The sequence below is a fragment of the Monodelphis domestica genome, chromosome 1 (assembly GCF_027887165.1).
Source record: "Monodelphis domestica isolate mMonDom1 chromosome 1, mMonDom1.pri, whole genome shotgun sequence".
Lineage (NCBI taxonomy): Eukaryota > Metazoa > Chordata > Mammalia > Didelphimorphia > Didelphidae > Monodelphis > Monodelphis domestica.
The window spans coordinates 489,483,745-489,627,923 of NC_077227.1; positions in this window are offsets into that span (position 1 = coordinate 489,483,745).

Consider the following 144,179-nt stretch of genomic DNA (forward strand, 5'->3'; position numbering starts at 1 on the left):
TTTTTTTTTTTCTGTTTTTAATTATACAGGAGCAAAAGTCTCACTTTAAAATAGTTAGCAAACAAATGTAGTGGCGGTTGGTGTTAAGGGTGGTCACATTCTTCATCCATATCTTTAATTCAGACTAAAAGAAGTTTCCTTTTGAAATAGGTTGAGAAGTGGAATTTGATAAAATAGGGCATGGAATGAGTTGCACAGTAATTTTGGTTATTAAATAATACAGAGACATATTAATTTTCCACAGGAAATTCTTCCTCTGGTTTGTTACCTATATGAATTAAGTCATTTAAAGTCCCTTAAATGTTAAATGTTAATGTTAATATGTTAATAGTTATATAGTTAACAATAGGTAATAATAATGTTAAATGTTAATAGTTAAATGTTGGAGGGGGTGTGGCAAAATTGGGACACTAAGGCATGGCTAGTGTAGTTGTCAATTGAACCAACCTTTCTGAAGGGAAATTTGGAACTATGCCCAAAGGGCACTAAAAGACTGTCTGCCCTTTGATTCATTCATACCACTGCTGGGTTTGTACCCCAAGGAGATAATAAGGAAACAAAGTTGTTCAAGAATATTCATAGCTGCACTCTTTGTAGTGCTAAAAACTTGGGAAATGAGGGGGTGTCCATGGATTGGGGATTGGCTGAACAAATTGTTGTATCTGTTGGTGATGGAATACTATTGTACTCAAAGAAATAATGAACTGGAGGAATTCCACTTAATCTGTAATGACCTCCTCTAGGAATTGATGCAGAGTGAAAGGGAGCAGAACCAAGAGAACATTGTACACAGAGACTAATACACTGTGGCACAATCAAATGTAGTGGACTTATTAGCAGCAATGCAATAATCCAGGATGATCCAGAGGGATGTGTGAGAGAGCACTATCCACATCCAGAGAAAGAACTGTGGGAGTAGAAATGCAGAAGAAAAACATGATCTATCACAAGGTTTAATAGGTATGTAATTGAGGACTTTGATCTTAAATGATCCTTCTATTGTAAATACTAATAATATGGAAATAGGTTTTGAACAATGATACATGTAAAACCCAGTGGAATTGCTTGTCAGTTCAGGGAGGGGGGAAGAAATATGGGAGAGGAAGAACCATGGAAAAATATCCTAAATAAGTTATTTATTTTAAAAAATAGCATCACCTTGATAAGTGAAAAAAATGTGCCTCAGTTCTCTGGTCTTGTAAAAAATGAGTACTTGCACAGATATTTTTAAGTTCTTTGTCAGGTCTAGATTTGCAATCTTACAAATACCCTGATATAGGAACATTAAAGATTGATGAAGTAAATCCTGGGGGCAGAGAAAGAAGATAGATGGTGGAATGTTCAGTGAGAATTTTGTTGTAATTTTTTTCCTAAGAAAGTAATTTCTTGTAAGTATTACTAATAATGAACTGTAAACAGTGTTTTTTTTTTTCATTGTCCAAAGATTTCTTCTAAAAAGCTCATTGTGGGGAATATTCCATGGAAAAAATTTGCATGACAGAAAAGAAATCACAGTGAAGACATTGTATAAACTCATATGTAGAAAAGACCATCCTCATTTTCCCATTACTAAAGTAACTTCAAGCATCTCATCCCCATTTTCTTTATTTCTCTTTGCAGATTAGAACCATAGGGAATATCTGCAAATACCTCCATGCCTTTGAAAAGGAATATGAAGAAACATATCCAAAGAGCATTTATATGATTATGGCTTTGCTGGCTTATCACCATGCTGGAGAGGTTTGTCAGGATTTCCACAGTATAAACCTTTATTTTTCAATTGGCCATGAAACCTAACTTTGGAATGGAACTTGGCTTCCAGAACACAGTTGGCATGTAGAACTAGGTCTCAGCCCAGAAGTAATTTACTTTACTAATTTGTTTTTTTTTTTTAAGTGGAGTTTTGGGTAGGGTTTGGAATAGCCATTTGTGATTATGGTTGCCATGAATGAAAAATATAAAAATAAAGAACAAATTTTCCCAAACAGTGATGCTGCCACAGTTGGGTAACTAAAATGAAGCCCTGAATTTTAAAAGCCCAAATTAGACTTGGTAATTTCCCAATAATTGCTGGCCATATGAAAAAAAAAAAAACATGTTCATAAAAGATCTGACTTTTTCAAAGGATTTTTGTGTACCTAAAGAGTCACATGTACTGTGTGATGAGATCTCTTATGAACTAGGAGTTATAAATCTTGTGGGAACAGTAGCTCATCTTTATCTCATTGCCTTTGTATTGAATCCAGAGAATGTATGCATATAAATTAATAAAAATATTTATATGTAGGTAAACATGCATACTTTTCTTATGTATTTTCTGCCAGTAGTAAAAAAAAAATGTATTGCATTTTAAAGGGAATTTATAAAATAAGACTGATTTCAAAAATTTATGGATAAATATTCTAGAAGACTTATTGATTCTAAAAACTGGACACTAAATAGCCTGAAGAAGAGAGTAAAAACTATATTCCAGTATTTAAAGGACTGTCATGTAGAGAAGGGATCAGATTTGCTCTGTCTGACTCTAGAGGGAGAATGAGATGGAATTTCTGAAGAGGTAAATTTAGGCTTTATATACAGAAATATTCCAATTAGAACTATTGAAAAGTGGGATGGACTACAAAGAGAGGTACTGTACTCACACCCCTTGGAGGTGTTCAGGAAGAAGATAGTCAACCAATTTTCGAGGATGTTATATTGGATATATATTCTTTTCACATAAAATTTAGATAAGATGACTGATGATATATTCTCTTCCAACTGTCAAATTATGTGATCCTGGAAAATGTCTACTTTCCCAGTCAAATGAATATTTTCTTTTGTAATTAACATTTTCTTGGTAGTTTTTTTTAATACAACAGTTCTGAATACATTTACTAACAAGTGACCCTGTGAGTCCTCTTTATAACAAACAAAAGCAATTAAGCAAAATTATTTTTGACAGTAACATTTTGCACTCATACTATGCCAACACACAAAGGAAAGGAAGTAGGAGAATTTCCTTACATCTTCTCTAGGGCCAAGATTGGTCATTAAAATTATATAGCATTGGGGTGGGAGGAAGGAAGGGAACCTGGATTACAAAATGTCAGAAAATGATTATTAAAAATGGTACCAACATGTAATCTAGGAAAAAAATTAAAAGTTTTTAATTGAAATAGAAAATTACATAGCATTAAGTTTTTTTTTAATTATTTTTGTTTGAATTACTATAATCAATGCATATGTCCCCCTGCTCTTTCCTTCCATCTGCATCAGTTCATACATATTTTTACATGTTTCTCTGAATTCTTCATAATCTTTTTTTTTCTTGTCGTAAAATATAATTGCACATTTACTATAATTTGTTCAACTGTTTCCTGAATGAGTATTTTAAAGGATGCATTAGTAGGAAAGTTTATCACACTTGACCACTGTTCTAAAGAAAAATGTTAAACAATATCAACTGTGATGATATTAGTGAGAAGTAGTATGACATAAAAGATAGAGTGCTATTCCCTAAAAGAAGAACTATGTCCAAGTTTCACCTCTGCCACATTCTGTGACTCTGGATAAGTTACTTACCTTCTCAGTGGGATATTTGCTAAGACTATAAATTTCAGAGAATATGTCAACTGAAGTGGCAGACAGAATTTCCTCATACAGAGAAAAAAATCATAGGTATATTACCTTTTTTTCTAGATAGGAAGATTTGTTATTATATGAAATGGGTATCATAAAGAAATGTCTTCAACAATTAATATTAAATGAAAATAGATATAAAGAGACAAAGAGGGAAAAGTTAAAAAGGCACCATAGATAATGTATCATTATCAATATGAGACCTATATGCCCCAAATTTGATGAGACCTAAAGTTTTTTAAGGAAAAACTAAATGAGTTACAGATGTAAATAGATAACAAAACAAGAGTAGTAGGGTACTTCAATTTTTTCCCTTCTCAGGAGTAAGTGAATCTTACCAAAAATAAATAAGAAAGAAGTCAAGGAAATGAATTGAATATTAGACAAGTTAAATCTGATAAATATTCAACTAAAATTGAAAGGGAATAGAAAACATTATACCTTCTTCTCAGTGGTGTATTGTACCTTTACAAAAAATGGACCACATATTAGGGCACAAAAACATTACACTTAAATGTTAAAAAGTAGAAATGTTAAATGCATCCTATTCAGACAATAAAGCAATCATAATTATATATAAAAGGGACTATGAAAAAAATAAACATTAATTAGAGACTAAATAATTAAAGAATGATTAAGCTAAAAAGTCAGTCATAAAACAATAAATAATTTCATTAAGGATAATAATAATAATGATATGATACAATCTACCAAAACCTGTGGAATATAACAAATGCAGTAATTAGAAGAAAATGTATGTCTCTTCATACTTCTTTTAATAAAATAGAGAAAGAATAGGTCAATGTATTCAGATTGCAATTTAAAAAAAACTAAAAAACAAATAAATAAAACATTCCCAAATGAACATCAAATTAGAAATCCTAAAATTTAAAAGTGGCAACAATAAAATTAAATGTAAGAAAATCATTGAATTAATAAAAAAAACTAGTTTTATATAAAAATCAACAAAATAGATAAATTATCACTTAATATTTTAAAAAGAAGAAAACCATACTAGTAGCATCAAAGATGAAAAACGGTGAATATAACATCAATCAAGATTAAATTAATGCAATTATTAGGAGTTATTTTGTTCAAATATGTTCAAACAAATTTAACAATGTATGTGAAACATAAGAATATTTACAAAAATATAAACTGCCTAGATTATCAGAGGACAAAATAGTGTGTCTAAATATACATAATAGAAAAAAAGAAATTGATCAGTCTATAAAGGAAATTCCTGACAAAGGAACCATCAGGACTAAATGGATTCACAAGTGAATTATATCAAACATTTAAAGATCAACTAATTTAAATATTAAATAAATTTTGCAATAATATATAAATGAATTTTACCAAACTCTTTTTATGAAACAAACATGGTACTGATGCCTAAACCAGAAAGAAAAAAATAGAGAAAAATTATAAACCAATTTCATTAATAAATATGGATGAAAAATCCTAAATAAAATACTAGCTAGGAGACTAAAACAGTACTTCACAAAAATTATACTTTCTGATTAGACAGGATTTATACCAATAATGTAGAAATTAAAACACAAGTAACAAAACTCACATAGCAGAAAAAATTATTGAAAAATACAACATTTTATTATTTTAAAAAAGCACTGGGAAATACAAGTTTGGAATTTTCTTATGGAGTGTTAAAAATGATATGAAACATCAACCTAAAACCATCATCAAGTACTATTTATAATGGGGATAATCTAAGCCTTCCAAATAAAATCAGAAGTAAAACAAGGATGCCTATAATCACCAATATTATTTAACATTCTATTAAAAACACTATCAAGAGCAAAAGAAGAAAAAGAAAATGAAAGAATAAGAATAGGAAAGAGTTAATAAAATTATCTTTTTTACAGAGAATATGATTATATATGTGGAAAATCCTAGAAATTCAACTAAGAATTTAATTGAAATTGTTAATGATTTTAATAAAGTAGTAGTATGTAATATAAACCCACATAAATCATTATCATTTGTCTATATTAACTAAGTCCTACAAGGAGAGATGGAAATACTCCATTTAAAAGAACCACAGATAGAGTAAAATACTGAGGAGTATACCTGTCAAAACAAAACCAGAGATTAAATTAGAATGATTATAAAACACCTTTTTACACAAATAAACTCAGATATTAAAAAATGGCAAAAATATAAGTTGTTCAAGAATGGGCTGTGCTAATATAATTAAAATTAATTCCTACCTAAACAATTTATTCAATGCCATCCCAATCAAAATTATAAAAAAATCTTATTGAACTAAAAAATAATAATAAAATTCATTTAGAAGAACAAATGATCAAGAATAGTCATATAACTGTGAGAAAGGAAGAAAATTAAGACCAAGCAAGAGATAGAGAACATTACAAAATGTAAAATGAATGACTTTGATTATATCAAATTAAAAAGGGTTTGTACAAACAAAATCAATGCAACCAAATTTAGAAGGAAAGCAACAAACTGGAGAGTTTTTTATAACTAAACTCTTTGACAAAGGTTTAACTTCCCAAATATATAAGGAACTAAGACAGATTTACAAAAAATCAAGCCATTCCCTATTGACAAATGGTCAAAGGACAACACATGTTGAAATCAAAACTATCAGTAAGCACATGAAAAAGTATTCTAAATCCCTCCTTATTAGAGAAATGCAAATTAAAAGAACACCGAGATACCACCTTACATCTAGCAGACTGGACAATATGAAAGTGTTAAATGTTTGAGAGGATGTGGCAAAATTGGGACACTAATATACTGCTGGTGGAGTTGTGAATTGGTCCAACCATTCTGAAGGGCAATTTGGAGCTATGTGAAAAGGGCGTATACCCCAAAGAGATAATAAGGAGAAGACTTGTAGGATAATATTCATAGCCTTGCTCTTTGTGGTAAATAAGGGCATACCCATAAATTGGGGAATGGTTGAATAAATTGTGGTATATGCTGGTGATAGAATATTATTGTGCTGAAAGGAAAGTTGAACTGGGGAGATTCCATGTGAACTGGAAAGACTTCCAGGAACTGGTGCAGAGCAAAAGGAGAAGAACCAGAAGAGGATTGTACACAGAGACTGATACATTATGACACAATAGAATGTAATAGACTTTTCTACCAGTAGCAATGAGATGACCCAGAAGAATCTAAAGGAACTTAGGAGAAAGACCACTATCCACATCCAGAGAAAGAATTGTGGAACCAGAAATGTATTAGAAAAATATATGCTCAATCATGTTGTGAGATAGAGATGTGATCAGGGTTTTGATGTTAAAGGATCACTCTACTGTAAATTTGAAAACATAGAAATATGTTTTGAACATTGATACATATATAACTCAGTGGAACTGCTTGTCGGCTTTGGGAAGGGGGAGTAGAAAATAGGGAGGATCATGAATCATGTAAACATGGAAAAATATTCTAAATAAAAATTTCTAACAAGTGACCATGAAAAGGGATATAAAAGTCTCTGAAAAAAGCCAAATAATTAATGAAAAAAAATTTAAAGGCAGGAGGGATAGCAGTATCAGAATTTAAAATATTAAGAAGTAGTAATCATCAAAACTACCTGATACTGGCTAAGAAATTAAAAGGTAAATCAGTGGAACAGAAAACATTATAGTAACCTTGTTTGTGACAAAAGGATAGAGCCATGTTATTAGGATGAGAAATCACTATTTGGTGGGAAAACTAGAAAGTAGTTTGGCAGAAACTAGATAGAGACCGATATCTTGCACCATTCACTAATATAAGCTCAAAATGGATGAAAGATCTAGACATAAAATGAAATATAAGCAAAGTATAAGGGCACAGAACATATTACTTATCAAATTTATGGTTAGGAAAAATTATGGGTAAAGAAAATATGAAAAAGCAATGTGAAATATAAAATTGATAATTTTGATTATATTAAATTGAAAAGATTTTGTACAAACAAAACATGTTGCCAAGGTTAGAAGGAATGCAGAAAATTGGGGAATATTTCATAGGATCTCTCCAATAGAGATCAGATATCTAATATATATGTATATATTTGACAGGAAATATATAAATATATGTATTCATGTATGCATTCCTGTCAAATTTTTGGGAATGAGAGCCATTCCAAGTTGATAAATGGGCAAAAGATATGAACAGTTTTCAGATGAAGATATCAGTCATATATATATGTATATATGTATAATGTCCTAAATTGCTACTGATTAAGGAAATGCAAAAGAAAAGAGTGCTAAAGTATCATCTCATTCCCTTTAGATTGGCTAAAATAACAAAAAAAGCAAAATAACAAATGAAGGCCATGTACAAAAGTGGTTCCATTGCTGGTGGAGCTGTGAACTGATCCAAACATTTTGAAGAGCAGTTATGCCTAAGATATATAAATTCTGTATATACCTTAAACTGGGTCCATTTCCTAAAGAGATCAGAGAAAAAGAATATAACCTATATGTTCCAAAGTATTTATAGCAGGTACCATTGTGGTAGCAAAGAACTAAGAAATCCAAGGGATGTCCATCAACTGGTAAACATCTAAACAAATTGCAATATACAATTGTTGTGGAATATTTGCACTATAAGAAATGATAAACAATTTTTAACTGTGAAAAAACTATATGAATTTTCTAATAAAGAATTTAATAAATTTAACTACTTTGGTACATGATAAGTACTGGTGAGACCCCAAACATAATCAAGACCTGTGTAGACTTTAAAGACTGTCTAGTTTTTTCTTTACTGGCAAATTTTTGATAATCTACTATCACACCCACATTATAATAACATTTAAATAGGGAGATCATAATAATACACACTTAACAACAATCATACTGGCTCAGATATATTCTTTTTTTTGGTTCAGATATATTATTAATCCATCCCAAGATTATAATTCCAAATGGGACTAATGGATCAATGATATGAGGGTATGGCTTTTGTCCTTTCAGCCATACCCAAAGGTCAAGTATAAACTATAAATATCATTTTCTCCCTGAATATCACATTAGAGATCTGTCAGCCAAATTTTTATTTAAAAATTTGGGGAAGTTATTTCTATGTTTAGTCAATACCATATCATGGAATAATGAATTACCTAAAGCCACAGAATCAAAGGAACTTGGATTTAGGACCAGAAAGGGAGCCATCTACTCCAATCTCTTCATTTTACAAAGGAATAATATGAATCTCAGTGACTGTAGATGACTTGCCCAACATCACACAGTTAATAAGCATAAGTAATGAATTTAGAATAGAAGTACATATCATTACATGAATCCACTCAGAAACTAAGTAGGATATGTTTTTCTGACGAGTCCTTTCTGGTCAGTTGTTAATGGGTCAGAGTGAAATAGAATTCTTAAACAATGGTTCTGCCAAACATATTTCTACTCTTGGAATTTCTACTCTTGAAAAAGAGTTCTTGAAAAAGAACTCTTAAAACATTCACTGTCAAAATCTGATTTCTAGACCACCTGATATGTCTATGAAAATAACATGTGGGAACAAGCATTAACCTAATGTAATACTAAGTGCGGGAAGGAGAAGGAGTTGGAGAGCAAGAAAGAATTCAGATGGGGTACTATTTACAAAAAATTAGAGAGAATCTATATGACAAGTCCTTTGGCAATGGAAAGAATTCATTCTTACTTCTGCCAACAAAAATGTACAGAAGAAATATATCTGAAATTCTAGTAAAGCAACTCTACATTTTAACTTTGAAAATTAAAAAAAAATGTGTTGGTTTGAACTCTGCTTGAAACCTTTGAAGGGAAGGTCTTAGTTCTTACAAGGCCATAGATTAAATGATAGGAGCCTATTTCACATACCAATGATTAATTTGTGATAATTTTCATGTTTCTGTCATCACAGCTGGGTTTGGAGGGAGAGGGATTACTAATTTTGTAACGCATCCCCCTTCAATGAATACCCAGTAATAAACCTTGTGTTTCTTTTTTAAAAATCTTCTCATAATTTTTTTTTAAATTATCAAATCCAAAATTATCAAATCCATTAATTCAACAAGGAAAAGAATGTTACAGGCATATAAATGTACAAGCACAATTACATTGAATATGTAAATATGCACATTTAATCACATGAAATACAAAATATATTGCTTATTTAAAATATAATGAAAAATACTGAGAAGCAACAGTGTTTGCTACACTTTGTATCAGGAAGAAATGGATTTCATATCCAAATTTCACCACTTACTGGCTATTTCTCCATAGAAAGTGCCTGTTTCTCCTTTGTCTTCAACTTCCTTGCCTTCAAAATGGGTATAATATTATGTGCTGTCTCTGCCTCACTGGATCGTTCTGACCCCCAAATGAGATATTGTACATAAAGTGATTTGGAAATCATAAAGAGTTATATGAATGTCAGCTATTGTTATTAGTATTAGTCATAGTAAAAAAATTGAAAAAAATCTTGCTCTTTTGAGGAGTATTTTTTCCCCTTATCAGAAATTCACTGAGCCATTTTCCACTGAATATATTCACTGATCTGAACTATTCATTAAAGGTAATAGAACAGAAAAATAACTTTGATACACAGCCACTCTAACGTGTTATGTTTTAGAGCTCTCAGTAAATCACATTGTCAGAGTCCACTTTCTTTTACAATTGTGTCAGTATAGAAGAATGAGTTCTCTCTTAGAAATTTTCCTCTTTAATCCTTACGTGTTGCTCTACTAAGTTTAATACCTCAACAGTGCCAACCTTAATTTCCTCCCTGGAACACGTCATTAAGTATGCTTTGCTACTCAGTTCATCCTCTGAACCATTGCCTCTTTTTTAGCTACACAGCCACACAGAAGTGGTCTCTAAGGGAAGACTTTTTCTCAGACTTTGGTATTTAACTGCAAATCATAATGCCTCATTTGCCCACCCATCCAGAAATGTGCACGTGTAGCCAATGTATTTTGCATTCATTAAAAGTCAGCCATATGGCCACTCACATTATTCTATCTTCTCTTATGAAAGATGGATTAGGAAATGATCAAAGGGGTCTTTTCATTCTGCAGATGCTGTATCAAGGCAATAATAAGGAAAACTTTGTGACTATATGAGGCTGATGATGGCCCAGTAGGTCTGATCGAGGAAAACTTGAGTTCAAATATCTGTCCTCAGATATTTAATAGTTTAGTGACACTGGACAAGTCACTTAAGTGATATTTGCTTATGTTTACCCAATTGTAAAATAGGGACTAATAATAACATCTATCGCCCCACCCATTTGTTATGAGGATGAGATGAGATATTTATAAAAAAAAAAAAAGAAAAGAAAAGAAACACTTAGCATAGTACCTGGCATAATAGGGGCTATATGAATTCTTACTCTCTCCTTTCCCCTTTCCCATGTGGCTAATAAATACCATGGTCAAGCAGGGTCAACCTAATTTTGGGTTAAGCATTGGTATCTCAAGAATTCAAAGAGTTATTAAATTTAGAACTTAGAGACCAATAACACCATTTTAAAAAGGAGGAAGTAAAGGCTCAAAGAGTTTTAGAGATTTGTCTAAGACTGTGCAAGTAGAAAATAACAGAATACTCCCACTTTCTCCACCAATCTAGTAGAAAAAATGTTGTCTTGGCCAGACCTTCTTAGCCTGAGGTTTATGAACTTTTTAAAAAATGATAACTATGTTTCAATTTCATTGATTTACCTTTTAATTATATGCATTCTGTTTTATTCATCTAAAAACATTTTTTTTTCCCGAGGAGTCCATACACCTCATCAGACAGCCATATGGATCCATGATACACATGCAAAAAAGTGAAGAACCTCCTCTCTTGTACTATGCTAACATAACAAAGGTATTGGTTAACTCATATGGCTGAAGCCTGGATATAGTTAATACATGAAGTCAGCATGGAGAGGGCTTATGAGGAAAACTAGGACATAGGGCCTTAATACCATGTCATATGAAGATAGGTCCAAGAAACTAGGAATGTTTGGCCTGAAGAAATGAATGGAATGATAGCTGACCAAGAATTTGAAGGACAATCATTTAGAAGGGTGAAGTGATTTGTTTAGTTTGGCCTCAGAAAGGAGAAATACGTATAATTGAAAAATCTGTTACCCTAAAAAAGAACTACACATCCCAAGAGTTCACTGACTTCCTGTCATTACATACATACTTCCTGTAGTCAGAGGATAAAGGGAGTGGGCATTGAGGCTCCTCCTCTCGGATGTAGAATCAGCAGTGATGGTGGTGAGTGGGGATGGCTAAAATGGCTAACCAGCCATGGGCATGAGGTCTTTATTTTGTATCTTCTTTATTCCTTGATTTCTAATGATCATTAATAAATCTCTTAAAATATATTTTTATTATTAGAGATTTAATTTTAATACTTACAAATAATAGTGATGGAAAGAAGTCATAAAGAAGTAGGCTCAATGGGGAAAAAAAAACACTCCTAATGAGGAGAGCTATGGAAAGGTGAAACAGGGTGCCTTGGGAAGAAGAAATTCTCCCTCACTGGAAATATTCAAGCAAAGGTCTGACCTTGTTAAGAATATTGTGGAGGAGGTTTCTTTTGAGGAAGTTTAATGCTTTGAGGAAATGATTCCTAAGAAGAGATGGGATAGAGACAACTTTGACTAACTTGAGAGAGACAATAATTAAAAGTTTTGTGTGAGCATTTACACTTCAGAAAATGTCAAAGCGGGGATGGAGTCAAGATGGCCAGTTAGATGCAAGAAAAGTCTATAGACCTCTGTGAAAACCGTCCCACATCAATCAAAAATAAAGTGGTTTGAGGGGACAGAAAACCAAATCTAACAACAAGACAGAACTGGGGACCCTCCTACTGGATTCAACTTAAAAGGTAACCCCCAAAAAGCCTGAATTCTTAGGATTAAGGAAAAAGAAGAAGGAAGGTCCCAGGACTCTTCCTCAACCTACTGTGCAGAGTCTCCAGTGGTCTCTGGAATCTCAGGGTGAGTGCATCAGCCCAGATGGAGTGCCTTACTGGCACAGATGTGCCAGGCTAAGGGCACTGACCACAATAGGCAGGAAGATAGCTAGAGAGCATGGAGAGGGAAGCCTAGCCTCAGCCAAAACTCTCCATCTTGCCCCCAACCTTGAGGTTTTGGCCTCAGGGCCCATCCAGATCTGCCTTCACTTAATCTTATCAATAGGGAAGATAAGAAGTCTTCAGAGGGCAGGAAAGCTCAATCTCCAACACCCCTCCCCTGTTGTGCTGAGAACCTTGCTGGCTAAGCTCCCAGGGTGAAGGCTGCAACCACTACAGAATACCTTGATAACAACATGGGAACCACAGCTCCTTTCAGCCTCCACAGGAAGATCTGACCTCAGCACTCATTAATACTCCATCAGCCTAATCTAGTCAATCAGAAGAGCAGAAAAGAAGCCCCTTCAGGACAGAACAGCCCAAACCCACAGATCCAGCAAATAACCAGAGGAGCAAGCAAACCAGAGGAGCCTATGCCAGGGGAGAAAGAAGGGAAAAAATATGAGTAAACAACAGAAAAAGAAAAAATAAATTACAATTGACAGTTTCTATCCAGTTAATGAACAAAGAGCAAATGGAACAGAGGAGGATCAAGGAAACCAAGCAAAAATGCAGAACCTCCAGCAAAATTTGGACTTGGGCTTTGGAAGAACTCAAAACACAATTCAAAAAACAATTAAGAGAGGCTGAAGACAATTAGGAAAAGAACTTAAAAAAGCAAAATAAGTCATCTGGAAACAGAGGCACATGAACTAAAATAAGAAAATAGTGTCTTGAAAGCCAGATTGACCAGCTTGAAAATGAGGCAGAGAAGGTGAAAGATAATCTCCAAAGAAAATCAGACCAGCAGGAGAAAGATGACCAAAAATCCAGAGATAAAATTCAGTCTTTAAAAATTAGAATCAAACAACTAGAAGCAAATGATTTCACAAGGCAGTAAGAGTCTATAAAACACAACCAAAAGAATAGAAAATTAAGGAAAATATGAAACACCTCATTCATAAAACAACAAACTTTGTAAAGCAGATGCAGGAGAGACAATTTAAGAATTATTGGACTACTGGTAGATCATGACAAAAGAAAAAGGCTGGACATCATTCCACAGGAAATTATACAAGAAAACTGCTCTGACATTCTCGAGCAAAAAGAGAAAAGTGGTGAACATTAAAAGAATCCATAAATCACTTCCTGCATTTAATTTATAATTAACAATGCCCAGGAATGTTATAGCCAAATTCAAAAACTATCAGAACAAGGAAGAGATACTACAAGCTGCAAAGAAAAAGCCATTAAGATACCATGGAACTATGGTTAGGATAACACAGGACCTGGCTGCATCCTCAAGGACTGAAGGACCAGAAGGCATAGCATATCATATTCTGGAAAGCAAGGGAACTGGGTCTACAACCAGGAATCAACTACTCAGCAAAACTGACTATATTCTTGCAGAGGAAAGTATGGTCATTTAATAAAATAGAAGACTTCCAAGCATTCCTAAAGAAAAGACCAGATTTAAACAGAAAATTGGATGCCCAAACATGGAACTCAAGAGAATCACCAAAAGGTAATTAAGAAAGAGGGGGAAAAAACTTTTTTAAGAGACTCAGTGAGTTCAAATGATTTGTATTCCTACAATAAAAGATGATATTGGTAACTCTTTAAAATTGTTATTATCATCAGGGTAGCTAGAAGAAGTATACTTAGAGGGAACAGTGACAAACTGTATAGGATGAAATGTCAAATATATATATATATATATATATATATATATATATATATATATATATATATATATATATATATATATATATATATATATATATATATACATAAAGCTAGGGTTAGAAAAAGAGGATAAGACTAAGAGAAATGGGAAAAGAGAAAAAATGGTGTAAATTTATATTTTATAAAAGCATAGCAAGAGGGAAAGGAGAGAAGACCAGAAGACCAATACAATGGACAGTTGAAAGAGGTTGGAGACAGGTAATACTTAATTCTTACCACATTGAAATTGTCTCAAAGAGGGAAAGACACTCAGATCCATTGGGGCAAGGAATTGTATCATGCTCTATACAGAAGTAGAAGTGTAATAAATGGGTTGATGGGGAGGGAAGCAATACAAGGGAGGGAGAGAGTGTGAATTATTTTAAGTGCATTACAGTAAGGGGGGAATCAATAAGAGGGGAGGTGCTGGGAAGGGGAGAAATTAGGGAAGGGAAAGAAGGGGAAATCAAAGGAGAAATCAATAAAATTGAAAGCAAAAGAACTATTGAACTAATAAATAAGACTAGGAGCTGGTACTTTGAAAAAATAAATAAAATAGATAAAGTACTAGTTAGTATAATTAAAAAAAAGAAAAAAATCAAATTAAGAATATCAAAGATGAAAAGGGAAAATAATGAGTGGATCCTTTGATTGTGGTATCTGTTGGTGATGGAATACTATCGTGCTAAAATGAATAATGAAAGGAGGAATTCCATGTGACCTGGAAAGTCCTCCAGGAATTAATGAAGAGCAAAAGGACCAGAACCAGGAGAACACTGTACACAGAAACTGATACACTGTGGCATAATCAAATGTAATGAATTTCTCTACTAGTGGCTGTAGGAGGTGGAGAGGAAGGAGGTAAGAGAAAGAAAATGAATCATGTAACTATGGGAAAATAGTCTAAATTAAATAAATAAGTAAACAAAACAATTTTCGAAAATCAAAGTTTGATTCATTGCTTTCTTGATTGACAAGAATTTTCAAAAAGGATGGAGAAAATGTTAATAACATACATTAATTAAACTTAAAAGGGCTTCATAATTTTTTGAAGAGTTGGCTATTAAATATTTACCATCATATTCCCACCTTTACCAGTTCTAGCTTTTTTCACTCTGTAACTTTCCAGGTCCATTTATTAGAAGCTAACAGAAAGAGAATTTTGAAATTAATATATGATACTCTCTTTTTAAAATATGAGGATGATACTACTGAGCCACCATTTGTTGAACAAAGATTATTTGAGACATTACTATGCATGACATTCTGCTATGTGCTAGAAAGCATACAAGAGAATTCCATATTAGCAAATATAGACACTTAAAAGAAATGGAGAACTATCTAAAAAAAGATAATAAGCCTATATTCACAGAACATGAAATAGAGATCTTAAAAATTCCAACATATGAAAGTCAAAATTAATGAGCCAAAAAGAAACCAAAGGGAAAACAAAAATTATCCAGGAAGATTTGCAGATGAATTCTCACAGATATTTAAAAAGCAATTAATAAAAATTTCAAAAACCACAAAGTTGAGTATAATGTCCAAAATATATATGTGGAACATTATTCCCAACAAATAAGAGTAATAGAAATAACTCTGAGGTTTTGCCCACACTCAATAAATTAGCAAAGAAGAATAAAGAGAAGACTAGTTAATATTGGAGAGACTGTGGAAAGACAAGCATTCTAATACATTATATTTGGAGTTGTACATTGGCACAACCACTCTGGAAAGCAATTTAGAATTGTGCTTTTAAAAATCAATAAAAGTTTCCATACTTTTTGACTCAGAAATAACCCTACTAGGTACATATAAGGAGGTCAAAGATGGGAAGATCTTTAAAATATCAAATATTCATAGCATCCTTTTTATGATAGCAAATAACTGAAAACAAAGCAGATGCCCATCTACTAAGAAATGGAGAAACAAATCAAGGTACGTAGATTTAATAGAACACTGTTGTTTTAGTCATTTCTGTCATATAACTCCACTTGGGATTTTCATGGCAAAGATACTGAAATGGTTTGCCTTTTCATTCTCCGGTTTATTTTACAGATCAGGAAACTGAGGCAAACAGGGTTAAGTGCTTTGCCTAAAATTACACAGCTAGTAAATGTCTGAAGTCGATTTCAACTCAGCAAGAGAATCTTTATATCAGGCTCTCTGTTCTGTGGCATCTAGCTGCCTCAACATTACAGCACTTAAAAAACAATGATGAATATGAAAGATTCAAGGGATCATGAAAAAATATAGGAACTGATGCAAATTTAAGTAAGAATGATGCACTTAATGTGAATGGAAAGAACATGAAACAAAACTAAAAGATATATAATTATAATGACCAAAGTTGACCACAGAAAAGTGGTGAGAAAATGAACCTCCCTTCTTTGCCAAGGTAGGGACTATGTGTATGTAATGTTCTCTGTAGTATCAAGTGAGGGCAATATGCTAGTTGGTTTTGTTAAACTTTTTTCCTCTTTTGTTTTTGTTACAACAGATGGCTCACAGTTTAAATAAGCTATACATACTTCATGATAAATGCACTATAGTATGAAAAACAGTGTTATGTAAGATGTGAAGACGGAGTTATTACTATTTGAAGGAAAGCAAATCACATACATATGAAAATTCAATCAATACAAGAATGAAGGAGCAGTAATAAACAGCTCTGAAATCAATTTCAAGGGAAAATGGTGAACATAGTGAATAAATGGTAAAAGAAGAAAGGAAACAAACATTTATTAAGTGTCTGCTATATACCAAGCATTGTGCTAAGGTCTTTCTAAATATTGTCATATTTGATCTTCACATCCTTGGGAGGTAGGTTCTATAATTATCACTATACTTAGTTTGAGGAACTAAGGCAATGTTAAGTGATTTGTCAAGGGTCACACAGTCCATAATTCTGAGCCTGGGTTTGATATTTTATTTCATTTCCTATTGAATGTCCTAGATAATTTATCACCTAGCAGCCTCTATATGCAGGGAAATATAATAAATAGGGCACTAGCAGTGGTAATAACTATGGACTGACTAGCCCATCATCTGTTTCTTTTTTTTAAAAAAAAGTCTTACCTTCTCTCATAGAATCAACACTAAGTATCCATTCCAAGACAGAAGAGAGGTAAGAGCTTGCCAATAGAGATTAGGTGACTTGTCCAGGGTCACACAGCTAGGTAGTGACTGAGGCTAGATTTGAACCAAGAGCCTCCTATCTCCAGGCCTACCTATCTATCCACTGATCGACTTACCTACTCCCATCATGTTTCCCTTATGTTTAATGGCATATATCTAACATATAAATGTCCAGATCAGGTACATGACAGTGTTTTCTCTATACAGAACGAATGGATATACATGGGCATCAAATCAATATCCTCAGTCTCCTTTTTACAAATGTACCCAAACTGAACTAAATTTTATGGACAATATTCTCAGTATTGTGAATGCTGTAGCCAATTTGCTTCTATTCTATTTCAGGTAATTTGAGGATCAGCCATTCTCTTTACTATATGAAAATAGATGGAATTATAAAAATTCTTTGAGTGGTTTAGGTAAATACAAGGGAAGTTGAGAATTATGAGATCACTAAAGTTGTCCTTTTTGCTCATAAGGAGAAAAATACATGTATTCCCTTCTCTTTTGATGACAGTGACCCCATTGGAAGAGTTCTGAAGGTCACCTGTGCCATAAATTCCTTATGACCCAGTTGTTTTATGTGTGTGTGTATATGTGTGTGTTGTTGTTGAACAGAAACTTCAAAGAAAGGTCATTCAAGTCCAGGATGTTTTCTCCCTTCTCTGGACTTCTATAAGACAGGAGGGCATAGTTCAAACCCAGCCCAAACAATTACTAGATGTATCATGAGATATCAACCCCTTGACTCGAAACCTCACTTTATTCATCACAAATTTGGGTGGCATATTTGAACTATCTACTTCATGAATTGTTTGATTGAAAGTATCTTGAAAATCATGAAGAATATTTAATTTTGAAGTATGTATTGTTATTGCTTCTTTGCTGCACAGTAACAGAAAGGGAATATTATGTGTACCACTCTTTTCCAACCACTACAATTACTGTATATTTTCTTAGAATAATATTTTCTCTACAAATAGATTCTAAGTTCCATAAGGGCAAGTACTTTATCTTAATTAGTTTTACATTTCCTTAAAAGATTTGAATATTGTAGAAACTCAGAAATTGTTTGATTTCATGTGTTTAATGTTCACAATATGCTGAATTCTTTCACTAAAAAAATAAACAAGTTAACAAAAAAAAACAAAACTTGCAAAGTATTTTCTATAGAAGAAAAGTATAGCTTGTATTGATAACTAGTCAAGTCAATTTTTTCCCCCTTTTACAAGGTGGAAGTCTATTTGGGTTGATGATTGTAGGAAATTTAAAAAGTCCTAGGGAAATAACTCTCCTTAGAAAAGAGTGTAGTCTAATTTAGGATTTAAGAGAATAGAGAGAATATAGAATTCAGTGAGAGTTCACACAGTACCCAAATCCAAGAAAGTAGGCAAGGTATGGCAAAGGACTTTAGAAGAAAAGAATAAATTTGGAAATATCAACACCCATTGGACTAAGGACAAAACACTACAAAGTGTAATCAGAGGATTGGCAAGGTTAGAGGTTGTTTTTTCCCCACTGGAGAAAGCATTCTTTAATTGGAGGTACACTATCCATTTAAATAGGTAGCATGCTACAATAAAATCTTGTGTCAATTTCAATGCATCATTATTACTATGGGCCAGAACAAATACAGAGAATAGTATTCCTCAGACATGCAACTCCCACCTTAAATCTATTTGGTAAAATAGTCTTATTTTCTAATTAGTTGAAACATCAAAAACAAAACAAAAACCAAGGAACTAAACAAGCATTAATATAGAAGCAGTGGTAATGTGAAGCATGAAATCTTGCGTCACATGAGGAAGAAAAGGCTTTTGTTTAAAAATAATAATTTAAGATTTTGTGACAATAAGAAATTAGTCTGATATTCAAAAATAGATCCCAGCATACAAATTGACAAGGTCAGAATATAGAAAAATTCAGAACCTTATTTATGCCTGGTCACACTATGTGTGACTTTGGCCAAATCACTTATTTTCTATGGAATTCAATTTTATATATGAAATAGAGGGGTTGGATATAATGGCATTCAAGACCTTTCCATCTTTAAATTTAAGATTTTGTTGAGCTACTATCACCAACTCCCATCCACACTGCAGGACTAGGTCAAGGAAGAAGACTGGATAAGTTATATTTTTTTAACCTCCATTAGTGGATTCCCTCATTGATTATTAGTTAATATCAATTAAATAGCCAAACTTGATTAGCTTTTAGATATGTGTATTTACTAAGGCATTATATCTAGAGCAATTTGTATGAAAAAAATCCCTCTAAACTAGGGGCATATATCCACACAGAGTCCTAGGGATAGTAGACTCAGACTTAGAAAGCACATATGGCAATAGCTCTTGATTGCTGGAGGCGCCTTTTATATCTTTTGGGGATCCTTAGGAAATTCCCAGAGGTGATGATAGAGATTTTTTTCTAAGCTTTTGATAGAGTTTTAAATCTTACTTCAGAATATTTCACTAGTCTTCAGCACCTAATAAAGACACTGTCATCAGCTCTTCCGTAGACACTACTAGGACAATGATAAGTACAAAATTTTCTGACCTTTTGAAGATAACAAAGTTGTACTCTGGTTAAGGATCAAGGGAGAAAACAGGTTTTTTTTCTCTCTAAAGCAATTATTTCTTCGATATTTGGGTAGTCTGATATACTGGCCTCCCATTCAGATGCTTATTTCTAAACTTCTTAGATCAGTGACTTTAGAAAGTCCTGCTAAACTTCCTGTGTAATATCATTTCATTTCATCCAATGGTGTTATCTCCTTCAATATTAATTGAAGGTCCACTTTTGCATTTTAATAGGAAGAATATTACATATTCTATACTATCATTAAATTTTAATATTAAATATCCATAGAATAGAATATGAATAATAGCAAATATGGCAAAACAGATTATACAAAATTCAAGGTTTAATTGAAGATCAGTAATCTGTTTCAATCTTTCATTAAATTTTAAAATGGGTTAAATCATCAGATTCTAACAGTCAATAGCAAAGTTTAGAATACTGTTCTAGTTAGGAGATGGTTTATCCATGCATTCACAAAAAGATTAATTTCTATTTCATATATTTGTCAATAATTTTATAACTATCATAATGAGAGTTCAAAAATAGTTTACATTTATAATAAAAGATCATATTTCCTTACTAAAATAATTTGAGCTAATAAATAAAAGTATTAATGTCTCCACTTAACAGATGAGGAGACTCATTCAGTAAGAGAATGGTAAAGAAACCAATGATATGAGAAGAGTCATGTGTTCCCAATCAGTGTTTACAATCAATAAAATCAGAATTAAATATTTAATATATTAGCATACTTGATTGAGTAGACACTTACTACATTGATGAAAATAAACCTCGGCCCCTATACTTTATCAATTTCATGGGACAATCTTCAATCAATATATATTTATTAAACAAGTATTTGGTGACAAATACTATGCTCGGAATTGGGCAAATAACTCCTGTCCTCAAGAAATTTACATTCTATCAAGAGAAAAAGCATAAATATTAAAGTATATTAAAGCTTATTAAATAAAGATATGTGTATAAACATATATACAAATATGCTAAATATATATAAGAGCATCATCAGCAAGCAGAACATATAGTTGTTAGTAAAAAAAATTCCCCAACTCCAAAATAGTAAAACAAAAGTATCATGTATAGATGAATTATAATTGGATTCTCAAAGTAAATGGAACCACCACATACCTTTGAAACTTTAGAAGTTGATACTTTAGAAATTTAATACTTCAAATGCTCATTTAGCTTCCTTTCTTCCAACACATTTGACAAATTGAACACCATAGGAATCAATGAATATTAAGAATTCAGAGAAACATGAACAGGTAAATATGAACTGATGCAAAGTGAATTAAATAGCACCAGGTAAACCAATAATATACACGGCAACTCTTCCAAAAAAAAGAAAAGAAAAAATAGCAACAACAATGACTGCAATAGTGCCTGAACACTCTGTAATTATAATGACCAAGTTTAGAAATCTATGAGTGTAGACTGCTGAATCCACTATTGATCTTCATTAATATATTGGTTACTTTTTTTGAACCCCTATTTTATTCTTTTGTTTTTATTTTTTGTTGCAAGGAATAGCATTTTATGAGATGGGAATGAAAGTATATGTATTCAGAAATTAAGGTCATATAAGAACAAAAAAAATACTAATAAATATAAGGTCATTTGAGGGAGGCACTAGCACAAAGGAGTATAGGGAGAATTCAGGAAAGTATTTTCATAGGAACTGATGGGTTAATCAAATGGGATTTTCAGAAGTGGAAGTGAGGAGGGAATGCTTTCCAGTATATATAGAAAGGCACAGAGACAGGGGGGAGTGTTTGAGGAACAGTAAGAAAGCCAATTTGGCGTGTTGGGCAAAAATATATTCTATCCAAACCAACCTTGGGGTAATGACTTGGAATTCAGCATACTGGTCCCTGAATGACATATATAGTTAGTTCACTGCTGGGCTTGCCATAAAATTCTTTCTAGATTGGTTATACCTGCCATAACCAGGTATGGTCTCTTCTACCATAACAGAGTTATTATACTAGTTTATATAACTATGATTATACTAAAGTTTGGAGAAATCAGGCTTACCTCCCTGCCATACTAATGCAATCAAGTGTCAATTTAATGGAAAAATACTTTGACATGGTATAGTGGAAATAGCTATGGGCTAGGAGTCAAATAACCTAGGTTTAAACTCTGTCTCCAATGGTTATTATTAAATTTTTATTATTAATTATCTGTAAAATATATAAATAATAGAAAATACTGCAAAACATATTTTACAACATTTCATAGATTTAATTGAAAGATGGTAATCCAGTACAATCTTTCATTCAATTTTAATTGACCTATGTGACCTAGGATAAATCATTTAATCAATTTGGTTCCTCATGTGTAAAATTAGGGTGTTGAATTGAGGGACTCAAAAGTCCTTTCCAGTACAAGATCTGTGAAATATCATTTTATTCTTGCTGATTCCCAATATTGAAGGCTCACTGACTGTCTCAAGGCTTTGAGGATGATAGCCATATAATCTTCACTGCCTTACTACATGGTATGTGTGTTCCTTTAAAGAATCAATAACAATAACCAAAAGCAAAAATCCTTTTCAAGGAAACCTTAACTTTTCAAAAGGCAAAATCTTATAAACAGTTCTGGTATAGTGGAAAGAACTTTGATATGTGGAGTCAAATATTCTTATATATGTGTGACCTTGGCTTGGGATTTATGGTTTTTCCTGGACATCTCAAAACCCAGAGGTATCCCAGGTCAAAAGGTACACAAAGAATTACTTTTCTTGCATTCCTGAAGTGTGGGCTAAAGAATGGTTTCTTTGAGCAACATAAACCCTATGTTAAGAAGGAGTTTCTCAGAGACACTCCCTTTGGCCTTTCTTTTAGCTTTTTGATAAACATAGATATGTATCTCCCAGTTTTCTACTGATATGCATTCATTTGTATCACAGATATCTAATCATCCCCTGAACTGCACAATTAACTGCACTTTGTCTTCAAGGCATAACACATCACCCCATGACCCATCTCTGGTCACATCCTCCCTATTGTCAAAAGGATATAAAAGTCCCAAACCCCATCTCTTCAAGGAGGCAGCATCTTCACCTGAACCTGCCTCCTGGTCATTCAACTTACATTTAACATAATAATTTTTTCTATTTTTAAAGATAATCATTGGAGTCTATCATTCTTGAGGGAGCATCCTTTTCCAGCCCAGGGTTTTATTCCCAGCTCTCCTGCAACATCCTTATGTGACTCTATTAAATCTGATATGCCCTCAATTTCTTAATGTAAAATAAGTAGATAATACTTATACTGATTATCTCAAAAGGGAAAATGAGATGTTTGTGACCTTTCTTGAAAGGTCACAAGAATATTTTAGAGTTGACTGTTTGTTAAGACAGATTACTCTGAAGTTCCTTACAACCCTGAAATTCATTGACTGTTCAAATATATATGGAAAGAACCTTATAAATGTAAAACCATGGATGGCATGTGTCATCAATTATTTTTATAACATTGAGAAAAACTTGACACTTAAACTATTCCAGTCTTTCTAGATTTTTTAGACTGGAGAATATCTGTTTATTTAACTTCTTGAATGGGAATAGTCCCTGGGGGAATCAGCTCAAACTCTTTAAACCAAAAGCATCTATTCTATGGAGATTTAACCCTGAATTGCTAATAAAAAGAATCATAAAGCTTTTGTGAATATGAAAGTTCCATATAAATGCTAAGTAGCAATAATCATCTTATTCACATTCTAAAGACCTAGTTTATTTTTTTCCATCTGCTAGCTGAAGCTTATATTTATATATACATGTAGATGCTAGGGGTCTCATGCATTCCATTCATTCTTCATTCTGTAAAACAATTGATTAATAGAATATGAAAGACATTTTTCAAGAAATAACTATCAATATTCTTATCACCAGAAGGTTGGCCAACAGGTGATAGATTTTCCAGACTGAAAAAACACACATGAAGCCACCTAATATAGCGTGGAGGGAATGTAGTCTGTATTTACTGAGGCAGTACCCACAGGGATACAATCTCACATCCTTGGAGTGTTGAAGTATTAAGTAACTATCAATATTAACAGCTGTCAGCCTTTTCCATTTCTAATCACCTAGAAATGAGTCTTCCTCTTGGGAAAAAATTCATAATTCCCCATCTTGGTTTGCATTTTATAACTCTCAGGGGAACGAATAGAAATAATGTTACCGTTCCTGGAGGATTCAAAATGTAAAATAAAAGTCAACAAAAAGAAAAAGCCCAGGACCTTTCCTAATGGCAAAGTAGTAAGCTATTCTCCAGGGCACCTGATGTGTTTGCATACAATGGACTATGCTCCTGCCATTATCCATACTCAGCTCAAACTCCTTCAGACAGCCTATCCTTAGCTTTCAGGAGGGTTTGAGTTGAATTTTTTTTTAAAACATTATTTTATTTGGTCATTTCCAAACATTATTCATTGGAAACAAAGATCATTTTCTTTTCCTCCCACCTCCCCCTCCAACCACCTCTCCAATAGCTGACACATGATTCCACTGGGTATCACATGTGTTCTTGATTCGAACCCATGTTTATGTTGTTGGTATTTGCACTAGAGTGTTCATTTAGAGTCTCTCCTCAGTCATATCCCCTCAACCCCTATAGTAGTCAAGCAGTTGCTTTTCATCGGTGTTTTTACTCCCACAGTTTGTCCTCTTCTTATGGATAGTGTTTTTGGGATCCCTACAGATTGTTCAGGGACACTGCACTGAGCCTAATGGAGAAGTCCATTACCTTCGATTGTACCACAGTGTATCAGTCTCTGTGTACAATGTTTTCCTGGTTCTGCTCCTTTCCCTCTTCCTGGAGGTTGTTCCAGTCTCCATGGAATTCCTCCACTTTATTATTCCTTTTAGCACAATAGTATTCCATCACCAACATATAGCACAATTTGTTCAGCCATTCCCCAATTGAAGGGCATCCCCTCATTTTCCAATTTTTGGCCACCACAAAGAGTGCAGCTATGAATATTCTTATACAAGTCTTTTTCCTTATTGTTTGATTTGAATTTTGAATCTGAATAGACTAACAAAATGTTAAAACAAAGAGGAACCTTAAACATCTTTCATTATTCTCTTTTAACAAATGGGGATTCAAAGGACTAGAAAAATGAAGAGGATTCTTGAAGTTCTTACAGCTCAGTCTGAGGTGGACTGAGAGGTGGAACTCAGATGTCCTAATTATGAGACCAGTTTTCTTCATATGAAACCATATGAGAAACAGGATTATTGATGGCATGAAAAGGTATAAATTGACATAGACAACCATAGTCTTCCCAGCCCTGTTTATGTCAATTAGTGTTTGGGAAAGAATATATGTGTGTGTGTGTGTGTGTGTGTGTGTGTGTGTGTGTGTGTGTGTGTGTATGTATGTATGTATGTATACAAATAGAGATGGAGATAGAAATAGAAATAGAGATTGAGATGTGGGAGTAATGTACAGGGAGAAATATTTTCTTGGGGAAAGTTACAGAATTGAAAAAAGGAGTTGTAGGGGAGTAGACTGACACATTCTAGAAGCAATGGCAGTGTTGATTTGGTTATGATTTCAGAATTGGGAGGAGGGGTATATCACAAGATCTAGAATCACAGATTTAAAACTCTAAAGGACCTTAGAGTTAACACAATCTAGTATTTCCATTTTACAGGTAGAGAAAGTAGGCCCAGAGTTAAAGCCAAGTCTTTGAGATGATATTTAACACACGTTTTCTTTGATTCCAAACCCAACACAATAAATATCACCATATGTAAAGTATGGTATATAGAGGCAGAACAGATGGCCAGACAATGACTAGGAGATAAAGAAATATGGCTGAGATAAATATGGATATAGTGAGATACAAGGGACATTCACTAGTAAGAACAATTTTTGACCATGATTTTTAGGTAGATGAATTTCAATCTACTTTTTCAATGATATAAGTTTTTAATAGATGAAGAAGTGATTAGAAGAAATAAACAAATTTTCTGAACAAGCTCATTTGACTTAAAAGAAGACATGGGAGGACTCAATAGTTGGGGAATTGTCTAGAAAACTGTCAGAGACCTAGAAATACAATGCAAAAGCTGTGACTAATTTGAATGGGTTTTGCAGAATAGAGTGCCATAGTCAATAAATCATGGGTAGGGGAACAATGAGAAGATTATAAGAAATATTGTTAGTACCTAATATACTTTGAGTCAATAATTTTAGTTATAAAGGCAAATTCTGAAATATATATATTTTATGTACCTATTATTGAGGCATCAGGAACAGAGTGTGGGGAGTGGGAATCCTCTTACCATTGAAGAAAGATGTAGTATCATATAGATTTTACTTATATTTCCTATCAAAATGGCTTACTAGGTGATCCATGTATACATTTTATCTCCTAACTCTGCCATGTTTGGAATACACTTTTCTTATACCTTATAGAATTTCTAACTTACATAAAAACACAGCTCAGATGCCATCTTCTAAAAGAGACCTTTATAAATCCCCCTTACTTGTCAATATTCTCTGTCTCTTGGAATTATTTTGTATTTATTTTCTGGGTTCATATTGGAACCACTTCTTACCCCCAATAGAACATTATCTCCTTTGATTTTTTGTCTTGGCATTCCTACTATCTAATACAGTTATATCATATGTAGTGTACACTGAATATTTTTTGCTAACTTGGATGGAATGGCCAAGATTCCTTAATGAGTCATTCAAAGGAGTATCATATTGATAAAACTGTCTTGATTTTAGCATACTTGTTGTTAAATAATTAGCAAGAAGTAATAGTAGGTAGGTTCTTAATAATGCGATAGAGTACTTGTCTGATAAATTTCTGTTTTGTCTAAGAAGCCCTTTTTTTTTTTTTAATTCAAAATATATCGACTTCCTCCAGCCTTACTCATGCACTACTAAAAGCTAGGGTAAGTCAGATAATTGTATTAACTGGGTTCCTACAAATCCAATTTTAACTAGATCTTCACTGAAGCAAGGCAATCTTTTTACTCCAACTTAATCATCTCACACCCACAGAAGCTATTGTAAAAGTTCTCTTCTTTCCTCAAGACTCCCACATTTCTTCTCTCCACTCTCTCAGCTGAGGATCTCACCTCTTATCTTACAAAAAAAAAATTGAAACTATTCACTGTGTGTTCCCTCTTCTCCCAGACTCTTCATTCCAAACCCACTGACATCAATCCACATTCTCTTCTTTCCTAGCATCTCTAAAATGATGAGGTGGTCTTTCTTGATAAGGTCAAATCATCCATATGCCTTTTGCTTTTATTCCTTTCATTTTCTCCTGCATGTTGCTTGCTCCTCCTATCATCTCTTGTCTCACAATTCTTCCCCCTTTTCTCATTTACTGGTTCCTTCTCCACTGCCTAAAAATATTCTCAAGTCTTACCTATCTTTAAAAATCTTCACTAGGTCCAAATATTTCCTTAGACTATTATCCAATATATATCCTCTCTTCTTTGACCAAATTCTGGTGGGGGCTGGAAACTGTTGACAATTATTATCTCTACATCTCTCCATATTTACTCCTCACCCCTTTACCAGGTAAAATCCAACCTTATAGTGATGGAGGCCAGAGCAGGAAATTGCCCAGCCTTGGAAGTTCAGGAAGGCCTGAACAGGGAGCTGCCTAGCCTTGGAAATTCAAAGCCACAAATAGGCCAAGATCCCAGCTGCACTGGGTACCAGATAAGAAAGGGCCAAAAAGACCCTGTGACATGAAAATGTCAAGGTACCAAGAACAGTACGTAGCAGATAAGGGCTGAGGGGAACCATACATACTGGCAACATTCCAATAAGGGTATGCAACAGATAACAGACTAGAAGGAGGAAGGGAGGGGGGCTATACATGCTGAAGAGTATTTAAGACTGAGTCTTCAGGAGGGAAGGAGGAATTCTTTTGGCTGAGTTCCCACTAGTGCGCACTAGTTCAATAAACAGCCCTTTCTTTGCCTGATTGCATTGTCCATGGGTCTTCCTTGGTGGTGAGAGAAATCCAGGACCTTAACATTGGGGGCTCACCCATCCCCCCCACCTCGGAACCCCCGGACAGGAGGGCCAAAGGCACTGCCTTGCACCAGACCTTCAGGTGAGGTGAGTGTGGTGTGACAGTGTGTGTGAATGAAGTGACCAGATATGTATGGGGGAGAAGAGGACCCTCGATGAGCATAAGGCTTAGTGGAGAATTCGTCCTTACAGTTTATACAAGTCTCCTATGCCAATTCCGGGGCCCGCTTTTTTCTAAGGTGAGGGGTTTTTCGCCCCGCAGCATTGGTCCGACCCTCCCACCTGTTTCTGAATGTGGACTCTGTTTATTCTGCAGATCTGTGTCCTTCGCGAGATGGCCAGTCAGTTCCCAGAGGAAGCGCTTGTGATCAGGGGTTGGGAAGGAATACGGTCCAGGGCATGTCCCGAAATCGGAACTTTCAGGTGGTTAGAGGCCCCTGAGTATGAAGTTCAAGGCTTTGTCAGGCTGAGAGGGCCCTGAGCACGGAGTTTCGCATCTCCGTCAGGTACCTTGGCATTTTGGGGGATTCATGTCTCCCAAGTACAGAGTTTGAGTCTCTGTCAAGTTTGGGAAAGGGGTTTGAGTCCCCTTTTGGAAAGATATTGCACCCCTAAGAGAGACTGAGGGATGCCCCATGATCTCTAGGTGATTTTTATGGTCCTAGGTGGCTCGAATAGCACTAGGTGATTTTTTGACACACTGAGGTTTTTTTTTTCTTTTTGGCTACAAGGAAAGGAACAGGAAGCCTGCCAAGGGCAAACAGCCATTGGTATCAGGTTTCTTCACTGATTAAAGCCAAGCTGCTTTGAGTAGTTGTTAACCCTTTCCTTGTAACTTCTCTCAACAATAGAAAATCAGCCTGCTTGTCAAAAAGCTTGATTTAAGGTTTTATGGTCCTTACAAGTTTCATATCCACACTAGCAAACATGCCAAGAAATGAGATCTTGAGATAAGCTCCCAGGATCGGGGCAGTTTACATGCCCGTGTCTCTGTTGTTTGGCTTCTGGCTTTTGCTGCTTGTCTCGTGTGTCTTTCTGTATTTGGACGCAGGTATGTGGATGTATGAGAGTGGGTGTCCTATAGGGTTCTTTGAGTCTTTGTTGTGGCTGGATTAAATTAAAAAAGGGGGTGGAGTTTGGGATGCGATGTCAGGAAGGGGAATTGATTTTGCAGGGGCTGTTCCCCTGCTCCCTCTGCCTGCGTTCCAACTGGGCAGGCTATGATGAAGTAACACTGTGCTTGCTCCTACAGCAGGCTTCTGGGTGGGAGAGAGAGTGCAATTACCTGTTCAATGATTTTTCTCTCCTTTCCCTTTGGATGGGCCCCCAAAGGAGCAGAAGAGAGAAAATTCTGAGCAGAAAAAGGAGATTCTTTCTCCACAGTTAGAAACTTTCACTTAAAATTAATTCTCAACTTGAGTAGGATTGCTAATGATTTTGATATGGTACAAATGTAATGTATTGTAGTTACTGTTTGTCAGATGTGAAATGTTGCCAGATTTTTATTGAGCACAGAAACTCCTGATTAAAAGTTTGTTTTGTTAAACCTTGCAATGCATACTGGTTTCAGTGAATTCGAGAATTGTCTAAGTGTGATTGATACCAAGCATGATGCAGAGAGGAATGTTTATTCTGTATGGACAGAAATTGTACTGATTAATTTATAGATGCAAAAGTCATTCAGAAAAAGTTATGTTGTTGAAAAGAACTTCTTCTAGAATTTGAACTTGGGAATCCTTCAAATAGATTTATTTTAATGTATGTGTTGTCAGAACTAGCAGCAAGAAATTGTGACACACAAGAAGTTTTTTTAAAGTGGTTAATCTGTGCATGGGATTAATGATATAAGTGCTAAGAATTGAAATTTTACAAAATTGGAAATTTTTACATGACCTTGTCTTTGATCAAGGTTATATGAATTGTTTCTAAATGTGCAAAATGCATAGGAAGGAATTTGTAATCTAGAAATGACCATGTATGTATTCAGATGCCAAATGCTGGAAATTGGTAATGCTGAATGAATGCTAAATATGTATGCATTTATATTATGAAGAGAATTAAGTTTTCCACCTAAATATGTTAAGGGTATATGACATACAACCTGTATGCCCTTAACAAGACAAATTTAACCAACTCTGTAATCGAGAGGGCTTGTAATGAGGATTAAATACAATCTAGCTTCAGATATATCAGAGAGGTCAGGGTGGAATGCCAGGTAACATGTAGCTAACTAGGAAAAGTGATTAAGTACATGTGAAAGGAAATAACTTCATATTTTATAACCTATCCATATAAGTTAATAATTGAATTTTGGGGTGTTTGGATTCATTTTATGAAATGCTCATTTCAATGAGAGTAATGAATAGAGATACTAGTTGATACTATGAATTCTACTGTGAAATAGATACAACAAATTATAAATTGGAATTTAATCAAGTATGTAGCAATATTTTGAGCTAGAAGAAAACTAAATTGGAGATTCTATTCTACTTTAGACAGAAGTTTGAGAGGAGTACAGGTAAATGCTTCAGTTTGGTTACACACTGAAAGATTGCTAAAGGACTTAATCAAAGTTATTTGGAAGTTGTGGAGTTCAAACTAAAATTCACTGGGAGTAAATTATTATGAAAGAGGTTTGATAAATTCAAAATTTTAAACTGTAGTAAGCTCACTGGTTAAAGAAGGATGGGCCAGGGTTACTAAGTAATAAAATCTAAGTCAAAGCGAGCAGCCTTGGGATAAAATTGCTCAGAAGCTATTAACCCCTTCCTTGCACACGGGAAGGAGAAAGAAGTGATGAGTATATTTTAATTGTATATTTTGGAGGGTTTTAGGTGCTCAAGCAAACAAATATTGCCAGCCCTGTCTGACCAAAAGGCTTGTTTGCAGCTGTGGAATCTTACTACAAACATTCCAGGTCCAGAATGATAAAATGAGTTGAGTGATATGTAATTGATAAAGTTACCACATATGAGTTCTGGGGATTTGTTGGGTGATATTTTGATTACATTTTTTATCTGTATTAGGATATATGCGGCAAATAATAGCCAAAAAGTGGGTAGGGTGTTAGAAATGGCATATATGTGAAAATGCTTGTCCAGAAATTTATGATTGTTATGTGAGTTGCTTCTAAAATGTGTTTAAGTATTCTTTGGATGTAAACAAAAGCTCATTGTAAACCTGACTCTACCATATATTGTGTTACCTTAGTTTACCAATTTGTACTATAAACTGAAATTTATAATGGTTGAGCTCTATGATAAAGATTGTTCAATGATATAATCTTTTTAAATCAGAATTCTTTTGGGTTACCAATTAGCAATTGAAGTGATACCAGGGGGATAGTTGTTTGACTTATGATGATAAAAGCATGTTAGAGAAAGTGGGGAAGTATGTTGGGTGCAAATTTGGGAGAAAAAGGGACTTTGATCTAAAGTCCATAAAACTTTAGTATGTTGATTTATAAAGGAAGAATGAAAGGTGTGTTCTGCTTTTTAAGCAGAGGGTTTTGAAGGAACAGAGAGGGAGAGAGAAGGTGAAGGAGAACAGATGAATGTTCTCTCTCAATCATAATTGGATCTTTAACTTAGGGATAATATATAAAGTAATGTATGTGTTGTGGGAAAATCACAAATGATTCTTTAATTTCTCTGGACAGTTACCCTGAAGTGATTCCTGCATGACCTTGTCTTAGTCTTTCAGATGGCCTAGATCCAAGAGATGATACAGCTCTGATTTATATTACTATGGAACTACTTAATTCAGCACTCATGTTCTTATTTCAGGTTTTGTGACTAAAGCGTGATGTGTAAATTATTGACAAAATACATGAAAATAATTGAATGGTCAGCCTTGTAGGGATATCAAAGGCTTGTTTGGGGGTATGGAGATTTGTTTCTGGACTGCTGATAAGCAGAATTTCTCTCAGCTGAAATGGGTGTGAAAATGGGTGCGACTTGCCCTTTAAGGAAAAAGAAGGCTTCTGGGATCCAGTGGCAAGTGCTCTAAGGAGAGAAAAAAAAAAGTCCTAGGATGGTTATAGAGAAGGCAGACCAAGGCTCACTTTGGACTGAATTTTCCTGACCATCTAGGCTGCTAATACAGCCTTGCTTTGTGTATCTTTTGTGACTCGGAGATATTTTCCCTTTCTGGGCCTTCTTCCTTTGTGACAATTCCCATGATCAGCACATAATGCAAATTGTGATATTAAAGTTTCCATTTCATCAACCAACCCTAATAATTGGAAATTCTCAAATTGTTAGGAACATGCTTTGAGAAATAGGTGGAGTTTATTCCTAGATGGCTTGTATTGTAGCCTTAATTTACCACAGCTGAAGTTTGGTTCTTGAGCTTGGAAATATAGCTCAAAGCTTTCTTTATTTCCCCAGCCTCTGGAGTAAGGAAGTACATCTGTAAGATATTGTTACTCCAGTGTTTATAGATGACATAGTTAATGTGTACTTTGTAATGGGATATTTTTTAATAGAAATATCATATACCAGTTTTGCAAATAACTTGGGAATACGATTTTCCTAAAGGTATCTGTTCTGTCAGAAGATGATTTCTGAAGATGAAGTCTATGGGTTAAGATACCCAAATGCAAATGTGTGATGCCAATTACTGTGTACTAATATTCTGTTTTTCTAGTATTTGCCCCAGTACACTTCTATCTTGGGGGCTGACTCTCCCCCTTGTGACCTGTCTGCCCGTTTGGGAAGCAGTAGCTGGACACCCTTCAGAGCTCCAAGCAGTCCTCCACTGACCTGGGACCCTGGAATTCACTGGGGACATTCCCATAAAGACACTGTGTCTGCAGCCTTTCCCTCCCCCTCTTATTCCCCTCTTTCTCCCTCTCCTAAACATAGGCAGGGACAGCTATACACCCATTCTCAGCACTGAAGAAACTACAGAAGATTGGTCCTTTGCCCTTTTTCCCTTAGATGGAGAGAGGGGATAGGATGGCAGGGGGCACTGAACCAGGTGGGGCCTGAGATTCTGGTCCTCCAGGAGGTTGTGTGATTCCCCTTTGGATGGCTGGGCTTGCTAGATGGCAGGACTCACTTACCAGAAGCAATGGGGAGACAGCTAGCAAAAGGAATACATGACCCACTCGCTTCAATTACTTCACTTTCTCCCCCACTTTTTGGTTTCCCCCTCCCTTGTCTGGCTCCTCTCTATTTTCCAGGGCAGAACCCCCCCTACAGCTCCCCTACCTAACAACCCCCACCCCACAAGCCCAACACTTCTGACCACCCCCAGATCCCGCGATCACAATCACCCTGTTGCACACAACCCCTATCTTTCCTTGCTGCAAGCCTCCTTTTCGGCCCTCAACCATTCCTCACCTAACCTCACTGAACACTGCTGGCTTTGCCTAGTTGCATCCCCGCCCTATTAGGAGGCCTTTGGCCTGAATGCCTCCTGTAACATCTCACAGGAAAAAAAAAAAAACAAAAACCCGCAGTGCCACTCGAGCGAGATGGGACCTGGAAACCCAGGCCATGGAAATTCAAAGCCACAAATATGCCAAGATCCCAGCTGCACTGGGCACCAGATAAGAAAGGGCCAAAAAGACCCTGTGACATGAAAATGTCAAGGTACCAAGAAGAGTACGTAGCAGATAAGGGCTGAGGGGAGCCATACATACCGGCAACGTTCCAACAAGGGTATGCAACAGATAACAGACTAGAAGGAGGAAGGGAGGGGGGCTATACATGCTGAAGAGTATTTAAGACTGAGTCTTCAGGAGGGAAGGAGGAACTCTTTTGGCTGAGTTCCCACTAGTGCGTACTAGTTCAATAAATGGCCCTTTCTTTACCTGATTGCATTGTCCACAGGTCTTCCTTGGTTGTGGGTGAAATCCCGGACCTTAACAATAGCTCAACTGAAACTTCTCACATTGAAGTTTATCAGATTTTCTTAATTGTCAAGGGTCTTCCCTTAGTCCACATCATTCTTCATTTTTTCTGCTGCATGTGACACTGTTGACTAACATCTTCACTTAGAAATTCTCTCTTCTTTGGGTTTCCATGACATGCTCCCTCCTAATTATCTTTTGTAAGTGGAAATTTTAACACAGAGTGGAAATGGAACACTGCAAGAAGCATGAGTGACAGACAAGCAGTTAGAATGTGGAAGAGAGGGGACTTCTGGGAGATTTAACAAGGGACGGGAGGTTCAGTTCTGAGCCTTGGACACTGGAAGCAGTGTTTTCCCTGATAGGAGGATTTGAATCCCACCATTCTTCCTAAGTATTTACCATTTGAACTCAAAGCTTAAAATGCCTGTGAACAGTTCCTAACCTTTGTCATATCAAGATCTAAGTGGACTGACTTGACATTTCAGCTTGACCCAAGAGGGACTTCCCTGGAGGGTGGACTGTGTCAGTCCTGAAGACAAGAACATCTTCCTCTGTGCAAGCTTATCTTAAAGACTTATGCTACTACTTTAACATGGGTTCAAGATAGCCAGCAGGAGAGAAAAAGAAGAATAGAGTAGATTTCTAGACTGGTGCCTGCTGTTGGCCAAAGCAAGGTGGTTTGGGGGGACAACTCATTTCCAGTCTGGATATTTAGCATTAGGGACTCCTGTTAATCACTTACCTAGCCTGATAATAATTTTCCTATCCCAAATAAAAGGAGTTTCTTTATTCAAAAACAGTCAGATCTTAGAAAAAGAAGAAAGGAGGTTGGAGGGAGGAGATCCCTATTAGAGTCAAGTTAAGCAAAGTCCTTATTCAAATGTTATTGATCTCCCTCCAGCTAGGGTTTTATTCAGAGTGGTGCTCCCAGGAGATTAGGTTTTGCAAAATTTACTAATCACCCAATATTCTCCATTCCTGTGGTATGCCCAATTCTGGTAAAGCCCTCAGCTTACCTTTGTCTTCTTCATAGTTGAATGAGAACAGAAGGCAGACATCAGCTCTCTGCCCAGACAGGGAGTTCACCAGCACAGTCAAACTAATCTTAGTCCATCATCCCAGGGGTTCTCCTTATTTCCCTATTAATACTTCCTATCTGCCATCCTGTTTCCTCTCCATCTCCTTTGCCGTCATCCAAGTCTATTATCTTGTAGTCAATATCTAGTAGTCCATATTCCCCAAAGCCTTACTCTCTACCCTCTTTTATTTATTCTGTACATTCTTCCTTTAGGAGATCTCTTAAACCTTCATTAGCATCTCAATTCAAATGATTTCTACAATTATATATTCAGCTTTACTCCCCCTTTTAGTTTCAATACTACCATATTCCAAATAGCTGTTGGACATTTCAAAGTGCATGTTTTAGAGACACTTTGAACTTAATATATCTAAAATAAGCCTCATAATCTTTTCACAAAAGCACTGTCCAATTTTCAGAATTTCTTTTAAAAGATCCTAATTTTCTGGACTCCCAACATTGTTACCATAGTATTATCCCTGACTTCTTACTCTTACCATACTTAGACAATAAATCACTGAATCTTATGCTTTTTACCTCCTTAACATTCCTTGCATTTGGATTCTTTTATTTTTTTTTCTTCTCAAACAGCAACCATCCTGCTTTAAGCCATTATCATCTCTCACCTAGACAATTGAAATGACCTCCTATACAGTCTCCCTGACTCATGTCTTAACTCACTCCAAATCATCCTCCATATATTTACCAACATGATTTTAATTCGACAGAGATCTGACTGTGCTTCTCCTCTTCTCACAAAATCACAGAATTTGAGAATTGGAAGAGACTTCATGATTATCTAGTCTGTCAAACATGAAATTTATACAGATATTTGATAACTTCCAAGGACTCCCTATTGTATCTAGGATCAAATGTAAACTACTTTGGGGCTTCTGAAGCCATCTTAAAGCTGGTCCTACCCAACTTGATTATATATTACTACCTTCCTTCATATGCTGACCTAGTCAAATTAGCTTTCTCTGTGTTCATCACTCGTAGCATTCCATCATCATTACTGTGCCTTTGTACTGGACATTTTTTATTTATAGAATTACATTATACATTCACCTCCTCATTATGGAATCTTTTTCATTCTTTAAGACTTACCTCAATAGCATCTTCTACACTAAACCTTCCCTAATCAATCCAGTTACTAAAGCCTTCAGGTTTTAACTACATCATATTTATTTTGTATTTGTCATCTCCAGGTATTCTGCAGTAACTTATGTATGTACATGTTGTCCCCTTCAATAGAAGATAACCTCCTTAAAAGCTGGCAATTCTTTTTTTCTATTTCTATCCCTAGCACCAAACAGTGTCTGACACATGCTGTTATTGTTCTGTTGTTCCTGTTGTGTCTGACTCTTAGTAACCTCATTTGAGGTTTTCTTGGTAAAGATACTGGAATGGTTTATCATTTATTTTTTCAATTCATATTACAGAAGGGGAAACTGAGTCAAACAGTTTTAAATGACTTGATTAGGGTTACACAGCTAGAAGCGTCTGAAACCAGACTTGAAATCTTCCTGATTCTAGGGCATGGTATTCTATCCACTAAGTGACCCAGCTGACCTAGTTCAACACATAACAGGTACACAATAAATGCTTCTCCCCTCCATGCACATTATGCATCATTGGTCTTGCTGTTTCATGGACATGATACTCTATATCCCAACTCTTTGTTTTTCTTCTGGCTATACTCTATGCCTGGAAAGTTCTCCCTCTTCACTTTTACCTCCTGGCTTTCCTGGCCTCCTTTGAGTGGATTCAGATCCCAACTTCTCCAGAAGGCTTTTCTCAGTTTCCTATATATCCCTCTACCTTTTTCCCTCTGCATTCACAACCCATTTATAGTGTTATAATGTGGCCTCTTTGAGGGTAGGGTCATATGTTTGCCTTTCATTGCCCAGTAGTACAGTGTTTGGCACAAAGTGCTTAATAAATGATTAAATTTGATTGTTATTTCCTTTCCCTTGAGTTCAGTCCTTTCACTTTATCTTAGTCATTTCCTTTCCCTGGACCTCACTTTACTTTTCTTCACAATTAAAGAATTTGGTTAGGTGATCTATAAGGTCTCTTTTAGCTTATGATCCAATAGTAGGAAGAGCAATGGACAATGATAACCAATAACCAACAAGTGGTTGTTCATTGATGGTTCTCTCTCTTTTTATGCAGTTGGAAAGCTAACAAATAACTGTGAAGAAAATATAATTGCTTGACTGTAGATTTCAAAGTATGTGCTCAGATGATATTTTCCTCCTAAAGGGGTAACATGCTTTAAAATAAAGTGACCATTAGGAACTCCTATTTAGCAGCACTCCTACATAGCAGCAACTAACCCAATTTGAGCACATATTACATCCATAGAAACATCAAGGGCATTTGTGAAACTCTTTGCTTGCATGCAGAATTATTTTATTATAAAAGGACACTTGAAATAAATGTGACTGAGAGAAGTAGTTAGTCAAGAACGATAAGTACCCTTTAGTTAGATTTATTACTGGGCTACAATACGTAGAGTTACCAAGACTGTCATTATAAACCCCAGTTTTCACTGGGTTAGAACCTGGATATTGAAATTGATTTCATGCAGGTTACAACTTGATATTAATTTCTCTTATCTGGGAATGACATTTTCCTCATTTTCATGGAATCAAAAATACTCTTTTATATAAAGGTTTCCATATCTTAGCATGTTCCATTATTTTATTTCAATGAATCTTTTACTATTTCTTTCCACAACATTCTTCCATACAATAAATATTAAGAATTATCCCTTTTTTAAGTTCATTTTTGACAATAACTGTCAATATATACTTAATGCTTATATGTATCTAAGAGATCTTTAAGAAATCTCAGAATCTAAACTGTAACTCTGGCTGACTGTCTAAAACTTCAACACTTGGGATGCCTCAAACTCAAATAAGTACTTTTATAATGTGGAATGAATAAAAGGAATGTTCTGTACTCTTCAGATATTGTTAGATTTAAAATAGTTTTGAGCATTAAATAGTTGTAAATAAGAGAGTGGGAGCCATAACTGTGATAATTAAAATGTTTGGGAGCAAGGGAAATATATAAAAATTATGACCACTGAAATATGTTTCTACTGTGTCTTGGTTTTATATAAATATAAGATGGTCGCCAGGGAATATATTCCCAATTTATGAATATGCCCAAGCCAACTGGGTTTTATAGAGAAATTTAATTTATAATACACTGATTAATCAATAGAAAAAGAGAGAAAGGAAGAAAGGAATAAGAATGAAGGGCCTCAAGCCAATAAGGCCTAGACTTCAGTCCTAAGAGATAAATCAGTCAGTTGGTTTTATCACTCACCCAAGATCTCTCTAGGTAAGGCTTCTCATGCCAACCTCAGGCTCCACCTTCAAGAGAGCCTCCTTTCAAGAAATGTTTCCAGAGAATCCTCCTCCTGACTCCTCCTGAGTTCTCCTTCCACAGCCTCCTTCAAGACCTCTCCAGGAGCTCTCCCTCCAGGACCTCTCTCCTCTCAGACCTCCTTCAGAGCATCCACCCAGGACCACTCTCCTCTCACACCTCCTCCAGAGCATCCACCTTCAGAGCATCAACCACCCTCAGTCCTCAGACCCCGCTATCTTTAAGCCCAAAATCTAAGTTCCCTCCCCTCAGTTCTCACATCTACCAATCACTGTCGATCTCTCCCCTCTGCCAATGGTGGCTCTAGCTTAACCCAGGACCACCCAGAGGTCTGCCCCTTTGCACATGTCTGTTGAAGGTCATATTCTCAAATAATTAAATCTTGATCTTTGCTGCAGCCCTTCCTAAATCCTGTTACTCTGAGTAGGGTGGAGATTGTAGTTTCCAAGACCTGGTTCTGTCATTCCAAGTATCTCTATTGTATCAATTCTAAAATCAATCATGACTCAAAGAACTTCCTGTTCTATGCTTAAGCATAGGTCAAAGCCCTTTCCATTGTTTAGCAAAAGGTTTCTGTCCTAAAGTAGTCTTAAGTAGGGAGGAGAAGGATCCTCCCATGACAAGGAGTTTCATATTCCAATAGAGTTCTTACTATCAGTAGGAGATTTTTTCAAGTATTAAATTTCCCAATGGGGAAATTTCCAACAGTCATAAGTCTAAGAAATTTTAAGGTTTACAATATACATACGTCCTCTATCACTAAAAATTATATTCCATTTATGTTTCCTTGCCTGTTGTGATCCTTATTCTTACTATCCCATAAATTCTCCATAGATAGCATAACATATGGGACTTGAAGTCAGAAAGACCTAACTGAAATATACTTCAGCAAATTAACTATGTGACCCTGGGCAAATCACTTCTCTCAGCTTTGGATTCTTCATAAATAAAATGTGGATTATTAATAGCACCTTCCTCTCAGGATTGTTTGTGAGAAAAAAAATGAGATGAATAGGCAAAGCACTTTGCAAATTATGGGCACTATTAAAAGGATAGCTATTGTCATCATTATCATCATCATTATCTTCATCATCATCCAGTGCTGTGGAAACCTCTGGTTCTTTCAATATTTTATGGGTAACAATATAGTGCTGAGGTTGACTGTCTTTTTCTCTTCATTCTTATTATATGACAGCCTGTTTCCTTTTCTAATTATTATATAGAGTAGGGGAAGATGAATGTTTCTTATTATTTAAAAAATTTAAGTAGAAATTCCTAAACTTCAGACAGCATTACGGAAAAGAAGAAATATGAAGCAAGGAAAAAGGTGGACAGCAACCTATGGGATTTGAAGCCTTATGGCACTAGGAAACAGAAAACTTCTATTACTGTCAGGTATGAGGTGAAGGAAGGTTCCTTTATCTAATGCTCTTCTTACTGTGGAATCATGAGCTAGCTAGAGAAGAAATTAGAGATCATATCATTTAATCTTCTCATTCTACAGATAAGGAAACAAGTTCAAATGAAAGAAGTGTCTTGACCATAGCAACAAAGGCAATAAAAATTAGTCAGGATTCAGACTCAAGACTTCTCTCCAAATCCAAAACTCATTTGTCTAAAGACAGTTAATGCTGGGAGCAATTGAATATGCTTTTTTGTGCATATTTAGAGATATAAGAGAGCTATAAGAAGACTTTGGGTTCAGATTATAGCAGTTCATGTTCTATTTCTAGGACTCCAGGGATACATAATTTAATTTTAAAAATCAACAAAAGCAAATACACAACAAAATAGCAAAATAAAATCTTACACTTCAGTTTTTTATTAAAATGATCGAAAGAGGGTTGGAGTAGAGATTAGTTTATTGGGAAAAGAGATGAGTTGGTGTTAGTGAACTACAAAGTTAATGTGGATAAACAGTGGGTTTGGTGTTGTTGTTGTTGTTGTTTTGAGACTTAAACTTCCAGAAATAACAAGGTGGTAGTTCTTTTGCCCTCTGCCCTAGTCAGAAAAACACTAGAGTATTGTATTCAATGTAGGGTGGCATATTTTAGGAAAGCATTGATAAGAAGGAAAATATCCAGAGGCGAGCAATCAGTATGGTAAAAGACCACAGGCCCTCCATATGATGATAAGCTAGTGATGATAAGCCTGAGAAGAAAAGATTTGGAGGAAGAGTGAGATAAGATTGCTTTCTTCAAGTTCCTATAGATCTACTACTTAATCTTGGTCTTGAAGGCAGAACAAGGACCAACAAAAATAAGTTGCAAAGAATAAAAAATAAGCTTAATGCAAGAATACATTGCACATCCATTAAAATTATGCAAATATGGATTGTATTGCCACAGAAGACCTTAGGTTATCAGTCATGAGATCATCAAGTGAAGGTGGGTTAGAGACTTGCCTGGAATATGGAAGGAGGAATTCATCTATTGATATGTAATAGAGGAGATCTTACTGTAGTAAGTCACACTTGTGGTCCTTTTAAATCATTTAAGTAATTTCCAATTCTTCTTAACCCCATTTGGGGTTTCCCTTGCAAAGATGCAGGAACCATTTACCATTTCCTTTTCTAGCTCATATTATAGAAAAGGAAATGGAGGCAAATAGGGTGTTAAGAGAATTGTCTGGAGTCAGCAGTTAGCAAGTGTCTGATGCCAGATTTGAACTCAGGAAGACTCATATTCCTGACTCCTGATCCAGTAGCCTATCTACTAAATGTCTTAAAGACTAGACATAGAAGTGGTAGACAGCTCCAAACCAATTGCATCAGACAATTTGTTGGGCTAAAATTTTATCTACCAAGTCTGCCTCTCTCTGGGTGGTTTCTATTCACTCTTTAAAAAACAAAAACAAAAACAAAAATAAACCTTTACCTTCAGCCTTGAAATAAATACTGTGTATATATTCCAAGGCAGAAGAGCCACAAGGACCAGGCAATGAGGATTAAGTGCCTTGCCCAGAGACACATAGCTAGGAAGTGTCTGAGGTTAGATTTGAACCTAGGACCTCTGGTCCCTAAGCCTGGTTCTCAATGGACTGAGATACCCAGCGGCCCCTCTATTCACTCTTGAACCATCCCTAAACAGTCTTTAGACAGCACTCTGCTTTCAAAACTACTCTCTGTAAAGCAATATAAAATTTCTATCCTGTTTTTTTCTTTAAGTCTCACTGGCTACAACTTCCTATTTCTTTGCACCATTAAATAAGGACTGAATATTCTGTTCTTTCATTATAAAATAGCACCCCAGTCGGGAGGACTGTTTCCATGTTTTGTTTTGTTTTTTTCAAGCTGAATGGTTAGAAGGGCAATGACCATGTCCACTAATGAGGCTCATTTTGGTCCTCATTCCTATTTGTTTATGTGACTGAATATGAATTAGGCCACTTTTGTTTATTGTGAATGTCAGAGCTCTTGCTTGTTCGCCTACAATACTGCTCAGACTTGCTCATACTTAGTGCACTTTACTGACAATGAACTGATAATTATTTTTGCCAAGTCTTAAAGAATATGGTCCCATAAGCACCCTGTTTAACAATCATGAAAACTATCATCGTTCTTGGAAAAATGGTAAAATTTTCCCTTCTCTAATAAAATAATTCATAAATATTTATTAAATATCTACTATGTGAAATGCCCTATGATATATGGAGATGTTTAAGATATATCTTGCCCTCAAAAAGGTACTAACCTAGTTGTATAGATTAATTACATAGGTTTTTGTTTAAAAATAAACCTAACAACATAAGGATCAAATGATGTCATACAACTTGGAAAAATAAGTATTAATTTACTATTATGTGTAATATACTATGCTAGGTATTAAAGATACAAAGATAAGAATGAAAAGTAATCTCTACTGATGGAAATGGAAAGGCTGGATGAGACAGGAGAGACTGTAAATGTAAAAGATACAAGAGAATGAGTTGTCCTTATTAATGAGAGGGATAATTCATGAGAGATGGGAAAAAATGAGGAAAAAAGTGTATGCTATCAAAGAGCTTTGATAAACAGGGTAAAGTCAAAGAAGATCTCATTGAATGACCTCTCTTTACTACGTAAAGTATAAACCAGACTAAGAAAGTATTAAGTGATGGTGTGGAATGCTTGAGAAAAGAAGTGAAGGACTGGAATAGCCACTTTATGGAAGAGATAGGGAAAGAAATGGAGAAGAAAATTCAGCAGAGAGAAGAATTCTGAAAGTTGAAGACAGAGGGACTATCTACAAAGAATATGTGGTTAAACATTTTATTTTATCTGAATTATACAAGGATTCTAGGTACTCTTATATTTTATCCTTATCCAATGTCCATATCATCTCCTCTAAGAAGCCTTCCTTAATCCCAAACTAAAATGCCCTCATTCTCCTGTGATTTCTTACAACATTTACTGTCTATACTACCATTCTCTTGCCTTCTATGATGTATTGTCTTTTGATTATCACTTCTATTGTTGCCTTGAATTACTCAAAATCTCATAATGGATTTTTGTTTTTGTATGTATTATTTCCTCACACAAACTCTGTATTCCTTTGGAAATGTCTTATTTCCATCCATATAACAGAATATGTAGATGTGTCTTGCTTGAATTATTTCATAGATCAAGTGTTCAACAAAAGTTTAATGTTTTTTAATTACTTCCTAATATCAATTGTTTTCTTCAAATTGCTGCTAAAATATTCCTCAATTGATAAATGGCCAAAGGATATGAATAGACAATTTTCAGAAGAAATCAAAGCTATCAATAGTCACATTTTAAAATGTTATAAATCACTAGTAATTAGAAAAATGTAAATTAAACAACTCCGAGATACCACTTCATACCCATCAGATTATTTAACAGAAAAGAAAAGAAAAATGATGAATGTTGGATGGGATATGGAAAAACTGGTTGACTAATGCACTGTTGGTGGAGTTGGAAACTATTCTAACCATTCTGGAGAATGATTTGGACTGCATTGAAAGAGCTTTAAAACTATGCATAGTTTTTGATTCAGAAATACTATTACTAGTCCTATTTCGATACAAAGTTTAAAGGAAAATATAGAAGACTCATAAGTACAAAAATAATTATAGCATCTTTTTTTGTGATAGCAAAGAATTAGAAACTAAGGGTATTCCCACAAGTTAAAGAATGACTAAATAAATTGTACTACATGCAAGTAATAGAATATTATTTTGCTGAAAAAATAATGAAGGAAATTGTTTCAAAAAAACCTAGGAAATCTTATATGAACTGATGCATAGTGAACTCAACAGAACCAGGAGAATATTCTACCTAATAATAACAATAGTTTAATTGTGAAAGAATTAGCTACTCTGATCAATTCAATGATCCATGATAATTCCAAAGGACTTGTTATGAAAAATACTATCAATCTTAAGAAAGAAAACTTATAAGTCAGTGCAAAAATTACAGATTTTATCTTTTACTTTTTTATTTTTTTCCCCACCACATGGCTAGTATGATAACTTTTTTTGTGATATCTTATACATAGTGGGTATATGGTTTCTTGCCTTCTCAATTGTTGGAGGAAGACATGGAGGAAGGAAGAAAAATTGGACCTGAAAATAAAATTAACAAAATGCTGCTTAAATGCCACCTTTACATGACAGTTTCTCCAACTCCCTCTAGTTGTTAGTCTCCTCTACCTATATTTTACCTTATATCTATCATTTTGTGATATTGTTTGTGTATATTACATATCCATTGCTAGAATATATATGTATTTTTTAAGGAAAAGAACTGTCTTTTCTTTTTTAACCTTTGAACATTTTACTTGAAACATAGGAGTTACTGCTATTTAATTGGCATTGATTTCATAGGGTACAGGAGAAATGAAAGACAGAAGAAAAGAAGGTAAAAATATGGGACCTAGGAAAGGGTAGCTACAATAGGTATACCAGGAATGACCTCTCATTGATCTTAAGTATTGACTTATTGGGGATGGCTAAACACACACATGAATAATGGGTAGAGTGCTGAACCTAGAATCAGGAAGATTTGAGTTCAAATTCAGCCTCAGACATTTACTAGTTATGTGACACTGGGTAAATCACTTAACTTTGTTTGTCTTGGTTTCCTCATCTATAAAATGAGGTAGAGAAGGAAATGGCAAATCACTCCAGTATCTTTGTCAAGAAAGCCCTAAATAGGATCACAAAGAATCAAATGTTACAAAAACAACTGAGAAACAAAATACTGACTGACTGAAGATATGTCTTAGTTTGAAATAGGCATGATGTCTTGAGTAATTATATCTAAAACCTTAAATTTGTACTCCAAAGTTACCACCAAAGAATAGATCATTGATAACCAGTGACCCTGTTCTAAGTAAGAGAAGCAGCATGGTGTATCTATTGCTGGATTATGGATCCAAAGACTGGACTTTTTCTTTTGCCTCAGTCCCATTATCATTACTAGCTATGTTACCAAACAAAACTCTCTTTTTTTTTTTTAAATATATTTTATTTGATCATTTCCAAGCATTATTCGTTAAAGACATAGATCATTTTCTTTTCCTCCCCCCCACCCCCCATAGCCGACGCGTAAGTCCACTGGGCATTAGATGTTTTCTTGATTTGAACCCATTGCTTTGTTGATAGTATTTGCATTAGAGTGTTCATTTAAAGTCTATCCTCTGTCATGTCCCCTCAACCTCTGTATTCAGGCAGTTGCTTTTTCTCGGTGTTTCCACTCCCATAGTTTATCCTTTGCTTATGAATGGTGTTTTTTTTCTCCTGGATCCCTGAAAGTTGTTCAGGGACATTACACCGCCCCTAATGTAGAAGTCCATTACGTTCGATTATACCACAGTGTATTAGTCTCTGTGTACAATGTTCTCCTGGTTCTGCTCCTCTCGCTCTGCATCACTTCCTGGAGGTTGTTCCAGTCTCCATGGAACTTCTCCACTTTATTATTCCTTTGAGCACAATAGTATTCCATCACCAACATATACCACAGTTTGTTCAGCCATTCCCCAATTGATGGGCATCCCCTCGTTTTCCAGTTTTGGGCCACCACAAAGAGCGCAGCTATGTATATTTTTGTACAAGTCTTTGTGTCCATTATCTCTTTGGGGTACAGACCCAGCAGTGCTATGGCTGGGTCAAAGGGTAGATATTCTTTTGTCGCCCTTTGGGCATAGTTCCAAATTGCCCTCCAGAATGGTTGGATCAGTTCACAACTCCACCAGCAATGAATTAATGTCCCTACTTTGCCACATCCCCTCCAGCATTCATTACTTTCCTTTGCTGTTATGTTAGCCAATCTGCTAGGTGTGAGGTGATACCTCAGAGTTGTTTTGATTTGCATCTCTCTGATTATAAGAGATGTAGAACACTTCTTCATGTGCTTGTTAATAGTTTTGATTTCTTTATCTGAGAACTGCTATCCATTTCCCTTGCCCATTTATCAATTGGAGAATGGCTTGATTTTTTGTACAATTGATTTAGCTCATTATAAATATGAGTAATTAAACCTTTGTCAGAGGTTTCTATGAAGATTTTTTCCCAATTTGTTGTTTCCCTTCTGATTTTAGTTATATTGGTTTGTTTGTACAAAAGCTTTTTAGTTTGATGTAGTCAAAATTATTTATTTTACATTTTGTGATTCTTTCTATATCTTGCTTGGTTTTAAAGCCTTTCCCCTCCCAAAGGTCTGACATGTATACTATTCTGTGTTTACCCAATTTACTTATGGTTTCCTTCTTTATGTTTAAGTCACTCACCCATTTTGAATTTATCTTGGTGTAGGGTGTGAGGTGTTGATCTATTCCTAGTCTCTCCCACACTGTCTTCCAATTTTCCCAGCAGTTTTTATCGAATAGTGGATTTTTGTCCCAAAAGCTGGGATCTTTGGGTTTATCGTATACTGTCTTGCTGAGGTCGTTTTCCCCCAGTCTATTCCACTGATCTTCCTTTCTGTTTCTTAGCCAGTACCAAATTGTTTTGATGACTGCTGCTTTGTAATATAGTTTGAGGTCTGGGACTGCAAGGCCCCCATCATATGTGTTTTTTTTCATTATTTCCCTGGATATCCTTGATCTTTTGTTCTTCCAAATGAACTTTGTTATGGTTTTTTCTAAATCAGTGAAGAAGTATTTTGGTAGTTCAATGGGTATGGCACTAAATAGATAAATAAGTTTGGGTAGGATGGTCATTTTTATTATATTGGCTCGTCCTATCCATGAGCAGTTAATGTTTTTCCAATTGTTCAAGTCTAGTTTTAGTTGTGTGGCGAGTGTTTTGTAGTTGTGTTCATATAGTTCCTGTGTTTGTCTTGGGAGATAGATTCCTAGGTATTTTATTTTGTCTAAGGTGATTTTGAATGGGATTTCTCTTTCTAGTTCTTGCTGCTGAGCTGTGTTGGAGATATATAGAAAAGCTGATGATTTATGTGGGTTTATTTTGTATCCTGCAACTTTGCTAAAGTTGTTGATTATTTCAATTAGCTTTTTGGTTGAATCTCTAGGATTCTTTAAGTAGACCATCATGTCATCCGCAAAGAGTGATAACTTGGTCTCCTCCTTGCCTATTCTGATGCCTTCAATTTCTTTATCTTCTCTAATTGCTACTGCTAGTGTTTCTAGTACAATGTCAAATAGTAGAGGTGATAATGGGCATCCTTGTTTCACTCCTGATCTTATTGGGAATGCATCTAGTTTATCCCCATTGCAGATGATATTAGCTGTTGGTTTTAGATATATACTGTTTATTATTTTTAGGAATGACCCTTCTATTCCTATGCTTTCTAGTGTTTTTAATAGGAATGGGTGTTGTATTTTATCAAAGGCTTTTTCTGCATCTATTGAAATAATCATGTGGTTCTTGCTAGTTTGCTTGTTGATGTGGTCAATTATGTGGATGGTTTTCCTAATGTTGAACCAGCCCTGCATCCCTGGTATGAATCCTACTTGATCATGGTGAATGATCCTTCTGATCACTTGCTGGAGTCTTTTTGCTAGTATCCTATTTAAAATTTTTGCATCTATATTCATTAGGGAGATTGGTCTATAGTTTTCTTTCTCTGTTTTTGACCTGCCTGGTTTTGGAATCAGTACCATGTTTGTGTCGTAAAAGGAGTTTGGTAGAACTCCCTCTTTGCTTATTATGTCAAATAGTTTGTATAGTATTGGGGTTAACTGTTCTCTGAATGTTTGATAGAATTCACAGGTGAATCCATCAGGCCCTGGGGATTTTTTCTTAGGAAGTTCTTTGATGGCTTGATGGATTTCAATTTCTGATATGGGATTATTTAAGAATTCTATTTCCTCTTCTGTTAGTCTAGGCAGTTTGTATTTTTGTATATATTCATCCATTTCTCCTAAATTGGTGTATTTATTGCCATATAATTGGGCAAAGTAATTTCTAATGATTGCTTTAATTTCCTCCTCATTGGAGGTGCTGTCCCCCTTTTCATCTTTAATGCTGTGAATTTGCTTTTCTTCCTTCCTTTTTTTAATTAGATTGACCAGTACTTTGTCTATTTTGTTTGTTTTTTCAAAGTACCAGCTTCTTGTCTTATTTATTAAATCAATAGTTCTATCACTTTCGATTTTATTAATTTCTCCCTTAATTTTTAGGATTTCAAATTTGGTTTTCTGCTGGGGGTTTTTAATTTGATCGCTTTCGAGTTTTTTCAATTGCATTTCCAATTGATTGATCTCTGCTCTCCCTTGTTTGTTAATATGAGCTTTCAGGGATATGAATTTGCCTCTGATTACCGCTTTGGCTGCATCCCAAAAAGGTTTGAAAGGATGTTTCGCCATTGTCATTTTCCTTGATGAAATTATTAATTGTTTCTATGATTTCTTCTTTAGCTAAACGGTTTTGGAGTATCATATTGTTTAATTTCCAATTGGTTTTAGATTTGGTTTTCCATGTACCATTACTAATCATTATTTTTATTGCCTTGTGATCTGAGAAGGCTGCATTCATTATTTCTGCTTTTTTGCATTTGTGTGCTATGTTTCTGTGACCTAATGTATGGTCAATTTTTGTGAATGTGCCATGTGGTGCTGAGAAGAAGGTGTATTCCTTTTTATCCCTATTTATTTTTCTCCATATGTCTATTAATTCTAATTTTTCTAAGATTTCATTCACTTCTTTTACCTCTTTCTTATTTATTTTTTGATTTGATTTATCTAAATTTGATAATGGTTGGTTTAAGTCTCCCACTAGTATGGTTTTATTGTCTATTTCTTCCTTCAATTCTCCTAGTTTCTCCATTAGAAATTTGGGTGCTATATTATTTGGTGCATACATGTTGATTAATGATATTTCCTCATTGTCTAGAGTCCCTTTTAACAAAATATAATTACCTTCCCTATCCCTTTTGATCAGGTCTATTTTTGCATTGGCTTTATCAGATATCATGATTACCACTCCTGCCTTCTTTCTATCAGTTGAGGCCCAGAAGGTCTTACTCCATCCTTTAATTCTGACCTTGTGGGTGTCAACCCGCCTCATGTGTGTTTCTTGAAGACAACATATGGTAGGGTTTTGGATTCTAATCCATTCAGCTATTCGTCTACGTTTTATGGGTGAGTTCATCCCATTCACGTTCAAAGTTATGATTGTCATTTGTGGACTCCCTGGCATTTTGATTGCCTTCCCTAATTCTAACCTTTTCTTCTTTGGCTCTACCTTTTAGTCCAGTGATTTACTTTGAAACAGTCCCCCTTGTCCCCTCCCTTGATGTTTCCCTTTTTAGTCCCTCCCTTTTTCTTCCCTCCCCCTCCCCCCTCTCTTTCCCTCCCTTTTTGTTCTCCCTCTCCCCCTCCCCCCCTTGGTTTTCCCTTCTCCTTACCCTTGTTGGGTAAGATAGAATTCAAGATCCCAATGGATCTGGATGTTTTTCCCTCTCAGAGTTGATTTCCCTGAGATTGAGGTTTAAGTAACCCCCCCCCCTCTTCCTCTCCTTCTTATAGGAGTTTTCTTCCCCTCCCCTTCCCCTGTGAATCTTTGTGTGAGAACCATTATTCTATTTGGTCTTTCTTTACCCCCTATTTATACATTACATTTTCCCCACATATTAGTATACATAGGTTGATATAAATGTAGTCCTTATAGAAGAGAGTTTGAGTAAAAGAAGATAACATTTTTCCCCTTTCCTTAATATTTACCTTTTCAGGTATTCCTTGCTCTTTGATTTTCGGTATCAAACTTTCCACAGAGCTCTGGTCTTTTCTTTGCAAAAAGTTGGAAGTCTTCTATTTTGTTGAATGCCCATACTTTCCCTTGGAAGTATATAGTCAGTTTTGCTGGGTAGCTGATTCTTGGTTGGAGACCCAGCTCTCTTGCCTTTCTGAAGATCATGTTCCATGCCTTACGATCATTCAGAGTAGAACTTGCAAGGTCTTGTGTGACCCTGATTGGCATTCCTTTATATCTAAATTGTCTTTTTCTGGCTTCCTGTAGGATTTTTTCTTTTGTTTGATAGCTTTGGAATTTGGCAATTACATTCCTGGGAGTTGTCTTTTGGGGGTTTAGTGTAGAAGGTGTTCTGTGAGCTCTGTCAGTGGCTGTATTGCCCCCTTGTTCTAGAATCTCTGGGCAATTTTCTTTGATTATATCTTGTATCACCATGTCCAGTTTGGTGTTTATTTCTGGCTTTTCTGGGAGTCCAATTATTCTTAAATTTTCTCTTCTCCCCCTGTTTTCCAGATCTATCACCTTGTCGGTGAGATATTTTATGTTCTCTTCTAATTTCTTGGTGTTTTGGCTTTGCTTTATTAGTTCTTGCTTTAAAGCCTGGTTTTCTTTTACAGTTTGGTCAAACTGGTTTTGTAGATGCGTGAATTTCTTTTGCATCATTTCCCACTTTTCCTCCCAGAGGGCTTCCATCTTTTTGGTCCTTTCTGATTCAAATTCTTCATGGGTTTGTGGAGAGTTTCTATTTCCTTTGGAAGATTTTGGAGAATTTTCTTGTATATCTTCTTCTATCTGCTCTGTATTTTGTATTTTGGCTCCATAGAATGTGTCCAGAGTCGCCCCTTTCTTCTTATTTTTCTTGGTATTTTGGGGTTTCTGTGCTTCTGTGGAGTTTGTCATCTCTGAACGTGGAGGATTGGCTTTTCTTGTCTTTATCTGGTGATCAGAGGCTTTAGTCCTGGGCAGATGTTGGTTCTATGAGCGTTCCCTGGGTTAAACTGAATATGCCTCACTGGAACTGGAATGGAAGGGTTGGACCACGAGGCCACACTCTCCCCCTGGCTCGATTTCCGGAAGTTGCCTTCAGAATCCCTGGCCGTGAGGCTGTTTCGTCGGCCTGCGGGGGGATGGGCTGCCGCTTCCCCAAGCTCCGAGAGCACAGACTTTCACTGAGACTTGGATAGCAGGATCCAGCCCGTGAGGCTGTCTTGCCCGCCCTGAGGGTTGCTGTTGTTTTGACCAGCTCTCTGCAGCGGAGGCCCCAGGCAGTAACTTTCACCCGGACCGAAGGGCTCTTTGACCGACCGGCTCTTTGAAGCAGAAGCCCCAGGCAGTAACTTTCACCCGGACTGGGACTTGGGTAGAAGACCCTGAGGGTTGTTGTTCCTCAGACCCTGCTCTCTGAGCCCGGCGCGGCTGCCGCTTCTGGGAGCCTTGGACTCTGCGCTCCTACCCCTGAGGTCCGAGGGATCTCGGGTTCTGGCTTTTAAGGGGAGCCGTACCTTTTGAACCGGGTCCAGGTCCAGGAGGAGGGTTCCCAGGGTCTGTGCTGTTGATCGTTTTGAATTTCGGCGCCTTAGGAGCTTCTAGTTTGAGATCGGTCGGGAAGGGTTTTCCAGAGATCTGAACTTCAGCTTTCTCTAAGCCGCCATCTTAACCGGAAGTCCCAAACAAAAGTCTCTTAATGGACCAGTGCCTCAATTTCCTCATCTGTATAACAGGGAGAATAATGCTTGTGCTGCCAATCTTATACTACTGTTGTATGGAAATGCTGTGCAAAATTCAGTATACAATATAAATATGTTATCATTAAATGAACCTCTAGAAGGAATAGGCTAAATTTCTTTTAACTCTAATTTTTTTTTCCCATTTATAAGTCCTTATCTCAGAGGTAGAAGAGAAGAAAAAAGGCATATGCTCAGACTGGTAGGTAACAGCAGCTCTTTGATAACTCAATCAGAGATGAAAGGGTCACTGCCGTGGCTAATGTGATATTAAATTGAAACTCTACTTATAGAACTGGTTTGCTTAACAGCTAATTGACAAGGCATTGATGTGAATTCAAACTGACTTCAGGAAGTTAGGCGTACTTCACTTGCAAAAGGAAGAAAACTCCTAAGAGATATTGGAAATTATAATCATTGGGGGTCAGGACTGAAAGACAAATCCTTGCTTCTCTTCTTATATTACCTTGAACCCAAATACTTCAATGAATACACAGGACTTCACTGGTTTGACATGAAATTTTTATATGTAGAATACTGAAAGATCATCTAGTCCAATCTCTTCATCCTATTTTTTTAAGGTTATTTTATTGCTGACTTTTTTTTTCCAACTTCAGTCAATTCTCAAATATTCCTTTTACTCCTCTGGATATTCCTTTGCAAGAGGGAAAAAATGATCTTAAGCAAAAATGACCAAAAGAGTGATCACTCATGATAGAATATGTAATATTATGGATACATAACCCCTTACACCTCTACTGAGAAGAGGGAAAAGTATTTCAGCATTTATTCTCTTATACTGAGTCTACTGCCTTAGGAAGTACTGACTTGATTCAAAAAACCCAAGGTGGAATCCTATTTTGCCACCTACTACATAATTTGAACATGGGAAAGCCATTTAACATCATTTTCCTCATGTAAAAAGGGGAGGAGTTGGACTAAATTCTTCTAAGGACTTTTTCTTTTTTCTTTTTTTTTTTAAATATATTTTATTTGATCATTTCCAAGCATTATTCGTTAAAGATCATTTTCTTTTCCTGCCCCCACCCCCCATAGCCGATGCGTAAGTCCACTGGGCATTAGATGTTTTCTTGATTTGAACCCATTGCTTTGTTGCTTTGTTGATAGTATTTGCACTAGAGTGTTCATTTAGAGTCTGTCCTCTGTCATGTCCCCTCAACCTCTGTATTCAGGCAGTTGCTTTTCCTCGGTGTTTCCACTCCCATAGTTTATCCTTTGCTTATGAATGGTGTTTTTTTCTCCTGGATCCCTGCAAGTTGTTCAGGGACATTCCACCGCCACTAATGGAGAAGTCCATTACATTCAATTATACCACAGTGTATTAGTCTCTGTGTACAATGTTCTCCTGGTTCTGCTCCTCTCGCTCTGCATCACTTCCTGGAGGTTGTTCCAGTCTCCATGGAACTTCTCCACTTTATTATTCCTTTTAGCACAATAGTACTCCATCACCAACATATACCACAGTTTGTTCAGCCATTCCCCAATTGATGGGCATCCCCTCGTTTTCCAGTTTTGGGCCACCACAAAGAGCGCAGCTATGAATATTTTTGTACAAGTCTTTTTGTCCATTATCTCTTTGGGGTACAGACCCAGCAGTGCTATGGCTGGGTCAAAGGGTAGATATTCTTTTGTCGCCCTTTGGGCATAGCTCCAAATTGCCCTCCAGAATGGTTGGATCAATTCACAACTCCACCAGCAATGAATCAATGTCCCTACTTTGCCACATCCCCTCCAGCATTCATTACTTTCCTTTGCTATCATGTTAGCCAATCTGCTAGGTGTGAGGTGATACCTCAGAGTTGTTTTGATTTGCATCTCTCTGATTATAAGAGATGTAGAGCACTTCTTCATGTGCTTGTTAATAGTTTTGATTTCTTTATCTGAGAACTGCCTATCCATGTCCCTTGCCCATTTATCAATTGGAGAATGGCTTGATTTTTTGTACAATTGATTTAGCTCATTATAAATATGAGTAATTAAACCTTTGTCAGAGGTTTCTATGAAGATTTTTTCCCAATTTGTTGTTTCCCTTCTGATTTTAGTTATATTGGTTTGTTTGTACAAAAGCTTTTTAGTTTGATGTAGTCAAAATTATTTATTTTACATTTTGTGATTCTTTCTATATCTTGCTTGGTTTTAAAGCCTTTCCCCTCCCAAAGGTCTGACATGTATACTATTCTGTGTTTACCCAATTTACTTATGGTTTCCTTCTTTATGTTTAAGTCACTCACCCATTTTGAATTTATCTTGGTGTAGGGTGTGAGGTGTTGATCTATTCCTAGTCTCTCCCACACTGTCTTCCAATTTTCCCAGCAGTTTTTATCGAATAGTGGATTTTTGTCCCAAAAGCTGGGATCTTTGGGTTTATCGTATACTGTCTTGCTGAGGTCGCTTTCCCCCAGTCTATTCCACTGATCTTCCTTTCTGTTTCTTAGCCAGTACCAAATTGTTTTGATGACTGCTGCTTTGTAATATAGTTTTAGGTCAGGGACTGCAAGGCCCCCATCGTATGTGTTTTTTTTCATTATTTCCCTGGATATCCTTGATCTTTTGTTCTTCCAAATGAACTTTGTTATGGTTTTTTCTAAATCAGTGAAGAAGTATTTTGGTAGTTCAATGGGTATGGCACTAAATAGATAAATAAGTTTGGGTAGGATGGTCATTTTTATTATATTGGCACGTCCTATCCACGAGCAGTTAATGTTTTTCCATTTGTTCAGGTCTAGTTTTAGTTGTGTGGCGAGTGTTTTGTAGTTGTGTTCATATAGTTCCTGTGTTTGTCTTGGGAGATAGATTCCTAGGTATTTTATTTTGTCTAAGGTGATTTTGAATGGGATTTCTCTTTCTAGTTCTTGCTGCTGAGCTGTGTTGGAAATATATAGAAAAGCTGATGATTTATGTGGGTTTATTTTGTATCCTCCAACTTTGCTAAAGTTGTTGATTATTTCAATTAGCTTTTTGGTTGAATCTCTAGGATTCTTTAAGTAGACCATCATGTCATCCGCAAAGAGTGATAACTTGGTCTCCTCCTTGCCTATTTTGATGCCTTCAATTTCTTTATCTTCTCTAATTGCTACTGCTAGTGTTTCTAGTACAATGTCAAATAGTAGGGGTGATAATGGGCATCCTTGCTTCACTCCTGATCTTATTGGGAATGCATCTAGTTTATCCCCATTGCAGATGATATTAGCTGTTGGTTTTAGATATATACTGTTTATTATTTTTAGGAATGACCCTTCTATTCCTATGCTTTCTAGTGTTTTTAATAGGAATGGGTGTTGTATTTTATCAAAGGCTTTTTCTGCATCTATTGAGATAATCATGTGGTTCTTGCTAGTTTGCTTGTTGATGTGGTCAATTATGTGGATGGTTTTCCTAATGTTGAACCAGCCCTGCATCCCTGGTATGAATCCTACTTGATCATGGTGAATGATCCTTCTGATCACTTGCTGGAGTCTTTTTGCTAGTATCCTATTTAAGATTTTTGCATCTATATTCATTAGGGAGATTGGCCTATAGTTTTCTTTCTCTGTTTTTAACCTGCCTGGTTTTGGAATCAGTACCATGTTTGTGTCGTAAAAGGAGTTTGGTAGAACTCCCTCTTTGCTTATTATGTCAAATAGTTTGTATAGTATTGGGGTTAACTGTTCTCTGAATGTTTGATAGAATTCACAGGTGAATCCATCAGGCCCTGGGGATTTTTTCTTAGGAAGTTCTTTGATGGCTTGATGGATTTCAATTTCTGATATGGGATTATTTAAGAATTCTATTTCCTCTTCTGTTAGTCTAGGCAGTTTGTATTTTTGTATATATTCATCCATTTCTCCTAAATTGGTGTATTTATTGCCATATAATTGGGCAAAGTAATTTCTAATGATTGCCTTAATTTCCTCCTCATTGGAGGTGCTGTCCCCCTTTTCATCTTTAATGCTGTGAATTTGCTTTTCTTCCTTCCTTTTTTTAATTAGATTGACCAGTACTTTGTCTATTTTGTTTGTTTTTTCAAAGTACCAGCTTCTTGTCTTATTTATTAAATCAATAGTTCTATCACTTTCGATTTTATTAATTTCTCCCTTAATTTTTAGGATTTCTAATTTGGTTTTCTGCTGGGGGGGTTTAATTTGATTGCTTTCGAGTTTTTTCATTTGCATTTCCAATTAATTGATCTCTGCTCTCCCTAGTTTGTTAATATAAGCATTCAGGGATATGAATTTACCTCTGATTACCGCTTTGGCTGTATCCCAAAAGGTTTGAAAGGATGTTTCGCCATTGTCATTTTCCTTGATGAAATTATTAATTGTTTCTATGATTTCTTCTTTAACTAAATGGTTTTGGAGTATCATATTGTTTAATTTCCAATTGGTTTTAGATTTGGTTTTCCATGTAGCATTACTAATCATTATTTTTATTGCCTTGTGATCTGAGAAGGCTGCATTCATTATTTCTGCTTTTTTGCATTTGTGTGCTATGTTTCTGTGACCTAATGTATGGTCAATTTTTGTGAATGTGCCATGTGGTGCTGAGAAGAAGGTGTATTCCTTTTTATCCCTATTTATTTTTCTCCATATGTCTATTAATTCTAATTTTTCTAAGATTTCATTCACTTCTTTTACCTCTTTCTTATTTATTTTTTGATTTGATTTATCTAAATTTGATAATGGTTGGTTTAAGTCTCCCACTAGTATGGTTTTATTGTCTATTTCTTCCTTCAATTCGCCTAGTTTCTCCATTAGAAATTTGGGTGCTATATTATTTGGTGCATACATGTTGATTAATGATATTTCCTCGTTGTCTAGAGTCCCTTTTAACAAAATATAATTACCTTCCCTATCCCTTTTGATCAGGTCTATTTTTGCATTGGCTTTATCAGATATCATGATTACCACTCCTGCCTTCTTTCTATCAGTTGAGGCCCAGAAGGTCTTACTCCATCCTTTAATTCTGACCTTGTGGGTGTCAACCCGCCTCATGTGTGTTTCTTGAAGACAACATATGGTAGGGTTTTGGATTCTAATCTATTCTGCTATTCGTCTACGTTTTATGGGTGAGTTCATCCCATTCACATTCAAAGTTATGATTGTCATTTGTGGACTCCTTGGCATTTTGATTGCCTTCCCTAATTCTAACCTTTTCTTCTTCGGCTCTACCTTTTAGTCCAATGATTTACTTTGAATCAGTGCCCCTTGTCCCCTCCCTTGATGTTTCCCTTTTTAGTCCCTCCCTTTTTCTTCCCTCCCCCTCCCCCCTCTCTTTCCCTCCCTTTTTGTTCTCCCTCTCCCCCTCCCCCCCTTGGTTTTCCCTTCTCCTTACCCTTGTTGGGTAAGATAGAATTCAAGATCCCAATGGATCTGGATGTTTTTCCCTCTCAGAGTTGATTTCCCTGAGATTGAGGTTTAAGTAAACCCCCCCCCCTCTCTTCCTCTCCTTCTTATAGGAGTTTTCTTCCCCTCCCCTTCCCATGTGAATCTTTGTGTGAGAACGATTATTCTATTTGGTCTTTCTTTACCCCCAATTTATACATTACATTTTCCCCACATATTAGCATACATAGATTGATATAAATGTGGTCCTTATAGAAGAGAGTTTGAGTAAAAGAAGAAGATAACATTTTTCCCCTTTCCTTAATATTTACCTTTTCAGGTATTCCTTGCTCTTTGATTTTCGGTATCAAACTTTCCACAGAGCTCTGGTCTTTTCTTTGCAAAAAGTTGGAAGTCTTCTATTTTGTTGAATGCCCATACTTTCCCCTGGAAGTATATAGTCAGTTTTGCTGGGTAGCTGATTCTTGGTTGGAGACCCAGCTCTCTTGCCTTTCTGAAGATCATGTTCCATGCCTTACGATCATTCAGAGTAGAACTTGCAAGGTCTTGTGTGACCCTGATTGGCATTCCTTTATATCTAAATTGTCTTTTTCTGGCTTCCTGTAGGATTTTTTCTTTTGTTTGATAGCTTTGGAATTTGGCAATTACATTCCTGGGAGTTGTCTTTTGGGGGTTTAGTGTAGAAGGTGTTCTGTGAGCTCTGTCAGTGGCTGTATTGCCCCCTTGTTCTAGAATCTCTGGGCAATTTTCTTTGATTATATCTTGTATCACCATGTCCAGTTTGGTGTTTATTTCTGGCTTTTCTGGGAGTCCAATTATTCTTAAATTTTCTCTTCTCCCTCTATTTTCCAGATCTATCACCTTGTCGGTGAGATATTTTATGTTCTCTTCTAATTTCTTGGTGTTTTGGCTTTGCTTTATTAGTTCTTGCTTTAAAGCCTGGTTTTCTTTTATAGTTTGGTCAAACTGGTTTTGTAGATGCATGAATTTCTTTTGCATTATTTCCCACTTTTCCTCCCAGAGGGCTTCCATCTTTTTGGTCATTTCTGATTCAAATTCTTCAACGGTTTGTGGAGAGTTTCTATTTCCTTTGGAAGATTTTGGAGAATTTTCTTGTATATCTTCTTCTATCTGCTCTGTATTTTGTATTTTGGCTCCATAGAATGTGTCCAGAGTCGCCCCTTTCTTCTTATTTTTCTTGGTATTTTGGGGCTTCTGTGCTTCTGTGGAGTTTGTCATCTCTGAATGTGGAGGATTAGCTTTTCTTATCTCTGGTGATCCGAGGCTTTAGTCCTGGGCAGATGTTGGTTCTAAGAGCGTTCTGTGGGTTAAACTGAATATGCCTCACTGGAGCTGGAATGGAAGGGTCGGACCACGAGGCCACACTCTCCCCCCAGCTCGCTTTAAGGAAGTTGCCTTCAGAATCGCTGGCCGTGAGGCTGTTTCGTCGGCCTGCGGGGGGATGGGCTGCAGCTAGCCCAAGCTCCGAGGGCGAGGACTTTCACTGAGACTTGGATAGCAGGATCCAGCCCCTGAGGCTGTCTTGCCCGCCCTGAGGGTTGCTGTTGTTTGGACCAGCTTTCTGCAGCGGAAGCCCCAGGCAGTAACTTTCACTGGGACTCGGGTAGAGGGCCCTGAGGGTTCTGCTCTCTGAGCCCGGCTGGGCTGCGGCTTCCGGGAGCCTTGGTCTCTGTGCTCCTACCCCTGAGGTCCGAGTGATCTCGGGTTCTGGCTTTTGAGGGGAGCCGTACCTTTTGATCCGGGTCCAGGTCCAGGAGGAGGGTTCCCAGGGTCTGTGCTGTTGATCGTTTTGAATTTCGGCGCCTTAGGAGCTTAAAGTTTGAGATCGGTCGGGAAGGGTTTTCCGGAGATCTGAGCTTCAGCTTTCTCTAAGCTGCCATCTTAACCGGAAGTCCCTAAGGACTTTTTCAAACCAAATATACATCAAATCCTGTGATTAAACATAGCTCACCTGACTTCCAGATTTATTTACATTTACATGAGTATTGTCATTGGGTATATGATTTTCTAGTTTTTCTTGAGGATAGAGCACCATGTTTAGGCTGAATATATATGACTCTAGTCATATCACCTAACCTTCAAAGCCCTGATTCCCTCCCCTGTAAAAGGGGCATAAAAATAGCATTTATTTGCAGAGTTTTTTGAAAGGACAAATACAGTAAAATATGTAAAACACTAGGTAAAGTTTATTCTTACTTCATTCTTTTTCAGTTCATAGTCTTCCAGGAGTCTCTGAAATCTTTATATTTATAGTTTTATGGTACAGTAACATTTTGTTACATACATATACTCAAATTTGTTCAGTGATCCCACAATATATCTGTAGGTACCCTTTTTTCATTTTTCTTCTGGTCCCAAAAGTTCTCCTTTGAATATTTTGCTATATTTTGGATCTATCTTTTTCAACCACATCTTTGAAATATAGGTCCATGATTGTCAGATTAAAGAGTGTGGGTAATTTTGTAGCTTTATCACATAATTCTGAATTGTTTTTCAGGAAAATTGAACAATTCCATAGTTCTAACAGGAATGTTGGTTCTTTCTTTAAAGTCTTTGCAATGTGGACTGTGTCCATATGTACATATTTTAAATTTGATATGTATGAGGTGAATTTCAGAGGTGTTTTTATTTTAATCTCTTTTAATATGAATAATTTCAATAATTTTCAATAAGATTATGGATATAGGATCTTATCAATATGAAATGTGAATCTATAAAAACAACTTTAAAAAAATTTTCTCAATTACATGTAATAAATTTCCACATTGGTTTTTGTATGATTGAAAATCTGTTACCCTAAAAAAAGAACTATATATTCCAAGAGCCCACTGACTTCCTGTTATTATGTACTTCCTGTAGACAGAGGATAAAGGATGTGGGCTTTGGAGGCTGGCTCTCTCTGATGTAGAATCAGTAGTGATGGTGGTGAGTGGGGATGGCTAAAAATGACTAACCAGCCATGGGCACATGGTCTTTATTTTGTATCTTCTTTATTCCTCATTTTCTAATGATCATTAATAAATCTCTTAAAATATAATATTGTTACTATTAAAATTTAATTTTAACTTTTACATTTTCCAAAATTATATGATTCAAATTTTCTCCTTCCCCCACAAAGAATGTTAATACAGTGCTACATAAATGTTAGCAATTTATTTTATCAGACTTTTATCAAAACTATTTGCTTCAAAGATTATTTTCTACTCTACATATTTTTCCTCTTCTTGCTGGATTGATTCCATTTATGCAAAGGCTTTTTAAACTTTAAGAAGGGCAGGAGCTGGGTCACTCAGTGGATTAAGAGTCAGACCCAGAGACTTCCGGTTAAGATGGCGGCTTAGAGAAAGCTAAAGCTCAGATCTCCGGAAAACCCTTCCTGACCGATCACAAACGATAAGCTCCTAAGGCGCCGAAATTCAAAACGATCAACAGCACAGACCCTGGGAACCCTCCTCCTGGACCTGGACCCGGATCAAAAGGTACGGCTCCCCTCAAAAGCCAGAACCCGAGATCACTCGGACCTCAGGGGTAGGAGCGCAGAGTCCAAGGCTCCCGGAAGCCGCAGCCCAGCCGGGCTCAGAGAGCAGAACCCTCAGGGCCTTCTACAGTCCCGGTGAAAGTTACTGCCTGGGGCTTCCGCTGCAGAGAGCTGGTCCAAACAACAGCAACCCTCAGGGCGGGCAAGACAGCCTCACGGGCTGGATCCTGCTATCCAAGTCTCAGTGAAAGTCCTCGCCCTCGGAGCTTGGGCTAGCTGCAGCCCATCCCCCCGCAGGCTGACGAAACAGCCTCACGGCCAGCGATTCTGAAGGCAACTTCCGGAAAGCGAGCCGGGGGGGGGGGGGGGGGGGGTGGTGGGGGGGGGGAGTGTGGCCTCGTGGTCCGACCCTTCCATTCCAGTTCCAGTGAGGCATATTCAGTTTAACCCAGGGAAAGCTCATAGAACCATCTGCCCAGGACTGCCTCTGAACACCAGACAGAGGCAAGAAAAACTAATCCTCCACATTCAGAAATGGCAAACTCCACAGAACCACAGAAGCCCCAAATTACCAAGAAAAATAAGAAGAAAGGGGCGACTTTGGACACATTCTATGGAGCCAAAACACAAAATACAGAGCAGACAGAAGATAATATAAAAGAAAATGTTCCAAAACCTTCCAAAGGAAATGGAAACTCTCCACAAACCTATGAAGAATTTGAATCAGAAATGACCAAAAAGATGGAAGCCTTCTGGGAGGAAAAGTTGGAAATAATGCAAAAGAAATTCACACATCTACACAACCAGTTTGACCAAACTGTAAAAGAAAACCAGGCTTTAAAGGCCAGAATCAGGCAGCTGGAAGACAACGATCGTGTAAAAGAGCAAGAATCAATAAAGCAAAGCCAAAATACCAAGAAATTAGAAGAGAACATAAACTATCTCACCGACAAGGTGATAGATCTGGAAAATAGGGGGAGAAGGGATAATTTAAGAATAATTGGACTCCCAGAAAAGCCTGAAATAAACACCAAACTGGACATGGTGATACAAGATATAATCAAAGAAAATTGCCCAGAGATTCTAGAACAAGGGGGCAATACAGCCACTGACAGAGCTCACAGAACACCTTCTACACTAAACCCCCAAAAGACAACTCCCAGGAATGTAATTGCCAAATTCCAAAGCTCTCAAACAAAAGAAAAAATCCTACAGGAAGCCAGAAAAAGACAATTTAGATATAAAGGAATGCCAATCAGGGTCACCCAAGACCTTGCAAGTTCTACTCTGAATGATCGTAAGGCATGGAACATGATCTTCAGAAAGGCAAGAGAGCTGGGTCTCCAACCAAGAATCAGCTACCCAGCAAAACTGACTATATACTTCCAAGGGAAAGTATGGGCATTCAACAAAATAGAAGACTTCCAACTTTTTGCAAAGAAAAGACCAGAGCTCTGTGGAAAGTTTGATACCGAAAATCAAAGAGCAAGGAATACCTGAAAAGGTAAATATTAAGGAAAGGGGAAAATGTTATCTTCTTCTTTAACTCAAACTCTCTTCTATAAGGACTACATTTATATCAACCTATGTATACTAACATGTGGGGAAAATGTAATGTATAAATAGGGGGTAAAGAAAGACCAAATAGAATAATCATTCTCACACAAAGATTCACATGGGAAGGGGAGGGGAAGAAAACTCCTATAAGAAGGAGAGGAAGAGAGGGGGGGGGGGGTTACTTAAACCTCAATCTCAGGGAAATCAGCTCTGAGAGGGAAAAACATCCAGATCCATTGGGATCTTGAATTCTATCTTACCCAACAAGGGTAAGGAGAAGGGGAAACCAAGGGGGGGAGGGGGAGAGGGAGAACAAAAAGGGAGGGAAAGAGAGGGGGAAGGGGGAGGGAAGAAAAAGGGAGGGACTAAAAAGGGAAACATCAAGGGAGGGGACAAGGGGGACTGTTGCAGAGTAAATCACTGGACTAAAAGGTAGAGCCGAAGAAGAAAAGGTTAGAATTAGGGAAGGCAATCAAAATGCCAGGGAGTCCACAAATGACAATCATAACTTTGAACGTGAATGGGATGAACTCACCCATAAAACGTAGACGAATAGCAGAATGGATTAGAATCCAAAACCCTACCATATGTTGTCTTCAAGAAACACACATGAGGCGGGTTGACACCCACAAGGTCAGAATTAAAGGATGGAGTAAGACCTTCTGGGCTTCAACTGATAGAAAGAAGGCAGGAGTGGTAATCATGATATCTGATAAAGCCAATGCAAAAATAGACCTGATCAAAAGGGGTAGGGAAGGTAATTATATTTTGTTAAAAGGGACTCTAGACAACGAGGAAATATCATTAATCAACATGTATGCACCAAATAATATAGCACCCAAATTTCTAATGGAGAAACTAGGAGAATTTAAGGAAGAAATAGACAATAAAACCATACTAGTGGGAGACTTAAACCAACCATTATCAAATTTAGATAAATCAAATCAAAAAATAAATAAGAAAGAGGTAAAAGAAGTGAATGAAATCTTAGAAAAATTAGAATTAATAGACATATGGAGAAAAATAAATAGGGATAAAAAGGAATACACCTTCTTCTCAGCACCACATGGCACATTCACAAAAATTGACCATACATTAGGTCACAGAAACATAGCACACAAATGCAGAAAAGCAGAAATAATGAATGCAGCCTTCTCAGATCACAAGGCAATAAAAATAATGATTAGTAATGGTACATGGAAAACCAAATCTAAAACCAATTGGAAATTAAACAATATGATACTCCAAAACCGTTTAGTTAAAGAAGAAATCATAGAAACAATTAATAATTTCATCAAGGAAAATGACAATGGCGAAACATCCTTTCAAACCTTTTGGGATGCAGCCAAAGCGGTAATCAGAGGTAAATTCATATCCCTGAATGCTTATATTAACAAACAAGGGAGAGCAGAGATCAATCAATTGGAAATGCAAATGAAAAAACTGGAAAGCGATCAAATTAAAAACCCCCAGCAGAAAACCAAATTAGAAATCCTAAAAATTAAGGGAGAAATTAATAAAATCGAAAGTGATAGAACTATTGATTTAATAAATGAGACAAGAAGCTGGTACTTTGAAAAAACAAACAAAATAGACAAGGTACTGGTCAATCTAGTTAAAAAAAGGAAGGAAGAAAAGCAAATTCACAGCATTAAAGATGAAAAGGGGGACAGCACCTCCAATGAGGAGGAAATTAAGGCAATCATTAGAAATTACTTTGCCCAATTATATGGCAATAAATACATCAATTTAGGAGAAATGGATGAATATATACAAAAATACAAACTGCCTAGACTAACAGAAGAGGAAATAGAATTCCTAAATAATCCCATATCAGAAATTGAAATCCAACAAGCCATCAAAGAACTTCCTAAGAAAAAGTCCCCAGGGCCTGATGGATTCACCTGTGAATTCTATCAAACATTCAGAGAACAGTTAATCCCAATACTATACAAACTATTTGACATAATAAGCAAAGAGGGAGTTCTACCAAACTCCTTTTACGACACAAACATGGTACTGATTCCAAAACCAGGCAGGTCAAAAACAGAGAAAGAAAACTATAGGCCAATCTCCCTAATAAATATAGATGCAAAAATCTTAAATAGGATACTAGCAAAAAGACTCCAACAAGTGATCAGAAGGATCATTCACCATGATCAAGTAGGATTCATACCAGGGATGCAGGGCTGGTTCAACATTAGGAAAACCATCCACATAATTGACCGCATCAACAAGCAAACTAGCAAGAATCACATGATTATCTCAATAGATGCAGAAAAAGCCTTTGATAAAATACAACACCCATTCCTATTAAAAACACTAGAAAGCATAGGAATAGAAGGGTCATTCCTAAAAATAATAAACAGTATATATCTAAAACCAACAGCTAATATCATCTGCAATGGGGATAAACTAGATGCATTCCCAATAAGATCAGGAGTGAAACAAGGATGCCCATTATCACCTCTACTATTTGACATTGTACTAGAAGCACTAGCAGTAGCAATTAGAGAAGATAAAGGAATTGAAGGCATCAAAATAGGCAAGGAGGAGACCAAGTTATCACTCTTTGCGGATGACATGATGGTCTACTTAAAGAATCCTAGAGACTCAACCAAAAAGCTAATTGAAATAATCAACAACTTTAGCAAAGTTGGAGGATACAAAATAAACCCACATAAATCATCAGCTTTTCTATATATCTCCAACACAGCTCAGCAGCAAGAACTAGAAAGAGAAATCCCATTCAAAATCACCTTAGACAAAATAAAATACCTAGGAATCTACCTCCCAAGAAAAACACAGGAACTATATGAACACAACTACAAAACACTCGCCACACAACTAAAACTAGACTTGAACAAATGGAAAAACATTAACTGCTCATGGATAGGACGAGCCAATATAATAAAAATGACCATCCTACCCAAACTTATTTATCTATTTAGTGCCATACCCATTGAACTACCAAAATACTTCTTCACTGATTTAGAAAAAACCATAACAAAGTTCATTTGGAAGAACAAAAGATCAAGGATATCCAGGGAAATAATGAAAAAAAAACACTTATGATGGGGGCCTTGCAGTCCCTGACCTAAAACTATATTACAAAGCAGCAGTCATCAAAACAATTTGGTACTGGCTAAGAAACAGAAAGGAAGATCAGTGGAATAGACTGGGGGAAAGCGACCTCAGCAAGACAGTATACGATAAACCCAAAGATCCCAGCTTTTGGGACAAAAATCCACTATTCGATAAAAACTGCTGGGAAAATTGGAAGACAGTGTGGGAGAGACTAGGAATAGATCAACACCTCACACCCTACACCAAGATAAATTCAAAATGGGTGAGTGACTTAAACATAAAGAAGGAAACCATAAGTAAATTGGGTAAACACAGAATAGTATACATGTCAGACCTTTGGGAGGGGAAAGGCTTTAAAACCAAGCAAGATATAGAAAGAATCACAAAATGTAAAATAAATAATTTTGACTACATCAAACTAAAAAGCTTTTGTACAAACAAAACCAATATAACTAAAATCAGAAGGGAAACAACAAATTGGGAAAAAATCTTCATAGAAACCTCTGACAAAGGTTTAATTACTCATATTTATAAAGAGCTAAATCAATTGTACAAAAAATCAAGCCATTCTCCAATTGATAAATTTGCAAGGGAAATGGATAGGCAGTTCTCAGATAAAGAAATCAAAACTATTAACAAGCACATGAAGAAGTGTTCTACATCTCTTATAATCAGAGAGATGCAAATCAAAACAACTCTGAGGTATCACCTCACACCTAGCAGATTGGCTAACATAACAGCAAAGGAAAGTAATGAATGCTGGAGGGGATGTGGCAAAATAGGGACATTAACTCATTGCTGGTGGAGCTGTGAACTGATCCAACCATTCTGGAGGGCAATTTGGAACTATGCCCAAGGGGTGCTAAGAGAATATCTACCCTTTGACCCAGCCATAGCACTGCTGGGTCTGTACCCCAAAGAGATAATGGACACAAAGACTTGTACAAAAATATTCATAGCTGCGCTCTTTGTGGTGGCCCAAAACTGGAAAACGAGGGGATGCCCATCAATTGGGGAATGGCTTAACAAACTGTGGTATATGTTGGTGATGGAGTACTATTGTGCTAAAAGGAATAATAAAGTGGAGAAGTTCCATGGAGACTGGAACAACCTCCAGGAAGTGATGCAGAGCGAGAGGAGCAGAACCAGGAGAACATTGTACACAGAGACAAACACACTGTGGTATCATCGAACGTAATGGACTCCTCCATTGGTGGTGGTGTAATGTCCCTGAACAACTTGCAGGGACCCAGGAGAAAAAAACACCATTCATAAGCAAAGGATAAACTATGGGAGTGGAAACACCGAGAAAAAGCAACTGCCTGAATACAGAGGTTGAGGGGACATGACAGAGGATAGACTCTAAATGAACACTCTAATGCAAATACTATCAACAAAGCAATGGGTTCAAATCAAGAAAACATCTAATGCCCAGTGGACTTACGCGTCGGCTATGGGGGGGGGGGGGGGAGGAAAAGAAAATGATCTATGTCTTTAACGAATAATGCTTGGAAATGATCAAATAAAATATATTAAAAAAAAAAAAAGAGTCAGACCCAGAGATGGGTGGTACTGGGTTCAAATTTGGCCTCAGACATTTCCTAGCTAGGTACCTTGGGCAAGTCACTTAACCCCCATTGCCTACCTCTTACCATTCTTTTGCCTTAGAAACAATACTAGGGCAGAAGGTAAGGTTTGTTTGTTTTTTTAATAACAAAATAAACTTTAAGAAGCTACTTCCTACTTTTTATATACATATATGTGTAATATATACATATATAATAGAGCATGTTAAAATAAACACATATAATGAAGTATGCTAATATATGCATATATATTCATTAAGTTCAACTCTATCCTTTGTTTAGTTATCATTGAAGAAATCTCTGATTGTAAAAGAACATTGGCTGATCAAAGATAATGGGAAAATTGGAAAATGTGCCGTCAAGATGAGGAAGGAACAGCAGGAAATCACCTAAACTCTCCAAAATTCTCCTCCAAGCAACTTTAAAATAACATCTCAAATCGATTATTGGAGTGGCAGATCCAAGAAAAGGTCAGGGTGAAAGAATTTCCAACAGAAAGCAATTCAGAAGGAAGAGGAAAGATCTCTCACCAAACTTAGAAACACAATGAAGCAACAAACCTATCAATCTGTAGGTGATATAATAGTATACTCTGAGAATCCTAGATTCAAGTTAAGAAAACTAGCTTAAATAATTAACAACTTCAGCAAAGTTACAGGATATAAAGTAAAACCACATACATCATTAGCAATTCTATGTATTTTTAACAAAGTGCAGCAACAAGAAATATAAAGAAAAATTCTATTTAAAATAACTCTGGACAATCTAAAATACTTGGAAATCTATCTGCCAAGACAAACCAGTAACTATATGACCACAATTATAAAATATTTTTCATATAAATAAGATGTAAACAACTAGAGAAATATTAATTATGCACAGATAGGCCAAATCAGCATAATAAAAATGATGTGCTACCTAAATCATCTGCTTACATAATGACATAGCAATCAAATTATTAAAAGTTATTGAGCTAAAAAAAATAACCAAGTTCATCTGAAAGAAAGAAGGCTAAGAATAGTAAGGGAAACATTGAAAAAATAAATGTGAAGGAATATGGCTCAGTAGAAGGAGATCTCAAATTGTATTACAAAGCAATAATCATCAAAATGATAAGCCCCTGGCTAAGAAATAGATGGATCAATGGAATAGATTAGGTACACAGAAGGAAGTAATAAATGATCATAGTAAACTAGAGTTTGATAAATGCAAAGACCCAAGTTTAAAGAAAAGGAACTCGTTATTTTTAAAAAGTTGCTGGGAAAATGAGGGGAAAAAAACTACTAAAAATATATGTTGGCTTACACACATATACACATATATCTCTATGGCAGGGAAATACAAGCATCTGCCCATGTAAAATGGGGGAAAGAGGAGATAATACAGTACTGGCCTGCTCTCACGACTGTGGTTTTCCTGCTCATAGCTGATAAAATGAGAGAAATTGTCTCATGCATTATAGAAACATAGCTATGTCTCTTGGCTCAGTGATTCAGCTTTTGTTGTCACATCTACATAGTTCAAATCCTATCCCAAATTACAAATATGAATGTGTCGGTCCATTTCTTCAATTCCAATTCCATAAGTACCTTCTGAAACTAACTATGCAAAATCCCAGATTACCATTACTGGTGGAGTTGATGAGAGAAGATAAGAAAAAGGAGATAAATTCTCTCTCTCTCTCTCTCTCTCTCTCTCTCTCTCTCTCTCTCTCTCTCTCTCTCTCTCTGTCTCTCTCTCTCTCTCTCTCTCTGTCTCTCTCTCTCTCTCTCTCTCTGTCTCTCTCTCTCTCTCTCTCTGTCTCTCTCTCCCTCACTCCCTCCCTCTCTCTCTCTCTCCTTCCCTATCTCTCTCTGTCTTTTTCTCTGTCTCTCTGCCTGTCTGTCTGTCTGTCTTCTCCCCTCCCCCCCAAGCTTTTTCTATGCAGGTTGAGACCATCCTTAGTCAGTAATCCAATGTGGTTTAAATGATTCATCTAGAATGTATTTCTGCATCTATAAGAGTCACACATTTTCCCAGGATAAGAAGTGAGTCAAACATCAATTTGAACCTGCTTTTCCTATCCCAGCAAAGGTGAATCCAGAAGTCTTACTTATCAAGAGAAAGAGTGGCTAAATCTGGTTATGATTGTTTTGGTTAGAGAAAGCTATGATTTTAGTCCTTTATCTTTTGAAAAAGGTAAGTCTTTTTGGCTCTGGGAGGCATTGCTCCTCTCAGAATTGCCAGTGTTCCTTTTTCTGAGCTCTAAATCACACTCTTCTATGATGATCAATCAAAGATTCTACCACCACCTCTCTGAAATCATAGTCTTGCCATTAAGGAACTCAACATGGTTATGCATCATTCAGGAATAGCTTGGTTCCCATTTCACTGTATATTTGCTTTATATTTGAGAAAAATAACCACATATATTTCAGCTCTTTCACAAGCAGTTTTCCATTTCTAAGATATTTCAGCACATTAAAGCCCACAGTGCATGGCTCAAACTCTGCTTAGGGCTTTTTTATAGCTTCATCAGTAGTAACTGGACAATTACAAAAGCTTTTCTTGCTTTTAAGAACAATGATTTATTGAACCTCTTTGACTCTTTATTGCCTGTGTATGTGCATTACATGTGGTGTATTTTGCTATAATTAAATTCCTAGATTACTGTCAAGCCAATTGTTTTACCCATCCAATCTGTAACAACTCATTTTATTGCCTCTTCTCATTTTTTAATTAAGGTAGAAATAGATGTATTCGAGAGATCCATAAACTAGATAAAACAGCCTGCTACTCAGGCTACAGAGGTTGAGAAATTCAGTCTTAGAGATAACTAGAAAAAGGAAGTGCAATATAGTATAAGGAGTAGAACGCTAAACTCAGAGTCAAAATAATGAGTTCAAATCCCACTTCAGCATTTAGCTGTGTGGTACTGAGAAAATCATTTAACTGATCTGGATCTCTACATTTTGGAAGAAAGAAAAGGAAGAAGAGAGGAAGGGAGGAAGGGAGAAAGGAAGAAAGGAGGAAGGAAGGAAGAAAAGAAAGAAGGGGGGAAGATGGGAGGGAGAGAGGGAGGGAAGAAAGAAGAGAGGAAGGAAGGGAGGAAAGAAATGAGCATTTGTTTGAGTGGCTACTTTATAAGAGCTTCACAAATATCTCATGTGATCCTTAAAAACAACCTTGAAAGGCAGTTGCTATTATTAACCTCATTTTACAGTTTGGTAAACTTAGGTAGACAGAGGTTTAGTGACTTATCCAGGGTCACACAAATAGCTGGTTTTGAATGCATCTTCCTAACTCCAGACCCAACTCTAAGTCTACCACAACATCTACCTGTAAAGAGGTTTTTACTCAATGACATCTAAGGTCCCTTCCAGTTCTGACTCTATGATTCTATGAAATTAAAGATATATTGATAGATATGTGTATATATTAATATGTATATGTATGCACAAAATAAATGTTTTCTGTTTTCTACCCAAAAGAAAAAAAAAACAATTGTTAGTCAAAATGTTTAGGAAGATATTAAAATGACAAATTGGCTCAGTGTGAGGTCTTGCACTTCTTTAATATGATGCTTATAAGCTAGGCCTCAAGTCAGGAAGACTCATCTTTCTGAGTTCAAATTTAGCCTCAGACACTTACTAGCAATGTAATCATGAGCATGTTGCCTAACTCTGTTTGCTTCAGTTTACTCATCTATAAAATAAACTGGAAAAGGAAATGGCAAGTTGCTCTAGTACTTTTGCAAAGAAAACCTCAAGTGAGGTCACAAAAAGTTAGACATAACTGAACAAGATGATGCTATAGATGGAATGACAGAAATAAAAAATAGGAAGGAACCTCAGAAGTATCCAGAGCCCAACTCCTTATTGAAAAGAGACAACACTATAGCATCCCTGCCCACGCCCACCCAGCCTAATGAAGTTCAATGTCCAGTACTATCTATCCTGTAACCCATGGCAGGGACAACCACTTCTTATCCCCGTATTTCAAATAATTTTGACAAACCTCTCCTGTGAGATGCTTTCACCCTCATCTCATCTTCAAGAGCAATTATTATTTACAATACTCATTGCTATTTGCACATAGAGGCAGATAGATGGTATAATGGAAAGAAGATATGAATTCAAATCTGGCTTATTAGCTGTTGTGTGGACCTAGGCAAATCATTTAACTTCTGTCTGCCTGTTTTCTCATTTGTAATATAGGGATAATAATAGAACCTATTGCATATGACTTTGTAAAGAAGAAATGAGTTAATATTCTGAAACACTTTCTAAACTTTAATGCACTCTACCCTAACTCTTATTATTATTAGCTGTTATTTTTTAATTATTGATTTTACCTGGGCATGATTAAGGTGAGAGTGAGAGAAAGGAGAGAGAGAGAAAAAAAGAGAGATAGAAAGAGAGAGAAAGAAAGTAAGGGATGAAGGGAGGGAGAGAGAGAATCTTTATCTAATTTAATGAGAGGCTCCTGGGTTCAGCCACCCTGCTATCTCTTCCTCGTACCCTGAAACCCTTTAATTCCCTCTCTATCTTCCCATGAAGACAGTCTCATGGATAGATTGAGCTGTTTACACTACCTTAAATATATCCACTTAGTTTGGCTTTAGAATTTTCTCCCCATTAGTTGCTCACCCCTCACTCTACCTCTGTTCAAGGTCTAGCACCTAGAGGTGGGAGAATTTGGCTCCTGAGAGAAGTCTTTCAAGGTAAAGAATAAATACTTATTGAATTGAATGTCTCTTTCTCTTCCCTCACAGCAAGAGTCCATAGGGTGAAAATTCTGAACAAAGAAAAACTCTTAAGCTTTTTTTTTTTTGTAATATATATTTCTACAAATGTTCCTAAATCATTGAAAATAACAGGAACAAAGTAGATTATCCTCAACTAGGTAAATGGCTAAACAAAACGAGGTGCATGAGTATAAGAGGATATAGCTGAACCTTAAGAAATGGTGATTATAAGAGCCACAGAAAGATATAGAATGAAAAAGACTGAAATAAGTAGAAGCAAGAAAATATTCTATACAATAAATACAAAAGTCACAAATGTAAAAATCGAAGTAAAGAAGCAATAATGAGATTAGGTACATAATGTAATTTGCAGTCAGATAGTTAACTAGCATTTATTAAATGCTCATATACATGCCAGGTATTGTACTGCACTCTTGGGGATACAGAGATAGGCAAAAACAGTCCCCAGTCTCAGTGATTTTACTGTCTAATTGAGGAACAACATACAAACAACTCGGTACAAATATAATACATCATGTAGCATAAATCTTAGAAAATCAACAAAAGGAAGGTATCAACATTAAGTGGCATTAATGAAGGTTTCTTGCAAAAGATGAAACTTTAGCTGATTTAATATAAGCCAGGAGGAAGAGAGAAAGACAGGCAAACACACAGATAGACAGACAGACAGAGTCGTCAGAGACAGACAGAGAGAGTTACAAGCATGAGGAAACAAAGAGCATTTAAAACTGTCACTAGTTAGAGATTAGGAGAGAGATGTCAACAGACTACAGATATTGGGGAGGGGCATAAAGTAAGGAAGAGGATAAGGTATAAGAAGACTGGAAAGGTAGGATGGGGGGAGGTTACGAAGAGCTTTAAAAGCCAAATAGAGGATTTCATATTTGATCCCAGAGGTCTAGGAAGTCACTAGAGTTGATTGAATGGGGGATGACATAGACTTGGGCTTTAGAAAGAATTTGACATCTTAGTGGAAGAAGCTTAAATACTATATAAATTTGAGCTATTATTATTAAGTCATAAAAGGAAGAAAAATGAAGACAAATATAATCTGTCGAATGCTGACAGCACACTAAGAGATAGTTATGCCAAAATTTGTGCTGTGTTAGTTAAACCCATCTTCAGCTTGCTGGTCCTTGACTGAAAAAGGAAGGCAATAGCAGCCAGAAGAAAAATAAAGGAAATAATTAGGGAATCTTGGAATGAGAGAAATCACATTAGAGTGGTTTCCTCATTTGGTTTCTTTTAATGTTCCTGCTTCCCAATTTTAGGTAAAATCAATAATTATAGAGGGTCTGCATTATGAAATAGTGAGTAGAGGTTCAATAATTATTTTATAAATTATTAAGGAGAATTTTTTTAAGTCATTTCAGGCTATGTAGAAACAGTTTTAGATTTGGAGTTAGGAAAACCTGAGTTCAAATTCAAGCTCCAATACCTACTTGCTAGGAAATGATAAGAATGTTGCTTCAGCTCTCTGAACCTTATTTTTCTTATATTTAAAGTGAAGAAAACAATACTTACATTGCCTACCTATTACAGATTGTGAGGAAAGTTTTATAAAATATGAAGCATGATATCCATGTGAGTAATCATTTTTATTTAAATTTGTAAACTGAATATCAAATGCTTCAGTCTTTGGGAAGAAGTTGATGTCAACATTAGGTAGTTCTTAAACTATAGGAATGCTATATAGGGAAATAATATTTTGGGTGCCTTCTATTTTCTTAAACCTTGTGGTAATTTAAATTAATGAAATTTTATTGATTGTGGGTTTATTTTTCAATAAAATTCATTTATATATTAGGTTTGTTTTTCATTTGGTCAAAGTATATCACTGTACCCTCTCTGGTCAGCACATATATAGACTATTGTGGTCAGTTCTGGTCATCACATCACATAAGCCTCAAAGCATCTACAGCATGGTATAAAAGATTGTGAAGTACCTCAACATCATGCCTAGTAAGGATTTGGTTTAAATGGTTGGGGATGTTTATCCTTAAAAAAAATGGTGGGAGATAATGTAAAAACTGACTCTGAATATTTAAAAGAAGGTCTTGTGGGGAAATTCTTAGACTTAGACCCAGAAGGCAAGGTTGAGTATAGTCGTTGGAAGTTACAAAAAGGCAAACCTGGACTTCATGTAGGGAAAATTTTTTCTAACAATTAGAGATATCCAAAAGAGAAATGGGCCTTGTGGGAAGCAATGGGGCTTTTCTTACTTGAGGACTTCAAACAAAAGCTAGATGTCTGTGTTTCAGATATGCTGTAGAAGGAATTCTTGTGGTAAGACTGAGCTAAATAATCTTTTTTGACTCAGAGGTCTGGTTATCATATGAAGGTGACATACTTTATCACTGTTAATTTACTTTTAAACCTTGCATAATCACAGGTTATAAGAGATCTTGTTTGAAATTGGAAGAATTTGAGAGGAAAGGTTGTCATACCTTTTATTAAGAATAGCAGTCATTTTATAAAAGAAAATATACCTGTAATGTCAGTAATACAGCTAGATCAGTTCACATTGTTGCATAACACATTGAATAATTTCTTGGACCAAAATTCAAGATATTTTTTGTTTGTAGTTAAATTATAGGGACTTGCACAAAAGTTGTTGCATCATATTCCCTCACTGGTTGCTCAAAAAATCCCTATAGATATAGTTTTCACATAATATTTCTATCTCTGAAGCCTTCAAAAGATGTTTCTTGTTTTTTTTCTTCCAAGACTTGTACTCTCTAACATGCTGAGCTTTTGATATTATATATCCATATCAATTTTTAATTTTTAATTTTGTCTCAAGACAATAGAATATAGAGAAATGCAATGCTGAAAATACAAACTACCACTAGTGTAGGGCTTTGGTTTTATACCTAACAATGGAGACATCCTTCTTCCTTTTTCAGGTTTTCATCCTTAAAGAATGTGAAATTATACATCTACTTTAGAAGTTTGAATAGAGTGAGTAGAAAAGTGATTATTTCTCAGAGCTATACTTGAACATCTTATAAAAGCACTTCACCCTTTAAAGATACTATGTAACTTTGAGATAATATTAATAATAAAAAAAAACATGGAATGCTAATAAAAGAATTGGAAGCAGGGAGGGATTTTAGGAATCATTTACCCCAATATACTTGTTTTACAGATGAGAAAACTGAGGCCCAGGGGAAGAAGTGGCTTGCTCAAGACCAAAATTTTAGGATGGCAATTTATACTACACATATGTTTTCCAACACACCAGAAATCACATAAGGTGTATTTAAAGATTATGTGGAGGTAGAGTGTTACAAGGGAATCACTTTAAAAGACTGATATATATTAATTTAAGGTCGCCAAGGAATCAGCTATGTAATTCCTAAATGAAAAACTCAAGTCAGCTGTCAGCCTTTTTTTGGAGTTTAATTACAATAGGAGCAAGAAAGGAATTAGAGATATAGAGAGAGAGAGAAAGGGGAGAGAAGGGAATAGGGCTTAAATACCCCTTCTGTTTAGGCTGGGCCAAAAGGCCCAAGCCCTTAGATAGCTGGGGCAAAGAAAAGAGATCAGTCCCTTTCACTCACGTGTCCAAAATGGAGAAACAGTCTCAGAGGCCCCCACCTTCAGCTTCCTTCAGAGCAAGCTTCCTCAGAGCCCAGGAACCACACCGACCAAAAACTCAATCCTCTCCCCCCCTCAGTCTCCAGACCCTCCTATCTTTAAGGACACCATCCAAGTTGCCTCCCCTCAGTCCTCACATCTACCAATCACTCTTCATCAATTTCCCTGTCAATGGAGGCTCTCGCTTAACCCAGGACCGCCCAGAGGTTTCTGGCTTTTTGCACATGTCTGTTGAAGGTCATATTTTTCAAATGATTAAATCTTTACTCCTTTGTTCCAGCCCTTTCTAAATCCTGTAAACTTGAGTATGGTAGAGATTGGAATAATTAAATTTTGATCTAGGCTGCAGCCCTTACTCAATCCTATTAGGACTGAATAGGGTGGAGTATCTCCATTGTATCAATTCTAAAATCAATCAAGACTCAAAGAAATTCCTGTTCTATGCTCAAGCATAGGTCAAAGTCCTTTCCATTGTTCAGCAAAGGGTTTCTGTCCTAAAGTAATCTTAAGAAGGGAAGAGAAGGAACCTCCCATGCCAATGGAGTTCCCATTCCAATAGACTATCAGTAAGAAATTTTCCAAGTATGAAATATCCCAATGGTGAAATTTCCAACATTTATAAGTCTAAGGAAATTTGAGGTTTACAAGAGAGAAGCTCTTAAATGATAAAGCCTTTCTGCTTTCCCTCCAGACTTAATGATTTCAAGTTGTCTTCCCCTTAGGTTATGTGCTCCTCATGCTTACATATTGTATTTTGCCTTTCTTTGCAACCCTAGCGATTGGTTCTGTATAAAGCATACATTAAGTGCATAATAAATGCTTATTGACTGATTGACTATCTAATGTATTGGTTAAGCAGAGTTCAATCTCCTAGTATATTTTTGCCTGCCAGCATTCTACCTCTCCATTGTTTGATCCTGCTGAGCTCATCAAAGCCTCTCATAGAAACTAGAGTGTTAGCACCAAGATTTTGATACCTCTAGTACAAAGTTCCAGGAACAAAATAATGATGATAATAATAATAATAATAAAATAATAATAATAGAAAGTGACAATTATTTAGTTAGTAATTACTATGTGCCAAGTCCTGAGCTAATCACTTCAGAATTTCATTTGTTCCTAACAATAACCCTTTGATATTGATGTTATTATTATTCTCATTTTATAGATGAAGAAACTGAGGCAAATAGAGGTTAAGTGATTTGCCATGGGGTCACACAGCTAATATTGATTGGATTTGACCCCATGACCAGAATTCTAGCTACCTGCACCACATACCTGTACCATCTCTGATTGCCCTGGTCTTATTTAAAATATTTGGAAAGACTTAGATAAATCCTGTTTATCAAGTTTTTAGGTGACACAGAACTGGCAGAGAGAGATCTCTAATGTACTGCATAACAGTCTAGATCCCCAAAGATCTTGACAGACTAGAACATTGGTCTGAATTGAGGAAGACAAAAGTAAATAGGGTTAAGTGTGAAATGTCATATTTCGGTTCCAAAAATTATTTTCACAAATACAAAATGACAGGTACCTGGTTAAACAACAGCAATTGGTCTGGGATTTTGTGTGGATTTCAAGCTCAATTTGAATCTGTAGAGTATCATTTGAGATAATATTAATAAAGCTAAAGGGGTCTGGGGACTCATTGAGTAACATACTAGCTACTAGAAATAAAGAGGTGATCATCCAGCTATAGGTTACCCTATATTTTGCCTCAAGTAGAAACACAGATGACCATTTATTGAATATATCTCAATGGAGATTCTTTTCTGGATGGTTTGGATAAGAACACAAAGGTTCCTTCCAACTTGGATGTTCTGTGATTCTGAATCCTTAGAGCTGGATGTTTTAGAAAGTTTATGTTCACTGCATTGCCTTCATTTCATTTGTTTGCTGTGTGTCATTTCCTTAATAATTCAAGTTTATTTCTTTCTTTGCCTCAGCACGCTGGGGTCTTCCCTCCACTGTAGTTAATGGGTAAGTTGGAAGAGAGGGAGTGTGCATCTCATATAACTCATCAACATTATGGATTTTGTTAATAATTCATGATGGGCAGGCTTACTGCCATCACCATATGCTAAACAAACAACCATAGAACCATACTGATAGAAATATCATCTGCCAGCTTGACAGTAGCTATAAAATCATTATATATATGCCTGGAGATGGTAGGAGACACCCAAGAAAATCAGCAGAAAGCTGTTTGGAGTCAGCCTTTGATCTCTCCTCCTCTCAGATCACAGGTCTACATGCTTAAATCAGCCCTGGTTTAACTGTCCCCTAGAGGACTCAAAAATTAAAGTAAAAAAAGCTCAAAGCCTACCACCAAAGCCATTCTCTGATGAATATTTTTAAAGCTGTTTTTGTTTGTGGGGAAGCTAAGGTACATTTCTTCTCTGTATTTTACTAGCTAATATCCTAGTCTTCCATCAATCAGCAAGTGTTTGTTAAACACCTACTGTGTACCTAGCCTTCTTATAGATTCTATGTACATACAAAAGGAAGAAAAGACTCCAACGGCGATTACAAAAAACTAAAGCCTCATTAGGGAGACAAGACCAACACACATCAGCCAGTTAGTGAAAAAGGCAGCTTGACTAGTTACATGGTGAAAGTCAAAAAGTACTAAACTGAGCTAGATGGACCTGATTCTCCCACAAACTAGCCATGTGGCATTGAACATGTCACTCTTCCTCTCCAAAACTTAGTTTATCTGTAAAAAGGCTATATACTACCAACTTCACAGACTGTCAAAAAAGTGTTCTGTAAGCCAGAAAGCACTATAGAAATTAGTGATTATTAGTAACCATTTTAAGAAACTTTCTACCCCACCCCTGTTCTGAAAAGGCAAAATAATTTCTTCTGTAGCCATTATCTGATTTACAGAATCAATTGTGTAGAAACATCACTCTAGTTTATCCCATCAAAACTTAGAATCTAAAAAAAAATAAAATCTTAAAGCTTTCAGAATGATTTGTAGTAGATTCACAGTGTTTGTTTTTGTTGTTGTTTTTTTTTTCATTCCTGGTTCTATCCAGTTTACAGAGTAACTGAGGTCAGAGGAAAGACAGGAGAACATTAGCCTTGTTATAAACAGAAAAGCTCCAGACAACAAAAATGCTTGAGGTATAGGTTGACCATTGCTGGAACTCTCTAAAGTTTCTCCAGGCTTTTGATGGGATAAGAGCTAGGACCCATACCTGAGAATTGTTAGCTTCCTTAATGTGTGTAACTGTAACAGCCTAAGCATCCTTCATTACTTCACTACTCTAGATCTCTAAATAGCTAGGCTGTAGAGTGCTTAATTACCCGAGGCAATTAATTAGTAGCACATGAGATCACTTCTTGCCCCCACTGAGCTCTCCCTCATTCTCTCATCACTCTCTCTCTCTCACACTCTATGTACATACAAAAGGAAGAAAAGACTCCAACAGTGATTACAAAAAACTAAAGCCTCATTAGGGAGACAAGACCAACACACATCAGCCAGTTAGTGAAAAAGGCAGCTTGTTCTCTCTCTCTCTCTCTCTCTCTCTCTCTCTCTCTCTCTCTCTCTCTCTCTCTCTCTCTCTCTCTTTCTTGCTCTCTCTCTCTCTCTCTCTCTCTCTCTCTTGCTCTCTCTCTCTCTCTCTCTCTCTCTTGCTCTCTCTCTCTCTCTCTCTCTCTCTCTCTCTCTTGCTCTCTCTCTCTCTCTCTCGCTCTCTCTCTCTTGCTCTCTCTCTCTCTCTCTCTCTCTCTCTCTCTCTCTCGCTCTCTCTCTCTCTTTCTCACTCTCTCTCTCTCTTCTTGGGGTGGCCATGTTCATCTGAATCAGTGTTTCAAAATGAAACCCAGCACCCAGCTCTGGGCATCTGAGAGAGGAGGGTAAATAAGGCATGGCAAGGCAAAACAGTCAGAACAATGACAGAGCTAAAAATGGTTTGCTCTTAAATCAGAAAATGTTTATAACAATGATAGATAGTGGAACAACATTATCTTCTAAGTATAAAGGTACCAATTAAATATTTGTCAGGCAGCATGTACCCCACTGTTGTTGATGGAAATAATCTCACTGCAGAATATCCTATTATTTTGATCTCCTACCTCTGTGATTATGAAAACTCTGAAGCCATGTCTGGGGGTGGTGAAGAGAGTTTATCTATTAAAAAGTTATTTCTAAATGAGAGATACCCAGGAGAAGCTGGTTATTACTAGAAACTTTATGGTAACAAAGGTAGATAGTAAGAAAAAGAATTCATTTTGCCAAATTGCAATGATTCATGACCTCTCTTCCCCTGAAGTCTAACTTCAAATTTTCATAGATGATATCCCCTGAGAGTCTCTCCAGGATCCTCCTACTCAACACTTGGTAGGTCTATCCTCCTCTTCATAGCAATGATGCCATTTTAATTTGAATGTATTTAAATGAGTTTCATTCATGCCAAACCCTACTTTTGTTGAGAGGAACTGAGTCAAACCATGCATTCTTTAGTGCTAGTTTTTCTCTTCTACCTACCAATTGGTCAAGGTGCTTCTTCAAATTATTCTGGGCCCAATACACTAGACTTTCCATATTCCTCAACTTTTCGGAATAATAGCCAGATTCCTGTTTTCCAAACAAGTCTTATTTTCACAGTCATTATTCTTGATGGATAAATTAATTATCTAATTAATTAATATTTAATACATTTTAGTGGGTTTCTAAGGCTCTTGGAACCCTATGATCAGGGCATATTCAGCATCCTTTATGACCTGCCAGATAATATGGAGATAGGCCAGGGGTTGTGTTTCTGAAAAGGTATAATGGAAAATCCCACTCATATGCTTCCTCTAGTCAGAACTTGCACAGGAGGTATCCTGACTATGTGTATATTTTCCTTATAAGAAAAAGAAAAGAAGACTATTGATTGACTACTGTACAAGAACTGAAAATGCACTATCTGTCCAAGATGTTTGGTTTTTTCCTGCCTAGAATGAAGGCAATACATATCACTGTAAGATCATGTGAGGGGAAATACATTAAGTCCTCCTCATTCAGTCAACACAAGGCTTGTACAGTTAGATAGATATCTATTGTTTTCATTTTTGAGTTTCTCTTTTGGTGCTTTTTTCTATCCAAAGGAAAATTGGACAGAACTACGACCTTGTGAGCTTTGAAAAGTTGGAATGACAAGCTATCACAGAACTGAGAGCTTGAGTACAGGTCAAATTGTGCTACCATCAGCTTAACCCTTAAAAATAGGAGCCAAGACCAGTGGTAGTTGAGACATCAACTCATCAAGTGACTGAGCTACATTTAGGAGTGAACATGGTTGGGGGCAAATGCTGTGTAGAAACTGCTTTGAGTTTGAATTTACCATCTCAAGGGGTCCAAGATGGCAAAGAAAGAGTGTGTCCTCAGGTATAAGGAAAATCTTTATACTTATGTGTTTGCTATTTTGTCTCAACAAATGTCTCTTGACAAAAGTGAATTGACATCAATTGGCTAAAAGATACTGAGGTGCTGTTTACTAGTTTTTGATATTGGGGTAAATGCAACAAAATGAGGGCCTGAATAGATAGAATTAAAGACATCCTTAATCTGTCACCCAATGGATCTTGAAGAAAATGTATACCCTTTCTCTGAGCTACTTGACTCATTTCTGTGATTATGACTCAGGAGGAGGATTCTCAAAATATATTAGCCACAAATGAATGAATGCATATATACATATATATATATGCCTACATGGATGAATGAAAAATTAATGAATGAATAGATAGAAGGATAAATTGGATAAATAGAAGGATAAGCATTAATTGCATGTTTACCATGTTCTAGGAACAATATGCATAAATTCTAATACAGGGAAAAAACATATATGAAGGAGTAGTAACCAATGAAAGGTGAGGTAGGTGCTTTTACATTCAGTAGCTAACCCTTCCCTTAACAGATATACTTGAAGAGTCTACTATTATTTTCCAAGGGTCATTCAATTACAATTAACCTTACTTAAGTTTTTGTCCTCATTTAAAAGACAACTTCACCTTCACTCCTGAAAAGGGCTACACATAAAGTCAAGGATATACTTGAGTATATTTTTTTAAGGAAGTAGAGTATGGTGAGAACACTGGATTCAAACTTGAAGACCCAAGTTTCAATCAGGACTCTAATACTTACTACTTTAGACACATCACTTCAGTATTCCAGGTCTTGATTGTCTCCCTAGTAAATATAGGGATTCTGGAGAGCAATTTTAAGTCATTCCCTAAGGTATCTAAAAATGGGCATACTCTTTGATCCATCAATACTACAATTAGGTCTATACCCCAAAGAGATTTTTTAAAATTGGAAAGGATCTATTTGTACAAAAATATTTATTGCAGCTCTTTTTGTTGTAGCAAAGCATTGGAAACTGAGAGATTGCCCACTAATTGGGGAATGTCTAATCAAGTTGTAAATATGATGGCAATGGAATACTATTGTGCTTTAAGAAATTATGAGGATAATATCAGAAAAAGTTAGAAAAGCTTAAATGAACTGATGATGCAAAATGAATTGAGTAAAACTAGAACATTGTACAGAAAGAACAGTACAATTTTTGATGAACAACTGTTATAGACCTAATTTTTTTCTTAGCAACACAGTGATCCAAGATAATCCTTGAGACTCATGATGATGTCATCTTCATCCAGAGAAAGAAAGGATAGAGTCTGAATGCAGATGAAAACATGTTATGATTTATTTTCTTTAGCCTTCTTTTACTTGAGATCTCTTCTACAAAATTACTAACATGGAAAAATGTTTTACATGATTGCACAAGTAAAATCTATATCAGACTGCTGACTCCAGAAAGGAGAAAGGGGAAGAAAGGAAGGGAGGGAGGAAGAATGAGAAGGAGGGAGAGAATTTGTAACTCATTTTTTAAAAAATTGAATGTCACATAGAATAGTATACCTGTCAGATCTATGGGGAAAAAAAGAACTTAAGACCATGTAAGAGATAGAGAATATTGGAAAATGTAAAATGAATAATTTTGATTATATTACATTAAAAAGATTTTGTACAGACAAAACCAATGCAAACAAAATTAGAAGAGAAGCAATAAATTGGAAAAAAAATAACAAAATCCTGTGACAAAGGTCTAATTTCTCAAACTTATAAGCAGCCAAGTCAATTGTACAAAAAATCAAGCCATTCCCCAATTGCCAAATGTTCAAGGGACATGAATAGGCAGTTTTTCAGATAAATAAATAAAAACTATCAATAAGCACATGAAAACATGTTCTAAATCTCTCATAATTAGATAAATTCAAATCAAAACAATGTTGAGGTACCACCTCACACCTAGAAGATTGGCCAATATGACAATAAAAGAAAATAATAAATGTTGGAGGGGAAGTGGCAGAGTTGTGAATTGATTCAAACATTCAGGAGGCCTTTAAAAGACTACATAACCTCTGATCAAGCAATACCACTGGGGAATGACTGAACAAATTGTGGTATCTGATGGTGATAAATACTACTATGCTAGAAAGAATGATGAACCAAAAGATTTCCATGTAAACTGGAAAGACCTCCAGGAAGTGATGCAGAGTGAAATGAGGAGCACCAGGACAACATTAAACACAGCAACTGAAATATTGTGGCATAATCAAATCTAATGGACTTCTTTACTAGTAGCAATGCAATCACCCAGGACAATCCCAAGGGTTTTATGAGAAAGAACACTATCCATATCCAGAGAAAGAGCTGTGGGAGTAGAAACACTGAAGAAAAACATATGATCAGTCATGTAGTTCAATAGGTATATGGTTGAGGATGTTGGCTGTAAATTATAACACTATTGTAAATATGAATAATATGGAAATAGGTTTTGAACAGTGATACATGTATAACCCAGTAGAATGGCTTGTCAGCTCTAGCAGGGGGGATGTAGGGATTAAAATGTATGGTTGGACCAAATATAAAAGAATGTCATTGCTGATATTATCTCAAGTCAAAATGACTTTTTATTTAGCAGCTTTATTTACAAAATAAAAACAGTAGAGAAATGTGAAAGATGATAGAGTAAGCAGTCTAGCTTATCATCCTAATGTTTCTCCTATGGCTGCCTCAATTCAGGCTGGGCTAATTAGCCCTCTACCAGGGGGCCTTGAGTTGGAAGGCATTTATCCAGAGGATCTGGTCATGAATAACCACACAGCCTCCCCAAGACAAGGAAGCCTCTCCAGAAACTAATCTCTCCAGAAGCCAGGAAAGAAATCAGCCTTTTCACTCACTCACATTATAGTCCAAAGGGAAGATCCAAGAGCAGTCTTACCAGAAGCAGACCAAGAGTCAGAATTCAAGCTGAGGTTCCAAGCCAGAGTTCCTCCAAAGTCAAGTCCAAAGAATAAAGTGAGTTTGGACAGGAAGTTCAGGGCTTTTATAGTGCTTTTTCCACATCACTTCCTGTCCCACCCTCTACTTTATGGGGATCAGTTGCAGTCCTTTAATTTGATTAGCACTACCCAGGAGGCAGTCAATCATTTCTGAGTTATCACCCACTTTTGCAAGGGACTTGTTGACCTCCCCTATTTAGGCATTAAATAGGGGTGTCTTAGCTTTTGGAGATGTAAACTCTCATAGTAAGTAGTTCCTGGACTTCCCTTACTTTATGGTTAAGTAGGGATGTATTCACTTCTGTTGAATAATTCAAAAGTAGACAAAGGGAAAGTTAATCCTATCTTCACAGGGAGGAAGAAGATGGAAAGAATATAAATCATATAACCATGGAAAAATAATCTAAATAAATTACTTAAGTAAATAAAAAAAGCTGAATGTCAAAAATCATTTTTATACATAACTGGAGGAAATAAAATATTAATTAAAAATAAAATGAAGGAGTTGGATTAGGTAACTTCTCAAGTTCCTTCCACTTCTAACAACTTATCTATGACGTGATCCTGAGTTATTTGTATAGGAAATGGGACTAATGAAGGTACAGAGAGTAGTAATGATAAGAAAACCTTCATTAAAAAAAAAAAGAGATGGACACTGCAAAGCAAACATGTCAGATAAACTTCAATTTTTTCTCTGATCTTTAGTTATTAGTTTAATTAAGTGAGATGAAGCATTTTACTTCCTATGCCATTTCTGGTATATATACAAAAAAGGAGCACTGCATTTTTTTTACCTTGTTTGAGATGTTCCTTCTCTTTTCTCACTCTGAGTGAGAATTCTAGTTTAAGAAACTCCTTGTGTCTCTAAGGAAGGGGAAAAAACCCTTAAACTGTTTGCATTTAATGGATGTCCTAGTTTTTGCCAGCTGTTCCCTTCTGCATGGTCACATATGCAAATTGAAGACAAATGCCACTAGAAAATGAGTCTCTCTCTGGTGGAATTCGTGCTGAGGTGGCTCTTTGTACTGTTTGTGGTTGTCAAAGTAACACTTAACTCAACCCTTGAAATCAGTTAAGTTTCCTTTATGTCTTCACTTGGTGGCTACTTGAGGGCCCCAGAGAACTATTCCCAACTCTGGAGCTGAGGTACCAGCACTTTGCAAAGTTTAACAGAAATCAAAACTCAGCAAGCTTTTGTGCATGAGTACCTTACCTTGCACGTTAATTAATATGAGTCTTCAACCAGGACCGTTCTAGGGGAGTGGATCAAAACCAGGGAATTTGGTCGGATCACATTGAGGATAATTTCTACTTCATTTGGTGCAGGACTTTGACTTTGCTTCTGCCAGTAAAGAAGTGACCCTGAAACATATGGAAATTGTGGATATTTAATCTTGTTTGAAATAAGCTAGGAAATTCTGTTTGAATGAAGACAATAACAAAGCATTAATTTAGCACCCGCTATATGGCTGACCTTATACTGGACCCTAAAGATACAAAGTCAAAAACAAAAGTCTCTAACTTGAAAGAATTTAAAATCTATTACAAAGAATATGGCATATACACAGAGAAAAATAAATGCCAAGTTTATATAAAGTAATTGTGTGGTTCTAGGAAGAGCCTAAAAGCTGCAGAATATGGAGTAGAGGTTGGAATGGGATTCAGGAATGAGACAGCACTTCATTTAAGCCTTAAGGAGAACTAGGAATTCCAAGATGCAAAGTTGAGAAGAGGAATCATTCCCAACATTAACCATAACCCCCTTAATCTACTTTCCAATTGAAATATAATAATGGAACACTATTGTCTCACCGTGAATATCTTTCAGAAGATAATGGGGGGAAATGCATGGTAAATATGAATAAGATCTAGGAAAATTCCTGGATATGCAATTTCATTGATATAGGAAACTTCCAGAAGAAAAAATGCCTGCTACCATCATAAGTTGGTCAGTTGTCTGCAATTAAGAGTGGTAGAAAGCTGCCATAAGCACTGAAATTTGAAGCAACCTGCCCAGGTTACATAATCAGTACCTGACATTGACCTGCTAATGACAAAAAGGGGGGCAGAACATGAACCTTTGAACTTCTCTATATATTGCATCAACTCTCATTTCATTGTGAATAGGCTATAATGCATGACAAATAAGGAATTATAATAATAGATTGTGGTAGCAGATTTAATTAAAGAAATATGTGAACCAAAAAAGAACCCAAGGCTAGAGCAATGCTGGAATCTTTGAGGTATCAGGAGAATGTAAGGGAAATGTGGGGCAGATCCCCTTTGAATAAGACAGAGAATGAAAAGAGAAAAGAGTCAATCTAATAAGGTTGGTAAGGGCCAAGGACTTGCTATCTGTACCACTACAAGGGACTTTCACATTGATGAGCTCTCAGATCTATCTGGGCATTGGTATGATCAAAAAGGAAAATTTGAGACTCCCCCTAAATGGTTTGGGAAAGGAATGGCAAAGAAATATCTCTATATGACAGGTCTTATTAAAGGTTTCTTTAGGAAGGAGAACTCATGTGCTTTCTTGGATTCCCTGAGAATACAATCAGGTTGATGAGCTATTTGTTTTGCTTTAATTTAATTTTATTTTAAGAATACTAACCTACACAAAAATAGACTTGAAAATCTATTACCCATGGATGAACTAAGCCAAATGCAGACAAACATCACAAAGTTTACTAGGGATGTGAGATGGAGCCCAGTAACTCCTATTTTTATAAGTTTTTATTCATAATTTCTGTTTCTTACATAACCTTAGTTATGGCAAGCATCCCTGTTCCTTCCTCTTCCTGAAGAGCTATCCTGTATGACAAATAGTACTTTTAAAATAGAAAAAAACTAAAATCAATAGAACTGATTGATATATTAAAAATATCCTAAGATACAAATGTTGGACCTCACAAATACTCATAAAACCTCATGGTCCAGTGAGGAGGTAGTTTGGAGTGTTTCCCTTCATCTTTTCATTAGAATCCTATTTGATCTTTATAATTTGGGTATACTTATTTTTTATTTTTTTAATGTGTTATTGGTCTTTCCATTTACATTGTCAGTCACAATGTATATTGTTTTCTTAGCTCTCACTACTTCACTCTATTAGTTCCCAGAGATATTTTCATGGATCTCTGTTTTCATTTGATAACACTTCTTATAGCACAATAATATGCCAAAATATTTATGTACCACAATTTTTTTCAGCCAACTTTTAGTCATATCTGGCTCTTCATTACCCCATTTTTTTCTTGGCAGAGATACTGCTATAGTTGACATTTCCTTCTCTAACTCATGTTACAGATGAGGAAACTGAAGCAAAAGGATAACGTGACTACATGTAGCTAGATCGTGTCTAAGGCTACATATGGACTCAGAAAGAAGGGTTTTCCTGACTCTCTAGGCCTTGCACTCTAGCCACACACCCCCAGTTGCAATTGTTCTACCATTCCCCAATTGCAGGGCATCTACTCTGTTTCCAGGTCTTAACTATTTCAAAAAGTACTACTATAAATATTTTGGAGTATATGGGGATTTTCTTCTTAACAGCGGCTTCATTGGGTTATAAACCAAGTAATGGAATCTCTGACTGAAGTGTTCAAAGGTCACTTTTTAATAACCTTATTTGTATAATTTTAAACTACTTTCCAAAAAGTCTCAACAACTCTTGAAGACTCTCTATTTAGCTTTAAACAGGTGACAATCTGAATTATTATTGGATATAAATAAAAACAACTAATAGAGCTGGAATTAGAACCCAGGTACTTTATCTCCAAACAGAGTATACTTTCTACTACATGAGATTACCTTTCAAATTATCTTTTATATTTTTGCCTGAAAACAGAAATGCTGTTGGGTTTTTTTGTTTAAATTCACAAATCTTCTTACTTAGCAAATGATTTCTCACCCTCCTGAAAACTTGGGAGCTTATATTCAGCTCTCAAGAGTCACATTGATAAGTAGCTATGCTAGTTTACTCTTAGAATTGATTTAAGTGTTTCAGTAGTACATGTTATAAAAGCCATAATTCTGATACTTTCCTAAGAAAAGTACATGAAATTCACAATTGTCTACATTTCACTCTGAAGACCCTTTAGGGGTATTCTCTCCACAATTTATCATTCTCTCATAATAACAGCAATGTAGGCCAAACCAGGGTGTTACAGTCACAATACTCTATTCTTTTCTCTAAAGGGATAGAGTAATAGTTTCATTCTTTTTTTAAGTAGGCTTTTTCTGGATATCTTTTGTTTTCATATCACTTAGTTCATTTCCTACCCCCATTTTCCCTTCTCCCCAGAGCAATCTTTTATAACAGAGCTAGAATAAATTAAACGTCTGTGAGTTTGCCAGAAGATGAGCAAGTTATAGTTTTAGTTTGCAGGTTACAGATGTGAGAAGGGGCAGTGAAAGTGTGTGAAGCTTATATAAACAAAAATCTCAGGCACCAATTGACAGTCAAAGGATGACACTGATCCCTGAACTAGTGGTCTCAGTGTTATGTGTTGCCCACATAAATCAGGAGAGGCTTCTGGGAAAAAAGTGGCACACATGAGTGGCACACAGGGTTCAATAGTCTGGTTTTCTGAATTGAGTTCATAGAATCACAAGATCTCAGTCAGAAGGGATATCAGTGAAGTGGTATTATTAAAGGTCAGCCCTGTGAGAAAGGAACTTATTCTGTAGTTTAGATGGGTACCAACATCCACAACTGCTAAGACCTTCAGCAACTGTGGATTCTGTTGCACAGATGAGTTGCAGAGTGGGGAGGCAGAGAAGTAATTTCCCAGCCAAATTCTCAATTTTCCTTTTTTTTTTGTAATCCAAAGTTAGATACATCTTTCCCCTTTTCCTTTCCATGGCCTGTAGATCTACAAGGCAGAATACATCCATGGACACACCTAAAGATGTGAAAGGGTAACCTAGAGGAGGTTCAGGAGATGAATGAAATTGTATGTCTGAGCTCACTTTAATTTAATTTAATTTAATTTAATACTGTATACAATAAGCTACATGACTACAACATGCTAAATGAAGATGAGATCAAATGTAAAATATATAGATGTAAAATGATTTGTAAACCTTACATCATTATATTTATTATTATTAATAATAATCATTGGAAAAATCTGAGCATGCTCTAAGAACTGTATTTTAATTAGTTAGTGTCCTTGCTATACTCTTCCTTATATGAAAAATTCCTTTCCTCCTTAGCAAATTGACTGGTTTACATTTTGAACTTGTTGTCCATATCTCCAATACAGAATAGTTCTCTGGAGTCCTAAGTGAGGCATAAGGATTTAAACATCATCCCCACATGCCTTTTACCGAAGAGTCCCAAAAAGGTCTACAAGGTACAGTTTTTACATTGCCTTGAACTTAGAGGCAGGAATTACATGCTCCCAACTACAAAATTATTCATATTCAACAAAGGAAGATTTTACAAAGAGAGGTTCCAGAAGATCCTGTCTGGGTGTTTGAAATAATCTTCTCTAACACAAAAATAGTAAAGAAAAGAAAAAAAAGCAAAGAAAATGAAACCATGTGATTCACTATAGATATAATGTGGTGTGACTTAAGAGCTGGGTGACCTTGAACAAATGGATAAAATGAAACAATATGTCTTATAGTTTAAACATTCAAGCAAGCAACAGTCACCCTAAAGAATAATAGAAAAAAACTACACAATTGTAGCTTAAAACAAGAGAAAATACTACTTTAACTCTAATGGATGCCTACAATTAGGATAGCCAGTAATAAAAGTTTTGGGTAAGGAACCTTGTTAGTGAGTCCTTATGGATGGAAAAGGGTTCCCAATTTATCCTGGCCAAGTCTCCATCCATAATACTGATTCTGGGATCACCCATTCAACCTATACTTGTTGTGTTAAGTTGGTTTCCATAGGGTACAATTGACTATCATTACTCCCAAGGTGTCAGGAGTAGCCCTGAGAGGCTGTGGTTTCTAACACTATATACCAGCTTTGGCAAAGATTTTCAAGTTCGTATGCCCAAACTGCAACCATGAGGTGCTTGTGAGGCCACCCTGCCATTATCCCAGAGAGCAGATGGAGAAAGTACTCACTTTGCATGGGTGGACAGAGTGGCAGGGGATGCAAAAAAATGTCCTCTGGCTCTGGGATGAGGGAGAATGGAGCATCTCCCCATGCTACTATACGTGTTAGGATCCATTTGTATACTCTCCTCCATCAATCAGCCTACTGAACTCTTTTTTTTTTTAGTAAAAAAGATTTACTAACAAGATATAGTAAGGACCAAAAGTCATCTCCCCAAAATACATGGTACCATACATTTGTATGAAAAAGGTCCTTGAGGAAAGTGGGTTCAGATTTAAAGTTCAAAAATAAATAAATATAGTGAGAAGTGGGACCAAGGAACACCTTGACTTCTGATTCTAGGAGTCCTTTATTCCCTTCACAGAATACTCATGCAGTTCTACTATACTGTGGAGTGAAAGAATAGGTGCTTCTCTAGAGCCCGCAGACACGCCTCTTTCTCACAAGGAATCATGATCACTAAAGCCACCACTATCCTCTAGCCTTTCCGCATCTAACACCATTACTACCTCTAATGGGACCTCTGGATTTTCTAAACTTAAAAGTTTAAAGCCTGGACACTCCCATCTCTGAATATTAGCATAAAACCTAAAGAAATAGAGGTGCCATGTATTCATAGACAAAAAGCAGCTGGTTTGGTAAATGTGTCTTCCAGCAACTAAAGCACCTGGCAGATCAGAAAAAAACCATCTCATTTGTGAATGAGAAGGGAAAAAAAAGAGACTGACGAATTGTTGAGCTGTCCCTATTTCATGTGTAGTCAGTTCTGGCTTAACACCTCTTGGGTCACTGTTTTTTCTTGTTTCACAGCCAACTGGAAAACTTTTTGCCATCAGACAATACTAATCTTTCAGCTGGCTTCTATGACAGGAAAGAGGCTTCCAAAGTTCTACACATTGGAATGGAACTAGACAAAGAACAATTGCACATGCTCCGTATAACCTATCATGATGAGCATGCCCTAGAGATTGGGGCCTCACTGCCCAGTGTCCTTTAATTTCATATAAATGTCAGTTATTATTATATACTCAAGTGTTACTCATTTAATGAAAGTGGAATGTTGCAAATAGTTTATATATCTGGATATTCATATTAAACAATAATTTTTTGAAATACTAGCTGGAGCCTTATAAGTACTACCAACCGACTTATTCCCAAATGTCCTTTCCCTCCCATTATGCCTTGTGAGGGTCTTTTGAAAATGGACATTAAAGGTCAATTTGAAACACACAAACACATATCCTGTTGTAAATATATCACTAGTTGTGAATATTACCATAGAATCCTGTAAGGACTTGTCTAATATTATTCAACATTTTAAGCACAGTTGCTGAGGTTAATTAGATTTTTGACCCCTGAAAATTTTAAGTGTCTCTGATGACTTATTTCCAACTGATAATTTTGTGTGAGAAACAGAAAAAGAATAACAAACAGACAGCGAATAAATACATTCTTCATATTCATTCATACAGGTGGAAAGAATATGTTTCTGAAATTTAATTAAATATCAAAATGTCCACTAGATCTATAATAAACCACTTGGCGAGACCTCCAAATGTCAACGAAAAACACATTTTACATGAAACGTTCCCCCCCAGTAAACTAGGGAAGATACAGAACTTTTAAAAACCTGCAGAAACAACAAGCACATATTTTATCTTGAAAGTACTTTTTCAAAAGCTAGGGAACAGCTAGTTGTTTGCAATGTGACAGAGTGGAATTTATTTTAATTTATCATGCAGGAGTTTGTACCATTAGTTTTAGAGATATGCCAGACGGTTTTAAAATAATTCAAGTGCAGTAGAGTTAAAGCTTAGGATGGCATAGCTTAGCAAACGAAGGTAAACAGTCCTTCTTACATTCTCTTGACAACCACACTAGTTCTGTTGCAGATGTTTTAAGCTATATCCAAAATAATAGTATTTGAAAGAAAAAAAAATTGACCCTGATAGCTATTGTTATTATTATCATGTTTAATGATAATATTTCAGTTGCTATCACATTTTATTTTTAAAGTGTTTTCACATTATCATAGATATGGAGCTGGAAAGTCATCTAGTCTACCCACTCATGAGACAGATAAGGAAATAGAGGTAAAAAAGCAAAGTAATTTGCCCAAGATTAGACTGGAAGAATCAAGATTTGGACCCAGTTCCTCTGATACTAAAACTTCTCTTTCTAGTGAAAGCAAGCATTAATATTCTCTTTTTTCAAGATGAGAAAACAAGGGACAGCTAGATGGCTCAGTAGATGAGAGGTGGGATTAGAGATGGGAAAATTCTGGATTCAAATATGGTCTTAGACACTTCCTGGCTGTGTGACCCTGAGCAAGTCACTTGACCCCCATTGCCTAACCCTTACTACTCTTCTGCCTTGGAACCAATACAGAGTATCTGTTCTAAGACAGAAGATAAGGATATAAAAAAAATGAAAAAACAGTTACAGCTTCTCATTTGTCCAAAATTAAACAATGATGATATTGATCTGGTCCTTTAATTTGCATCTGTCTGCTGGTCTTGCACTCCTTCCTCTACTATATAGTGTAATTTGAAGGACCAATATGATGGATCATACATAATGAGTAAAATGCTCTGGCACAGGATCCTGGAGATGTTTAATGGAAGCCTAGCTTTTCCCCTAGCTAGATTTGATCTTGAATAAGTCACTTAACTTCTTGCAAATTAATTTTAACTATAAAATTAAGAATTTGTATTATATTTTCTCTGAGGTCCTTTACAGATTTAATTCTCTCTAATTCGTTTGTTTACACAGAGAGAGTCAGAAGTATTGATATTGCCCTAATACCAGGTTCTATTGAGCATAAATAAATGAGTTATGAGTTCCCACACCTGCTCATGTGGGAGCTAGAATTTTTCTTGTCAATTATAGTCTAAAATTTCAATGCTATAGACACAGGAGGTGATAATGGTGGGTTAGGCAAAGAAAAAAGTAGTTTTGTCTTCAAATAGAACAGCATAGAGAAAGTAACAATGTGAATTGATGGCAGTTTGGGTACATAGTTGATGAATTGGTGGTTTTGTTCTTCTGCCAAAAGTAGAGGAATAACACACATGTTTGTTTGTAGGTGAAATGTTAGGAGAATGATGAGGTTGATCCAAGCAACTTCTCTATATTTTATCTAATGTTAAATGAAGGAGCAAAGCTCTTCAAGAAAATGCATACAAGGACCAAAACAAGTTCAATGGTTAGGAATCTCATTTATTATCTTTATTAATGATGCATTAATTTTTTTACCAATATACAGAAAAAGAAGGAATGAAGAAGGCAGGCAGGAAGGAAGGCAGGCAGGAAGGAGGGAGGGATAGAGGAAGGAAAGAAAGAAAGAAAGAAAGAAAGAAAGAAAGAAAGAAAGAAAGAAAGAAAGAAAGAAAGAAAGAAAGAAAGAAAGAAAGAAAGAAAGAAAGAAAGAAAGAAAGAAAGAAAGAAAGAAAGAAAGAAAGAAAGAAAGAAAGAAAGAAAGAAAGAAAGAAAGAAAGAAAGAAAGAAAGAAAGAAAGAAAGAAAGAAAGAGGGAGGGAGGGAGGGAGGGAGGGAGGGAGGGAAAGAAAGAAAGAAAGAAAGAAAGAAAGAAAGAAAGAAAGAAAGAAAGAAAGAAAGAAAGAAAGAAAGAAAGAAAGAAAGAAAGAAAGAAAGAAAGAAAGAAAGAAAGAAAGAAAGAAAGAAAGAAAGAAAGAAAGAAGAAAGAAGGAAGGAAGGAAGGAAGGAAGGAAGGAAGGAAGGAAGGAAGGAAGGAAGGAAGGAAGGAAGGAAGGAAGGAAGGAAGGAAGGAAGGAAGGAAGGAAGAGGAAGGAAGGAAGGAAGGAATGAAGAGGAAGGAAGGAAGGAAGGAAGGAAGGGAGGAAGGAAGGAAGGAAGGAAGGAAGAATGGCAGGAGGGAAGAATGGCAGGAAGGAGGGAAGGAAGGTAGGAAGAAAAGCAGGAAGGAAGGAGGAAGGAAAGTAGGAGGGAAGACAGGAGGGAAGGCAGGGAGGAAGGAGGGAGGGAGGCAAAAAGGAAGGAAAGACAACAAAGGATGTATAAAGAAAGAAGAAAAAAGTAAACTTCCATTCTTATTAAATATTTTAATAATCCTTATTAATTTTTATAAATTATGATTATTAGTTACACTATGCCAAATAATGAGAAGCTAATTTTTTTTTTCTTTTCAACCAACTCAGTGTCTAACCACTTGTACACATTTTCTTCTGTACAAGATCTCAAAAGCATTGAAAGGTATCTCAGATCTTGCCAAGTCAGACCAGTTCTTGAGGACAGGAATCTCTTCTATAATATTCCCATTAAGTGGTCATCCAGCTTTCAATGATGGGCATCCAGTGCCTCCAGTTCTACTCTGGACAGCTAAGTTTTAGGAAGCTTTCCATTATACTAAGTTAAAAGATTTTGCCTCCTTCTGATACCAATGGAGCAAATCTAATTCTACTTGCCTATGAGAGATCTTCATATATTGAAAGACAACTTCCATGTATCCCTGAGGCTTCTCTTCTGACTAAGCATTCCCATTTCATTCAATTGATCTTCAAAGAGATGTCATGTACAGAAGAAAAAGTACCAGACTTTGAATCAGGAAAAACCTGAATTAAACTGTTCCAATATTTAATAGTTTTACAGCTATGAATAACTACTTCAACTTTCTTATCCCCTGATCTGGAAAACAGAACTTCTAATATCTATAATACCTGCCAATTTAGGGCCCTTGTCAATCCACTAGCATTGATTAAGAGTCTAATATGTGGCAGGCATTGGGAGAAATGCTGTTTTGAAACTTAAATGGGGTAATATATGTAAAATAATGTTTGTAAAAGTTAAAGCAGCTGTTACTGTTCCCATAATCATAGTTGTCATTCACCTCTGGATATACTTTGGTTTGAAAAGACACATACTAAAATGGCATACCAACAACTCAACATAGCACTCTAATGTGATCTGAACAGGCAATAAATATTATTTGCAACAATTCCCAGGAATGGAATTTTAAGGAACTATTTATACTAGAGTAGAGGAGATGAGGGGAGGGTAAGGGAGGAAAAAAGAAAAAAAAATTCAATTTTAGGCCTTTGTCATCTCTCATTTGAACTTCTTGAGTGGCCACTCTCCTAGTTTCCTTGTCTCAGGTCTTTAATTACTTTCAAAACATTCTACATACCTGATTGGTCATTCTGGACCATGGTTCTAGTTATGCCATTAATTTCCTTATATATTATTTTATGGATTCCTACTACCAAATAAAGCACAGTTCCTTCATTCATTTAATATTTAATTATCTCATGTGGTGCCACCTACTTGTTTTTCTGCTTTTTACATTGAATGTGTACATATACCCACTTGATCTGAATTATTCCCTATTCTTTGAATGTGCCTCATAAAATATAACAAATATTTATTGATGGTCTTGCTTAATGCAAACTACTGTACTAGGTGCTGGGAGAAATACAGTTTAGAAATGACCTGGCCCTTATCCATGAGAGGTTTATAATCAGATAATTTGTATGGTTTCTTCATCTCTGTGTATTTATTCCTGTTTCCCTCCTACTTGAAGTATTTTCTCCCTCCATCTGTTCAAGGATTAGACATTCAGCTCAGGTTTGGTTCTACACCCACCTTGATCTTTTGTCTGAGACACCACACTCTTAGGCAAAACTTACCTTTCACTCTATCTATCCCTAATTATCTGTGCTGCTTTGAGGTCCTTCTCACAATCTATTTTGCATTAAGGTCATTTGTACCCATGTTCTATCTCCTCTACAAGCTCTAAGTTCCTTGCTAGCAGAGAACCATGTCTAGCAGTATACTCACAGCACATATATAAATATGTCAGGGATCTATGATTCTGTCAGCTTGGGAAAGTTCTGGTGTGTAAATTTCCCTCATCAGTGTAGATCATAACCCTCTGGTTATGAATATGTCTATTAAAATATCCATGTAATTAACTTTGAGTCCATGTAGGTTATGGCTTGGCCAAGATAATATAACTAGTAAGTGTCTTGGGTAGAAATTGAATCAAGAATATGACAGTAAAGAAAAGTAATAAATGTTGGAAGGGATATGGCAAAATTAGGACAGTAAAGCATTGCTGGTAGATTTGTAAATTCATCCATCCATTCTAGAAGACAATTTGGAATTATGCACAAAGGGTTTTAAAAGACTGCATGCCCTTTGATAGAGCAATACCACTACTAGATCTGTATCCCAAAGGAATTTTAAGAAATGTTTATACAAAAAAATATTTATAGTCATGTTCTTTGTAGTGGCAAAAAATTGGAAAGTGAGAAATTGTCCCTCCATTGGAGAATGACTAAACAAATTGTGGTATATTATGGTGATGAAATGCTATTGTGCTATAAGGAATGAAGAATTGCTTGATTTCTATATGAACCTGAAAAGACCTCCATGAACTGATGTGGAATGAAATGAGCAGAACCAGAACATTGTTCACAGCCACTCAAACATTGTGGGATGATCAAATGTAGTTGACTTTACTACTAATAGCAATGCAATGAACCAGAATAATCCTGAGAGACTTACGAGGAAAAATGCTATTCACATGGAGAGAAATAACTGTAGGAGTATGAATGCAGAAGAAAAACATATGATTTATCATTTGTTTATATGGGTATGTGATTTGGAATTTTGGTTTTAAAAGAATACTCTATTACAAAAATGAATAATATGGAAATGGGTATTGAGTGATAACACATGTATGACCCAGGGGAATTGTTTGTTAGCCCTGGGAGTGGGGAGGGAAGAGTGGAGGGCAAAATGAATCATGTAACCATGGAAAAATACTTTATAAAAATAAATATTTATTTAAAAATAAAGATATATATAGCACAACTAGAAAATAACTAAACATTTTAAAGAGCTTATAAAAAAAAATTGAATCAAGGTTGTCCCAACTCCAAGATAAGCAACCCTACTCACTATGCCAGAGCTATTTTGCTCCAGTTTCATGGGTGCTTTGCAAATAGTGAGTGTTCAATAAATGAACATTGGATAAACAAACAAATGCCAAAATGATCCCAGTCCTTACCTGAGACTTTATTAACATAATCTGTTTGTCTCCCACAGATGCCTTTCATAAGATTTCTTTTTTAAAATAAATTTCTGCTAACATTTGAAAACTAAAATGGTTCTTTTTTATTTTTTTATACCATGTTCCTCCCCTCTCCCTCTGAGATTTGACTCTGATTGTTGTTAGTCTGTTTGGAATGCAGGAGGAAGGTTAATTAGCTTCTTTGACCCTCAGAGTCTACAGAAGGATCTCTAGTGACTCACTAATTGCTCCTCAATACACGATACTGTCGGTGAGGCAAAGTGCATGAAGCTGGATGCTGATACTAATGTAACTTTGATTCTAAATCCCATACCTGCCAGGACAGACTAGATTCCCATGCACCACACACTCTAATGATGCATCTCCACAGTCCCCACATATCAGTCCTTTGATACTACTGGGAATCCTGGTCACTAATATCACTGTGAATGTGTACAAAGTACATTTGTATTTTTCACCTGGAACATGTGTTATTGAGGGTATCATTAAAGGATCCTGTATTTATCAGAACATCTGAGCATAGGCGATGCCATATTGTCTCTTTACATATATTATGCATGTGCTCTTTAATAGGCAACTTCATACATATTTAGAGTTTAAAAGAAATGAAATCACAAGGAATATTCCAATTTGACAAAGGAAACAGTGTTTGAATCAGATGAAGCAAAACAAGCCAGATGAACTTTAATATGGCTTAAGGGCTATGAGGAGGTTAAGAAACATAGAATTGTGCTTACTGCTTGCTAGTCTTCTGTAGTTCCCCATAGAGCAATACATTTCCCTTTTAATTCCTTCTATGTTCATTTATTCAATCATTTTACAAACATATAAAATAAAGTTTTATTAATGACTTTTAGTTTTATACCACAATCAGTTACAAATAACCAATCCCATTCCATCAAATTCTTCCTCAAAAAAATAAAATAAAAACACTTAAAAATAATAACTATTACAGGAAACATATCTGACAACATAAAACATTCCACACTAATAGTGTCCCATGTCTCTACTGAGAAGAAGGAAATGTGTTTTATAATCTGTTGACTGGGACTTGGACTGTTCATTATAATTTCTCAAAATCTGACTCCCTTGCCATATTTTTTTCATTTGTCTGATGATAGTGATTCTGTATGTCATTCTGTTTCTACTTTCTTCAGGGTATTGGTTAATATAGGCCTTCCTGTCCTTTTTGGAATTATTTCCTATTTCTGTTTTCTATTGTTGTTTCCTATTGTACAAAAATATTACATTGCATTCATATATCATAATTGGTTTAGTCATTGACCAATTTATACACAATCATTTTGCATTTTTGCTACCACAAATATAAATGTATATAACATATATATACTGCTAAGACTATTTTGATATTTGTGGATATTTGCTCTTTGACCTTTCTGGGTTACATGGACATGAATGACATTTCTGTGGCAAAGGATATAACCAGTTTTGTAGCTTTTGTCCCATAATTTTAAAGTTAATGTATTTTTCTTGAAGTTTCTTGAATACAGATATGATGTCAGGTGTTAAAGAAGATACAATGTTATATCAAGATATAGTCTCTATCCCTGTGGAGCTTATAGTCTAGCAAAAGGAATAGCTTACACATTCATATATCTCTTTAATGTTCACAAAACATTTTACATGTAGCATCTCATTTGATTCTAACAATAACTATAATGTAAGCACCACAGGTATTATTCTCTTCATTTTACAGATAAGGAAAAAGAAGAGAAAATTTTGTCTACAGACCACCCAGCTAATAAGTATAAGAGGCAGAATTTGAACTGAGGTATTTTCTGATTCCACATTCTCTATTCTTATGACATGTAGTCCTGGGATGGGGCAGACAGATACATACATACATATATATATATATATATATATATATATATATATATATATATATATATATATATATATATATATATATATATATATGTATGTATGTATAGTAGTCTCTCGGTGATCGAGAATGACGATTGTCTTTGTGCAGTTTCATCTATGGTGTACCCTCATGTGGCTTTGGAGTCCAAAGGCTGAGGCGCACAGTGTGTGGCACATGGGGCCTGGGACGCCAGCTGTTACGGGAGGTGCGGTTGTGGCCTGGTGTCGGCATTCACACGCAGTGGCAAGACAGCAACATCACTCATCTTCAAAGGTGGTGGCGGCATGGTTAATGTGGGCTCGCCAGCTGCTTCTGTCAGAGGCAGCGAGTTCTAGTTGCTTTGGTGTGATGCCAGCCCACTTCAAGTTGGACTTTAGCTGATCCTTGAATCTTTTCTTCGGTCGGCCTTGTTTCCTGAGTCCAGCTGACAGTTCACCATAGAATACCTGTCTTGGTATTTGCTGTGGGTCCATGCGGATGACGTTTCCAGACCATCGTAGCTGGGTTTTGAGGACCAGGACTTCGATGCTGGTGGAGTTGGTTCTGTCGAGGACTTCCTGGTTGGTGATTCGGTCCTGCCATCGGATCCTCATGATTGACCGGAGGGAGCGTTGGTGGAATTGCTCCAGCTGTTTCATGTGCTTCCGGTACAGTGTCCATGTCTCACAACCGTACAGGAGCGAGCTGAGGACCACTGCGTTGTACACTTTGAGCTTCATCGCAGTGCTTACACCTCTGTGCTGGAGGACTTTGGAGCGCAGCTGCCCGAGTGCCTGGCTGGCCTTTTGGATCCTGGCATTAATCTCGTGGTCTGGGGACCCGTCGTTGGTGATGGTGCTGCCCAGGTACTTGAAAGTGTTGACGTTAGAAAGCTGTGTGCCGTCGATTGTAATGCACGGCTGGTTCGTTGGCCTCCCTGGTGCAGGTTGGAACAGCACCTCTGTTTTGCTGAGGCTGATAGTCAGGCCAAACAGTTTTGTTGCGGTGGAGAACCTGTCCACAATGGTTTGGAGATGATTTTCTTGGTGGGCCATGAGAGCACAGTCATCTGCGAAGAGAGCTTCCAGGATGAGTCTCTCTGTTGTCTTTGTTTTTGCGGTCAGGCAGCGAAGGTCAAATAGTGAGCCATCCAGTCGGTATTTGATGTAGACGCCCAGGTCTAGATCCATCACAGCATGTCGTAATACTTGGATTAAAAATAGGTTGAATAGTACCAGAGCGAAGACACAGCCTTGTTTCACGCCATTGAAGATGTTGAAGCAATCGGAAGTCTCTCCACCAGATAGGACATGTCGACATGAAAGAGCTGGATCAGTTTGACGAATTTTGCTGGGCAACCGAGCTTGCTGAGGATCACCCACAATGCATCCCTGTTCACTGTGTCGAACGCCTTTGTCAGGTCTATGAAGACAACGTAGAGACTCAGGTTCTGCTCAAGGCATTTTTCCTGCATTTGCCTCACCGTGAAGACCATGTTGATGGTGCTGCGATCTGGTCGGAAGCCACATTGTGATTCAGGCAGGTTCTGCTCTGAAACAGATGACAGGAGTCTGTTGAGTATAACACGGGCGAGGATCTTTCCAGCAGTGGAGAGTAGTGAGATGCCTCTGTAGTTGTCACAGGCTGCTCGTGAGCCTTTGTTCTTGTATAGGGCTACGATGGTGGCATCTCTGAGTTCTGGGGGCATGTCTTCCTCTTCCCATATGCTGGTCAGCACTATGTGGAATGCCTGGAGCACCTTTCCATTTAAGGCCTTGTACACCTCGGTTGGGATCCCATCTTTACCGGATGCCTTGCCTGCACTCATTTGTTTGATGGCTTTTTGGACTTCCTCTATTGAAGGAGGGACATCAAGTTGTTCAATGGACAGATACAAATACATAACTATAATATATAATATTATATGAAAGTGAATTAATGCATCAACAAGATGAAAATTGTGCATAATTTGAGGTCTGTGGGAAGAAGCCATTACTCTATGTTTTATGACTAATTAGGCAATTAAACACTAATAGGTCACAAATATTAGAAATAGAGGAGATCTTAGAACTGGTCTCTTTCAGCCCTCTTTATATATGAAAAAAAAAGAGGGCCAAAAAGAGAAAGAGGTTTGGCTCAAGTTCACATAGGGAAATAGTGAGTTATAAACTGAAAGGAAATTATAATTAATTAAATAAAATGTTTTTTAATTTTTTAATTAATTAAGTAAAAAAATAAAGAAACAATGTCTTTGTAATAAAATCATCCAGGTTTAGAATTGAAAAGTACTTCAAAAGTGTAAACCTCAAAATTCCTTAGACTTATAAATGTTGGAAATTTCACCATTGGGATATTTCATACTTGGAAAATTTCTTACTGATAGTCTATTGGAATGGGAACCCCATTGGCATGGGAGGTTCCTTCTCTTCCCTTCTTAAGATTACTTTAGGACAGAAACCTTTTGCTGAACAATGGAAAGGACTTTGACCTATGCTTAAGCATAGAACAGGAATTTCTTTGAATCATGATTGATTTTAGAATTGATACAATGGAGATACTTGGAATAAATCTCCACCCTATTCAGTCCTAACAGGATTGAGTAAGGGCTGCAGCCTAGATCAAAGATTTAATCATTTGAAAATATGACCTTCAACAGACATGTGCAAAAGCCAGAAACCTCTGGGCGGTCCTGGGTTAAGCTAGAGCCTCCATTGGCACAGGGAAATTGATGAACAGTGATTGGTAGATGGGAGAACTGAGAGGAGGAACTTGGATGGTTTCCTGAAAGATAGGAGGGTCTGGAGACTTGAGGGGGGTGGAGGAGTGTGGTCGGGGCGATTGCGGTGGACTCGGAGAAGCTTGCGCAGAAGGAAGCTGAAGGTGGGGGCCTCTGAGACTGTTTCTCCATTTTGGTCAAGTGAGTGATAGGGACTGATCTCTTTTCTTTGCCCCAGCTATCTAAGGGCTTGGGCCTTTTGGCCCAGCCTAAACAGAAGGGGTATTTAAGCCCTATTCCCTTCTCTCCCTTTTTCTCTCTCTCTATCTCTAATTCCTTTCTTGCTCCTATTGAAATTAAACTCCAAAAAAGGCTGATGGCTGACTTGAGTTTTTCATTTAGGAATTACATAGCTGAATTCCTTGGCGACCTTAATTAATATATATCAGTCTTTTAAAGTGATTCCCTTGTCACAAAAGTCATCATGTCCAACTTATAACTTTATAAGATTTTGGTTTGCAACAACCCTAGTAAATGGTCATCCAACATTTCTTTAGTTTTGTTGATAGGGCAACCACCTACTTTCCAAAGCAGGTCATTCTGTTTGGAGATGATTCTACTAGTTAGCAAGTGTTCAGCCTTTATTCAAGATAAAATGAAAAATAATTGAATCAAGTTGACTTGAAACCTGCTGTTCTGCAATTTCTTCCCATCACTCTTAGTTCTCATTTTGAGATCCAATAAAAAGAGCCTAGAGGAGAAAGTATGCTCTAAATTTCTAGGCACATTGGGTCTTATCTTAACTACTTCCCAATTCTGTTACCTGAAACAAGTCATTTCCTTCTTCTCTGTCTCAGTGTCCTCTTTTGTAAAATAAGGGTATTTGACTAAACAGTCTCTAAGATCACTTCTAGCTCTGACAGTCTACAATTCTGTAATTCTAATATTTTAATTCTATCTCCATATCTGCAATGACAGTTCAAATACTTGAAGACAGATCTCACACATGCATCAGCTTTATAAATCAATAGCCATCAGATAGATTTTTTTCAGTTTTTCTGATATTGCCCCAAAGTGGTTTTTCAATTCATGTCTAGAAAGTAGTACATTTTTCTTGATTCGATTATACTCTTGAATATTTTTTCTTTTCAATTACAAATACATTTTTCCTGTAAAACATGTATTTCATGTCATTTCCTTAGCCCATCCAAATAGATCTTCCATCCCCAAATGTCTACTGAATAAAATATAAAGAATTGCCTTGCCAACATCTTTCCATAATGGATTTCCTTTCTTTTCTCTGAGATCATATCCCTTAGTCTCATTTACATCACTACTTGCTCTCAATTTCATGGTTAGAGGCTAAGTTCAGTCACACAATTTTTTGCCACTAAATGACAAATCATTTTCATAATTAAGTGAAATGCTTCAAATGTTATATTGTTGAGTGGCTTCATGAGTTTTTGTTTGCATTTTTTAGTGTTAATGGATAATTTTTATGTATTTAGTTGTACAAACTACTTTTGGGTAATATTTTGGATTGGTTAAAAATCCAGTTCTACCATACCTTCTCTTATTCCATTCTATACATTCTGATTGTGGGATAAAAGAAAATCATCCTATACTTTAATATTCTAAGATTTTAACTACAAGAATTTCCAATAACCTGAGACAAAGTAGAAAGAACTCTGTCTACTAAGAGATAGTTCAAATATACCCTTTTTTACAGTAGGACAGTCTCTCTGTAATAACCCTACACAGAAAGCTATTTAACTTAATGGCCTAAATTTCACCACCTCCTAAATCTTCTATCTTAATTTTCTTTCAATTAAATGAATGGAAGATGATTAATCACTCCAGAGGGCATACTACCTTTGTAGGTAAATGGAGAGACTGCAAGAGGTAATAAGCTCTATTTAAAATTTTCCTTCCTCAGACATTTCATATTCCCCTGGGGAAAATATGTCCAAGTTATCAGCTTGCTATTCATTGATTTTTGCTACCAAATGTAGCTGAATGCAGTTGATCTTCAAAATGTATCCCATACTGGCAACCAGTTCAGAAGCAAAGACTCTCCTATGCTTTTCCCAATGATATCCCCCATTGTTACTTTATTTAACATTGGAGTGAGTTGTAGAGAAAAAAAAAAGAAAAAGAAATAATGAGAGGGAGAGACAGACAGACAGACAGACAGACAGACAGACAGAAACCTGAAAGCATTTATTGAGTGCTTACCATGTGCCAGTCACTGAACTAAGTGCTAGGAATTTAACAAACAGAGAGACTGATGGTCATTGTAGTAACATGGACACTGAGTTGATCCATGGAGCAGTCCATTGATCAGTCCCTTCTAAAAGCAATTGCAGGGGTAGGAGGAGGGATCAGGAAGACTGATGAGAAATAAAACAGGCTAGATAGCAATATGTCATAGGTTAATTCTGAATGTCTCAATGTGATCTGAAGCATGGTCTTCAACCTTCCTAGATTTAAAGTTTAAATAAGCTTACTTTCTTATCATTACCAATCCAGATAGCATAACACTCCTCCACACACACACAAGAATCCAAGAATTGATTAAATTAACTCCCCCAGGAACCAAGACAGGAATCCTGGAAGTCCAATGCAGGAAGTGTTAGCCCCCACTGAGGAATCTTTACACAGGGCACTGGTGTAAATGGATAGACTCCTAGTATCCCATGAAAGCAAAGATTCATCTTTTCATCATTAAAATTCTGCCCATTTTGTCCTATGGCAACAAGACACTCCCTCCCAAGAAATAAAAATGAGTATCACACAGTTCTCAAGAAAATAAAGCTAGGTTATCTTTAATCAAATGAGAACAATGTTCCAAATCACTACTAGCTAAATAAATGCAAAATAAAGTAATTTTGAGATTCCACATCATTTATCAGGTCAGCAAAGATGATAAAAAAGGATAATGATAAATGTTGGAGGGGCTGTGGGAAAACAGGTACAAAGATGCATTATCATTAGTGGACCTGTGAATAGGTACAGTTGTTCTAGAGAGCAATTTGGAATGATACAAACAATATTACTTAATAATTTATGCCCTGTGATCAAGCTATACCACTGTTAAGCCTATATCCAGAAGAGATCAAAGAAAGAGGAAAAAAATCTCATTCTTACATATATATATATATATATATATATATATATATATATATAAACACACAGACATACAAACAGCTTATTAATTATATATATATTCAATATATATATATTCAATATATATATTCAGCTTTCTTGTTTTGTCAGAAAACTAGAAACTGAGAATCTCAATCTATTGAGGGATGGCTAACAACAAATTACAGTATTAGCAAGTGAAGAAAACTATTGTGCTATAAAAAATAAGGAAGCAGATAATATCAAAGATAAATGGAAAGACATATGAACTTATGCAGACTGGAATAAGCATGTACTATAATACTGACATGAAAAAATCCCAAGAAGTTGAAAACATTTATTGGTGAATAATGAAACAAACAGATATGGGAGAATAATTTATACAAAAACAGGAATATACAGACAAAACCTTGAAAACTGTTAAGAACTATGATAAATGGAATGGCCATCTGTGATTTTATAGGACTAATGAAGAAACACTCTGTCCACCTCCAGAAAGAGAGGTAATTGGGGGTACATAAATAGACATATATGTCTTTCGGTAAAATTAATGAGGGAATTTGTTTGACTGACTATGAATATTTGTTGTAAGGCTTTTTTTCCCCTTTTCTGCCCAATGCAGATAGAAATAATAAAAAATAAATTTCCATTAAAATAGAACTTTAAGAGAAGCATAAAAAGTCTTTGAGGGCAAGGACTATGTAGCTTTCTTATATTTGTATATTTATAGCAATGGCACTTAACACAGTGGCTAGCACACAATAAGCATAACACATTTTCTTTTTTAATAAAAATATTAATTAGAAACAACAATAGGATATGGTGGTCATGGGCAGGATGTAGTATACCCAAATAGGACTTGTAAAGAAAGGTGGCAGTAAAAGAAGGATTTGTATAACAAGAAATATATATATATATATATATATATATATATAATATCAAGGATTTCTATAACAGGAAGAGAAAGTGTTGTTCTGGTCACATGGTAAGAACAAGGTGTGCCTGGTGGCTAAACAGAATACTACTCTGGTATCCTCAGCAAGTGGGTAGAAATTGAAAAAAAGTCTCCAGCTCATTGGAAGCATTTCCAGTGACAAACAACTGAAGGGAATTCTTTAATTGATGAGATGATAAATCCAATTAAATTTTCAAGTATATTTTAACTTATATGTGTATACATTTTTCTCCCTCCCCACAATTGTTTCATTTTTCTTGGTATCCCTAGTGCTTGGCAAAGTGTCTAACATTCTGCTGGGGCTTAAAAAATGTTTCTTGAACATAATTGAATTAAATTCTTCCCAAGTCACCTGTGAAACCATGAGACTCCTCACAGAGGTAGGTTTATTTTCTTAGGTAAACATCTTAGTGGCAGTCAGAAAATTGGGCCATGCATGACTATTTTGTTTTGGGCAGAGTCTAAAACCTAAAACTCTCCTAGTTCCTCAGCCTTGGCTCTTGCCATTCTAAGTCATGGCCCAGGACCTGGGAAAGTCGAATTTAAGACTGAGCTAAGGAACAGATGAGTTCGGTGACCTTGGGCAAATCATTCCCCTTCTCTTCAATATCTCAGTTTCCTTATTCATAAAGTGAAGGTTTGGGATTTGATTATCTCTAGGGTCACTGAAAACTCTCTTGGTCTAGGACTCCAAGGTACACACATTTGACTGATTGCTTTCTCCATAACAAACTAAATTGATTGTTTTCCAATTTTAGCACAATGCTTCTTTTCTAAACACTACTGGCTAATGAAAATAGAGACTTTTTCTTCCTCTTGAGGCTTACCCAGTATTATTCCCTTTTGCCCCCCAGGAAAGATATTTTTTTAAAGCTAAGCAATTTAAATTCCTTCATAGTCTTTTTGTAAATTGTGTGCTCAAATCCTGGCCTGGTCACCTCCATAGAGAGTTTAAGTAAATGGCTGTTCTTGCCATAAAGATTGATTATTTGAAGGGCTGACTTGTACATGACATCTCAGATTTCCCAGTATAGGAATAAAACTGTGCATAACTATAGTGGCCTTTGTCTGAAAGTCTCAGAGCATTTGACAAGTATCACACAATTAAGAAGGCTGTGGGTCTTATAGGGCATTCTCCCTCCCCCCATGCTGAAGTTGCAAAATAGCTCTCTGGGCCAACATAGCATCAAAATTCATTGTGAATACAGCAGGTAGACGTAAGTAGGAGAAAATACTATAAGCTGCAGGGAGTGCATACAGTGTTTGGAGGAAAAGGAAATATGGGAAGAGGTGCATTTAGTGCACATTTACCATGAAAGCATTGTGATAGGCATTAGAAAAAGAAAGGCAAAAATAAAATGACACATTTTCTTAAAATGCTGACAGTGAGGAGAGTGAGGTATGGGGGATGCATCATATATACCAAAACAATTTTAAATGTATATAACATTTAAGGGGAGGAAGAAGAAAGCATTACTATCTAGGGTTGGAGGAGTTTCAAGGAAAGTTAAAAAAATAAATACATTTGACCTGAGTTTAGGAAAATTACAAGGGATTTGAAATCCATAGATTCTAAAAAGTAGAAATGAGGAATGAAGAGGATTCCAGACATGGAGAGGGTAGAGGTGTCTTTAATTTCCATGAAAGACAAATGAAGAACACAGAGGACTGGATGTACTTTGCATAGAAATCTATGTGTTATTTTAAAAACATTTTCTAGGAGGCACTTAGGTGTCTCAGAATATTGAGAGTCAGGTCCAGAGACCAGAGATCCAGGGTTCAAATTTGGCCTCATACACTCCCTAGCAGTGCGATCTTATGCAAGTCCCTATTGCTCTTCTGCCTTGGGACCAATATACAGTATTGATTCTAAGACAGAAGATAACTGTTTTTTGTTTTTGTTTTTTTTAAGTATTGTCTGTTTTCATAGCTATAAACATAAACAAGTATACACTTTTTATGACATTTTCATGGCAATAACAACTTCTGGTGGAAAGAGATATGGACCTAAAGTCTAAAGACCTGAGTTCAAATATGAATTATCATATTTGATATATGTATATATATCATATATAATATACATATATCTATGTGTATTGTATTGAAATCTTTAATATGATTGGTTATTTTTATAAACCTATGTATTTTATTTTATGCATTTTAAAAACAGTATTCTGCAAAAGGTTCCAAGATTTCACCAGATTGCCAAAGGGTCCCATGAAACAAACAAGATTTAAATCCTTGCCTTGGAGCAATTGCTTTAAATTGGATGCTGCTTAATCTTAAAACTCTGCTTTTCTATTTCTCCTCCTCTTACTCACATTCCAAAGTGCACCGCATTCCAATCTACCTTATACCTTCTAGGGTAAAAAAAAAATACAAAAAAATGTGGAATTCCTAGTAAAGTGTAAGCTCTTTGTGGTCCAAAGCTAGTAACATGTTTTGTTTTTGTATCTTCAGTACTTAGCACAGTGCAAGTCCTTGTGTATAGCACTGTTGGTTCTAGTAAAGCCTTATGGAATTAAATTCCATTGTGGAATTGAAATCTTTTTCAATTTGTCTAATCACTTTTTCCCTCTTAGGATTCTCAGACATGACATTTCAGAGTATCGGAGAATCTTTCTAGGAGTCTGTGGCCAGAAATGACCATTTGGCCAGTGGCAGCTGAAGATGAAAGGGAAGATGAATGAATCAAATAGAAGTGATTTATATGAGTGTTTTTTTTTTTAATTTTAACAAAAAAATTATCAAACTTGAAACAGGGGCTTTCCTCCCCTGTTTTGGCTGCTAGAAGCTTCTAAGCATGGCTGACTTACCAGACTCTAACTCTATGTCCTAAATATTTCAAAAGACCAGAGCCCAGGGCACACATCTTTGCAGTCACTATCTATTTTTTTCATGTGCTGGGCAGGGATTTTCCCTCATATATCATTCACAGATTTCTACAGTGATTCTAAATAGTCAAAATTATCACTTATCCCTATTCATAAATGGCATTAACTAACACCAACAAATTTCAAATTTTAAAATATATATGCATACATGCATGCATACATACATACATACAAACACACACACACAAACACACACACACACACACACACACACACACACACACACACATATATATATATATACTTCAAACTGCCATCTGGGGCATTGAGTAGTTGATAGCTTTACATTCTCCCCAAAAGACCAAGGTTGAGGACCATCAAAAAAGAAATAGGAACACAATGTGAGAGGAGACTTTACAAATCTACCCATGCATGACTTTATTTCCTTCTAGGATTTTACTTCAGGAATTTATCATCCTCTTTCTTCTCTTTTGGGTGACAGACTGTTATTTCATGTACTGCTGGGAAGATAATTCAGAATTCTGTTTATTCTAATGCAGTTCAAAATCTCTGTGACTAGCATCTGAAAATACTTTAGAGTGTTAAGATCTGGCAACCAAATAGAGTTTTGAACCATGTTTTCTCAGTCTGTCTGTCAGTCTCTTTTTCTCTTTATGTAAATCAAGGTGGAGAACTGAGGCAATTATCCAAATCTTTAGATAGATCACAGACGGTGGGGGTGGAGGGAGAAGCAGGCCTAGACAGGAAGATCTTTTTCCACATTCATAGTTGCTAGTTTTGTTGACTATGGAGTATGGGTAAATGCTCAGGGGACACCATTCTGTTTAAGTTCCCTGAGGATCACAACTTAATTTTTCTGCTTGCTATCAGTGTTGCCCTTTGCCCCGATACAAGGCCATTACTACCTCCCATATTACCATTTTCTACATTTTTGCTTTCATTCAATTTCTCATCCATCTCTCAAGCCCACTGTCTTTCTCAGGTCAGCAGTATGAAATGAGTTGGCTGAGATCCAAGATGCCAAAGTCAGCCACATGCTATCCTTGACTCATTTTCCCTGATTCCCAAAATGGCTGTTTGTCAGCTTCCTTCTTGCTCTTGTCTCTCCAATCTCTATGCCTTTGTTCCCATCATCCTCTGGGCTTATATTGGATATTTCTCTCTCCTTATCACCATCTGTCCCAATATCATTTATTAAAATTATTTTCCTTCAAGGTTCAGTCTCCAGGTTATTTTCTTTGCTTTTTCATGTTCTTCCCCCAACTAGAAATGGCCTTTTTCTCCTCAATGTTTCACTATAATTTACTGGATGCTCTGTTTTGCAATGGTCACTTTTACTCACTATGTACATACCATATATTGCTAAGTCTTATTGTTTCTATCACTAAAAAATTATCTTGTATATATTTCCTCCTCTCCACTCACAGTTCTGAGCTTCAAACAAACTCTCATCACCTCATGCCTGGCCAATTGCAATAGCCTCTGATTGGTGTCCCTGTTTCAGGTATCTCTTCACTTCAGTCCATCCTTCATTCAGCTGCCAGAGATGTTGTTCTTAAACCATAGGTCTGATCTAGGTCACTGCCCTACTCAATAAACTCCAATAACTCCTAATTACCTCCAAGATCAAATAACCAAGGCTCTTTGGGGCATTTAAAGATCTTAACAAACTGACTCTTTCCAACTTTTCCAAGTTTCTTACACTTTAACCTCTCTGTGTGTTTTATGATGGATTCAGTAACATTTAACCTTCCCACATACCACATTTCCATGCATTTTCACTGATTGTGCTTCATATCTGGAGTGCTCTTCCTCATAACCTCTACCTACCTTTTGTTATCTATAAAATTAGGGTATTAGATAAGCTGATCTAACCAATACATTTTTTTTTCTGTTTAAGCCACAGCACTGGGGCTTGAATATATTACCAATTTAATAAATATATGTTGAGTTTGATTGAATAGACCCTCCAGCTGCTGCTGTTATTAGGGAAATTATCAATTTATTTTTTAATTTTAATTTTTTAAACCTTTACCTCCCATCTTGGAATCAATACTGTGTATTGGTTCCAAGGCAGAAGAGCGGTAAGGGCTAGGCTATGGGCATCAAGTGACTTGCCCAGGGTCACACAGCTGGGAAGTGTCTAAGGTCAGACTTGAACCTAGGACCTCCTATATCTAGGCCTAGCTCTCAATCCACTGAGATACCCAGCTGCCCCCGGAAATTGTCAATTTAAATGAACAAAAGTTTGTCTATAAACCACCAGATATAAAAGAATGTGGGACTATGGCCCCAAAGTCCATTCCCTAACCATCCACAAAACAGAGGAATGAAGATTTGAGAATTCTGACATGAGTTTCAAGAACCACAGAGTTGCTTTGAAATAATCACCCCTGTACATCTGAACTGAGCCCTAATCATCCTCCTGGAAGGCAATCACAAGGTCAGTCAAGAATTTGCCAGAACAAAAGTAAAGGCAGATTTTAAAGACTGTGTTAAGATTTACCCCAGAAACTCCATTCCCTTTCATGAGTCACAGGACCAATAAAACTTTTCTAAGCAAATTTCTAATAATTACTAATAGTTCAGGCATATCTTCTCTCTTGCTTTCTTCTTTTCTGACCAACCTCCCACCTCCTTTTCACTTTCCCTTTTCAGAGAGAAAAACTAACAAAAGCCCTAAACTTTGAAAATTGCAGGTGATTAAACACTTCCTGGAAAACACATTTAGGGAATGGGGTACATTTGTTAATATTGATCGAGATTCTATTTCTCTGAATTGAGCACCAAATGAGGCAAAATAGTGAGTCCATGATTCCCTAGTCCATGATCTCTCTGGTTCTTTCTTTCTTTCTTTTTTTTTTTGTAAATTCCCTCCCCTTTAAGGCTGCTCTTAATGGAGTTAATCCCAAATCAGAATTCAATAGGCAACAGAAATTATAGGAGTCCTGGCTACAAATTCAGATCAAATCTATGATAATAAGTGTAAACCTGTTACTGTTTCATATAACAGTTATAATGGCAGATCATCAATATGGAGTCACTTGGGCTAAGTGGTTCTAATGCCCATGAAGCACATAGACAAAACCAGATATGGTTCTATCTTTCCACTGTTCTAGCCCATGTTAACCCTGGGTCAGGTTAACCCTGTGCTCACAGATTTTGACTGGATAAAACTGCTGACTTGCTGTAGGAGAATTGAGTCATTGCACAGTCATCCTCTTGCTGTTTAGAAATATAACAGACTCTCTCCTACTTTCTGGTGCCAATAAAGAAATTCTTGCTCCTTGAGACACATCTAAGCTTTGCATGGTTAAATGACCCATAGAATTTTCCATCACACCTCAGTCTGATTAGGAATGTCCCCGCCCACATTCTCCAATGATTGCCTGTTTTCAACCAAGCCCCCCTTTTAGGATACAAGCATATTTTTTCACCACTCACTTGACTTTGAGCATGTTCTTTCCCAAGAATATTTCCCTCCTGCTCAAGCAAAGTGAATTTCTTGCATACATGGGGTCCTGTCTCTATTTATGTTGACATATAGTGTGTTCAGATGTTTTTATTTTGCTTGCTTTCTATGCTACAAAATAACATTCTTGTTTGTATTAGTTTCCCAAGTACCAATTTCCCAAAAACTTCCTAACCCAAGTTTTTATTTTAACTTGAGCAATGAGGCCACACATAGAGAAATTCCATTTGCAGTACTTATTGACCAAATTTTGTTCAGGTTCCTTGACTTTCCTGAGCCTCAGTTTCTTTATCTGTAAATGGAGATGAAAATCTCTATTATTTTCTGCACTGAATCATAAAAGCATAGCTCCAAAGCTTGAAAGGACTTCAGGGACCATTTTATACATTCAGAAACTGAGATCCACAGAGGTCGAGTGACTTATGTTCTTTCAAATCATTTAAAGGATGTCTCTGGACTGATTCAAGAGCTAATGCTCTTTCAACCATCCCATGCTATGGTGTCATTGGATACTACCCTTCCTCTCTGGGAGTATGAGTTTCATCATCCATGAAAGGAAAGGATTGATCAAGTTGATTTCAAAGGTTCCTTTTATCTCCAATAACTTATGATTCTATATCTTACAATCAGAGAGATGCAAATCAAAACAACTCTGAGGTATCACCTCACATCTAGCAGATTGGCTAGGATGACAGCAGAGGAAAGTAATGAATGCTGGAGGGAATGTCGCAAAGTCAGGACATTATCAATTCATTGCTGGTGGAGTTGTGAATGGATCCAACCATTCTGGAGGGCAATTTGGAACTATGCCAAAAGGGCACTAAAAGACTGTCTGCCCTTTGATCCAGTCATAGCACTGTTGGGTTTGTACCCCAAAGAGATAACAAGGAAAATGACTTGTACAAGAATATTCATAGCTGTGCTCTTTGTGGTGGCAAAACACTGGAAAAGGAGGGGATGCCCCTCAATTGGGGAATGGCTGAACATATTGTGGTATATGTTGGTGGTGGATTACTATTGTGCTCAAAGGAATGATGAAGTGGAGGAATTCCATGGGAACTGGAACAACCTCCAGGAATTGATGCAGAGCAAAAGGAACAGAACCAGGAGAACATTGTACACAGAGACTGATACACTGTGGTACAATAGAATATAATGGACTTCTCCATTAGTGGCAATGCAGTGATCCTGAACAACCCAGAGGGATCTATGAGAAAGAACACTATCCACATTCAGAGGAAAAACTGTGGGAGTAAAAACACCAAAGAAAAAACAACTGCTTGATTGCATGGGTCAAGGGAGTATGATTGGGGATATAGACCCTAAATGAACACCCTAGTGCAAACATCAACAACATGGAAATAGATTCTGATCAAAGATACATGTAATACCCAGTGGAATTGCGTGTTGGCTATGGGAAGGGTGGAGCGAGGGGAGGGAGGAATAGAATATGATTTTTGTAACCAAGGAATAATGTTTGAAATTGACCAAATAAAATAAAGAAAAACTTATGATTCTACAAGCAGAGAAATTATATCCTATTACACAATATCATCTTTTTAGGTCATCTTCCACAGCTTAACATTTTCTCTTCTCTTGTATAGCCCAGAGGTAAATTGAGGAAACATGGCCCTTTCTTTTTTATTCAATGACAAGAGATTGCAGTGAGGTTTCTGCCTAGTAGTGTAATGAGAATTGGGCTGAAATCTCAGTATATTATCCACATTTCTGAAGGAAAAGAAGAGCTGAAGTACATGATTAATGGGCCACTCTGGCAAAGGGGGAAATTCTGCTGCAGTCCAGAACTTTAATATTCATGTCAAAAATTCCATTCAAGCTAAAGCTCATACTTTAATTTCTTCCATGTTAAACACACATACACACACACACACACACACATACACACACACACCGAGTAAAAGCTTGACATTTAGCAAAGCAAAGGGATATTACATATAAAGCATTTTCAAAATGCCCTCCTCTGTTTTGTTTCAATTTTGATTAATGTTTAAGACAGCACTCGTCTTTTTGAATTATTAATGAGTAAACACAGCACCAAGATAGTTACAATGGAGTGAAGAACTGTTCTCAACCCTTCTTTTTACACTGATCATTTAGGGGTAGAGCTGGCCTTTGGCAAATAATCATCCTAGGGCCCTGTTGGTGAATGTATGGCATGTTTGCCAGAGGGAGCTGTTCCCTTTCCACTCTTCACTATAACTGAGGACATTTTTTTTAACATTGCCCAACCCTCTGCCCAGCAGCCCAATGGGAGTGCTTCTTCCCTCCCCTATCTGGGGTAAGGGGCAGCTCACATTCAGTGTGAGGTTGCAGTTTGGGCACTCAGTCTCTAAAAGTTTCACCATCACTGACCTAGGACATCTCCCTCTCTACTTCTTCTCCTTAAGTGACTCTCTTCCTTCCCTCAAAGTTTTATATATATATATATATATATATATATATATATATATATATATATATATATATACACACACACATATATATATGTAATTATTATTCCTTCAGGAAAATCCTACACTGATACCTACCAATGATGTGGGAGGGAAAGAATCTTAAGTACTGAAGGATTTACCATAGGAGCAGATATTCTGCTAGGGCTTACCAAAATAATACAGGTTTAGCTATGGGTTCAACCCATACTTGTCACTAAGAGTTATCCTAGTTAAGTCCATATGACTTCATTAATGCAATTTAAGTTAACAAATACCCCTGAAACATCTACAGAGAAACAGCATGGTGTCATGGATAAAAAGCTGCCCTTCAAATAAGGAAGTTCTAGGTTCAAGTCTAGTCTCTGATATCAAATCTAGCCATGTGACCAAGAACAAGTTGTTTAATCTCTCCATGCACTAGAGAACTTGGTAAGACAATGAGAAGAATTATAGAAGAAGGTCTAGAGAAGAAGAAGGAAGAAAAGGGGGAGGATCTGCTAAAAGGTACTTGAAATACAAAGACAATAATAAGTCTCTGCTCTCAAAGATTTTATATTCAATCTTAAAATGCAAGTAAATGAGAAAGAAAATAAAAAATAATTACAAGAGCAAGAGAATAAAAGTGCAAAGATATATATATATATAGATAGATATAGATATATATAGATATATAGATATATAGATATATATTTGTGGGTGGAAGGAAGTGTGGGGACCAAGAAAGGCCTAATTCAGAAAGGGGAACCTGAGTTGTGTTTTGAATGAAGAAATTAGTGAGATGAAGGGAATAAATTCTAATCATAGCAGACCTTAGGGTCTTTCAGGAAAAAAAAAAGGCAGAAGTGAAGTTCCTCACTCACAACGCATTAAAAGAATGGATGTCCCAATAATAGTATCCTTAGTGGAATATCTTTATTTTATAACAGGACAGAAAGAGGATAACAGTCACCATGTAAAGGTAGACCCACATGACCCATTGGGTACCCTTAAAGCATCTACTGGTTTTGTCTGTCATTTCCATAATCTGATATAATGTATAATCACAAATGAAAGAAATAATCAAACTATTTCTAAGGACCTGAAGATCCTCAGCAATAATTCTGAGCTGAGAGGGTTCAATTTCAGTCACAGGAAATACAAAATCTACCTGATATTTATTCTAGTTATATAGAGCTCATAGCAACTATTAACTCAAAAAAAAAAAGAAAAAAAAGACAAAGGGGCAACAGCAATTTAATTTCCTGGATTCTATTGAGATATATGTGTGTTTTCTGTTACAGGTCAAGCAAAGTTTACTAGAAAGAGTTCTGGGCCTCTCATAGAAATTCTGAGGTCCTGGGAGCCAGAGGCAAGAGAGATTGTAGCAGTAGTACTTTAGAACCATCAGAGACTAGAAACAACCTATCAATCAAAATGTACTTATTAAATACTCATACTTCTATGCCCCTAAAGCTATAAAATTGTGCCTACCTTTTGGTCCAGCAATATCATCACTAGATCTAGATCCCAAAGAGACCAAAAAAAAGGAAAAGGAAAGGACCTTAAATGTACAAAAAACATTTAGAGCAGCTCTTTTTGTGGTGGCAAAGAATTGGAAATTGAGGGAATACTTATTACTTGGGGAATGGCTGAACAAATTATAGTATATAAGTGTAATGGAATCCTATTGCACTATAAGAAATGATAAGGAGGATGCTTTCAGAAAAACCTGGGAAGATTGAATCACTTGCCAGCACTAAGAGAGGGAAGGGAAGAGAGAGATGGGGAGATAAGTTTAATCATATAACTTAGGAATGCTTGTGTGGAAATTTGATACTGCATTAATTGGGAAAAGGAAAAATATATAAAAAAAAGAAAAACCTGGAAAACATGAACTGATGCAAAATGAAATGAGTAGAACTTGGAGAACATTATATGAAGCAACAGCAATATTATATGATCATCAATAGTGAATATCTTAGTTATTCTCAGCAACATAAATATGCAAGAAAAATCTGAAGGAACTCTGATGAAAAATGTTATCCATTTCCAGGAAAACAAAAAACAAACAAACAAACAAACAAAAAAAGAATCTGAATGAAGATAAAAGCATACTGGATTTTTAAAAAGTGTATTTTGGGATCTTTTTTCTATTTTCATTCACAACATGACTAATATTAAAAAAAATGAATGAACATGAGGAAACAAGCAAAGCAAAGAAGTCACATAGATATGATGGTGGAGAAACAGATCTGAAACATAGAATAAAACTCATAAAATCCTGACTAAAATAAATAAATGAAATTAAAGAAATATACTAAACTATTTGCTGAAATTACATACATAGGAAAGAAAAAATACATAGAAAGGGTTTTTTTAGGCTTTCTTTCAAGGAACTTACTTTCTAATGGGGAAGACAACATATAAATTAGTCTATGCCAAATAAATATAGAGGAGATAGAAAGTAACTTTGGAGGAAATCAACCCAAGGCTCAGGAGAAGAGAAGAGGAAAGGCAATATTTCCTTAGGTCAGCATAACCCATATTCCGTGTTACCTGGAGAGGTGGATTTCTATCATCACAGAATCTGACAGGTAGAGCCCCTCATCAAATAGTACTTAGCCCAACCAAATAGCCAATATCATTTTTTCTCCTGATGCCTGCACTACAATTTGCTGGGAAAGATAAATATTTTTTCCCTGTTACCACTTTCCTGATTTGTCATTCTCATTCACTTTAGCCCTACTCTTCTCACTCTTTCTCATGCTCTTCTCTCTTCGTCCATTATTCAACCCTAATTCCCTTATTCTTTTCCTTTTATTGAAACTATTCACTCATATTTTCTTGTACTCTCATCAACTTGACTCCATCTCAGAGCTAGGTAGCATAATGAACAGAGTGCTAGATTTGAAATCTGAAAGACTTGAATTTGAATCCTATTTCAACATTAACTGTGTGACAAGAAGCTTAACTTCAGTTTCGTCATCTGTATAATAGCACTTACCTCAAAAGGGTTGTTGTCAGGATCAAAAGAGATAAATTACTTGGGGAAGTTAGGTGGCTCAGTAGATTGAGAGTCAAGCCTAGAGACAAGAGGAGGTCTTCAAATTTCACCTCAGATCCCTCCTAGATGTGAAATCATGGGCAAATCACTTAATCCCTATTGCCTAACCTTTTCTGCTCTTTTGCTTTAGAACTATTGGTTCTAAAATGGATTGTAAAGGTTTAAAGAGAGAGATAAATTATGCAAGTGCTTTACAAACCTTAAAGCATTATCTGAAGGTTAGCTCTTATTACCTTGACTGCCCATTCTAATACAGATTTTTTTTTCCTCTCCACAGATTTGGCCAGGAGGAAGAGTAGATATGTTCTTTGTTCATTGCTACCATATTAAAATGGTCACCTCAGCCATCTTCCTCAATAATCTCTCTGCCTTTCAGATACAGCCCATCTCTCTGTACCACTCTGTTCAGATATTTGTTGGAACCATCAACCAGCCTTCCTGGAGTTTAGTGTCTGACTCATAGTCTTCCCCTACCTCCCAATTTTCTTTTCTACTGTAGTTCTTTTAACATACATTTCTTCCCATACTATCTACTTCCTCTTCAGCTCTGACTAGGCCACCAACAGAGATGATCAAATATAAAATCCATAACCACGCCAACACCATTATACAGAACTGTGAAATGCCTGGTTTTACTTATAATCTTCTATGTTTAATTTTATTCTTTTCCTCCTTCTTCCTAAGACCAAACTTCATTCTCATAATGACGTCCAGGCCTTCTACTTTTCATATTCTCCCAGCCCATCAGTCATGCTATAACCCATTTTCCTCTATGTACAGTCTTGATTATCTGGTTAACCAATCAAGCTCTACATGGCTCTTTCCTTTTGATTCTATATTCATTCTAATATCAAAGATATAATTGCTGTATCCTAGTCCTGGTATGCTACCCAATAATTGCTCTTCCTCCTCAAATGTTCCTGTTAGAAGAAGACACACAAGTGATTCAGTGCTGAAGTTATATTATTTCCTTTCAAGTAGGTTTAAACACCCTAAGCAACTCTAAGATCTGCTTTTCATTCTTCCATAATTGACTTCTTTGAAACAAAATTCTTGTTTCCTAAAATCTTTTATCAACTTTATCCCCTTCCTTTCAGCAGAAGACTTTGGCACCAAGTTAATGAAGGAAAGAGAGTTCATTTCCCATAAGCCAATGTTTATCCTTTGTTCCATACATCAAAATTCTTCTACATCATACCCCTACCACTGTTCCTTTGATAAACATGTGACCTCCTTCTTGCCAAAGACAACTTTTCTACTTGTATTTTTCCCATGTCACTCTCTTTTGTCTCCTTCTGGAGCAAGTCTGCTTTTCTGCATCTGTCTCTATCCCTGCTTCTCCTTTATCTCTCTGTTTCTCCTCTCTCCATCTCCATTTTCCTTGTCTCTGTCACTCTTTGTCTCTCTCCCTGTGTATCTGTTTCTCTGTCTCTCCAAATATATTTACACACACACACACACACATACACTCATATAAACACATACATATAATACAATAAAAATGTATAGCTCCTTATCAATCTCTCCTTCTCTAATGACCACTACAAACATGCCCAGATATCCCTATCTCCTTAAAAACTTTAATGTGACCTTGTCATGTCCTAAATTGATTGTAGAATATCCCTTATTCCTTTCATACCCAAATTTCTATCCTAAAACAGTCATCTACACCAGAGATTACAAACACATGGCCTGCAGCACAGCTGAGCATGTTCCAAACCAGAGTAAAATATAATTGGGAAATACTTAACAAAATGAATTTAAACATAGTAAAGCATAGATAATATTACTTTTTAAAGTTAAGTCAGTATGTGGTGCTCAGGGATCCTTATGCAGTGACAGCTGTTTCTATTTGGGTTTGACACCACTAATCAACATTTATTACCTCCATGTCCTCACCTCCCACTTACTTTTCAACTCCTTACCAATCTGTCTTTCAGTATCAACACTCAAGGGAAACTACTCTCTCCAAGATTCTGCCCTCCCTTCCACCCCCACAAAAAAAAAAAATCTCACTTCTCAAATCCAATGGTGTTGTTTCTGTTTTCATCCTACTTGACTCATAAGCAGCTTTGGGGATTGCTGCTTAGTCCCTCATTCTAGACACTTATTTCTCCTATATTTCTCATCCCTCCTTATCTGTCTCTTTTAAAGAATCAATTATTCTCTGTCTCCTAAATATAGGTGCCCCCTTTCTCTTTCTCTTTCTCTTTCTCTGTCTTTCTCTCTCTCTCTCTCTCTCTCTCTCTCTCTCTCTCTCTCTCTCTCTCTCTCTCTCTCTCTCTCTCTCTCTGTCTCTCTCTCTCTCTCTGTCTCTCTCTCTCTGTCTCTCTCTCTCTCTCTCTGTCTCTCTCTCTCTCTCTCTCTCTCTGTCTCTCTCTCTGTGTCTCTCTGTGTCTCTCTCTGTCTCTCTCTGTCTCTCTCTCTCTCTCTCTCTCTCTCTCTCTCTCTCTCTCTCTCTCTCTCTCTCTCTCTCTCTCTCTCTCTCTCTCTCTCTCTCTCTCTGTGTGTGTGTGTGTGTCTCTGCATCTTTATCTAACTGTCTGCCTGCCTGTCTCTCTGGCTCCGGCTCTGTCTCTCTGTCTCTCTCTTTCATCTCAGGTTCAAATATCATTTTTATCCACTAGACTCTCAAATTGATGTATTCTTTTTGACTCTCCTGAAATCCAGTCCCACATCCCTACCTGTCTGTTGGGTATCTCCATTTAGATGTCCTGTACAAACCTCAAGCAATTTCCTGATTATTACTGATAAATGATGATGTTATCATCTTTTCAGTGAATTAAGTTTAAAACCTTAGTCATCTCAATTTCTTTCTTTCCTTCATCCCATATACAATCATTTGTCAAATCTTGTCAATTCTTCCTTTGTAACATCTCTCAAATATTTCCTATTTGCTCTATCCATATGGTCACTAGTTTAGTTCTACCTTCATAGCCTCCTAAGTGGTTTCCCTGCATCTAGTCTCTCTCTTTTCCAATCTATTCTCTACATAGCTGTCAAAATTATGTTCCAAAGGTGCAGGCCTAACCTCTCTAAAATTTTCATCAGTTCTCCATTGCCTTTGATAAAATAGAAACTCCCTAGCTTGCTGTTCAAGACCTTCAAAATCTACCTTTCCTACCTTATATCATACCACCCTGCAAATTCTTAGATGCACCCAAACTGTAAATCTTCATTATTCCCTGACTCTAAAATTCACTCTATTTTCCATCTTTAAGCATTCTTACAAGCTTACATGGAATCTCCTCACTTCTGATTTTTGGAATCAACAAATATTTATTAAGTGCCTGATATATGTCAAATCCTACTCCTAGTGCAAGGAATGCAAAGATAAGAGAGAAATAGCCCCTGACCTTGAAGAGCTTACACTCTTTGAGGAATGGGTTATAGGAGGGAGAAATAATATATACATATATAAATATATGTGAAATTGTTGTTCTGTCATTTCAGGTACATCTGATTCTTTGTGACCCCATTTGGGATTTTCTTGCAAAGATACTAGATTGGTCTGCCATTTCCTTCTCCAGCTCATTTTACAGATGAGGAAACTAAGGCAAACAATGTTAAGTGACCTGTCCAGGGTCACACAGCTAGCAAATGTCTTTGGCCAAATTTAAACAAAGGAAGATAAGTCTTCCTGACTTAGATCTGACACTCTATTCACTCCACCACAGAGATGTCCTTATATATGAAATAAATTAATACAGCAAATAATATTGAGGGAATGGTGGAAGCAATGAAGGCATCAGGAAAGGCTTCAAATAAAAGGTGATGTTTGAGTTCAGCCTTTAAAGAAGATAATGATCACAAGAGTTTAAGTGAAAAAGGAAAGCTCTCTAGGAATAAGAGGCAACAAGTATGAACTAAACTTAGTAAGATATCTCATCCTCCATTCACCACCCCTCCCAAACCAGCTGTGAAGATCAGTCTGAGATCCTAACAGACACCTCCATGTCTACAAAAAAAAGGATGTGACACTCAGATATATAACTCAGCACATAACTTATATATAGGCCATAAAGAGGAGGGGGAGGGAGGCTACTTCTGTATTTGAATTTCATGCATAAAATTTCCATATGTAATAATGCCATCCAGATGCTTACAGGTCACTGCCTAAAAACTCATTCATCTTTCTGAATAACAAGCAGAATTTCCTCCCCAGGTTATTTGTAAGGAAATTATCCAATTGCCAGATGAGTGTTTTATTCTGTTCCTTTTTCCATTTTGTTCTTTCCTCTTTTAAAAAAAAATTTGTTCGTTCCTCTTTTTAAAAAATGGATTTTAAAAAAAGATTTGTTTTTAAACAGAGTAGTGTAGGGAGCAGCTGGGTAACTCAGTGGATTGAGAGCCAGGCCTAGAGACTGGAGGTCCTAGGTTCAAATCTGACCTCAGACACTTCCCACCTGTGTGACCCTGGGTAAGTAACTTGACCCCCATTGCCTAGCCCTTACCACTCTTCTGCCTTGGAGCCAATACACAGTATTGACTCCAAGACGGAAGGTAAGGGTTTAAAAAAAAAACAACACAGAGTAGTGTAAGAGCTATTACCAGAAATAAATTCATTTTAGACCAAATTTTTGTTGCAGTAAAAAAAAAAATTGTTAATGATTATACATAATATATTTCTTTCACATCTCTAATCCACTAACCATGTAATATTGTAGTTTATGGGTATTTGTGTTTTTATTTTCTCCCTTACTAGACTGTAAGATTCCTGAGGGCAGGGATATGTCTTTTCAAAGGTGGTGTGTTTTGTTTTGTTTTTTAAATCACCCTTTGTACTTAGCATAGTACTTTACACATAGCAGACAATAAATATTCATTAAATGAATGAATAGTGGTTGGTGGTATAAATCTGGAACCATGGCAAAGTCAGCCCAGCAGAATAAGGAAGAATTGTGGATAGAATGACACCATAATAAAAGGAAATTGGCAAAGAAGTCAAGTGAGCCAAACCATCAAACTCTCATTCACTTACTGCTCCTCTTCATAGTATCTTTCTCCCTGAAATTCATTCAACATCTTCAGCTTTGAGTCATCGCTATAAATTGCCCTTTGCCCCCTAAAGTTCTACTTGGAATCAGTTGATATGTGAATTCTAGCTGGCCCAGTTTAATAACTTGTTGATTATCTTTTATCGGAATTTAGACCTTATCCCTTTTCCAAAAAAATGTACCTTTGGATTTTATTAATTGCACCCCATTACTTGCACCCATAGGCCCTGTTAAATGCTATGGGACAGAATTAAAATTTTAAAAGCTTTTAAGAATTAATACATTCCATTTTTAGAGGAAAAGATTCAGCGAAAAATATCTTATTGTGTTTCTTTTCATCCCATCACCTCCAATAAAAGAGAATACTTTTGAGAATTATCTTTGATATATATAAGAGACATTCTACAAAAATACAGGATTTGCAGTCAGAAGTTTGGAATTTTAACCCTGCCTCTGCCATTACTATCTGTGATCTGTGACCTTGGGTGAACCATGTAACCTTTCAAAGCCTCAGTTTCCCTATTTAAAAAATGGGGAGGTTGACTTGGAAAAATTCTAAGATCCCTTCTAGCTCTAAAGCTATGATCCTATCACAGAAGTAGACTGATAGACTGCAAGTATGTCAATAGGGTACTATCTCTATGACTACCTCTTCAGGAAAAGCTCTGAAGAAAAGCCTTTGATTGTGTTAACATAGGCATTTAGGGGCAACATTTAATGCATGTGGCACAGAGTGTAAGAGCATCCTTTCAGAAGGAAGTAAGATCCTTGAGGGTGGGATTTTTTTGGTTTGTCTTGTCATTATATTTTCCACTATTTAGAACAGTTCCTTGTTCTAGTTACCTGATAAACATTCTTTGAATTGATATTTGCCATTGGTTGTTCTTAGCTATTTTACTTGGTATGGAGAGATGACATGATTCTTCTGAGGAATAATAGACACCTGGAGAAGTAGAAATACTAGAGTGTTTACTTTGTGGCTCCTTCTCCTGAGTAATGATGGTAGAGATGGTAGATATTCACAGGTGATAATTTTTGTATCATTTATAATCTTGTTCTTTAACCTCCACCCAGGTTATGCCACTAAAGCTACAAGTGATGATCTTAGCTAGGAGATCAAATTTTTCTGATATTGCTTATACTAATTGCATCAGATAAGATTGATTTCACTTCCTATTCTCAAAGAACAATTTGGAGGAGAGGGTGGAGTATGGGGAATTCATATAGCAACTTCGAAAAGGATTGAAAGCTGTATCTTTTTTTTCCTTGATGGTATAAGAATAGATGTAATCTTTTGTGAAGCTGGGGGAAGAAATCTGTGTCTAGATGAATTTTGAGTTTTTTAGGTGATGAGAACACTGTCTTTATCTATTTATTTTTCCTTGTTTTTTGGTTTTTGTTTTTTTTCTTTTTCTTTTTTTTTTTGGAAACAGGGAAAGGGAAAAGGAAGAAGTAGAAAAGGAAAGGAGTTAGCTAGCTAGTAATGAGATATAAGTATGGACTAAACCCTCCACAATCCCCCAAAAAACTGACATCTAGGAGAATAACTTATTGACTGAAAGTCAATCAATCAATCATCAAGCATTTATAAGTGAATATGGGTTAGATAAAGATAACCACTGAGTTACCTTCTAACTCTAAAATCTTGTGATTCTGTGATTTCTTTAAAATGAGTTAAATTCAGATGCCTGGGGAGGGGGGGTAATAGTGTTAAACCTGATGAAGGAGATGGAAAAAGTGGAATAATTTATTCTGAAGTATGACCTGAATGCTAATAGCTACCAGTAGATCTAGGAAAATAACTCTATGTCCTCTTCTACTTCCTCCAACTGTGTGTATGTGTGTATACATCCATGTGTTTATGAGAAAGGGAGAGACAATAATACATACATGAGATGCATACATGAAAGGTCAAAGACATACCATGTAGCAGAGTTTTACATTGTAAAAGGAAATGATTTCTACAACTATTCTAAGATTCAGTGTGAATACCCCAAGAAAAGCACAATGACCTCTGGGAACATACCCAGCAGGTACTTCTTTCTGGGGACTTTCCAGCTATCAGAGTTAATTCAGTTCGCCTGAAATAACAATGAGAAACAGGCTTCCAGAAAACAAGCAGCTGACCTTCCTTATGGTATATGCAGAAGGAAATAGCACTTCTTCATTCTCACAGATAAAATGTGAAACAAAGGGATTGCTGGAAGAATGAAATGGGCAGCTTCAAGAGGAGGAGACTCTGCAACTACTGGAGATCATTAAGGAGACTGAATGACCGCTTGCTAGAAAAGATGAGCAGGGGATTCCTAATCAGGGAGGAGTTAGGCCAGATGATGCCCTCTGAAGATTTTTTTTTAATGATAAAGTTCTCAATAGACTTGTTTCTTTCCCTGAATGGTCTTGCCAATTAGTTCACAAAAGTTATTTTGTAAGTCAAAAGAAAAAATAGCATTTCCATAGATTAATATACACAATACCTAGTTTTTCTAGGAAAAAAATAAACATGTCTGGAATTGTAGAATCCTATTAGGAAATGTCATTTTTGAAATGAGTATCAGAATAATCATGGCCCCTCAGTCCTTGCTTTATTTTGATTAACTTTTTAGGGACAAATTTATGCTAATAACCCACCAAGGACTATGTAATGGCTATTTGTTATTTTATATAGACCAGTTTGGGTTCTAGTGTGTCAGGTTCTTAATTACCAACTCCTTAGGTGGGAAATTTTCTTGATGCTATAAATTCATTTATCAAGCAACAAGATGTTATTTATTTTAACTCGGGTTTGTTTCGTGCTGCAATGATTATCCAGAATGAATGCCTTCCTGTTCATTTTTGTGGGCAAACTCAATAAAAAAGTTAATTACTGAAAAACAAGAAAATGAGGCAGCCTGGCATCTTTCCAGGTCTGTTTTTGAGATACAATTTCAGGCTAGTGAAACTGAGCAAGAGTGATGCCATGGTATTAACACAGTGTCTTAATAAATGAAAGTGGGAGGAAGCAGGGTCTGGGTACAGGCTTACCATTGCTTGCCAATCCTTTTCTAGGCTGACAAACAGGACGACTAATGGTGAGAACACGGAACTGGCTGCTTTTCACACTCTCCTCATTAAGACACTGTAATATTTTTTGTTGTTGCTGCTGTTCCTTCTTTCTTTCTTCGCACTCCAGGAGCTGCAGGGGCACCAAAATCTAACTGTTAGTTTTCACTATAATTGGACTTGGTTGCAGTGTGTGTAATATCCTTGTCCCTAGTGCTCGTGGGTTTATCTGCAGCTGACTGCTGCTCTAGTGGGGTTATTGGGAGCTATGTAAATACATTTTCTCTCCAGGGAAACCACGTACTTCTGAAGGACTTAATAACAGATATAAAAGACTAAGAAATCTAGAAAGGAAAGTGTCCCATCCTTTGCCTCTTGCTTTGTTTCTTTTTCACTGGGTAATTTGACAGCTTTGAGTGTGTCTGTGTTCTATAAGTATAAAAGTAGTACTTTATATTTAAGCATAAAAGTATTACTAAAGATTAAGTTTTGTTGGATTATTTCTTTCTTTGTTTTAAAAAGACAAAATGCAAGTAATTATTTCCCAGAGAGGACTTAGTTGTTGGTCATATTTTTCCCAATGGGGAAAAATCATAATAATAAAGTTGCAGATATTTGGAAATGGTTGACTTGCTTGGGAAGGATTGTGGTTACTGGATGTTTTGATGTTCACAACAGGAGTTGGGACTTTTTTTCCCCTTTATATCCAAATTTTGGAAAGTGGGCTGCATGGCTTATTGAGTCAATCTGTGAACTGCCCTGGCTGGATTTTTTTTAAGGAATCACTCTGTGGAAAAGGAAATACACCAGACATCAGAACAGCTACTTAAGCAATGCAGCCAGGCAAGCTGTCAGTTTGGCCACTTGGCAGAGGAGCAACTTTCTATTGAGTTTTGATACATATTTTCTGGCATAGGTGCCAGGTTTTAATTTAGGGAAGGTAAAAGCAAAAGAGAATCTAAGAGGACTTTAAATATCTTTGAGGTGACAAGGGTAGAGTGTAACATCACAAAAAAAAAATCACACACCCCTCTCAAAGTTGAAAGAAATCAGAGTACTAGAACAGACATTAGTGGTCAATTAGGACAAATCTCTCATTTTATTTTTTTTTAATTTTTTAAAACCCTTACCTTCCATCTTGGAGTAAATACTGTGTATTGGCTCTAAGGCAGAAGAGTGGTAAAGGCTAGGCAATGGGGGTCAAGTGACTTGCCCAGGGTCACACAGCTGGGAAGTGTCTGAGGTCAGATTTGAACCTAGGACCTCCCATCTCTAGGCCTGGCTCTCAATCCACTGAGCTACCCAGCTGCCCCCCAAATCTAGCATTTTAATTTATTAACCTTTACCTTCATCTTATTAATATCAGTAATCAGAATGGAGGTAAGGACTAAGCAATTCAGGTTAACTGACTTGTGAAGAATCACAGAGCTTTGATGTGTCTGAGGCCAGATTTGAACACAGGCCTTGGCACTCTATCTACTGAGCCACCTAGATGCCTCACTAACTCTCATTTTAGAATTGAGACACTGAGGCTCACAATGATGAATCCACTTGCCCAAAAAAGAAAGGAAGGGAACAAGCATTTGTAAAGTGCCTTCTATGTACTAGGTGCTATGCTAGAAAAACAAATGTCATTTCATTTTATCCTATAATAACCTTGGGAGATGGGTGCTCTTATTAGCTTTATTTTAGTTGAGGAAACAGAGGAAAACAGAAGTTAAATGTCTTGCTCAGGGTCACACAAATTAGTATCTGAGGCTGAATTTGAATTCAGATCTTCTGGACTCTAGTCCTAGGGCTTTATCCACTAATTCAACTATCTGCCTGTCTCTGGTCACTTAGGTAGTAAATGAAAGAAATAGGATTTGAATTTAAGCAATCTTACATAAAATCCAATTGTCTTTCTACTGCACCATATAATAGTCATCTCTAGTCATGAGAAATTCACTTAATGTTGAACCCTTACCTTTTCCAGAATGATTAATTGGATAGTGGATAGGAGACTGGACCTGGAGTCAGGAAGAACTAAATTCAAATCCAGCCTCAGACTAGCTTTGAGACCCTGAGCAAGTCATTATCCTCCATTTGCATCAGTTTTTAGCTATAAAATGGGTATAATAAGGGCACCTACTTTCCAATGCTGTTGTTAGGATCAAACGAGATAAAATGAAATATGTGTAAAGTTTTAGCACATAGCAGGCACTATTTAAATGTGTATCCCTCAAGGAACCTCATTGTCCTGCAAGATCAAATTTATGTACTCACCCTATTCAGTACTCTTTGTACCTTTGACGGGATGGCAAAGCAAAGCACCCCTCCCACTCCCACTGCCCCATTGGAGGACTCTAGCCACTCATCTCTTTATTTCCTTCTGGGTGAGATTCTGGTGGATTTCTCCAACATGTCTCTGAGATGGTTAATTTTGCTTTCTTCATCCCCACTGCTTTCCAGCTTCCTTTTTGTTGTTGTTGTTATCCTTATCTCACTAGATTATAAAGTCCCTATGGGCAGGACTGTATTTTTTTCCCATGTGTATCTCCTGTGCCTGGCACATAGTAGGAGCTTAATAAATGTTTATTGACTGAAATTTGATTGACCTAAACAAAAATCCCCTCTACAGTGTGAAGAAGATGAAGTTTTGAGAAGGAAATTGGTAGGATTTCACAAATAAAATTTTACTTTAGACTGCCTTTTAATGATTACACAACTGACCCAACATGCTTATAACTATATAACTATAATAAACAACAATAAAAAAGCATCTGATTGATTTAGTAGAACCAACCTCCAATGAAAGGCTCTCTTTCAAAGAGGCTATCTCCCATGCTTATAGTAAAAATGTATAAAATTTTTAAAATATATATAATAGAGATAACTTGAAACACTTTCTGTTTACTAAGATCAAACAATGCATAAAATACTAAAATGTTCATCACTGTCAAGAAGGTTGTCTAAGACAGAGGCCAAATGGAAGAAAGATTCCCTAGAGATGGTAAGACCATGCATCTGTTACTGTTTGCAGATGATATGGTGATAGCATCAGGCCCTAGATCATTTCAAAGTCTCTAAGTGAAATATTTAATTACTTACTAGGCTACTTATTTAGCCAATCTAAATAACTAATTTGATAGACTATTTCTTAGGTCAACCAAAATAAAGTCAATAGTGCAATCAACATGTCAGTAAATACTTACAAAGTATCTACTGTCTTGGAGGGATTGTCTAAAGTACTGGCCCCACAATGAAAGATAAAAACAGTTCATTTTCTCGTTATCTCAAAATTTAATAGAGGAAAAGCATAAGTAAATAGATGATTAAATTTTTCTTCAGACAGTTCTATGTAAATGGACAACCCATGGAGCTGGTGCCTCCATGCACATATCTTGGATGGGCATTGCAAATGGACAATTAGTTAAACCCAGAATTAACACAAAGGATTACAGACTAGATTGTCTTTGAACATTTTCAAATTCTGAAATCCTCAAGCTTCTCCCTGAAAGAAAGGCTCATCTTGTTGAATATCTTTTGGTTATTCAAGTTATGGCATTACAAAATTTCTGAAAATTTAAAATTTTACCTAAAGGACAATGGAGAGATATTCAGTAAGCATGAATATATTGTTCCATGTTGCTAGAAAGAACTATAGACCAAACATGGTAAATGATGTCATGGAAGATGTATGACCCGGGAAAGTAAGTTGGTCATACAGAAAGACTTAGCAAAAACTGATGGACAGACAACATTTTAGTTTCCATAAAATGTAAAAAAAAATTTGAGAGGAAGCTCCCTTTTCCCCAGCAGGTTGGACAGACCAAATTTGAGCCTTTACAGAAATAATTGGAATGGAATGGAAGTCATAGATAAGAGTCATATAGAATGAGAAGGCATAGTGAGTTTGGGAATGTTTTTCAATTTCACTGCACATAATTAACTGGCAAATACTCTCAATGTTTTTTTAGGAAAGCCACTCATATAAACCTCCTTCTCTCTGCTGATACCTCCATCTTCCTGTACAAATCATTATCACCTCACACCTGGATTATGCAATACCCTGAAGATTCTCCCCACATGCCTCCACAAGTTGTCAAAATGATTTAAAAGCTCATATCTGACCAGGCATTCCTCCCATTAAATAAACTCCATTGGTTTCTTATAACCTCCAAGATCAAATAGAAAACTTACTGCTTGACTTGTAAAGCTCTTCATACAGTCTATGTTCTTTTTTTCTCTTTTTTTCATTCTTAAAAATTAATTAAGAATATTTTTCCATGGTTACATGATTTATGTTCTTTCCCTTCCTTCTTTCCTCCATCATTCCCTGAGCTGAAGAGGAATTCCACTAGGTTATACATGTAACATTACTCAAAATCTATTTCCATATGATTAATATTTGCAATTTAAATTTCATTTAAAGTCAAAATCCCCAATCATATACCTATCAAAACACAAGATCGATCATATGTTTTTCTTCTGTTTCTACTCCCACAGTTCTTTACCTGGGTGTGGATAGAATTCTATCACATAAGTCCCTCAGGATTGCCCTGGATCATTACATTGCTACTAGTAAAGAAGTCCATTACATTAGATTTTGCCACAGTGTATCAGTCTCTGTGTACAATGTTCTCCTGCTTCTGCTCCTTTCACTCTGCATCACTTCCTGGAGGTCATTCCAGTTCACATGGAATTCCTCCAGTTAATCATTCCTTTCAACACATTAATATTCTATCACTATCAGATATCACAATTTGTTCAGCCATTTCCCAATTGATGGACACACCCTCATTTTCCAATTTTTTGCCACCAAAAAGAATGCAGCTATAAATATTTTTGTACAAGTATTCTCCCTCTTATCTTTTTGGGGTACAAACCCAAAAGCAGTATTGCTGGATCAAAGGGTAGGCAGTCTTTTAAAGCCCTTTGACCACAGTTCCAAATTGCCCTCCAGAAAGGTTGGATCAATCCACAACTCCATGAGCAATGCATTGATGTCCCTATTTTACCACATTCCCTCCAACATTTATTATTTTCCTTTACTATCATATTAGCCAATCTGCTAGGTGTGGGGTGGTACCTCAGAGTTGTTTTGATTTGCATTTCCCTAATAATGAGAATTTTAGAACACTTTCTATGTGTTTATTGATAGTTTTGATTTCCTTATCTGAAAACTGCCCTTGTCCTTTGCCCATTTATCAGTGGGGGAATAGCTTGATATTTTTGTACAATTGACCTAGCTCCTTGTAAATCTGAGAAATTAGACCTTTGTCAGAGGTTTTTGTTATGAATATTTTTTCCAAATTTGTTGCTTCCCTTCTAATTTTGTTTGCATTGGTTTTGTTTGTGTAAAACTTTTTAATTAAATGAAATCAAAGTTATTCATTTTGTAATATTCTGTATCTCTTGCTTGGTCTTAAATGATTTTCTTTCCCATAGATCACCTAATTTACATATAGTTTCCTTCTTTATGTTTTAAGTCATTTACCCATTCTGAATTTATCTTGATGCAGGGTATGAGATGTTGATCTAAACCTAATTTCTCCCATACTATTTTCCAGTTTTCCCAGCAGTTTTTGTCAAATAGTGGATTTTTGTACAAAAAGCTGGTATCTTTGGGTTTATTAGACACTATCTTGCTGAGGTCATTTACCCCAAGTCTATTCCACTGATCCTCCCTTCTCTCTCTTAGCTAGTACCATATTGTTTTGATGACCACTGCTTTATAGTACAGCTTAAGATCTGGTACTATTAGGCCTCCATCCTTCACATTTTTTTTTCATTAGTCCCCTTGATATTCTTGACCTTTTGTTCTTCCAAATGAATTTTGTTATTATTTTTTTCTAATTCTATAAAAACATTTCTTGGTAGTTTGATAGGTATGGCACTGAATAAGTAAATTAATTTGGGTCATACAGTCCATATTCTGACTCTTCTTCCCACCCCTCTCCCCTAAAGGGCAGCTAATATGATATAAGTTGTACATCTTATCATAAATTACGTGACTATTTTTGTCACACTGTGAAAAGTCATATATCTTAAGACATCAAAAGAACTGATATACATATAAGTATATATATATATATATATATATATGATTGCAGATTTTCTCTCAGTCATATTTGAAAGATCATGGAGAAGTTAAGAGATGACACTGGTCAATCAGAGAAAGGCAAATACTATCCCAATGTTTCCCCATGTTTAAAAGTGGGAAGAAGTGAAAGCTCTAAAGCCTAGGTCAATGAACATGACTGATTTTTGACAAAATATAAGAAATTATTATTAAAGGGATAAGTAGTTAACTTGGAGAAAAGGAAAGAAGGAACCCAAAAATGAAACATGACTTCAGAAAAAACAGGTCAAAACAAATTAACCTCATTTTCCTATCAATAAGGTTCACTAGTCAAAAGTATAACTCCTCTCCTGTCACTATCTCCTTTATGAATTATTCTTCATTCCTTCACAATGAGTTACCACTACTAAGGACAACTAGGTGGTACAATGATTAGAGTGTTGGGACTAGAGTAAGGAAGTCCTGAGTTCAAATCCAGTTGCAAACACTTCCTGTGTGATCCTTGCCAAGTCCTTTACCTTGTTTACCTCAGTATCCTCTCCTGTAAAATAAGCTAGAGAAGGAAATGGCAAACTTATCCTGTACCTTTGCCAAGAAAACTCTAGATGAGTCACTAAGAGTTAGGCACACCTGAAAAATGACTCAACAAAAATATGGAGGGGGGACTTCATTTACTATGTGGCATGTTTTTCTTGACTTTGTTTTATTTATAAAAGTTAGTGACACATTACATAAATTACAAAGTTGAAAGGGGTAGAGGACAGCAGGGAAATTGCACCTACTTTATAAGACTCCTTATAATGTGCTGATTACAATTCATTTTAATGATATCTCTATATGAGGCAAACTTTAACTTATTTTCTAGGTTTACTCTAGAACTATGAGACTCAATTAGAACACATTTAACTATATTTACAAACCACTCCTGAGTCATACTGTGTCACTAGGTTCTGTCAATATAGCATGTGGACTTGGTAAGTAAGTATGACTTGGATGAAGAGCCAAAAAAAGGAGACTGAGAAGAAGCAGGCAGATAGATCAGAGGAGAAATTTTGTTATCAAGCCAAATTATACCCTTCAAGACACCATTTTAGGTCTTTCTTAGCAAATGTACTAGAGTGATTTGCCATTTCTTTCTCCACTTCATTTTACAAATGAAGAACTGAAACAAATAAAGTTAAGTGACTTGCCCAGGGTCGCATAGCTACTAAATATCTGAGGCCACATTTGAACTCTAGAAGATGAGTCTTCCCGATTCCATGTTCAGCATTCCATCTACTGTACCACCTAGTTTCCTGAGAGGAGGAATAAGAGAGAGAAATGTCATGAAATATTGGAGACAAGAGAGTATCTAGGAGAAGAATATGGTCAACATTGTTAAAGGCTACATTGAGGTCAATAAAAATGAGGAGTGAGAGAAAACCCTTAAGATGTGGCAGTTAAAAGGTCATGGGTAACTTTAGATATAGTGGTTTCCTTTAAATGATGACGTCAAAAGACAGACCACAAAAGGTTGGAAGAAAGTGAGAGGAGAAGTCATAGAAGTACTTTTGATTGTAGACCCTTTTCTTAAGGAGTTTTAGCCACCAAAAGGTGAAAAGATTTGGGCAATAGCTAATAGATCAAATCATGTGAGGGTTCTTTAAGGAGAGTGGTAGAAGGAGTGTGTTTATAGTCAGCAAGAAGGCATAACATGAACAGGGAGAGACTGAAGATTACCTAGTGATACAGTAGGGATATAGAGGCAGCAATCTGACAATATAGGTTGGAATGCGATCAAAAGTACATGAAAAAGGGTTTTCATATGAACAGAACAGTGTACTTAGGGCAAAGAATACAAAACAAAAGTGAGTTTTTATTCTAACAGTTGAGATAGCATGCACATACATATTCTATGGATATATATATATATAGGTATATATATATATATGCTTTTGAGTACAGTATATATAAGGTGATCTTAAGCATGAAAGGTATTTTTAACGGGGGGGCGGAGGGGGGACCTAAAAAGATCTCAGATAGAAAGTAACTTCAGGTGAATTTGGAAAGAATCCAGCATTCTAAAAGATGAATGTAAAGAAAGAGCACATTTCAGTCATGAACATAGCCAATGCATTAACTCCAAAGAATGAATCCTTAAAGGTAATAATTCCAAGTACCAGAAAATAATTGGTGGGGGTAAAATTGGGGGTTGGGAGCCTTCCCTATTACCCTATATCTTTTTTCTTTCTCATTATTTTCTCTTTACTTTTTACCAATAAGCAAGAATATCTCTCTTCTTTTTATTATACAGAGCTGAGGGGCAAATTCCACTGGTCTATATGCAATCATTAATTTGCATCTCTAAAAGTTGAGTAGTAACTGTATTTCTTAACAGAGAGCTGGCCCAGTTGTTTTCACGGAGATGTTATCCTATCATATCAGTAAAAGATTATGAATTCCTGAACACAACTACTTCAAGAAAGGCAAGTCAACAAACTCCAGGAGAGCAGCAACAAGCAGTTTTAAAATGCATCCCTTGACCTAGTTCTACATCACTAAATTAAACTTCAATGACTTGCTGGGAAAATGTGTTCTTTTATGTGTTCCTATAAATTGCTCATTTCAAAGTGATATGTTTCTTTTTTATTATAAAGGAAGCTGAAAAAATTTAAATAATCAACACAAGCCATATTTTTACCTTAAAAGATATTACCTTATGGTTCTCAGTTGACCCAGGTCAAAGGAATTTATGCTGGAGCTCCTGGGCACTGAGACTAATCAGGTGGAATTGCTTTAGGCTTGTCATTAGGGGTGGGAAGAAGGAGATAATGACCCTTCCTGGATGTTATGTAAAGATCATTGAATTTGTTCCTGGTCAAGACCTGGGTACAAATCCCGGATTTGTTACTCACTTCTTGCCTGATGCTGAAAAAGTCATGTAACCTACCTGGTTGTTAGTTTCCAAAACTGTAAAATGAAGGCTTTGAACTAGATTATCTCAAAAGGTTCATTCAAATACACATTCCTCTGATTGTTACCCTTAGGTCTTCTAGTTAGGATAAAAATATGACAAGCACATAATAGAAATAATACCAGGAACAGAAATTCACTGATGCATCCATGTTGTAATAGCTAGCTAATAACCATCATCACATGAGTATTTGAAAAGATGGACGGACCTTACTCAGTGTGCTCACTATATTAACATGGTGATGCTCTCCAAATGCATTCTTCCTTAACTGAAGTTCCTGTCTATAGTAGTCACTCTGTTACTAATAGATGGGAAATATTAAGAAGTCAGATTAGAAGGAGAGATAAGGCCTTGAAAGCACAGTATGTATGACAAGTCAGAGAGTATTATAGGAATTACTGTAATCATCAAACAGACAATGGGGTAATGTTCTTGAATGGATAAAGACTTGAGAAAGAATCTTGGGAAAGAGGCAGTGATGATTGACAATGCATAGTGAAGTAATGTAAAGAATGAGAGACTAGACTACTATGAGGTAATAGAGAGGGTGCTAGATTTGGAGAGAGAAGACAGATTTAAAGCTGTAAATGAGAGGATTAGATTATATGTAATAATAATTACATTCTCTATCATTTATATAGCCCTTTAAGGCTTGCAAAGCACTTTACAAATATCTTATTTCATCTTCCCAGCAGTCATGGAAGACGTATGATTATTACCCCTATTTTATAGATTGGAAAACTGAGACAAATAGGGGATAAGTGAATCTCCTAGAGTCTCCCAGCTAATAAGTATTTGTGGCTGAATTTGAAGTTCAGATCTTCTTAATTCCAATTCAGCACTCTATCTACTAATTCATCCAGATGATCTTAACTCCATTTTCAACTCTAAATCTCATGACCCTATTTTTAAAAATCAACATTCTTCTCCCCCCTCAAAAAACAAACAATTCATTTTAATTTTTATATTCAAATAGATTTGCCATCATTGAAGAATAACTCAGTTCACATATCCAAAGGCTTAATGTTGCCCTATGACTACCATTTCTCTCTTTGTCTCCGCTTCAGCCTCTGTCTTTCTCTTCCTGTACCTCTGTTTGTCTCTCCTTTTCTCTTTCTCCCTCCAAAAATTATAGGAAAAATTCAGAATTCATTAATTCATGTACTTGATATGACATGACATCTGGTTAGCAGACTTTTATCACAACTCTTATTGTGTTATGTAGGAGGATCACATTAGGATAGAGATCTGCCCTGCCACCAAATTCTAGCTCCAGAAGCTGAATGGCAGGAAGGCTGTGAAGAGATGCAGCCTAGAAACTAGTAACTAAGAGACTTGCCCAAAAGAGACCATGAGAACAGGGAGAGATATGTCCAGCAAAGAAGTTCAGAAGAAAGCAAGAGGCAGGGAGTAGATAATATCTGGTCCACAGTGGGAAGCAATGAGCATTGATAACAACAGATATAGAACCAGTGAGAGCAGAATGATGATATCCCCAGAAAACTGTTTTGTTTTGTTTTTTTGCTATCCATGTTCTCACTCTCCATTGTACTTCCTCCCCTCCCCTGGATGGCAAGTATTGTGATAGAGGTTATACATGTGTGTATCATACAATATATATTTCCATGTTCATCATGTTGAAAAAGAAGATGTATTGCTTACACTAGAGAAAAAATTCATGGAGGAAATAAAGAAAAGAATGGTATAGTATACTTTAATAAGCATTAAGACTCCACCAATTCCTTCAATGGTGTGGATAGCCTTTTCCAACCACCTCTCTTAAAAAAAATTAAAGGAAAAAAAAGCAACTTATCAGATCTATTTTTACCCCATCACCTTTCACTTAACCAAAAAAGAGAAAAGAAAATAATTCTTATAACAAATATTTATACTCAAGCAAAAAATTATCCCAATGACTATACAACAAAAATATGGATATCTCATTTCACACTTCCAATTCATCAGCTCTAATGGATAACATGTTTCATCATTGGTCTTCTGGAATCATGAATGGTCTTTGCATTGGTCATAGTTTTTATAAGGTCCAAAGTTACTTGTTTTTGCAGTACCATTATTATATAAATTGTTTTCTTTCTGATAATTTAAATCTTTATCAATTTACAAAAGTTCTCAAAAGTTTTATATTTATAATATTGAAATTCTAATATATAAATTGTTTTTTCTTTTCACATTGCCTTGTATCTCTCTTGGTCTCTCTCTGTCTGTCTCTGTCTCTGTCTCTCTCTTTCTCTCTCTCACCTTGTCTTTCTACATATATATATATATACATATATATATATATATATATACACACACACATATGTATGGATGTGTGGCTGTATGAATGTATACATATATCTACAAACATATATATGCCTACATATATATATGTGCCTACATATATATATATATATATATAATTTTATGGAGAAGAAAATTTAATCTCATAGAAAGAAAAGGACCTACTTAAAAAAAAACAGATAATAAGGATCAGGGCTTGGCTATAAACCCAGATCTGCTGACTTTAGCCTCATAACTCTTAGTTTCTTCTCAGCAGATGGACAGCATGACAGAGGCCAGAGATCCTATTTCATCCAGCTATACAGCAGAGAAAAAATGTTAGTATTAAGTTCAATTAATTCAGTTACTTTGAAGTAGAAAAGGCTCAACAGGAGTTCAAACAGCATCATGAAATGTTTTTTTCTAATATCTTCATATGCAGTAATAGCACAAGACATTGTAGATGACAAGTACAAAATGGTAGATGAAAGAAATGAGGAAATTTCTTTACTAAATGAAGTGATTCTCTAGTGACTTCACTATTAAAGTTTGATGAGTGTGGGTTAAGCTCCTGCTCCATATTTAGGGAATTGTTGGAGAACATTTGCCTGGGTTGTGCCAGCTAAGCAGTTGAATTGGGAAAACGTTTTAAAGTCTCAAAACAGAAGTTTCAAGGAGACGCAAACCAAGTTATATTCTCTTTGAACATTCAGTCTCCTCTCATACCCCAAGTAGGAAATGCAAAATAGAGACTGAATCCAGAATGAAATCTTCACAGGTTGACTCAGAATAATAATCAGTAGTAACAAGAATGATGGTGGTGATAATAGTATTTTGTATGTCGTTAAGAACTAAGGTCTAAATTGTTCTTGTCTTCCAAGAAATTCATGGATAGATTTCAGAAGATCTGTGAACTTGGATGGGGGGAAAATTTATATCTTTATTGTTACTAATCTTTTATTTCCTCTGTAGTCCTATATAATTTACTTTAAAATTTCATTTTGAGGAGGCCATAAGTTTCATCAGAGTGCCATGATGGCCCATGACACAAACCAGGTTAAGGACTTCTACTTTAAAGTGTTCACTGCAGTATCAGGGGCCATGTCCAACTAAGGAACTTCCACTATGTCTCTGTGTTTTTGACAATCTGTTTATCCATGTTAGCTGAATTTTAGTCTGGGAGACTTCAGGGCCTCCCTTGCTTGCAGGAAACTAATAATCACTTGTACTAGAGGCATGGCCTTAGGGTTGCAGAGCCTAATTGCAAAAGTAACTGGTCATTCCAGGAATTTGTGGCTATTTAAAAAAGAATTAATGTGTCAACCAATAATTTTCAGGGAAGAAAGATGGCCATCTGTTCATTTCTTTCCAAGTAAATTGAATGACAGTGTTTTACCAATGAAGTCTACCCTGTCTCAAGTGAATTGTTGTAAGTAAGGGAGTAATTAAAGAGAAGAGGCACCAGGGAGAAATTGTGATTCAGGATGAAAGGACAGTAGCCTGTGAAAGAGAAATTGGTAGATCCAAATTGTCAAATACAAATCTGTGTTCCACATTGATTACAGGCCATAGTTGGGTCATAAGCATATTCCAAAGTAGAAATTAAAACATGAGAAGCCTCTAAAGGTAGGAGTAACTTTTAAGGTCCCCCTGAATTCAAAAGCTGAATCAGAACTCTAGAGCCATAAGTGACCTTAGCGATAATGTAATCCAACTCCCCTCACTCTAAATATGGGAAAGCTGAGTCCAGTGGGCAAAAGTTTCTTACATAGGGTTATAGAACTAGTGAATAATAAAAACTAAGTCTCCAAATCCAATGTTCTTTTCACAGTCCTAAAAGACAAATAAGTCAGTTATTTTTTTTTCTGATCAGTCTTAATGGGGCCTGGTTGACCCCTTGCATTTTTGTTTCACCCTCTCCACTACCACCTCCTCCCCCACCCTCCTCTTCTTCTCCTCTTCTTCCTCCTCTTCCTCTTCCTTCACCTTTTCCTTACAGGTTTTATTAGATAGTCATCCATAATTTCCAAGCCTGTGATCTGTAAATCCCTATGTGGCTTGGGGATTACCGCAAGGGGTTCATGAATCTAAACCTTCATTTAAAATGAACAAATAGGGGCAGAGTCAAGATGGCGTGTAGAAGCAGCAGAAGTTCAGACCTCTGAAAACCCTCCCTTACTGATCACAAACTGAATTCTCCTAGGGGACTGAAAATCAAACCTAACAACAAGACAGAGCCAAGGAACCCTCCTACTGGACTCAATTCAAAAGGTACACACACCCCCAAAAGCCAGAATTTGAGAAAACTTGGGATTAAGGGGAAGGCAGAAGTAAGATCCCAGGACACCTCCCCCACACCTCGAGCGCTAAGCCTCCAATGGTTGCGGGAAACCCTGGGCGGACAAAGGCGCTGGTCTGGAGGGTGTACCTTGCGGGCAGGGCTGTGCCAGTCTCAGACCACCAAACACAGATGGCAGGGAAGGGGCTAGAGAGGGAGAGCAGAGTGGGCAGCCTGGTCAGAGTGGTGGAGACCCTCCATATTGCTCTAGCCTTCCAGGAGATTTTGGCCTAAGAGCACATCCAGCCCAACACAGCTGACCTTAATCCAATCAAAAGTCTTCAGAGGTCAGGGGAGCCCAAGCTCCACACCCCTCCCCCACAGACTGAACTGAGAGATCTAAAAAATCTCCAAGAGGGGAAACTGACAGAAACCCCCCAAAACCAAAAAAATGAGAGAAGCAAGAGCACAGACAAATACAGGGAGCAAAGAAGGGGTAAATATGAGCAAACAACAGAAAAAGAAGAAAGAAATTACAATTGACAACTTCTGTACAGGCAATGAACAAAGAACAAATGGAACAAAGGAGGAGACAAGCAATAAAACAGAAATCCCAGCGAATTGGATACAGTCTTTAGAAGAACTCAAAATGCAATTCAAAACACAATTAAGAGAGGCTGATAACAATTGGAAAAAGAATTTAAAAACTAAGAAAAGTCATCTGAAAAGACAAAATAGTGTCTTGAATGCCAAAATTAACCAGCTTGAAAATGAGGCAAAGAAGATGAAAGATGAGGCAAAGGAGATGTGAGATGAGGTAAAGAGAATGAAAGATGACCTACAAAGAAAATCAGACCAGAAGGAGAAGGAAGACCAAAAAGGCAGGGATGGGATCCAGTCTTTATAAACCAGAATACAACAACTAGAATTAAGTGACCTCACAAGGCAGCAGGACACTATAAAACAAAACCAAAAGAATGAAAAAATTGAGAAAAATATGAAGTATCTCATTCACAAAACAGAGGATTTAGAAAAATGTTCGTGGAGAGGCAATTTAAGAGTCATGACAAGAGAAAAAGCCTGGACATAATACTACAGGAAATTATCCAAGAAAACTGCCCTGATATTCTAGAACAAGAAGAAAAAGTGGAGATTGGAAGAATCCACAGATCACCTCCTGTACGTAATCCTCAACTGACAACACCCAGGAATGTTATAGCCAAATTCAAGAACTATCAGTCCAAAGAAAAGATATTACAAGCTGCCAGAAAGAAGTAATTCATATACCATGGAACCACATTGAGGATAATGCAGGATCTGGCTGCATCCACACTAAAGGACCAAAAGGCATGGAATATGATATTCTGGAAAGTAAGGGAACTAGGGCTACAACCAAGAATCAACTACCCAGCAAAACTGACTATATTCTTACAGGGGAAATTGTGGTCATTCAACAAAATAGAAGAATTCCAAGAGTTTGTAAAGAAAACACCAGACCTGACCAGAAAATTTGATACCCAAACACAGAACTCAAGAGAATCATCAAAAGGTAATTAAAAAGGAAGGAAAAAAGAAAAATAAAACAAAACAAAAAACTTGTTTTTAAGAGACTCAATAAGATAAAATGATATGTATTCCTATACAAAAAGAGGTCATTGATAACTCTTAAAAATTGTTATTATCACCTAGGCAGCTAGAAGAATTACACTTAGAGAGAACAGTGACAAACTGTATAGGATAAAAGGACAAGACATAAATAGGCATATAGATATATGTATGCATAAATGCATATGCATGTATTTATATATATATATATATATATATATATATACAACTAGAGCTAAAAAAGAGCTTAATACTAAAAGAAATGGGAAAAGAAACAAAAGGGGGTAAATTTATATGTCACAAAGAAGCTCATGGTGGGAGGGGGGACAACATCAATACACTGCAAGGGTAGAGAGACTAGAGATAGGAAATACTCAACTCTTAAGTGCATTGAAATTGACTCAAAGAGGGAAGAACAATCCAATCCATTGGGGCAGAGAATAGATTTATGCCCTATAGCAGACTAGAAGGGTAACAAATGTACTGGTGGGGAGGGAAGCAGTAAAAGGGAGGGAGAGGGTGGGGGGGACAGCTTTAGAAAGATTGCAGGGGAAATAAGGGATGAATAAGAAGGGAGGGGGTAGAAAGGGAAGTAAAATTAGGGTGGGAACTAGGGGGACTAATTAAAAAACAAACACTGGTATAGAAGGAAATAGTGAAAGAAGAAAAGGCAGGACCAGGAGTAGAAATCAAAATGCTGGGAAATACACAGCTAGTAATCATAACTCTGAATGTGAATGGAATGAACTCACCCATAAAACACAAGCGAATAATAAAGTAGATTTGAATCTAAAACCCTACCTACCAAAACTGTCTACAAGAAACACACATGAGGAAGGTAGAAATGCACAGGGTGAAAGTAAGAGGATGAGGCCAAATCTATTGGGCATCAACTGATAAAAAGAAGGCAAGAGTCGCAATCATGATATCTGACAAAGCCAAAGTAAAAATAAATCTAGTTAAAAGAGATAGGGAAGATAATTACATCCTGATAAAAGGCAGTATAGACAATGAGGAAATATCAGTACTCAACATGTATGCACAAAATGACATAGCATCCAAATTTCTAAACGAGAAACTAGTGAAGCTCAAGGATGAAATATATAGAAAAACTAAACTAGTGGGAGACCTGACCCTTCCTCTATCTAAACTAGATAAATCAAACCAAAAAATAAATAAGAAAGAGGTAAGAGAAGTGAATGAAATCTTAGAAAAATTAGAGTTAATAGTTATGTGGAGAAAAATAAATGGGAACAAAAAGGAATACACCTTCTTTTCAGCAGCACATGGTACATTCACAAAAATTGACCATGTATTAGGACATAAAAACATTGCAAACAAGTGCCAAAGAGCAGAAATAATAAATTCAACCTTCTCATATCACAATGCAATGAAAATAAAAATTAGTAAGGGTACATGGAGAGGTAAATAAAAAATTAATTGGAAAATAAACAATATGATTCTCCAAAACTGGTTAAAGAACAAATCATAGAAACAATTAATAACTTCATTGAAGAAAATTACAATGATGAGAAATCCTTTCAAAACCTAAGGGATTCAGCCAAAGCAGTATTTGGGGGGGAAATTTATATCCTTTAGTTCATATATTAACAAATTAGAGAGAGCAGAGGTCAATGAATCAAGCATGCAAAAAAAAAAAAACTAGAAAGTGAACAAATTAAAAATCCTCAGATGAAGACTAAATTAGAGATCCTAAAAATCAAAGGAGAAATTAAAAAATTGAAAGTCAGAGAACTATTGATTTAATAAATAAGACTAGAAGCTGGTACTTTGAAAAAAAACAAATAAAATACACAAAGTACTGGTCAGTCTAATTAAAAAAGGGAAAGAAGAAAACCAAATTGACAGTGTCCAAGATGAAAAGGGAGACCTCACCTCTAATGAAGAGGAAATTAAGGCAATCATTAAAAGCTATTATGCACAATTATATGGCAACAAATATGGCAATCTAGGTGATATGGATGAATATTTAACAAAAATATAAACTACCTAGATTAACAGAGGAAGAATTAGATTACCTAAATAACCCCTATCAGAAAAAGAAATTGAATGAGCCATCAAAGAACTCTCTAAGAAAAAATCCCCAGGTCCAGATGGATTCAAAAATGAATTCTATCAAACATTCAAAGAACAACTAATCCCAATATTATACAAACTAGTTAGCAGAATAAGTAAAGAAGGAGTTCTACCAAATTCATTATATGACACAAATATAGTATTGATCCCAAAGCCAGGCAGGTCAAAAACAGAGAAAGAAAACTATAGGCCAATCTCCTTAATGAATATAGAAGCAAACATATTAAATAGGATACTAGCAAAAAGACTCTAGCAAGTGATCACGAGGGTTATTTACTATGACCAGGTAGCATTTATACCAGGAATGCAAGGATGGTTCAATATTAGGAAAACCATCCACACAATTGATCATATTAACAAGCAAATGGACAAAAATCACATGACTATCTCTATAGGTTCAGAAAAAGCCTTTGATATAATACAACACCCATTTCTATTGAAACCACTAGAAAGTATAGGAATAGAAGGGCCTATCCTAAAAATAATAAACAGTATATATCTAAAACCATCAGCCAACATCATCTGAAATGGGGATAAACTAGAAGACTTCCCAATAAGATCAGGAGTGAAACAAGGATGCCCATTATCACCGCTATTGTTTAACATTGTACTAGAAACACTAGCAGTAGCAATTAGAGAAGAAAAAGAAATTGAAAGCATTAAAATTGGCAATGAGGAGACCAAGCTATCACTCTTTGCAGATGATATGATTGTCTACTTAAAGAATCCTAGGGAATCAACCAAAGAGCTAGTCAAAATAGTCAACAACTTTAGCACAGTTGCAGGATACAAAATAAACCCGCATAAGTCATCAGCATTTCTACATATCTCCAAACCATGTCAGCAGCAAGAATTAGAAAGAGAAATTCCATTTAAAATCACCTTAGACAATATAAAATATTTAGGAATCTATTTACCGAGACAAACACAGGAACTATATGAACACAACTACAAAATACTCTCCACACAATTAAAATTAGATCTCTACAATTGGGAAAACATCGATTGCTCATGGGTAGGATGAGCTAACATAATAAAAATGACAATACTACCCAAATTAATTTACTTAGTTAGTGCCATACCCATTGAACTACCAAAAACCCTTTTTACTGAATTAGAAAAAAACATAACAAAGTTCATTTGGAAGAACAAAAGATGAAGGATATCCAGGGAATTCATGAAAAAAAAATGCAAAGGAAGGACTTGCAGTCTGAGATCTCAAATTATACTATAAAACAGTGGTCATCAAAACAATTTGGCACTGGCTAAAAGACAGAAGGGAGAATCAGTGGAATAGACTTCTGGTAAATGACCTCAGCAAGACAATCTATGATAAGCCCAAAGATTCCAGTTTGGGGGACTAAAACCCACTTTTTGATAAAAACTGCTGGGAAAATTGGAAGACAGTATGGGAAAGATTAGGTTTGGATCAACATCTCACACCCTATACCAAGATAAACTTAGAATGGGTGAATGACCTGAATATCAAGAAGGTAACTCTAAGCAAATTAGGGGGAGATGGAATGGTATACTTATCAGATCTTTGGGAAAGGAAAGACTTTAACACCAAGCAAGAACTTGAAACAATCACAAAATGTTTTACAATAATTTTAATCAATAATTTTGATTGCATCAAACTGAAAAGCTTTTGTACAAACAAAACTAATTCATTCAAAATTAGAAGGGAAATAAATTGGGAAAAAATCTTAATTACAAAATCCTCTGACAAATGTCTAATTACTCAAATTTATAAAGAGCTAAACCAATTGTACAAAAAAACAATACATTCTTCAATTGATAAATGGGCAAGGGATTGAATAGGCAATTTTCAGCTAAAGAAATCAAAACTATTAATAAGCACATGAAAAAGTGCTCTAAATTTCTAATAATCAGAGAAATGCAAATCAAAACAACTCTGAGGTATTACCTCACACCTAGTAGATTGGCTAACATGACAGCAATGGAAAGTAATGAATGCTGGAGGGAATGTCACAAAGTCAGGATATTAATGCATTGCTGGTGTAGTTGTGAACTGATCCAACCATTCTGGAGGGCAATTTGGAACTATGCCCAAAGGGCAATAAAAGACTGTCTGCC